The 144179-nt window shown below is 46.8% G+C and overlaps 1 protein-coding gene across 2 annotated transcripts; it reads left to right on the forward strand.

The window, feature by feature from the left end:
• Nucleotides 1–28844: 28844 nt before the first annotated feature.
• psmf1 (proteasome inhibitor subunit 1) lies at nucleotides 28845–109853 on the forward strand. Of its 2 annotated transcripts, XM_043710888.2 has the most exons (7): nucleotides 28845–29002; nucleotides 51769–51921; nucleotides 52741–52823; nucleotides 64760–64957; nucleotides 95759–95812; nucleotides 104350–104508; nucleotides 109363–109853. In XM_043710888.2, exons 1-7 carry the CDS (start codon nucleotides 28874–28876, stop codon nucleotides 109412–109414), a joined length of 828 nt encoding a protein of 275 aa, XP_043566823.1. In that variant the 5' UTR covers nucleotides 28845–28873; the 3' UTR covers nucleotides 109415–109853. The 2 variants fall into 2 exon arrangements, with proteins under 2 accessions (XP_043566823.1, XP_087850835.1); XM_087994709.1 differs by lacking the exon at nucleotides 95759–95812.
• The last annotated feature ends 34326 nt before the right edge of the window (nucleotides 109854–144179 follow it).

The raw sequence follows: 144179 nt of genomic DNA on the forward strand, positions 1-144179 counted from the left end.
CAAATTTTATTAATAAAGTACACTTCAGGGAAAAAAAATTGTTGTTGAGCAGTTGTGGAATATACCAGCTCTTCTTTTTTGAAAATAAGCACAGATGGGCAATTAAATGGCAGCAGAACAATTTGAATTAGGATGTTAGTCAGCACCATTGGGTTGATCAGCCAGGGATCATCATGCTGATGTCCAAGATGTAAACCATCAGCACGTTAAAGTTTCAATTTATTCCTATGTGAACTCCAAAGATCAAACTCATACAACCTTCTGTCTTTTATTCTCTACCTTTTAATAAAGGCTATGAGTCACAAACATTGAACGTTTAATTTGATTTGCTCCGAAACAACTTCCAACATCCTCTCATAGTTCTACAAAAATGGATTACAATCAATGGAATTAACGATGCAGCCCAGAAGGAGCCTATACTAATGACAGCCTTTTTCTCACCACGAGTTTGATACTTTAATTTTAAAGTCTCACATGGCTTCATTTCTCAAATGGTCAAATGTTCTCCATTTTAAGAAACTAAACATTGTGAAAAGTAGCTGCCTGTTCTTTTTCCTGGGCAAACTTTCTATTCAACATCCAATACTGACCAGGGGGCACTCTTCAAAGAAAATCACATCAGAAATCCCACAGATGAAGCCTCTATATGAGCAAATGTACACTCTGAGCTATTTTCCAATAAAGGGATGGTTGCATAATTAGCTGGTACTGTAACTGGAATTTCATTTCAGTCAGACCATTAACCGAAGTGTCTCATTAATATTTTATCTCTTTCCTGCTTTATGCGCTTTAGACCACAGACTGATGAGACAACCTGATGATCTGTTTCTTGACCACTCCCTGGGCAAGTTTGAAACCACTACCCCAGATGTGGCATATAACCTCTGTGTATGTTAGAATGCCACCGTGTTCAATTGAGGTATTAAAAGAGGCATTCAATAATTTTTTGGATAAATGTAACATGCAAGTGTAGGGGAAAGAAGCAGGAGATTGGCACAAGGTAATGTTGCACATTTGCTCAATGCTGGCGAGTAGCTTATGTTACTCCTCTGTTCAAGGAGGGAAATAGGGATAATCCAGGGAACTATAGACAGGTGAGTCTCACTTTGGGGGTTAGGAAGCTATTGGAGAGAATTCTTAGGGATAGGATTGACCCAAATTTGGAAAAGCATGAATTAATTAGGGGCAGTCAGCATGGCTTTGGGCAGAGAAAGTCATGTCTTAGTAACTTGATTGAATTTTTCAAGGAGCTGATGAAGAAGATCGATGATGGTAGAGCCGTGGATGTGTCTACATGGATTTTAGTAAGGCTTTTGACAAGGTCCATCATGGTTGGTTCATCCAGATGATCAAGATGCATGGGATCCACATGATTTGGCTGTGTGAATTCAGAACTGGCTTGCTCATAGGGGCTAAGGGTAATGGTAGAAGGGTGTTTTTCTGGCTGGACGTCTGTGACGATGGGGGGGGGGGTTCCACAGGGATCTGTACTGGGATCTCTGCTGTTTGTGATATATCTCTAAATGACTTGGATGAAAATGTAGATGGATGGGTTAGTAGGTTTGCAGATGACACAAAGATCGGTAGAGTTGTGAATAGTGTAGAAGGTTCTCAAAGGATACAGTGGGATATAGATCAGTTGCAGAAGGTGCCAAGAGGGGAGGGTGGGTTGTTGGGGGGCATGGACCTGACCAGGGAGTCATGGAGGGAATGGTCTTTGCAGAAAGCAGAAAGGGGTGGGGAGGCAAATATATCCCAGCTGGTGGGATCCGTTTAGAGGTGGCGGAAATGTTGGCGGATGACGCGGCTTAAGTGAAGGTTGGTAGGGTGGAAGGTGAGGACCGGGGGGGTTCTGTTACGGTTGGAGGGGTGGGGTCTGAGGGCGGAGTTGCGGGAAGTGGATGAGATGCGTTGGAGGGCATCTTCAACCAAGTGGAAAGAGAAATTGCGGTCTTTAAAGAAGGAGGCCATCTGGTGTGTTCTGTGGTGGAACTGGTCCTCCTGGGAGCAGATACGGCGGACGTGGAGGAACTGGGAATATGGGATAGCACTTTTGCAGGAGGGAGGTCCACGCCCCCAACAAACCACCCTCCCTTCCTGGCACCTTCCCCTGCCACCACCAGAATTGTAAAACCTGCGCCCACACCTCCCCCCTCACCTCCATCCAAGGCATCAAAGGAGCCTTCCACATCCATCAAAGTTTCATCTGCACATCCACCAATATCATTTATTGTATCCGTTGCTCCTGATGCGGTCTCCTCTATATTGGGGAGACTGGACGTCTTCTCGCAGAGCGCTTTAGGAAACATCTCCGGACACCCACATCAATCAACCCCACTGCCCCGTGGCCAAACATTTCAACTCCCCCTCCCACTCTGCCGAGGACATGCAGGTCCTGGGCCTCCTCCACCACCATTCCCTCACCACCCGACGCCTGGAGGGAGAATGTCTCATCTTCCGCCTTGGAACACTTCAACTCCAGGGTATCAATATGGACTTCACCAGTTTCCTCATTTCCCCTCGCCCCACCTTACCCCAGTTCCAACCTTCCAGTTCAACACCATCCTCATGACTGGTCCTACCTGCCAATCTCCCTTCCCACCTATCCGCTCCACCCTCCTCTCTGGCCTATCACCTTCATCCCCACCCCCATCCACCCATTGTACTTTTTGCAACCCTCCCTCACCTTCCTCTCTGACCTATTACCTTCATCCCCACCCCCATCCACCTACTGTACTCTTTGCTACCTTCACCCCAGCCCCACCCCCTCCTATTTATCTCTCCACCCTGGAGGCTCCCTCCCTTCAGTCCTAATGAAGGGCTTTTGCCCAAAACATCGATTTCCCTGTTCCTGTGCTGTACTGGTCTGTGTACTATGTTCTCTGTTCTATTTTGAAGAGTCAATGTAGGAATAGTGGATTGAACAGCCTACTTCTGCATCAGCTCCTGTGGCGATCAAATGTATTCACTGAGCTGACAACAAACATTTATGTTGTTTATTCCATGAATATTTTACATGGTAAATAACATGGCTGCATTAAAACCATAACAGAATATTCATGACACAGAAATTACAACATGAAACAGGTGGTTCAGCCAAACAAAGTTCATGCTGGTATTTATTCTCACCTTCAGAAATATTGCCAACAGCTTTGATTTCCATTATTTATTCAGCCACAATTATTTAATCCCCAATGCAAAAGCAATAGGATGATAAATTATGCATATCTGATATCAATATGTAAATATGTTTTCTTAAAAGCATTAGTAAAATGCACTTCAAATATTACCACTTCATATTATGGTTACCCTGTGTAATTATAATTTACATGAGGGCAGCTCTGATTACCGATTTCAAGTGAGTTCTTCAACCAAGAAACACAAGGACCACTCAACTCGGAACAGAAAGAAAAAGCATATTGTGCATGTGAATGATGACACAAAGGCAGGTCGAGGAAAAGATGTGTTATGGAAGCGGCAAGGCTGCGGAAGAACCTGGGCAGGCTTGGAGAGTGGGAAAAGAAGAAACAGATGGAATACAATATGTGAAAGTGTGAGCTTATGCATTTTCTTAGGAAGAATAGAGGCAGAGGCTATTTTCTAAGTAGGGAAAGGCTTTGGAAATCTGTAGCCCAAGGGCATTTAGGAGTCCTAGTTCAGGGTTCCCTCAGGCTAACATACAGGTTCCATTGACAGTTAGGAATGTAAATGCAATGTTAACATTCATTTCAAGAGGACCAGAATATAAGAACAGGGATGTACTGCTGATGCTGTATAAAGCTCTGGTCAGACTGCATTTGGAATATTGTGAGCAGTTTTGGGCCCTGAATCTAAGGAAGGATGTGCTGTCATTGGAGGGGTCCAGTGGACGTTTACAAGAATGATCCCAGAGATGAAGGGCCTGTCATATGAGGAGCAGTTGAGGATTCTACATCTGTACTTGTTGAGTTCAGAAGGATAAAGGGGGAATCTCATTGAAACTTACAGAATTAGATTAATCAAAAAGCCCAATCAAACTCAAATTAAAATATTGGAACAAATTAATCAAAGCAACCAAAAACAGACCCTGAAGGTCTAATATTCCACAAAGAATGGACTTCTAACATTCTGCCAATATGGATGGAAATGCCTGGGTTTAATTTACAAAGAAAACTTGGTTGCGTCCAAAGAGTACGATCTGAATCTACATTTGGGATATATAAAAATACTGAAATCTAAATATTAAAGAATTCAAGTACAATTCAGACACACAAACTCAAAACAGAAAATTATTTTTTCTGCATGGTTTAACGCAATGAGAGTTCTTCTATAAAATTGTTCCAAGACCAAATAATTTAACGAATACAGCTACAAAACTGATCAATTACATTCAAGTAGAAGAATTAAACACTAGGCAATTTGTAATTCTGCTTGAAAAATCTGAACCCCACCTTACAGATGGTTTCCCAATGCAATTTGGCTTAGTTTGAGTAAAGCATTGGTAAGTGTGAGCATTAAGGATGGCGACTGGTGTTTTTGAAAATGAAAGATAATGATTCAGATTTTCCACATTTGATCAAAATGGATTGACTTTCTCATCTTAAATTTACTATTGATATTGTGGGCAGGTGAACAAGCTGAATTTAAAACTGGTGTTTTGCTTATAATTTGTATTTCATTAATTTATCACCAAACTTAATCCTTTTCTATTGTGAAATAAAAATCAAGCCCTTCAGTCAATTTCCTATTTTACAATGGATTGCTGTTTGCAATAAAAAATAGTGAAAATGTTTGTTATCACAAGTTGACTTGCAAACTGACTCTTCTGGTCAATTTGAGGATTTTAGAATTATAGAATTAGAATTTTCTGTGATATGCTCATTATTCACATTTAATGTTGGCTGTGCTCAGTGCGACCCCTAACTGAAGTTCATTACTTAAGGAATAAGAGCAGGAAAACAAGATTCAGCTCCTCAACAATGCCCCCACATTCTATGGCTAATCTGTCCTCAGCTTCAGCTCTTCTTTCATGCCTGCTCCTCATAGCCCTCAACTCGATATTTCACAAATTTAGCAACCTCCCCTTTAAATACTTACAGTGATCTTGATTTGGAGGTGCTAGTGTTGGACTTGCGCTGCTCCTTCATCAGGTCGTTGTGGAGTATAAGACTGTAGGACACAGAATTTATAGCAACCATAGACCTGGATTGTTAAATCTCTCATCTTTTAGAAAGGGCATGGTGGTTTCAGTTCTTTCATATGTAAATTCTAGAACTTTCTTAAAGTTACATTCTCAAGTGAACTTTAACAATAGGTGCCATGTTGACCCAGATAATGCACTGAAGGTGTGAGGTGCCCTGTGTGAGGCTGACTGTGCCACAATGATCAGACTGATTCTAAACTAAAAAACAGATTTACAGAATCTTACATGGATTCATGCAGTTTTTAAGCAAAAGAAAATGTAACTCTGTAAGCACAAATTCATCCCACAAACATATATGTGTGTGTATGCATGTGGGTGTGTGTGCGGGGAGGGGATATGAGTGAATGTGAGAGAACGTGTATATGTGTATGTGTGCGAGTGTGAGTGTAAAGGGGTATAAGTGTGTGAGAGGTTGCTTGTGTGAGTGTGGGAGTGTATGCGCGAGTATATGAGAGAGGGTCTGCATGAACGTATGGGTCTGTGTGTGTGTGTGTTTAGTGCAGTGAAATCACCTGTAGAGTGACATGAACCCAAGGGCCCATTTGTAGCCATTCCCAGGGGTACTGCACTTGGCTATCAGCCTCTGCTCGGCCACTCTGCATTGTTGCCTATCCCGAAGTCTGCCTTGGAGGATGGTCACCTGAAGGTCCGAGGCCGAATGTCCTAGACCGCTGAAGTGTTCCAGCACTGGCAGGGAACATTCGTGTCTATTGATAGTTGTGCAGTGTCCATTCATCCGTTGCCGTAGCCTCTGTTTGGTCTCACCAATGCACCATGCCTCAGGGCATCCTTGCCTGCAACATATAAGATAGATAACATTGGCTGAATCACACGAGTACCTGCCACGTACTTGGTGGGAGGAGTCCCCACATGTAATGATGCTATAACACCATTACACGTGGGGACACCGCCCACCATGTTCATGGCAGGTACTCATGTGCTTTGGCCAACATTGTCAATCTTATAAACTGCAGGCAAGGATCCCCTGAGGCATGGTACATTGGTGAGACCAAAAAGAGGCTACATTAATGAATGAATGGACACCGCACAACAATCAACTGACAGGAGTGTTCCATTCCAGTCAGAGAACACTTCAGCGGTCTGGAACATTTGACCTCGGACCTTCGGGTGACCATCCTCCAAGGCAGACTTCTGGACAGGCAAAAATGCAGAATGGCTGAGCAGAGGCTAATAGCCAAGTTCGGTACCCATGGGGATGGCTTCAACCAGGACCTTAGGTTCATGTCACACTATAGGTGATCCCACTGCACTATACACACACACACACACACACACACAGAGATACACTCACAGACACATTCACAAACATACACACACCCACACAGACCCCCTCTCATACACAAGCTCTCTCTCATTTGCTCACACATATACTCCCACTCGCACCCTCTCACAGGACTTATACCCCCTTACACTCGCACTCACACACATACTCTCTCACAGACACTTATACACCCCCTCCCCCCTGCACACACACCCATCCACATGCAAACCCATACATATAAGTTTGTGGGGTGAATTTGGACTTGCAGAATTACATTTTATTTTGCTCAAAAAACTGCATGAATCCATGTAAGACTCTGCAAATCTCTTTTTTAGATTAGAATAGCCTGAATATTGGGGCACAAACAGCCTCACACAGGGCACCTCATACCTTCAATGCATTATCTGAGCTGACTTGGCACCTATTGTTAAATGCCATCCCGTATTCCCAATTCCTCCACCTCCGCCATACCTGCTCCCAGGAGGACCAGTTCCACCACAGAACACACCAGATGGCCTCCTTCTTTAGAGACCGCAATTTCCCTTCCCACGTGGTTAAAGATGCCCTGCAACGCATCTCGTCCACATCCCGCACCTCCACCCTCAGACCCCACCCCTCCAACCGTAACAAGGACAGAATGCCCCTGGTGCTCACCTTCCACCTTACCAACCTTCGCATAAACCAAATCATCCGCCGACATTTCCGCCACCTCCAAAAAGACCCCACCACCAGGGATATATTTCCCTCCCCACCACTTTCCGCAAAGACAGTTCCCTCCGTGACTACCTGGTCAGGTCCACGCCCCCCTACAACCCACCCTCCAATCCTGGCACCTTCTCCTGCCACCGCAGGAACTGCAAAACCTGCGCCCACACCTCCTCCCTCACCTCCATCCAAGGCCCTAAAGGAGCCTTCCACATCCATCAAAGTTTTACCTCCACATCTACATACAACATCATTTATTGTATCCGTTGCTCCCAATGCGGTCTCCTCTACATTGGGGCGACTGGATGCCTCCTAGCAGAGTGCTTTAGGGAATATCTCCGGGACACCCACACCAATCATCCACACTGCCTTGTGGCCCAACATTTCAACTCCCCCTCCCACTCTGCTAAGGACATGGAGGTCCTGGGCCTCCTTCACCACTGCTCCCTCACCACCAGACGCCTGGAGGAAGAACGCCTCATCTTCTGCCTCGGAACACTTCAACCCCAGGGCATCAATGTGGACTTCAACTGTTTCCTCATTTCCCCTTCCCCCACCTCACCCTAGTTCCAAACTTCCAGCTCAGCACTTTCCCCATGACTTGTCCTACCTGCCTATCTTCTTTTCCACCTATCCACTCCACCTCCCCCCACCCCCGACCTATCACCTTCATCCCCTCCCCCACGCACCTATTGTCCTCTATGCTACCTTCTCCCCACCCCCACCCTCCTCTAGCTTATCTCTCCACGCTTCAGGCTCTCTGCCTTTATTCCTGATGAAGGGCTTTTGCCCAAAACGTCGATTTTACTGCTCCTCGGATGCTGCCTGAACTGCTGTGCTCTTCCAGCACCACTAATCCAGAATCTGGTTTCCAGCATCTGCAGTCATTGTTTTTACCTATTGTTAAAGTTCACTTTAGAATGTAACTTTAAGAAATCCTGGAATTTACATATGAAAGAACTGAAACCAACATGCCCATTCTAAAAGATGTCAAACTTAAAATATATATTGAAAAAGACACAGATTGTTGTTAAGTTACATCACACTGTAAACTTTTGCTATAAATTCTGTGTCCTACGATCTTATACTCCACAACAATCTGAGGAAGGAGCAGTGCTTTGAAAGCTAGTGCTTCCAAATAAACCTGTTGGACTATAACCTGATATCGTGTGATTTTTAACTTTCAGTAATCTGGTCTCCACAACTTTCTCAGGTAGAGAATCCAGACATTCACTATTCTCTGAGAGAAGAAATATTGTCACAGTTTGGTTTTAAATGATTGTCCTCTTATTTTGTAACTATGTCCCCTAGTTTGAGACTCCCCACTAGTACAAATATCTTCTCAACATCCACCCTGTCAAGCCCCCTTAAAATATTGAATGCTTCAATAAGAATACCCTTCACTCTTTGAAACTCTAATGCAGGGAGGAGGAAGTGAGGACTGCAGATGCTAGAGAGTCAGAGTCAAAACATGCATTGCTGGAAAAAACACAGCAGGTCAGGCAGCATCCGAGGAGTAGGAGAATCAATGTTTTGGCATAAGCCCTTCATCAGGAATTCATCATCAGATAGAAACAGATAGAAGACTTAACCTGCTTAACTGTCCTGTTTTGCTCCATGAAATAGAGCCCATTTCCCCACACCAATCTTTGAGCCACACATTTATATCTCTAGTCTTATCTACCCTTTACCATTTGCACATGTCTCAGATAGTAATTGAGAGATTATCACCTTTGTGGTTCTGCGTTTTAATTTAGCTTGAGGTACTCACAACCCATCAACAGAACCTCTTTCCTACTCCTACCGATGTCATTGGTACTAACCTGGACAGTGACAGCTGGATCCCTCTCTGTCGCTACAACTTCCTCTCCAGCATAGATGATGCCTATCTAATCTAAAAACCATTGCAACATGACTTGGCAATTTTTACAGTAAGCCCCAACTGATGAAGTCAAATATACCACATCCCTGCTTGGCCATCTTATCCACTTGTGTTGCCACTTTCAGGGAACTGTAGACTTGTACACCTAGATCCCTCTGCATGTTAATACTTCTAAGGGGTCTTCCATTTACTGTACAATATCCACCTCATTAGACCTTCCAAGATACATCACTTCACATTTGTCTGGATTAAATTCTACCTGCCATTTTTCAGCCCAAGTCCCCAGCCTACCTTTATCCTGCTGTATCTTCTGGCAATCCTCCTCCCTATCCATAGCTCACCCAAACTTTGTGTCAACCACAATCTTACAAGTCAGACCACCTGCATTCTCCTCCAACACACTTACATATATTGCAAACAGCAGAGGCACCCAGCATTGATCCCTGCAGTCAGAGATCTCCAGTCAGGGACAAACACCTTTCCACTGCTATTCTCTGGAATTAAGAATACATGAGAGCAGAGCTGGCTGAAGTGAACTGAAGCCAATAGAAATATAATGGCAGACATTTAAACATAAGTTTCAGAATATACATCATAAGAAAGAAATGTTCCCAGGTGGAGGGCTCATCATCTGTGGTAAACCAAGAAAATAAAATAGTATCCAACTTAAAGAAAAAGCATGTAATTATTACAAAGATTGGTAGAATCAAAACAGAAATTGCTGGAAAAGCTCAGCAAAACTGGCATAATCTGTGAAGAGAAATCAGAGTTAATGTTTCATGTTAAGTCACCCTTCCTCAGCATGGTTATTTGACATTGTTCTTCACTGTAGAGGTTGCATAATAGATAATACCCTTGTGAAGCACCTTGGGACATCTCATTGCCATGTAACATAAGTTGTTGTTGTAGCTTGGATATGTTTTACCCAAACAGCAGTAGTGCTTATTTCTCGCCAGCACCCATGTCATCTGCGTGCAGGTGTAGGACACAGTGAAGAAATGAGTGCAGAAAACTTTATTCATATTCTACCACCAGGAAGAAAGGAAACACCAAAGTGGCCAGCGACAAGCAGTGCCCTTCTCCTGGTTATCTTTTTAAATTTTATTTTAAAAGAACCATTTATTAACTTTCCAAAAACTGTTCATTTAGAAACATCTTGCATTTGTAAATAACACTCAAAATGGTATTGCAATATCAAAGAACAAACCAAATAGTTTAAGATTTTATTTACAAACCTTTTTAACTTACATCAAGATGGATACTTTAACCTTTCTGTAACAGGCAGTCATTTATAAACATGACTATCCAATTTTTTTTTTGGTCAGCCAGGGCTTTCCTGATTGGCCCAGGTTAATAACCCCAATCAATGACCTCATAGTCAACTTGGCTCCAATCACTACCCTCTCCAAAATGGTACCAAAGCTATCCAAAAGAATAGCACTGAGAACAGACTGCCCTTACTGAATCTAATCGCCACATTTTGGATTCCACTCTTGTGGGGCTGCAACATTCAATTACAGTGGAGGTAGCTGATCACTTCAATGGCCACCTGCCTTTGGGAAGTGTTCTTAGGATTAAGGACTTCCCTCAATCCCTTTTCTGCAAAAATCATAGATGCCAGGTTAAGGGGCAAGATCTGGGATTCTCAACTTGCTCTGCCATTTTGGCATGGCAGAGAGGATCTCCACTGAAGCAAATAGTCAAATGCCTTGGACCTGACTTAGTTTGTGTGCACAATATTACAGGTTTACCTTGCAGTAACTAGGTCACACTGTATGTTCCAGTTTCAATATTTCTTAGGTACTGTGTTCATGAATTTCTTTCTAATTATTCACCTTGGACAAGGAGACTGATTTACTCTCAGGTACTTTTACAGATGTGTAAGAAGCTGTCCCCCAGTGGCAAGCCATTGAATTCTATTAAATTCACAGTGGGACAATCTTAAGGATTAACAGGGCAGTAAAGGTATTTTTAGGTACGTATCCTACCCTCCATCATTAACCCTGAATTTCCCCAATTGAAAACAAATCTTATGTTTGTATGAGCTCCTAATTCATAGCAATAATCATGGGAACATAGAAACAATAAGTGTTTGCCCCATTCAACCTTTTTCACCATTCAACATAATCACATTTGCCCCATAAACCTTATTAAGAAAAACCTATCAAATTCAGATTTAAAATTAGCATTTGTAAAAGAGCATTCAAACTTGTACCATAAAAACTTGGAGTATAGAAGAGTTATAGAACTAATCCTTCATTCCCGAAAGATTTGGTTCTAATTTTTAACTTATGTCCCCTGCTCCTGGAATCTGCAACAGATTGTGCTTCATTCCTTAAATTGACATCAATGTTCCAGGCTGGTAAAGAGGCAGCAATCTCTTGTAAAGATTCCTTGGTGTCACATTCGGTCACTGGTAAGTCTCTATGAATAAGAAGAGAGGAGAAGGACAAGCCATTCTTTGCCAGGGTTGTTTGAGATAGACAGGGAGTCATGAAGGGAAAGTGAACTCATTACTTTATTGTGAATTCTCATATTTTTGTTACAAAGTCCACAAGAACAAAAACACATGGAAATTTATATGCCAGCATGTCAAGCCTTACTCCTGTGATCCTTCACTCAACTCAAAGGAGCATACTTATTCCCCAGATGTGGCCTAATTTTTGCCAGCTGTGCTTCATGACTGTCCAGTGTCTTCCCCTATACAGGCACCAACTTTATTGATTCAGGGAGGCAAGCTAGTGGGTTTCTTCCTGGGATTTTTCATCCTCTCCCCTCTGAATCTTGTGTGTAGACCCTTAAGCATTCAACTGTCTAACCAGCAATGGTTGGTATCTCATGGGCTTTCACCATCTGCCAGATTCAGGGGTCAGTTAGTTTTTATTCTTGTGAAATCTTACAGCAGGTGACAATTCAGCCATGATGCCTGTTACAACTCTTTGAAAAAGCTTCCTATTTAGTTCCACTCATAAGAATAAGAGGAAGTAAAGTTGGCCTGTTAAGACCATTAGATAAAGGAGCAGAAGTAGGTCATTTAGCCCAAGTCATTCATTGAGATCATGACTGATCAGATAACCCTCAACTCCATTCCTGCCTTATCCCCTGTTCTGCTGCTAATTAATCAGTTCAGCTCATCAAGCCTATCCCACCTTTCAAAATGGTCATAGCTGGTTGACCATTTCAATGTCTTTTTCCCATCCCATCTACATTAACACAGCATGTCACTGACCATAAGACATAGGAGCAGAAGAGATCATTCTTAAATCCATTTGCAATGTTGCTTCAATGTCCCCTTTCATATTGCAATGGGAAAGGGATTCTCCTCCACAATGCCATCCAATTACAGGCTCCGGCTCAGGGCCCAAATTCCTACTGTGGGCATATACAAGCCTCTGCTGTCCACATTGTAACTTGCACTGTCCAGTTCATCCATCATTCTTGTGTTCACTTACCTACAAAAGCTTATTTCTGGCTATCCATCAATTTTAAAACTCTGATCTTTGTTTTCAAATCACGCCACAGCTCACTTCCCCCATCTCTGAAACCTCCACCAAGTCCTCCAGCACATCAAGATATCTCTGTTTTCAGGTAGATATAAAAACAAAGGAACCAATGTTTCCAACTTTTATGAGACTATGCCAATAAATGGGGCAATTGTCCCATGTTTTGGGCTCTTTGTCTAAGGCAACGTATCAATCCAAACATGATTTTCATGCATGCACACTGTGCACTGACGCTTTCTATCTTGCATTAGCACAGCTCCAATTCCCTAGTTTCCTCCTGACCTCTGATTCAAACTCCCTCTGTCTCCTTTCCCTGTTCTGACCCTGGCTCCACCTTCAACTCCTAGACAGTAGCTCTCTCGCCACCTCCTACTATTTAGTAAAGTACACTCAGTCACCAGCATCACTGAATTCATCACATGCTATCTCATCTCCAAATGCAGTGATTCCTCAAATCCTCTCACCTCAGTCTCACCCTCTCATCTGTGTTTGGGACTGCCAGTCTCAGATTGGTTCCAATTCATCCAGATTCTTTTGAAATAGACCAAAGAAAATTGAGATACAGATGCAAGAGGTATATTTGATTGTTAGAGATACAGATATGGATAGAGAGAGAAATACAGATAGATACAAAGAATGATATAGAGCTACAAGATCAGCAATGGAGATAAACTAGGTGAACAGCGAGAGGAATAATAAAGAGATCATCTCTACTCACTCCTCACACTCTCCCTCAACCAAACCTATGGAAATGCCGGCACCTAAATGGCCCCAGGGTCATTCTAGAAGCCCACACCCATACTTCTACAGACTTGACACCATCCGCTGCCCTATGGTCTCACACTCATCTACCCACACACCCAACACAGTCAGGCCATTAACCATCACTGCCCTCTTTAGTCCTCAAGACAGCTCAGCCATTCAATATGATCATGGCTGATCATCCAACTCAGTACCCTGTTCCTCCTTTCTCCTCATATCCTTTGATCCCTTTAGCCCTAAAAAGTATCTAACTTCTTGAAAATTTTCAATGTTTCAGCCTCAACTCCTTTCGGTGGCAGAAATTTCCATGGGCTTGCATCTTTGGCTGAAGAAATTTCTCCTCATTTCAGTCCTAAGTGGCATACTCCTTAAGGCCCTGTTTCTGGAACCCATGGTTCCTCACATTGAAGTGTCCCTTATTTTGTTTCGCAGTAGATTTGATGCCATAGCAATATATGAAGAACAGAAAGGACGTTTACTTCAATGACATCATTCGAAAAACAGATTATCATTATCTAACTACTGTTTGTGGGAATTGACAGTTGTATCTCCTACATTACAACGATAACCTCTTTCACAAGTACTTAATTGGTTGTAAAGTGCTTTGTGATATCCGTCAGTTGTGAAAAGCACCACGTAAAAATGGTTCAATTGTGTCCTCTTCCAAGCCAACTTCTCCAGCTTCAACCAAGATGTGGAGGTGCCGTGGTTGGACCAGGGTGGACAAAGTTAAAAATCACACAACACCAGCTTATAGTCCAAAGGTTTATTTGGAAGTACAAACTTTTAGAGTGCTGCTCCTTTGTCTGGTAGCCAGTCACTGGTGACTGTGTGATTTTTAATCTTTTCAATCAAAACAATGTCCCTTTTGTAGGACATATCATTTGTATGTTGGATCCCAGATTCTCAAAGCAGTTGCTCCATGGTGAACTCAGTCATGGCAGAACACCCTTAGGTGGATAACAGTAACACTTAAGGGATATCTTTAAAGGATCTCTGAAGATGTCAAAACATTGTCTCAATTCACAGGCGACACTGACTTGTGACCAACCAAAATGAAGGAGGCTTATTCAGAAAGTGACAAAATATATCAAGGTGCTTTACGGGATACATCCAGGGCAAAGACAAGACATCAGAAGGGGCATGCAGCCCTCCAAACTAGCCACCTTTGCCACCCTCAAGTACCACCTACTCACATGTGGAAAAGACTGCAAATCATATGTTAGAATTATTAGTGATTTCAAAATGTATTAAACTGGGATGGAAGAAAATCATCCTTTGATGCAGATAGACTGCGTAAGGTGTAAAAGGAAGTGTTTTTTTGCTGTCTAAAGCATTCTTGATTTTAGACCTTCCAAAATTGCCAGCTGTGTGGGCCGTAAGCACTTAAGTTCTCTGTCTCTCTTCTCCTTTTAAGACACCCTTTAAAAACTCTTTGATCAAGCTCTGGGAGTATGTTCTCATTGTCTTCTATTCTTTGGTGTGATGTTGGCACTGCCAACAAGATCTTGTTTCCCATTTCTAAGTGCCATTAAACTGAGGTGCTTACTATGCCACTTAAGATAGCAGTTGAGAATCAACTGTAGGTCTGGAGTCACATATTGGCCAGACAAGGTAAAAATGGCAGATTTCATTCCCTAAAAGGTATTAGTGAATCAGGCAATATACGATGATTTCATGACCAACATTATTGAGACTAGCATTGAATTGCAAACTTTATAAATCAGATTTAAATTCTATTGGCTGACATAGTCAGATTTTAATCCGTGCCCTGGGCATTAACCTGGGTCTCTGGATCAATAGTCAAGTGACATTGTCACCACACCACCATCTTCCCTTAAACATCCCTCTGATCCCCTTATATGGTTCGGTTTCATATTTTGTCTGGCACACTCCTAGAAATGAAAATGTTAACATTGCAAGTCCAGTTCAAAGGGTCTCCAGTTGTCTTCATTTTCCCCTCCACAGATGCGGGGTTTCTCCAGTAATTTCGGTTTTTGTTTGTTTCAGATCACCAACACTTGCACTTCTGTTTCATTGCGCTCCTAGAAACATATTGCTTTAAAAAAGCTATGTATTTGCAAGATATAGTTATTGATTCTGTTCATTGACATACAGTGTTGCAAAAATAAGCTGGAAGAATGATGGAATTCTTTGAGGAGCAGTAGTTATTTTTAGCCTATTGATTTCTAAAATTTTCTATATTTCCCAGTGATTGTTTAGTACAGACTTCTGTTAGCAATTTTTGCTGGTAGTTTGATGATTTATTTCATCTCTATTTTTAAGAAAAATTCTTGGATGATCTTTTCTCTTTCCACTAACATTACAGTGTTCTTTATTTGGAACTTTGGCTAGCCAACTGTTATCAGTTAATACATTGAAAAGCCAACTGCGACAACACACATTTACTCACTTATGTACACACACATTTCCCAGTAAGAGTCATTGGGAAGCAATCAGCATTTGCTTTAAAGTTCTCCAATTATGCTTATTGATTACCATTTGAAGAACAAACAAATTTGCACTCATAAAGCACCTCAGGACTATCCAAAATGCTTCAAAGTTATAATGCATTAGTAATGCATTGACACACAGCAAGCTCCCAAACACAGTAAAAACGATAATGGGCACCTAAGCTTTTTTAAAGTGATGTTTGCAGTGGGATAAACATTGGCCATAACACTAGGGAGAATTCCCTTCCTCTCCTTCAAAGTACAATATGTGCTACTTCTATAAAGTAATTCTCAGCATTTTTATTATTTATCATCTGATTTTTGAACTTATCATTAAGGAAACTGCAAGTAACCCTATAAGGTAATAATTGCTTCTTCCGCAGACTGCCAACATATTGCAAACAGCAAGTTGTTTTGTGCTGATATCTCAATCAGATATAGCAGTAGAGCGATTACGTTACTGGACATTTGAATGAGATGTTAAACCAAAATCCCAATTTGTTTGCAGGTGGATGTAAAAGATCCTGTGTTAATATTTCAGAGAGCAGCAGGGGATTATCCCCAGGCCACAAACAGTGATACTAAATAACTATCTCATCGTCATCACTTTGCAGTGTGTAGAAGCTAGCTTTGCAAAAATTGCTCATCACGTTTCCTATGTGGGATATGCATTCGTTCAATGGAGATGCAGGAGGGCATGCCAAGAACAGCATTAGGCATACCAAAAAATGAGGTGTCAGCCTGGTGGTGGCTACACAGGACTACTTGCATGCCAAACAGTATAAGTAGCAAGTGAGATACAAGCTAAGCGATCCCACAACCAATAGATCTGTTGTAAGCTCTGCAGCCCTGTCACATTCTGTCAGGAATGCTGAATGACAATTAAACAACTCACTGGAGAAAGAGGCTCCACAAATATCCCCATCCTCAATGATGAAAGAACCCAACACAAAAAGATAAGACTGAAACATTCACAGCAATCTTTAACCAGAAGTACTGAGTAGATGATCAATCCCAGCCTCCTCTTGTGGTCCCCAGTATCTTAGGTACCAGTCCTCATCCAATTCAATTCACTCCACATGATATCAAGAAATGATTGGAGGCACTGGGTACAGCAGAGGCCATGGGCCTTGACAACATTCCTGCAATAGTACTGAAGACTTGGACTCCAGAATTTGCTGCTCCCCTAGCCAAGCTCTTCCAGTACAATAACCACCCTGGCATTTATCCAACAAGGTGGAGAATTGCCCAGTTATGTCCTGTACACAAAAGACAGGACAAATCAAGTAGCCAATTACACCCCATCAGTCTGCTCTTGATTATCAGTCAAGTGATGGAAGGCATCATCAAGAGTGCTATGAAGCAGCACCAGCCCAGCAATAACAGCTCAGTGACACCCAGTCTGAGTTCCACCAGGGCTACTCACTCCTGACATTATTACAGCCTTCATTCAACATGGACAAAAGATCTGAATTCCAGAGGGAAGGTGAGCGTGACAGCCCTTGGCATCAAGGCCACATTCAACTGAGTGTGGCATTAAGGAAGCCACTAGTGAAACTGGAATCAAAAGATATCATAAGACAAACTCTCTGCTGGCTGGAGTCATACCTGGACATAGGAAGATGGTTGTGGCTGTTGGAGTTCAGTCATCTCAGCTCCAGGACATGCTGCAAAAGTTTCTCGACATGCGAAACAAAGACACGCATGGCATTCTAACTGGAACTCCATCAATAAACACATCGATTTAGATCCTATCCACCTTCCCTTGAATAAAAGAACCAGAAATGACATCACCCACCTTAAGAAACCAAGACCTATAAATAGAGAGGCAGGACATACCACCACCGCTTCACCGGAGACTCTTACTGATGATGTTACTCAGCATGGTGACGAAATGTCTGAAAACAAACCTTCAAGCTCAGCAAGCAAACTTACAGACTTATCATCAACCTGAGGTTCAAATCTTCTCAAAAATTCTTTTAGTAGTGTCCTAGGTACATCGATCTTCAGCTGCTTCACTAATGACCTTCCCTCAAACATAAGGTCAGAAGTGGGAATGTTTGCTGAGGATTGTACAACACTCAGTCACATTCACGTCGCCTCAGATAATGAAGCAGTCCATGTCCAAATGCAACAAGATCTGCACAATATCCAGGCTTGTAGAAAGTAAGCCACAAGCCTTGTTCCTGATGAAGGGCTTATGCACGAGACGCCGATTCTCCTGCTCCTCGGATGCTGTGCTTTTCCAGTGCCACAATCTCGACCCCAATATCCAGGCTTGGGTAAACAAGTGGCAAGTAATGACCATTTCCACTGCCCCATGAAATTCAATGGTATTACCATCACTGAATCCCCAATATCAAAATACGTGTGTTACCACTGATCAGAAACTCAACTGGACTCACCAGATGAACACAATATCTACAACAGCAGGTGAGAGGCTGTGAATACTGTGGCGATTAACCCACCTCCTGACTCTCTAAAGCCTGTCCACTATCTACAAAGCACAAAGCTGGAGTGTGATGGAATACTCCTTACTTGCCTGGATGAGTGCAGTTCCAATGACATTGAAATAGCTTAACGCCATCCAGAGCTAAGCAGCCCACTTGACTGGCATCGAATCCACAAGCATCCACTCCACCCACCACCTATACTCAGTAGCAGCAATTGTAGTATCTACAAGATTCATTGCAGAAATTCACCAATGATCCTTAAACAGCACCTTCCAAACCCACAACCACTTCCATCTTGAAGGAGAAGGGCAGCAGATACATGGGAACATTGTTATGGAGCAGGTCAGACCCCTTCAAAACATTTCAAGAAAGTAGCCCGGACCCAAACTTTTCTAGTTATTTTAGGCAGGTGTAAAGTTTTTATTCCAGGAGTATATGCAGCTGGCCCAATCACAACTTTTAAACAAAACAGAATTTATTTGCAAGATTACCGAGTGAAACACAAACAAAAGCGAGGGTGGTGCATGTATGGAATGATTTGAGAAAGTGGTGGAGGCTAGTACAATTACAACATTTACAAGGCATCTGGATGGGTATATGAATAGGAAAGGTTAGAGGGATACGAGCCAAATGCTGGCAAATGGGACTAGATTAGGTTGGGCTATCTGGTCGGCATGGACGAGTTGGACCGAAGGGTCTGTTTCCATGCTGTACATCTCTATGACCCTACAAAAGAATATAGAAAAGCTTAACATATCCAAAAACCCAACAGATTATCCCAACCTAATGATGCTGTTCCAAATACTTGCAACAACCTCATAAGCACCCCTTGGCAAAAAAGGTAAAATCAATCATAGGTCTTTCAAGAGAGATGTCAGAGAGAGAGATGGTGGAGAGATTCAGCATGGAACACCTTCTTCCAAGTAGCTGTTTCTCTGACCAGCAGTCTCAAAACTGACTAACTGCTTTCTCTGAACAGCCAGACTGCTAAAACCCAAATCAAACCAGAGAAAAGCTGAGGTGGGAGAACTGGCCACTGCCCTTTCAGTGTACAAGTGTGCTTTTTGGAAACTTGAAAACTTCCCAACTAAGTCAACCCAGACATTTTGGAGCCTGTGTCTTTACGACCTCCTGAAATAAAAAACAAGGACAATATAACCTTGTTAAAGGAGCAGCATATTTACACCTCCCCGCCTTTAAAAACAACCATCAATATTCAAAGATGGCTTCATTTTAAAACCCCTTAATCTTACACTGTTAGTGCTATACAATACCCATATACATTACAGACTATAAACATGCACTACTACATTCTGTTAAAGTCGGTTTTACTCCTGCCACTGAACGCCTCCATTTCTCATTCAAATCTCGACAGTGTATCGGCAATCACATTTTCTCATCCTGCCACATGCACAATTTTCAAATTGAATGGCTTTAACAACAAGCTCCGTCTGAAGAATCTGGAATTTTTGTACTTAGGTTTCTCCACAAATTTCAATGGGTTATGATCAGTTTATATAATTGTCTCAGATACATTACTGGTAACATAAACATTGAAATGTTATACGCCAACACCAAGCTCAAAGTCTCCTTCTCAATTGTTGAATATTTCTGCTAATGAATGTTCAGTTCCTTGGAGAAATACCCAATAGGTCTTTCTATTTTCTCACCATCTTCCTATAAGAACACAGCACTGACACCCACATCACTCGCATTAACAGCCACCTTGGATGGCTTTTTGTAATTAGGTGTGGCTAACACTGGGGCAGTGGTAAACACAGCCTTCAGGCTGCCAAATGCCTTCTGACAGTCCACTGTCCACTGAAACATCTTGCCTTTCTTTAGCAATTCAGTGAGTGGAGCAGCGACGCTGCTAAAATTTAGCACAATATTTTCGATAAAATCCACTCAATCCCAGAAATTGTAGTACTGTTCTTTTTTGCCGATGGTATGGAAAGTCCACAAGTACCTTTGCTTTTGCATTTCGTGGGGCCATTTGTCCATGTCCAATAACATAGCCCAGGAAGGTGACTTGGGCTTTGGCAAATTCACTTTTAGCCAGGTTTATCACCAAGCCTGTCTCTCAAAGTCGACCAGACAATTCGGATAAATGTTGCAAATGTTCCTTACATGTGTAACTAAAATCACCAGGTAATCTATATATACGACACAATTGGGTAATCTGGAAATGACCTTATTGGTTAGTCTCTGAAATGTGACTGGCGCATTTTTCACATCAAACAGCATGACTTTAAACTGATACAGTCCATTTAGTGTTATTAAAGCTGAAATGGTCTTCACTCTTTCAGACAAAGGTACCTGCCAGTACGCTCTGAGCAAGTCCAACCGAGAAATATAAGTTGCTTGTCCCATCTTTTCAACACAGTCTTTCAGACGCTGAATCAGATATGCAGTAATCTTTGTAACTGCATTGACTTTTCGATAATCCACACATAACTGTTGGGTGCCATCTGGTTTTGGCACCATTACTATGGGTGATCCAGTCACTTTAACTCATTTTGATTATGTCGTCTCAGAGCATGCGTTCAATCTTCTGTGTCAACTTTAGACGGTTATGCCTATAAGGATGTTGTTTAATCGGAACGGCATCTCCTGTATCTACATCATGCATTATAAGGTTAGTACTTCCCAGATTACATAGAACATAGAACATAAAGAATACAGCGCAGTACAGGCCCTTTGGCCCTCGATGTTGCGCCGATCCAAGCCCACCTAACCTATACTAACCCACTATCCTCCATATACCTATCCAATGCCCGCTTAAATGCCCATAAAGAGGGAGAGTCCACCACTGCTACTGGCAGGGCATTCCATGAACTTACGACTCGCTGAGTGAAGAACCTACCCCTAACTTCAGTCCTATATCTACCCCCCCTTAATTTAAAGCTATGCCCCCTTGTAATACCCGACTCCATACGCGGGAAAAGGTTCACACTGTCAACCCTATCTAACCCCCTAATCATCTTGTACACCTCAATCAAGTCACCCCTAAGCCTTCTTTTCTCTAATGAAAACAGCCCCAAGTGTCTCAGTCTTTCCTCATACGATCTTCCTTCCATACCAGGCAACATCCTGGTAAACCTCCTCTGCACCCGTTCCAGTGCCTCCACATCCTTCCTATAGTATGGCGACCAAAACTGCACACAATATTCCAGATGCGGCCGCACCAGAGTCTTATACAACTGCATCATGACCTCAGGACTCCGGAACTCAATTCCTCTACCAATAAAAGCCAGTACGCCATATGCCTTCCTCACCGCACTATTTACCTGGGTGGCAACTTTCAGAGATCTGTGTACATGGACACCAAGATCCCTCTGCTCATCCACACTACCAAGTATCCGACCTTTAGCCCAGTACCCCATCTTTTTGTTATTCTTCCCAAAGTGAATCACCTCACACTTAGCTACATTGAATTCCATTTGCCACCTTTCTGCCCAGCTCTGCAGCTTCTCTATATCCAGCTGTAACCTGCCACATCCTTCCTCACTGTCAACAACTCCTCCGACTTATTTCCACTTATCTCCCCATGTGATAGTAGTAACTCTTGCAGGTCATTTTGATTTTCCTCTAGAAGGTAACTCAACAATTTATTCAAATTTTTGACAACTTCCTCATTGTCCAATTTAATTCAAGGAATGTGCACTTCAGAATCCTTAGTTCTTCACTCTGTGTTGTAACCAATAACACAGTCTCCTTTGGCTCTCCTTTCCTGTCAAAATACTTTTTGAGCATATTCAAATGACACACTCTGTGAGATTTCTTTCTGTCTGGAATGCTTATCAAATAGTTCACCTCACTCAATTTCCTTTTGACTTGATAAGGTCCACTAAACCTTGCTTTTAAAGGTTCACTAGTATCACTAGTTACGTAGTATCACAAGTATCCGTTCACACAGATGAAGAGGGACACCAGTTCAACTGGGACAATACATCAATCCTGGGACTCAAACCAGAACTCCATTAACAAACATATTGATTTGGACCCCATTTGTCGATCTTGGAAGGAGGACATCTGTTATTTTCCAAGGTGGAATTGGTCATCCTGGGAACAGGTCATCCTTTGAAAATCCCAGATGGCTGCCTTCTTCCAAGATCACAATTTCCCTTCTCACGTGGTCAATGATGCCCTCCAGCGCATCTCCTCCACTTCCCTCACCACCGCCCTTGAATCCTTGAACCCCACCCCTCCCAATGTAACAGAAATCCCTGGTCCTCACCCCCTCCCCCACCAACCTCCGCATACATCACATCATCCTCCACCACTTCCGCCACCTACAAATGGACCCAACCACCAGAGATATATTTCTCTCCACACCCCTACCAGCATTCCGGAGAGACAATTCCCTCCGCAACTCCCTTGTCAGGTCCACGCACCCCCTCCAGCCCACACCTCACTCCCGGCACCTTCCCCAGTCACCGCAGGAAGTGCAAAACCTGCGCCACCACTCCCCTCATCTCCGTCCAAGGTCCCAAAGGATCCTTCCACATCTGTCAGAAATTTACCTGTACCACTACCAATGTCATCTACTGCATCCATTGCACCCGGTGTGGTCTCCTCTACATTGGGGAGACAGGACGCCTACTTGTAGATCGTTTCAGAGAACATCTCTGGGACATCCGTACCACCAACACCACCGTCCCGTGGCTGAACACTTCAACTTCCCCTCCCACTCCGTCAAGGACATGCAGGTCCTGGGCCTCCTCCACCGCCAAACTGTTACCACCCGATGCCTGGAGGAAGAACGCCTCATAATCCGTGTGGGACCCAGCAAGCACAGGGGATAAATGTGGATTTCAACAGTTTCCTCATTTCCCCTCCTCCCATATTATCCCAGTCCCAAGCTTCCAACTTGACACCACCCTCCTGACCTGTCCATCACCTTTCCCATCTATCCAATCCACTCCCCGCCCTGACCTATCGCTTTCTCCCTCACTTTCATCTACCTATCGCATTCCCAGCTACCTTTCTCCCAGCCCCAACCCCTCCCATTTATCTCTCAGGCCCCCAGCCCACAAGCCTCATTCCTGATGAAGGGTTTATGCCTGATGCATCAATTCTCCTGCTCCTCAGATGCTGCCTGATCTGCTGTGCTTTTCCAACACCACACTCTCGACTATGACCAATAAAGGGAAGCATACCAAACGTCTTCTTCCCTATACTATCTACCTGCGACTCCACTTTCAAGAAACAATGAATTTGCTCTTCACGGTCTCTTTGTTCAGCAACACTCCCCAGACCTTACCATTAAGTGTATAAGTCCTGCCCTGATTTGCCTTTCCAAAATGCTGCACATCACATTTAACTAAATTAAACTCCATCTGCCATTCCTCAGCCCATTGGTCCATCTGATCAAGATCCCATTGTACTCTGAGGTAACCTTCTTTGCTGTCCACTGCACATCCAATTTTGCTGTCATCTGCAAAGTTACTAACAATATCTCCTATGTTCACATTCAAATAATTTATATAAATGACAAAAATCAGTGGACTCAGCACCGATCCTGCCGGTCACAGGACTCTAGTCTGAAAAGCAACGTTCCACCACCACCCTCTGTCTTCTACCTTTGAGCTAGTTCTCTAAGTAGCCAGTTTCTCCCTGTATTCCCTGTGATCTAACCTTGCTAACCAGTCTATTATTATTTCAGTAAGTTTGAAAACTTGATTTATCAAATATAATTAAAGAGGTTATATAAGTGAACCTTTGGATATCATGAATAAAGAAATGAATTTTGCAAACTTTATATTATTACTCTTGTTAAAGGAGAAGTAGCGCAATAAATGTTCATTTGATTGAGCAATTGTCAATAAATTTTTTTTCTCTCCGGTGGGAGTAACACTAGGTCATGTTGCGAGCCACTTCCAAGAAACTGAAAACCCACAAAAATTTCAAAAACCTTTTTCATTTTAAGTCATGATAGGATTCCTTACATTGTGAAGGATACAGTTCCTAAATACTTTTAAATACATTGAGACAGCGATCATAAATGTCATTAGGTCTAGGTTAGCTGTGGGAAAGAATAGGGAGCAAACCAGAGTAAAAATAATTAATTTATGCATAAAGACTGCCCCCTGTTGTTAGATTGTACTTCATGCTGCAGTTATAGATGTTACAGTCACTGCATTCAAATCAAACTTTTGTAAAGTGGCACCAAAGAAAAAGAAGTAGAAAGTCCCTAGGTACTCACAAATTCTAAATAAATTGTATCTGAAATGTATCCTTTTCCTCCATGAGATACCATGATTTTTTTTTCACTTCTTTCATTTTAACACAGTCTGGGGTTCAGAACTAAGTGAAGGGTGCCTTTTTTATTGTGGGTTGGTAACAGGGACAGGAATGGTTATTGGATGTTCCATGGTTGAGATGTTTCAAAAGGAACGGGGATGGGAGGTAAAAGAGTGGTATTACTAATCAGGGATGGTATCACAGCTGCAGAAAGGGAGATTATCGAGGAGAGTTTCTCAACAGAGTCAGTATGGGTGGAAGTCAGAAACAGGAGAGGAGCAGTCACTTTATTGGGATTTTTCTACAGGCCCCCCAATAGTAACAGAGACACGGAGGTGCAGATTGGGAAGCACATTTTGGAAAGGTGCAGAAGAAAAGGATTGTTTTCATGGGTGACTTTAACTTGCCTAAAATTGATTAGAACCTCCTTAGTTCAAATAGTTTGGACGAAGAAGTTTTTTTGTCAGGTGTGTCCAGGAAGGGCTCCTGACTCAATATGTAGATGGGCCAACTAGAGGGGATGCCATATTGGATTTGGTGCTTGGCAACAAACCATGCCAGGTGTCAGATCTCTCAGTTGGACAGCATTTCAGTCATAGTGATTACAACTCTCTGACCTTTACTAAACTCATGGAGATGGATAGGAGCAGATGGTATGGGAAAGTATTTAATTGGAAGAGGGGAATTACAATGCTATTAGGCAGGAACTGGGGTAGCTAAATTGGGAACAGATGTTCTCAGGGAAATGCACGGCAGAAACGTGGAGGTTGTTTAGGAAACACTTGCTGATAGTGCTGGACAGGTTTGTCCCACTGGGGTAAGGAAGGGATGGTAGGTTGGAACAACCTTGGGTGACATGGGATGTGGAACATCTTGTCAAGAGGAAGAGAGAAGCTTACTTAAGGTTGAGGAAGCAGGGATCAGACATGGCTTTAGAGGGTTAACAGGTAGCCAGGAAAGAACTGAAGAATGGACTTAGGAGAGCTAGAAGGGGGCATGAGAAAGCTCTAGCGGGTAGGATTAAGGAAAACCCTAAGGCATTCTACACTTATGAGAGGAACAAGAGGATGGCCAGAGCGAGAGGAGTGCTGATCAGGGATAGCGGAGGAAACTTGCACCTGGAATCGGAGGAAGTAGGGGAGGTCTTTAATGAATACTTTGCTTCAGTATTCACTACTGAGAGGAACCTTGACGTTTCTGAGGACAGCATAAAACAGACTGATATGCTAGAACAGGTTGATATTAGGAAGGAGGATTTGCTGAAAATTTGAAAAACATAAAGATAGGTAAAACCCCTGGGCCAGATGGGATATACCCTAGGTTACTACAGGAAGTGAGGGAAGAGTTGCTGCACCTTTGACGATCATCTTTGTGTCCTCACTGTCACTGGAGTAGTGCCAGATGATTGGAGGGTGGCAAATGTTATTCCCTTTATCAAGAAAGTGAATAGGGATAATTTTGGGAATTATAGACCAGTCAGTCTTATGTCACTGGTGGGGAAAATATTGGAGAGGATTCTGAGAAACAGGATTTATGATTATTTCGAAAACTATAGTTTGTTTAGAGATAGTCAACATGCTTTGTGAGGGACAGGTCATGCCTCACAAACCTTATTGAATTCCTTGAGGATGTGACAAAACATATTGATGAAGGTAGAGCAGTGGATGTGGTGTACATGGATTTTAGCAAGGCGTTTGATAAGGTTCCCCATGGTAGGCTCATTCAGAAAGTAAGGATGCACGGGATACAGAGAAATCTGGCTGTCTGGATACAGAATTGGCAGGCTCATAGAAGACAGAGGGTGGTGTTAGATGGAAAGTATTCAGCCTAGAGCTTGGTGACCAATAGTGTTCCGCAGGGATCGGTTCTAGGACCTCTGTTCTTTGTGATCTTTGTAAATGACACGGATGAGGAAGTAGAAGGGTGGGTTATTAAGTTTGCCGATGACACAAAGGTCGGTGGAGTTGTGGATAGTGTCGAGGGCTGTTGTAGGTTACAGTGAGACATTGACAGGATGCAGAACTGGGCTGATAAATGGCAGATGGAGTTAACCTGGAAAAGTGTGAAATGATTCACTTTGGAAGGCTAAATTTGAATGCAGATTACAGGGTTAAAAGCAGGATTCATGGCAATGTGGAAAAACAGAGGGACCTTGGGATCCATGTCCATAGATCCCTCAAAGTTGCTACCCAAGTTGATAAGAGCCACGAGGTCATGCTGCAGCTTTATAGAGCCCTGGGTTAGTCGTAACTTGGAATATTGTGTTCAGTTCTGGTCGCCTCATTCTAGGAAGGATGTGGAAGCTGGATGTAAATTTGCTTGCTGAGCTGGAAGGTTCATTTTCAGACATTTCGTCACCATATTAGATAACATCATCAGTGAGCCTCCAGATGAATACATCCCGAACCTGAACCTGAGCTACAAATCTTCTCAAAAGATATGGAAGCTTTAGAGAGGGTGCAGAGAAGAGTTACCAGGATGCTGTCTGGACTGGAGGGCATGTCTTATGAAGAAAGGTTGAGGGAGCTCAGGCTTTTCTCATTGGAGTGAAGAAGGCTGAGAGGTGACTTGACAGAGGTATACAAGCTGTTGAGAGGCATAGATAGAATGTATAGAGAAGACATTTTTCCCATGAAGGAAATTTCGATCATGAAGGGGCATAATTTTAAGGTAATTGGAGGAAGATTTAGGGGAGATGCCAGAGGTAGGTTCTTTACACAGAGAGTGGTGGGTGTGTAGAATGCACTGCGAGCAGTGGGAATAGAGTCAGATACATTAGGGAGATTTAAGCCACTCTTGGATAGGCATACAAAAGATAGTACAATGAAGAGTATGTAGGTTAGCCTGATCTTAGAGTAGACTAGAAGATCAGCATAACATTGCTGTAATGTTCTATGTTCTATAAAAGGATGGGATAATAACGAGTTCAAATTTTACCATCCAAGTTCAAGAATTTGAATATAGTTTTATAGTCTGGTGTCAGTAAAAGTAACCGGAAACTAAAAGTAATGTCAGCAAAGACCTTATTTAGGAAAAGAAGGAAGATTTCAAGCAGCATATTTAAGGAGGAATGAGAAGTAGAGAAGCATACAGACTCAAGAAGGAAATGTTAGAACTTAAGAATCCTGACATACCTACTTAAGGTCCAACAGCTTAGCAGTGAAAATTGGGGATGCCCAGAATTCCAGAATTGGAGAAGCTGTGCGAAGTTAGAGGTTTGTAGGTCTGAAATCAGTCTTTGTTTGTCCTTCAAGGCAAAGATTACTCCATTCATCAGCTGAGATGTTTGGTAGGGTTCCAATGGATACATGGGTGATTGCTAAGGTCAACTTATGCCTGGATGTTTCTGCTGCTAACAGGAGAGGGTACCTTGATTTTGAATGAGATGTTGGCTCAGGACTTCCTCACCTTGCATTTTCTCTCAGCCTCTAACATGCACTCACTTTTAAGGAAGGCTGCTCAGTTTTCAATTTGGTTGCACCAGGTACAGCAATCCTGAGGAGAAGCATTGTCTCAGTATTTACGTGTCAAGCTCATTAAGAATCATAGATGTTTCAATTAGGTCACCTCTTTTCTTCTAAATTGTAGTGAGTGGAGTCCGAATTAAGTTACATCTTTCCTTCAATAACGGGCCTAAATTACTCAGTTAGACACCAATGCATAGATGTGGTGAAACATCTGACTCGGATGGGGAAAGTAGAAAACTGTTTATAATTATCAATGGAGATACCGCTCCCTTACACTCTTGTACACATCTGAATTGCTTTGAAAACATTTGTCTCAAATGATCCAAACCATTGCAAGTTCTGATATAACCACCATGTGTAAAAAATGTATCGCCTTAATTCTCTATAGGATTGATTTGTGACCATTTAATGCTTATGGACCTTTATGACTTTCCCACAGTAGAAGCAGTCTTTACACATCTACCCCGTCCAACACATTAATACTTTTAAAATTTAGCATTTTACTTAAAAGGCCCACCTTTCATGATAAATGAGATAACTCTCAGTTCTGATACCAACCTTGTAAAGAAGTTGTATTCTTGCTAATTCTTCCATTATTTCTGTCTGATTAATTGGGGGCCACTTCAACTTTGCTTTTGACTAGAGCACAAATGCCAAATTCCACAAGATAACGAAACCAACATTAAATAAACAAAGATTAAAATTACTTTTAAACTATAATTTTGCATTCTTGATAATCTCAGAGTGTTCAAAGTGAATAATATTTTTAACTTTGGTGATTTGTTTTCTATTGTCTCTCTCTCTCTCCCTCTCTGTCTATCTGGGGGTTGAGGCCGTTGGTTGCTATGGTGACCGCTCTGTGGACCACGGCACGCGCCCGACAGACTCGTCCCCGCTTCCCGCGCGCTCCCGCCAGGCTCGTCCCCAGGTCCTGTAGCATGGCGGGCCTGGAGCTGCTGTATCACTCGGTGGCTCAGGATCTGTCTTCTCCTCAGGACGCCTTAGTCTGCTTCGTGCACTGGGAGCTGGTCAGGGCGGGATTCAAGTGCCTGGGGACCGGGGACCAGGTGAGCGAGAGGCCCGAGGCCCGATGGACGAGTAGCAGCAGCAGCAGGCCTCGGCCTCCGGCAGCCGCTCAGCGCCGCGGAGATGGCAGGCGGAGGGAAAGAGAAAGTGAAAGTGCTTCCACTGGACTGAAACAGGCACTGAGACCGACTGGAATCAGCCCCCATAACGCCCCCTCTCACCATAACACCCCCTCCCCACAACATCCCCCCTCCCCACAACATCCCCCCCTCCCCACAACATCCCCCCCCTCCCCACAACATCCCCCCCTCCCCACAACATCCCCCCCCTCCCCACAACATCCCCCCCTCCCCACAACATCCCCCCCTCCCCACAACATCCCCCCCTCCCCACAACATCCCCCCCTCCCCACAACATCCCCCCTCCCCACAACATCCCCCCCCACAACATCCCCCCCTCCCCACAAGATCCCCCCCTCCCCACAACATCCCCCCCCTCCCCACAACATCCCCGCCCTCCCCACAACATCCCCCCCTCCCCACAACATCCCCCCCTCCCCACAACATCCCCCCCTCCCCACAACATCCCCCCCCCCACAACATCCCCCCCTCCCCACAACATCCCCCCCTCCCCACAACATCCCCGCCCTCCCCACAACATCCCCCCCCACAACATCCCCCCCTCCCCACAACATCCCCCTCCCCACAACATCCCCCCCCCACAACATCCCCCCCCCCACAACATCCCCCCCCCCACAACATCCCCCCCCACAGCATCCCCCCCTCCCCACAACATCCCCCCTCCCCACAACGCCCCCCTCACCATAACACCCCCTCACCATAACACCCCCTCACCATAACACCCTCTCACCATAACACCCTCTCACCATAACACCGTCTCACCATAACACCCTCTCACCATAACACCCCATCCCCAAAACACCCCCCTCCCCACAACACCCCCCTGTCCACAACGCCCCCCCCTCCCCACAACGCCCCCCCTCCCCACGACGCCCCCCCCCCCACGACGCCCCCCCCTCCCCACAACGCCCCCCCTCCCCACAATGCCCCCCTCCCCACAACACCCCCTCTCCCCACAATGCCCCCCTCTCCCCACAACGCCCCCCTCTCCCCACACGCCCCCCTCTCCCCACAACGCCCCCCTCTCCCCACAACATCCCCCTCTCCCCACAACGCCCCCCCTCACCATAACGCCCCCTGACCGTAACGCCCCCTCTCCCCATAACACCCCCTCTCCCCATAACGCCCCCTGACCGTAACGCCCCCTCTCCCCATAACACCCCGTCTCCCCATAACATCCCCCCACAACGCCCCCTCTCCCCACAACGCCCCCTCTCCCCACAACGCCCCCTCTCCCCATAACGCCCCCTCTCCCCATAACGCCCCCTCCCCATAACGCCCCCTCTCCCCATAACGCCCCCTCTCCCCATAACGCCCCCTCTCCCCATAACGCCCCCTCTCCCCATAACGCCCCCTCTCCCCATAACGCCCCCTCTCCCCATAACGCCCCCTATCCCCATAACGCCCCCTCTCCCCATAACGCCCCCCTCCCCATAACGCCCCCTCTCCCCATAACGCCCCCTCTCCCCATAACGCCCCCTCTCCCCATAACGTCCCCTCTCCCCATAACGCCCCCTCTCCCCATAACACCCCGTCTCCCCATAACATCCCCCCACAACGCCCCCTCTCCCAACAACGCCCCCTCTCCCCACAACGCCCCCTCTCCCCACAACGCCCCCTCTCCCCACAACGCCCCCTCTCCCCACAACGCCCCCTCTCCCCACAACGCCCCCTCTCCCCACAACGCCCCCTCTCCCCACAACGCCCCCTCTCCCCACAACACCCCCTCGCCCCACAACGCCCCCTCTCCCCACAACGCCCCCTCTCCCCATAACGCCACCTCTCACCGTAACGCCCCCTGACCGTAACGCCCCCTCTCCCTGTAACGCCCCCTCTCCCTGTAACGCCCCCTCTCCCCATAACACCCCCTCTCCCCATAACACCCCCTCTCCCCATAACATCCCCCCACAATGCCCCCTCTCCCCACAACGCCACCTCTCCCCACAACGCCACCTCTCCCCACAACGCCCCCTCTCCCCACAACGCCCCCTCTCCCCACAACGCCCCCTCTCCCCACAACGCCCCCCTCCCCACAACGCCCCCTCTCCCCACAACGCCCCCTCTCCCCACAACGCCCCCTCTCCCCACAACGCCCCCTCTCCCCACAACGCCCCCTCTCCCCACAACGCCCCCTCTCCCCACAACGCCCCCCTCACCATAACACCCTCTCACCATAACACCCTCTCACCATAACACCCTCTCACCATAACACCCCATCCCCAAAACACCCCCCTCCCCACAACACCCCCCTCTCCACAACGCCCCCCCCCCACAACGCCCCCCCTCCCCACGACGCCCCCCCTCCCCACAACGCCCCCCCTCCCCACAACGCCCCCCCCCACAACACCCCCTCTCCCCACAATGCCCCCCTCTCCCCACAACGCCCCCCTCTCCCCACAACGCCCCCCTCTCCCCACACGCCCCCCTCTCCCCACACCGCCCCCCTCTCCCCACAACATCCCCCTCTCCCCACAACGCCCCCCTCACCATAACGCCCCCTGACCGTAACGCCCCCTCTCCCCATAACACCCCCTCTCCCCATAACGCCCCCTGACCGTAACGCCCCCTCTCCCCATAACACCCCGTCTCCCCATAACATCCCCCCACAACGCCCCCTTTCCCCACAACGCCCCCTCTCCCCATAACGCCCCCTCTCCCCATAACGCCCCCTCTCCCCATAACGCCCCCTCTCCCCATAACGCCCCCTCTCCCCATAACGCCCCCTCTCCCCATAACGCCCCCTCTCCCCATAACGTCCCCTCTCCCCATAACGCCCCCTCTCCCCATAACACCCCGTCTCCCCATAACATCCCCCCACAACGCCCCCTCTCCCAACAACGCCCCCTCTCCCCACAACGCCCCCTCTCCCCACAACGCCCCCTCTCCCCACAACGCCCCCTCTCCCCACAACGCCCCCTCTCCCCATAACGCCCCCTCTCCCCATAACGCCCCCTCTCCCCATAACGCCCCCTCTCCCCATAACGCCCCCTCTCCCCAAAACGCTCCCTTTCCCCACACAGCCCCCGCTCCCCACAACACCCCCTCTCCCCATAACGCCCCCTCTCCCCATAACGCCCCCTCTCCCCATAACGCCCCCTCTCCCCATAACGCCCCCTCTCCCCATAACGCCCCCTCTCCCCATAACGTCCCCATAACGCCCCCTCTCCCCATAACGCCCCCCTCCCCATAACGCCACCTCTCCCCATAACGCCCCCCTCCCCATAACGCCACCTCTCCCCATAACGCCACCTCTCCCCAAAACGCTCCCTTTCCCCACACAGCCCCCGCTCCCCACAACACCCCCTCTCCCCATAACGCCCCCTCTCCCCATAACGCCCCCTCTCCCCATAACGCCCCCTCTCCCCATAACGCCCCCTCTCCCCATAACGCCCCCTCTCCCCATAACGCCCCCTCTCCCCATAACGCCCCCTCTCCCCATAACGCCCCCCTCCCCATAACGCCACCTCTCCCCATAACGCCCCCCTCCCCATAACGCCACCTCTCCCCATAACGCCACCTCTCCCCAAAACGCTCCCTTTCCCCACAACGCCCCCGCTCCCCATAACGCCCCCTCTCCACATAACGCCCCCTTTCCCCATAACACCCCCCCCCACCATAACACCCCCTTGCCCCATAACGCCCCCTCTCCCCATAACGCCCCTCTCCCCATAACGCCACCTCTCACCGTAATGCCCCCTGACCGTAACACCCCCTCTCCCCGTAACGCCCCCCTCTCCGCACAACGCCCCCCTCTCCCCATAACGACCCCTCTCCCCATAACACCCCCTCTCCCCATAACATCTCTCTCCCCACAACGCCCCCTCTCCCCACAACGCCCCCTCTCCCCACAACGCCCCCTCTCCCCACAACGCCCCCTCTCCCCACAACGCCCCCTCTCCCCACAACGCCCCCTCTCCCCACAACGCCCCCTCTCCCCACAACGCCCCCTCTCCCCACAACGCCACCTCTCCCCACAACGCCCCCTCTCCCCACAACGCCCCCTCTCCCCACAACGCCCCCTCTCCCCACAACGCCCCCTCTCCCCACAACGCCCCCTCTCCCCACAACGCCCCCTCTCCCCACAACGCCCCCTCTCCCCACAACGCCCCCTCTCCCCACAACGCCCCCTCTCCCCACAACGCCCCCTCTCCCCACAACGCCCCCCTCCCCACAACGCCCCCCTCCCCACAACGCCCCCCTCCCCACAACGCCCCCCTCCCCACAACGCCCCCCCTCCCCACAACGCCCCCTCTCCCCACAACGCCCCCTCTCCCCACAACGCCCCCTCTCCCCACAACGCCCCCTCTCCCCACAACGCCCCCTCTCCCCACAACGCCCCCTCTCCCCACAACGCCCCCTCTCCCCACAACGCCCCCTCTCCCCACAACGCCCCCTCTCCCCACAACGCCCCCTCTCCCCACAACGCCCTCTCTCCCCACAACGCCCCCTCTCCCCACAACGCCCCCTCTCCCCACAACGCCCCCTCTCCCCACAACGCCCCCTCTCCCCACAACGCCCCCTCTCCCCACAACGCCCTCTCTCACCGTAACGCCCCCTCTCCCCGTAACGCCCCCTCTCCCCGTAAAGCCCCCTCTCCCCGTAAAGCCCCCTCTCCCCGTAACGCCCCCTCTCCCCGTAACGCCCCCTCTCCCCGTATCGCCCCCTCTCCCCGTATCGCCCCCTCTCCCCGTAACGCCCCCTCTCCCCGTAACGCCCCCTCTCCCCGTAACGCCCCCTCTCCCCGTAACGCGCCCTCTCCCCGTAACGCGCCCTCTCCCCGTAACGCCCCCGCTCATTGTAACGCCCCCTCTCATCGTAACGCCCCCTCTCATCGTAACGCCCCCCTCTCATCGTAACGCCCCCCTCTCATCGTAACGCCCCCCTCTCATCGTAACGCGCCCTCTCCCCGTAACGCCCCCTCTCCCCGTAACGCCCCCTCTCCCCGTAACGCCCCCTCTCCCCGTAACGCCCTCTCATCGTAACGCCCCCTCTCATCGTAACGCCCCCTCTCATCGTAACGCCCCCGCTCATCGTAACGCCCCCGCTCATCGTAACGCCCCCTCTCATCGTAACGCCCCCTCTCATCGTAACGCCCCCTCTCATCGTAACGCCCCCTCTCATCGTAACGCCCCCTTTCATCGTAACGCCCCCTCTCATCGTAACGCCCCCTCTCATCGTAACGCCCCCTCTCATCGTAACGCCCCCTCTCATCGTAACGCCCCCTCTCATCGTAACGCCCCCTCTCATCGTAACGCCCCCTCTCATCGTAACGCCCCCTCTCCTCGTAACGCCCCCTCTCATCGTAACGCCCCCGCTCATCGTAACGCCCCCGCTCATCGTAACGTCCCCGCTCCCGCTCATCGTAACGCCCCCTCTCATCGTAACGCCCCCACTCCCCGTAACGCCCCCACTCCCCGTAACGCCCCCACTCCCCGTAACGCCCCCTCTCCCCGTAACGCCCCCTCTCCCCGTAACGCCCCCTCTCCCCGTAACGCCCCCTCTCCCCGTAACGCCCCCTCTCCCCGTAACGCCCCCTCTCCTCGTAACGCCCCCTCTCCCCATAACATCCCCCCACAATGCCCCCTCTCCCCACAACGCCACCTCTCCCCACAACGCCCCCTCTCCCCACAACGCCCCCTCTCCCCACAACGCCCCCCCTCCCCACAACGCCCCCTCTCTCCACAACGCCCCCTCTCCCCACAACGCCCCCTCTCCCCACAACGCCCCCTCTCCCCACAACGCCCCCTCTCCCCACAACGCCCCCTCTCCCCACAACGCCCCCTCTCCCCACAACGCCCCCTCTCCCCACAACGCCCCCTCTCCCCACAACGCCCCCTCTCCCCACAACGCCCCCTCTCCCCACAACGCCCCCTCTCCCCACAACGCCCCCCCTCCCCACAACGCCCCCCCTCCCCACAACGCCCCCCCTCCCCACAACGCCCCCCCTCCCCACAACGCCCCCCCTCCCCACAACGCCCCCTCTCCCCACAACGCCCCCTCTCCCCACAACGCCCCCTCTCCCCACAACGCCCCCTCTCCCCACAACGCCCCCCTCCCCATAACGCCACCTCTCCCCAAAACGCTCCCTTTCCCCACAACGCCCCCGCTCCCCACAACGCCCCCTCTCCACATAACGCCCCCTTTCCCCATAACACCCCCCCTCCCCACAACACCCCTTTGCCCCATAACGCCCCCTCTCCCCATAACGCCCCTCTCCCCATAATGCCACCTCTCACTGTAATGCCCCCTGACCGTAACGCCCCCTCTCCCCGTAACGCCCCCCTCTCCCCACAACGCCCCCCTCTCCGCACAACGCCCCCCTCTCCCCATAACGCCCCCTCTCCCCATAACGCCCCCTCTCCCCATAACGCCCCCTCTCCCCATAACGCCCCCTCTCCCCATAACGCCCCCTCTCCCCACAACGCCCCCTCTCCCCACAACGCCCCCTCTCCCCACAACGCCCCCTCTCCCCACAACGCCCCCTCTCCCCACAACGCCCCCTCTCCCCACAACGCCCCCTCTCCCCACAACGCCCCCTCTCCCCACAACGCCCCCTCTCCCCACAACGCCCCCTCTCCCCACAACGCCCCCTCTCCCCACAACGCCCCCTCTCCCCACAACGCCCCCTCTCCCCACAACGCCCCCTCTCCCCACAACGCTCCCTCTCCCCACAACGCCCCCTCTCCCCACAACGCCACCTCTCACCGTAACGCCCCCTGACCGTAACGCCCCCTCTCCCTGTAACGCCCCCTCTCCCTGTAACGCCCCCTCTCCCTGTAACGCCCCCTCTCCCCATAACGCCCCCTCTCCCCATAACGCCCCCTCTCCCCATAACGCCCCCTCTCCCCATAACACCCCCTCTCCCCATAACACCCCCTCTCCCCATAACACCCCCTCTCCCCATAACACCCCCTCTCCCCATAACATCCCCCCACAATGCCCCCTCTCCCCACAACACCACCTCTCCCCACAACGCCCCCTCTCCCCACAACGCCCCCTCTCCCCACAACGCCCCCTCTCCCCACAACGCCCCCTCTCCCCATAACGCCCCCTCTCCCCAAAACGCTCCCTTTCCCCACACAGCCCCCGCTCCCCACAACACCCCCTCTCCCCATAACGCCCCCTCTCCCCATAACGCCCCCTCTCCCCATAACGCCCCCTCTCCCCATAACGCCCCCTCTCCCCACAACGCCCCCTCTCCCCAAAACGCTCCCTTTCCCCACACAGCCCCCGCTCCCCACAACGCCCCCTCGCCCCATAACGCCCCCTCTCCCCATAACGCCCCCTCTCCCCATAACGCCCCCCTCCCCATAACGCCCCCTCTCCCCATAACACCCCCTCTCCCCATAACGCCCCCTCTCCCCATAACGCCCCCTCTCCCCATAACGCCCCCTCTCCCCATAACGCCCCCTCTCCCCATAACGCCCCCTCTCCCCATAACGCCCCCTCTCCCCATAACGCCCCCTCTCCCCATAACGCCCCCTCTCCCCATAACGCCCCCTCTCCCCATAACGCCCCCTCTCCCCATAACGCCCCCTCTCCCCATAACGCCCCCTCTCCCCATAACGCCCCCCTCCCCATAACGCCACCCCATAACGCCCCCCTCCCCATAACGCCACCTCTCCCCATAACGCTCCCTTTCCCCACAACGCCCCCGCTCCCCATAACGCCCCCTCTCCACATAACGCCCCCTTTCCCCATAACACCCCCCCTCCCCACAACGCCCCCTTGCCCCATAACGCCCCCTCTCCCCATAACGCCCCTCTCCCCATAATGCCACCTCTCACCGTAATGCCCCCTGACCGTAACGCCCCCTCTCCCCGTAACGCCCCCCTCTCCCCACAACGCCCCCCTCTCCGCACAACGCCCCCCTCTCCCCATAACGACCCCTCTCCCCATAACACCCCCTCTCCCCATAACATCTCTCTCCCCACAACGCCCCCTCTCCCCACAACGCCCCCTCTCCCCACAACGCCCCCTCTCCCCACAACGCCCCCTCTCCCCACAACGCCCCCTCTCCCCACAACGCCCCCTCTCCCCACAACGCCCCCTCTCCCCACAACGCCCCCTCTCCCCACAACGCCCCCTCGCCCCACAGCGCCCCCTCTCCCCACAACGCCACCTCTCACCGTAACGCCCCCTGACCGTAACGCCCCCTCTCCCTGTAACGCCCCCTCTCCCCATAACACCCCCTCTCCCCATAACACCCCCTCTCCCCATAACATCCCCCCACAATGCCCCCTCTCCCCACAACGCCACCTCTCCCCACAACGCCACCTCTCCCCACAACGCCCCCTCTCCCCACAACGCCCCCTCTCCCCACAACGCCCCCTCTCCCCACAACGCCCCCTCTCCCCACAACGCCCCCCTCCCCACAACGCCCCCTCTCCCCACAACGCCCCCTCTCCCCACAACGCCCCCTCTCCCCACAACGCCCCCTCTCCCCACAACGCCCCCTCTCCCCACAACGCCCCCTCTCCCCACAACGCCCCCTCTCCCCACAACGCCCCCTCTCCCCACAACGCCCCCTCTCCCCACAACGCCCCCTCTCCCCACAACGCCCCCTCTCCCCACAACGCCCCCTCTTCCCACAACGCCCCCTCTCCCCACAACGCCCCCTCTCCCCACAACGCCCCCTCTCCTCACAACGCCCCCTCTCCCCACAACGCCCCCTCTCCCCACAACGCCCCCTCTCCCCACAACGCCCCCTCTCCCCACAACGCCCCCTCTCCCCACAACGCCGCCTTTCCCCACAACGCCCCCGCTCCCCATAACGCCCCCTTTCCCCATAACACCCCCCCTCCCCACAACACCCCCTTGCCCCATAACGCCCCCTCTCCCCATAATGCCACCTCTCACCGTAATGCCCCCTGACCGTAACGCCCCCTCTCCCCGTAACGGCCCCCTCTCCCCACAAGGCCTCCCTCTCCGCACAACGCCCCCCTCTCCCCATAACGACCCCTCTCCCCATAACATCTCTCTCCCCACAACGCCCCCTCTCCCCACAACGCCCCCTCTCCCCACAACGCCCCCTCTCCCCACAACGCCCCCTCTCCCCACAACGCCCCCTCTCCCCACAACGCCCCCTCTCCCCACAACGCCCCCTCTCCCCACAACGCCCCCTCTCCCCACAACGCCCCCTCTCCCCACAACGCCCCCTCTCCCCACAACGCCCCCTCTCCCCACAACGCCCCCTCTCCCCACAACGCCCCCTCTCCCCACAACGCCCCCTCGCCCCACAACGCCCCCTCTCCCCACAACGCCCCCTCTCCCCACAACGCCACCTCTCACCGTAACGCCCCCTGACCGTAACGCCCCCTCTCCCTGTAACGCCCCCTCTCCCTGTAACGCCCCCTCTCCCTGTAACGCCCCCTCTCCCTGTAACGCCCCCTCTCCCTGTAACGCCCCCTCTCCCCGTAACGCCCCCTCTCCCCGTAACGCCCCCTCTCCCCGTAACGCCCCCTCTCCCCGTAACGCCCCCTCTCCCCACAACGCCCCCTCTCCCCACAACGCCCCCTCTCCCCACAACGCCCCCTCTCCCCACAACGCCCCCTCTCCCCACAACGCCCCCTCTCCCCACAACGCCCCCTCTCCCCACAACGCCCCCTCTCCCCACAACGCCCCCTCTCCCCACAACGCCCCCTCTCCCCACAACGCCCCCTCTCCCCACAACGCCCCCTCTCCCCACAACGCCCCCTCTCCCCACAACGCCCCCTCTCCCCACAACGCCCCCTCTCCCCACAACGCCCCCTCTCCCCACAACGCCCCCTCTCCACACAACGCCCCCTCTCCACACAACGCCCCCTCTCCCCATAACGCCTCCTCTCCCCATAACGCCTCCTCTCCCCATAACGCCTCCTCTCCCCATAACGCCTCCTCTCCCCATAACGCCTCCTCTCCCCATAACGTCCCCTCTCCCCATAACGCCCCCTCTCCCCATAACACCCCGTCTCCCCATAACATCCTCCCACAACGCCCCCTCTCCCCACAACGCCCCCTCTCCCCACAACGTCCCCTCTCCCCACAACGCCCCCTCTCCCCACAACGCCCCCTCTCCCCACAACGCCCCCTCTCCCCACAACGCCCCCTCTCCCCACAACGCCCCCTCTCCCCACAACGCCCCCTCTCCCCACAACGCCCCCTCTCCCCACAACGCCCCCTCTCCCCACAACGCCCCCTCTCCCCACAACGCCCCCTCTCCCCATAACATCCCCCCACAATGCCCCCTCTCCCCACAACGCCCCCTTTCGCCAAAACGCTCCCTTTCCCCACACAGCCCCCGCTCCCCACAACACCCCCTCGCCCCATAACGCCCCCTCTCCCCATAACGCCCCCTCTCCCCATAACATCTCGCTCCCCACAACGCCCCCTCTCCCCACAACGCCCCCTCTCCCCACAACGCCCCCTCTCCCCACAACGCCCCCTCTCCCCACAACGCCCCCTCTCCCCACAACGCCCCCTCTCCCCACAACGCCCCCTCTCCCCACAACGCCCCCTCTCCCCACAACGCCCCCTCTCCCCACAACGCCCCCTCTCCCCACAGCGCCCCCTCGCCCCACAGCGCCCCCTCTCCCCACAACACCACCTCTCACCGTAACGCCCCCTGACCGTAACGCCCCCTCTCCCTGTAACGCCCCCTCTCCCTGTAACGCCCCCTCTCCCCATAACACCCCCTCTCCCCATAACACCCCCTCTCCCCATAACATCCCCCCACAATGCCCCCTCTCCCCACAACGCCCCCTCTCCCCACAACGCCCCCTCTCCCCACAACGCCCCCTCTCCCCACAACGCCCCCTCTCCCCACAACGCCCCCTCTCCCCACAACGCCCCCTCTCCCCACAACGCCCCCTCTCCCCACAACGCCCCCTCTCCCCACAACGCCCCCTCTCCCCACAACGCCCCCTCTCCCCACAACGCCCCCTCTCCCCACAACGCCCCCTCTCCCCACAACGCCCCCTCTCCCCACAACGCCCCCTCTCCCCACAACGCCCCCCTCCCCACAACGCCCCCCTCCCCACAACGCCCCCTCTCCCCACAACGCCCCCTCTCCCCACAACGCCCCCTCTCCCCACAACGCCCCCTCTCCCCACAACGCCCCCCTCCCCACAACGCCCCCTCTCCCCACAACGCCCCCTCTCCCCACAACGCCCCCTCTCCCCACAACGCCCCCTCTCCCCATAACGCCCCCTCTCCCCACAACGCCCCCTCTCCCCACAACGCCCCCTTTCCCCACAACGCCCCCGCTCCCCATAACGCCCCCTTTCCCCATAACACCCCCCCTCCCCACAACACCCCCTTGCCCCATAACGCCCCCTCTCCCCATAATGCCACCTCTCACCGTAATGCCCCCTGACCGTAACGCCCCCTCTCCCCGTAACGGCCCCCTCTCCCCACAAGGCCTCCCTCTCCGCACAACGCCCCCCTCTCCCCATAACGACCCCTCTCCCCATAACACCCCCTCTCCCCATAACATCTCTCTCCCCACAACGCCCCCTCTCCCCACAACGCCCCCTCTCCCCACAACGCCCCCTCTCCCCACAACGCCCCCTCTCCCCACAACGCCCCCTCTCCCCACAACGCCCCCTCTCCCCACAACGCCCCCTCTCCCCACAACGCCCCCTCTCCCCACAACGCCCCCTCTCCCCACAACGCCCCCTCTCCCCACAACGCCCCCTCTCCCCACAACGCCCCCTCGCCCCACAACGCCCCCTCGCCCCACAACGCCACCTCTCACCGTAACGCCACCTCTCACCGTAACGCCCCCTGACCGTAACGCCCCCTCTCCCTGTCACGCCCCCTCTCCCTGTAACGCCCCCTCTCCCTGTAACGCCCCCTCTCCCTGTAACGCCCCCTCTCCCTGTAACGCCCCCTCTCCCTGTAACGCCCCCTCTCCCTGTAACGCCCCCTCTCCCTGTAACGCCCCCTCTCCCCGTAACGCCCCCTCTCCCCGTAACGCCCCCTCTCCCCGTAACGCCCCCTCTCCCCACAACGCCCCCTCTCCCCACAACGCCACCTCTCACCGTAACGCCCCCTGACCGTAACGCCCCCTCTCCCTGTAACGCCCCCTCTCCCTGTAACGCCCCCTCTCCCTGTAACGCCCCCTCTCCCTGTAACGCCCCCTCTCCCTGTAACGCCCCCTCTCCCTGTAACGCCCCCTCTCCCTGTAACGCCCCCTCTCCCTGTAACGCCCCCTCTCCCCGTAACGCCCCCTCTCCCCGTAACGCCCCCTCTCCCCGTAACGCCCCCTCTCCCCACAACGCCCCCTCTCCCCACAACGCCCCCTCTCCCCACAACGCCCCCTCTCCCCACAACGCCCCCTCTCCCCACAACGCCCCCTCTCCCCACAACGCCCCCTCTCCCCACAACGCCCCCTCTCCCCACAACGCCCCCTCTCCCCACAACGCCCCCTCTCCCCACAACGCCCCCTCTCCCCACAACGCCCCCTCTCCCCACAACGCCCCCTCTCCCCACAACGCCCCCTCTCCCCACAACGCCCCCTCTCCCCACAACGCCCCCTCTCCCCACAACGCCCCCTCTCCCCACAACGCCCCCTCTCCCCACAACGCCCCCTCTCCCCACAACGCCCCCTCTCCCCACAACGCCCCCTCTCCACACAACGCCCCCTCTCCACACAACGCCTCCTCTCCCCATAACGCCTCCTCTCCCCATAACGTCCCCTCTCCCCATAACGCCCCCTCTCCCCATAACACCCCGTCTCCCCATAACATCCTCCCACAACGCCCCCTCTCCCCACAACGCCCCCTCTCCCCACAACGTCCCCTCTCCCCACAACGTCCCCTCTCCCCACAACGCCCCCTCTCCCCACAACGCCCCCTCTCCCCACAACGCCCCCTCTCCCCACAACGCCCCCTCTCCCCACAACGCCCCCTCTCCCCACAACGCCCCCTCTCCCCATAACATCCCCCCACAATGCCCCCTCTCCCCACAACGCCCCCTCTCCCCAAAACGCTCCCTTTCCCCACACAGCCCCCGCTCCCCACAACACCCCCTCGCCCCATAACGCCCCCTCTCCCCATAACGCCCCCTCTCCCCATAACATCTCTCTCCCCACAACGCCCCCTCTCCCCACAACGCCCCCTCTCCCCACAACGCCCCCTCTCCCCACAACGCCCCCTCTCCCCACAACGCCCCCTCTCCCCACAACGCCCCCTCTCCCCACAACGCCCCCTCTCCCCACAACGCCCCCTCTCCCCACAACGCCCCCTCGCCCCACAACGCCCGCTCTCCCCACAGCGCCCCCTCTCCCCACAGCGCCCCCTCTCCCCACAACGCCACCTCTCACCGTAACGCCCCCTGACCGTAACGCCCCCTCTCCCTGTAACGCCCCCTCTCCCTGTAACGCCCCCTCTCCCCATAACACCCCCTCTCCCCATAACACCCCCTCTCCCCATAACATCCCCCCACAACGCCCCCTCTCCCCACAACGCCACCTCTCCCCACAACGCCACCTCTCCCCACAACGCCCCCTCTCCCCACAACGCCCCCTCTCCCCACAACGCCCCCTCTCCCCACAACGCCCCCTCTCCCCACAACGCCCCCTCTCCCCACAACGCCCCCTCTCCCCACAACGCCCCCCTCCCCACAACGCCCCCCTCCCCACAACGCCCCCTCTCCCCACAACGCCCCCTCTCCCCACAACGCCCCCTCTCCCCACAACGCCCCCTCTCCCCACAACGCCCCCTCTCCCCACAACGCCCCCTCTCCCCACAACGCCCCCTCTCCCCACAACGCCCCCTCTCCCCACAACGCCCCCCTCCCCACAACGCCCCCTCTCCCCACAACGCCCCCTCTCCCCACAACGCCCCCTCTCCCCACAACGCCCCCTCTCCCCACAACGCCCCCTCTCCCCACAACGCCCCCTCTCCCCACAACGCCCCCTCTCCCCACAACGCCCCCTCTCCCCACAACGCCCCCTTTCCCCACAACGCCCCCGCTCCCCATAACGCCCCCTTTCCCCATAACACCCCCCCTCCCCACAACACCCCCTTGCCCCATAACGCCCCCTCTCCCCATAATGCCACCTCTCACCGTAATGCCCCCTGACCGTAACGCCCCCTCTCCCCGTAACGGCCCCCTCTCCCCACAAGGCCTCCCTCTCCGCACAACGCCCCCCTCTCCCCATAACGACCCCTCTCCCCATAACACCCCCTCTCCCCATAACATCTCTCTCCCCACAACGCCCCCTCTCCCCACAACGCCCCCTCTCCCCACAACGCCCCCTCTCCCCACAACGCCCCCTCTCCCCACAACGCCCCCTCTCCCCACAACGCCCCCTCTCCCCACAACGCCCCCTCTCCCCACAACGCCCCCTCTCCCCACAACGCCCCCTCTCCCCACAACGCCCCCTCTCCCCACAACGCCCCCTCTCCCCACAACGCCCCCTCTCCCCACAACGCCCCCTCTCCCCACAACGCCCCCTCTCCCCACAACGCCCCCTCTCCCCACAACGCCCCATCGCCCCACAACGCCCCCTCTCCCCACAACGCCCCCTCTCCCCACAACGCCACCTCTCACCGTAACGCCCCCTGACCGTAACGCCCCCTCTCCCTGTAACGCCCCCTCTCCCTGTAACGCCCCCTCTCCCTGTAACGCCCCCTCTCCCTGTAACGCCCCCTCTCCCTGTAACGCCCCCTCTCCCTGTAACGCCCCCTCTCCCTGTAACGCCCCCTCTCCCTGTAACGCCCCCTCTCCCCGTAACGCCCCCTCTCCCCGTAACGCCCCCTCTCCCCATAACGCCCCCTCTCCCCATAACGCCCCCTCTCCCCATAACACCCCCTCTCCCCATAACACCCCCTCTCCCCATAACATCCCCCCACAATGCCCCCTCTCCCCACAACACCACCTCTCCCCACAACGCCCCCTCTCCCCACAACGCCCCCTCTCCCCACAACGCCCCCTCTCCCCACAACGCCACCTCTCACCGTAACGCCCCCTGACCGTAACGCCCCCTCTCCCTGTAACGCCCCCTCTCCCTGTAACGCCCCCTCTCCCTGTAACGCCCCCTCTCCCTGTAACGCCCCCTCTCCCTGTAACGCCCCCTCTCCCTGTAACGCCCCCTCTCCCTGTAACGCCCCCTCTCCCTGTAACGCCCCCTCTCCCCGTAACGCCCCCTCTCCCCGTAACGCCCCCTCTCCCCATAACGCCCCCTCTCCCCATAACGCCCCCTCTCCCCATAACACCCCCTCTCCCCATAACACCCCCTCTCCCCATAACATCCCCCCACAATGCCCCCTCTCCCCACAACACCACCTCTCCCCACAACGCCCCCTCTCCCCACAACGCCCCCTCTCCCCACAACGCCCTCTCTCCCCACAACGCCCCCTCTCCCCACAACGCCCCCTCTCCCCACAACGCCCCCTCTCCCCACAACGCCCCCTCTCCCCACAACGCCCCCTCTCCCCACAACGCCCCCTCTCCCCACAACGCCCCCTCTCCCCACAACGCCCCCCTCCCCACAACGCCCCCCCTCCCCACAACGCCCCCCCTCCCCACAACGCCCCCCCTCCCCACAACGCCCCCCTCCCCACAACGCCCCCCCTCCCCACAACGCCCCCCCTCCCCACAACGCCCCCTCTCCCCACAACGCCCCCTCTCCCCACAACGCCCCCTCTCCCCACAACGCCCCCTCTCCCCGCAACGCCCCCTCTCCCCGCAACGCCCCCTCTCCCCGCAACGCCCCCCCTCCCCGCAAAGCCCCCTCTCCCCGCAACGCCCCCTCTCCCCGCAACGCCCCCTCTCCCCGCAACGCCCCCTCTCCCCGCAACGCCCCCTCTCCCCGCAACGCCCCCTCTCCCCGTAACGCCCCCTCTCCCCGTAACGCCCCCTCTCCCCGTAACGCCCCCTCTCCCCGTAACGCCCCCCCTCCCCGTAACGCCCCCTCTCCCCGTAACGCCCCCTCTCCCCGTAACGCCCCCTCTCCCCGTAACGCCCCCTCTCCCCGTAAAGCCCCCTCTCCCCGTATCGCCCCCTCTCCCCGTATCGCCCCCTCTCCCCGTATCGCCCCCTCTCCCCGTAACGCCCCCTCTCCCCGTATCGCCCCCTCTCCCCGTATCGCCCCCTCTCCCCGTATCGCCCCCTCTCCCCGTATCGCCCCCTCTCCCCGTAACGCCCCCTCTCCCCGTAACGCCCCCTCTCCCCGTAACGCCCCCTCTCCCCGTAACGCCCCCTCTCCCCGTAACGCCCCCTCTCCCCGTAACGCTCCCTCTCCTCGTAACGCCCCCTCTCATCACGACGCCCCCTCTCATCGTAACGCCCCCGCTCATCGTAACGCCCCACTCCCGCTCATCGTAACGCCCCCTCTCATCGTAACGCCCCCACTCCCCGTAACGCCCCCACTCCCCGTAACGCCCCCTCTCCCCGTAACGCCCCCTCTCCCCGTAACGCCCCCTCTCCCCGTAACGCCCCCTCTCCCCGTAACGCCCCCTCTCCCCGTAACGCCCCCTCTCATCACGACGCCCCCTCTCATCACGACGCCCCCTCTCATCACGACGCCCCCTCTCCCCAATACACCCTCCCCATAACATCCCCTCCCCCCAATACCCCCTCACCCCAATAACCCCTCCCCCAATACCCCCTCCCCCAATACCCCCTCCCCCCAATACCCCCTCCCCCCAATACCCCCTCCCCCCAATACCCCCTCCCCCCAATACCCCCTCCCCCCAATACCCCCTCCCCCAATACCCCCTCCCCCCAATACCCCCTCCCCCCAATACCCCCTCCCCCCAATACCCCCTCCCCCCAATACCCCCTCCCCCCAATACCCCCTCCCCCCAATACCCCCTCCCCCCAATACCCCCTCCCCCCAATACCCCCTCCCCCCAATACCCCCTCCCCCCAATACCCCCTCCCCCCAATACCCCCTCCCCCCAATACCCCCTCCCCCCAATACCCCCTCCCCCCAATACCCCCTCCCCCCAATACCCCCTCCCCCCAATACCCCCTCCCCCCAATACCCCCTCCCCCCAATACCCCCTCCCCCCAATACCCCCTCCCCCCAATACCCCCTCCCCCCAATACCCCCTCCCCCCAATACCCCCTCCCCCCAATACCCCCTCCCCCCAATACCCCCTCCCCCCAATACGCCCTCCCCCCATAACTCGCCCTCCCCCCATAACTCGCCCTCCCCCCATAACTCGCCCTCTCCCCAATATCCCCTCTCCATAACGCCCCCTCTCCCCAATACCCCTTCCACATAACTTTCCCCTCCCCATGACACCCCCTCTCCCCATGACACCCCCCCTCCCCACGACACCCCCCCTCCCCACGACACCCCCCCTCCCCACGACACCCCCCCTCCCCACGACACCCCCTCCCCACGACACCCCCTCCCCACGACACCCCCTCCCCACGACACCCCCTCCCCACGACACCCCCTCCCCACGACACCCCCTCCCCACGACACCCCCTCTCCCCAACACCCCCTCCCCATAACACCCCCTCCCCATAACACCCCCTCTTACCAATATCCCCTCCCCATAGTACCCCCTCCCCATAGTACCCCCTCCCCATAGTACCCCCTCCCCATAGTACCCCCTCCCCATAATACCCCCTCCCCATAATACCACCTCTCCCCAATACCCCCCTCCCCATAACACCCCCCTCCCCATAACACCCCCCTCCCCATAACACCCCCCTCCCCAAAACACCCCCCTCCCCATAACACCCCCCTCCCCATAACACCCCCCTCCCCATAACACCCCCTCTCCCCATAACACCCCTCTCCATAACTACCCCTCTCCCCAATACACCCTCTCCATAACATCCCCTATCCCCCTAACAACCCCAATCCCCATAACACCCCCCTCCCCATAACACCCCCCGTCCCCATAAAACCGCCCCTCCCCATAACCTCCCCCCTCCCCATAACCTCCCCATAACCTCCCCACTCCCCACAACACCCCGTCTCCCCCCGACGCGCCGTCTCCCCCCGACGCGCCGTCTCCCACCGACGCGCCGTCTCCCCCCGACGCGCCGTCTCCCCCCGACGCGCCGTCTCCCCCCGACGCGCCGTCTCCCCCCGACGCGCCGTCTCCCCCCGACGCGCCGTCGCCCCCCGACGCGCCGTCGCCCCCCGACGCGCCGTCTCCCCCCGACGCGCCGTCTCCCCCCGACGCGCCGTCTCCCCCCGACGCGCCGTCTCCCCCCGACGCGCCGTCTCCCCCCGACGCGCCGTCTCCCCCCGACGCGCCGTCTCCCCCCGACGCGCCGTCTCCCCCCGACGCGCCGTCTCCCCCCCGACGCGCCGTCTCCCCCCCGACGCGCCGTCTCCCCCCGACGCCCCCTCTCCCCCCGACGCCCCCTCTCCCCCCGACGCCCCCCCTCCCCCACGACGCCCCACGACGCCCCCCCTCCCCCCGACGCCCCCTCTCCCCCACGACGCCCCCCTCCCCCACGACGCCCCCCCTCCCCCACGACGCCCCCCCTCCCCCGACGACGCCCCCCGACGCCCCCCCTCCCCCCGACGCCCCCTCTCCCCCACGACGCCCCCCCTCCCCCACGACGCCCCCCCTCCCCCACGACGCCCCCCCTCCCCCACGACGCCCCCCCTCCCCCACGACGCCCCCCCTCCCCCCGACGCCCCCTCCCCCCGACGCCCCCCCTCCCCCCGACGCCCCCCCTCCCCCCGACGCCCCCCCTCCCCCCGACGCCCCCCCTCCCCCCGACGCCCCCTCTCCCCCCGACGCCCCCTCTCCCCCCGACGCCCCCTCTCCCCCCGACGCCCCCTCTCCCCCCGACGCCCCCCTCTCCCCCCGACGCCCCCCTCTCCCCCCGACGCCCCCTCTCCCCCCGACGCCCCCTCTCCCCCGACGCCCCCCCTCCCCCACGACGCCCCCTCTCCCCCACGACGCCCCCTCTCCCCCACGACGCCCCCCCTCCCCCACGACGCCCCCCCTCCCCCACGACGCCCCCCCTCCCCCACGACGCCCCCCCTCCCCCACGACGCCCCCCCTCCCCCCGACGCCCCCCCTCCCCCCGACGCCCCCCCTCCCCCCGACGCCCCCCCTCCCCCCGACGCCCCCCCTCCCCCCGACGCCCCCCCTCCCCCCGACGCCCCCCCTCCCCCCGACGCCCCCCTCTCCCCCGACGCCCCCTCTCCCCCCGACGCCCCCTCTCCCCCCGACGCCCCCCTCCCCCACGACGCCCCACGACGCCCCCCTCCCCACGACGCCCCCCCTCCCCCACGACGCCCCCCCTCCCCCACGACGCCCCCCCTCCCCCACGACGCCCCCCCTCCCCACGACGCCCCCCCCTCCCCCACGACGCCCCCCCTCCCCCACGACGCCCCCCTCCCCACGACTCCCCCACGACGCCCCCCCCTCCCCCACGACGCCCCCCCTCCCCCACGACGCCCCCCCCTCCCCCACGACGCCCCCCCTCCCCCACGACGCCCCCCCTCCCCCACGACGCCCCCCCTCCCCCCACGACGCCCCCCCTCCCCACGACGCCCCCCCTCCCCCACGACGCCCCCCCTCCCCCACGACGCCCCCCCTCCCCCACGACACCCCCCCTCCCCCACGACACCCCCCTCCCCCACGACACCCCCCCCTCCCCCACGACACCCCCCCTCCCCCACGACACCCCCCCTCCCCCACGACACCCCCCTCCCCACGACACCCCCCCTCCCCCACGACACCCTCTCCCCATAACAACCTCCCGCCATAACAGCCCCTCTCCCCATAAAATCCCCCTCCCCACAACGCCCCCTCAGCCCCTGGGCCACGCCTCCCCCTCGCCGCCGCCATCCCCTCCCCCTCGCCCCCCGCCATCCCCTCCCCCTCGCCCCCGCCATCCCGTCCCCCTCGCCCCCGCCATCCCGTCCCCCCTCGCCCCCGCCATCCCGTCCCCCTCGCCCCCGCCATCCCCTCCCCCTCGCCCCCGCCATCCCCTCCCCCTCGCCCCCGCCATCCCCTCCCCCTCGCCCCCGCCATCCCCTCCCCCTCGCCCCCGCCATCCCCTCCCCCTCGCCCCCGCCATCCCCTCCCCCTCGCCCCCGCCATCCCCTCCCCCTCGCCCCCCGCCATCCCCTCCCCCTCGCCCCCGCCATCCCCTCCCCCTCGCCCCCGCCATCCCCTCCCCCTCGCCCCCGCCATCCCCTCCCCCTCGCCCCCGCCATCCCCTCCCCCTCGCCCCCGCCATCCCCTCCCCCTCGCCCCCGCCATCCCCTCCCCCTCGCCCCCGCCATCCCCTCCCCCTCGCCCCCCGCCATCCCCTCCCCCTCGCCCCCGCCATCCCCATCCCCTCGCCCCCGCCATCCCCTCCCCCTCGCCCCCGCCATCCCCTCCCCCTCGCCCCCGCCATCCCCTCCCCCTCGCCCCCGCCATCCCCTCCCCCTCGCCCCCGCCATCCCCTCCCCCTCGCCCCCGCCATCCCCTCCCCCTCGCCCCCGCCATCCCCTCCCCCTCGCCCCCGCCATCCCCTCCCCCTCGCCCCCGCCATCCCCTCCCCCTCGCCCCCGCCATCCCCTCCCCCTCGCCCCCGCCATCCCCTCCCCCTCGCCCCCGCCATCCCCTCCCCCTCGCCCCCGCCATCCCCTCCCCCTCGCCCCCGCCATCCCCTCCCCCTCGCCCCCGCCATCCCCTCCCCCTCGCCCCCGCCATCCCCTCCCCCTCGCCCCCGCCATCCCCTCCCCCTCGCCCCCGCCATCCCCTCCCCCTCGCCCCCGCCATCCCCTCCCCCTCGCCCCCGCCATCCCCTCCCCCTCGCCCCCGCCATCCCCTCGCCCCCGCCAACCCCTCGCCCCCGCCATCCCCTCCCCCTCGCCCCCGCCATCCCCTCCCCCTCGCCCCCGCCATCCCCTCCCCCTCGCCCCCGCCATCCCCTCCCCCTCGCCCCCGCCATCCCCTCCCCCTCGCCCCCGCCATCCCCTCCCCCTCGCCCCCGCCATCCCCTCCCCCTCGCCCCCGCCATCCCCTCCCCCTCGCCCCCGCCATCCCCTCCCCCTCGCCCCCGCCATCCCCTCCCCCTCGCCCCCGCCATCCCCTCCCCCTCGCCCCCGCCATCCCCTCCCCCTCGCCCCCGCCATCCCCTCCCCCTCGCCCCCGCCATCCCCTCCCCCTCGCCCCCGCCATCCCCTCCCCCTCGCCCCCGCCATCCCCTCCCCCTCGCCCCCGCCATCCCCTCCCCCTCGCCCCCGCCATCCCCTCCCCCTCGCCCCCGCCATCCCCTCCCCCTCGCCCCCGCCATCCCCTCCCCCTCGCCCCCGCCATCCCCTCCCCCTCGCCCCCGCCATCCCCTCCCCCTCGCCCCCGCCATCCCCTCCCCCTCGCCCCCGCCATCCCCTCCCCCTCGCCCCCGCCATCCCCTCCCCCTCGCCCCCGCCATCCCCTCCCCCTCGCCCCCGCCATCCCCTCCCCCTCGCCCCCGCCATCCCCTCCCCCTCGCCCCCGCCATCCCCTCCCCCTCGCCCCCGCCATCCCCTCCCCCTCGCCCCCGCCATCCCCTCCCCCTCGCCCCCGCCATCCCCTCCCCCTCGCCCCCGCCATCCCCTCCCCCTCGCCCCCGCCATCCCCTCCCCCTCGCCCCCGCCATCCCCTCCCCCTCGCCCCCGCCATCCCCTCCCCCTCGCCCCCGCCATCCCCTCCCCCTCGCCCCCGCCATCCCCTCCCCCTCGCCCCCGCCATCCCCTCCCCCTCGCCCCCGCCATCCCCTCCCCCTCGCCCCCGCCATCCCCTCCCCCTCGCCCCCGCCATCCCCTCCCCCTCGCCCCCGCCATCCCCTCCCCCTCGCCCCCGCCATCCCCTCCCCCTCGCCCCCGCCATCCCCTCCCCCTCGCCCCCGCCATCCCCTCCCCCTCGCCCCCGCCATCCCCTCCCCCTCGCCCCCGCCATCCCCTCCCCCTCGCCCCCGCCATCCCCTCCCCCTCGCCCCCGCCATCCCCTCCCCCTCGCCCCCGCCATCCCCTCCCCCTCGCCCCCGCCATCCCCTCCCCCTCGCCCCCGCCTCCCCCCTCGCCCCCGCCATCCCCTCCCCCTCGCCCCCGCCATCCCCTCCCCCTCGCCCCCGCCATCCCCTCCCCCTCGCCCCCGCCATCCCCTCCCCCTCGCCCCCGCCATCCCCTCCCCCTCGCCCCCGCCATCCCCTCCCCCTCGCCCCCGCCATCCCCTCCCCCTCGCCCCCGCCATCCCCTCCCCTTCGCCCCCGCCATCCCCTCCCCCTCGCCCCCGCCATCCCCTCCCCTTCGCCCCCGCCATCCCCTCCCCTTCGCCCCCGCCATCCCCTCCCCCTCGCCCCCGCCATCCCCTCCCCCTCGCCCCCCCTCCCCCTCGCTCGCCCCCCTCCCCCTCGCTCGCCCCCCTCCCCCTCGCTCGCCCCCCTCCCCCTCGCTCGCCCCCCTCCCCCCTCGCTCGCCCCCCTCCCCCTCGCCCGCCTCCCTCCCCCTCGCCCACCCCTCCCCCTCGCCCACCCCTCCCCCTCGCCCACCCCTCCCCCTCTCCCACCCCTCCCCGTCTCCCACCCCTCCCCCTCGCCTGCCCCCCCTTTCACCTCGCCCCCCTCGTCCCTCCCTCGCCCCCCAGCCCCCTCGCTCGCGCCCCCGCCCCTCTCCCTCCCCCCGCCTTCAGGCCAACTTAAGTTTTTACTGATAGGTATATTTTACATTGAGATTTCGACATTTTGACAGAATTTGACAATATATCCCTACTTTGCAGGCTTTGACTGAGGAGAGGAAGAAGGAGCTGTTACCCACAGGTTGGAATGTCAATCGAGAGCTGTACACACTGCGTTATCGCTCAGATAATGATGAGAAAATACTTCTGTTGAAGGCAATCACTGTTGATTCCAGTCTGATCATTAATGTTATGGTAAGTACGTTAGTAACCCAGCATTTGAGTGAAGTTTTATTGCGTTTTGCAACATGGAGGCAGACTGGGTGTCCATTAGAAGCACCATCACTGGTCTCAAGCCAATTAAGAGTTCATTTTTGATGGTATGAGAGTTATACTTTTAAGGACTCCATTGGAATCAAAGTGGAGCAGATAAAGTCACCCTTGCAGAAGATTTTCTGTTGTGTCTTATGGGATTGAGAGATTGTAGTCCTATTGAGCTGAACCAGTGGATAAGAGGCTTTATAGCAGGCTGTGGTTGAGCATGTCAAAGACAGCAGAGAGATTGAGGCATTCAAGGGTGATTAGTGCACTACACTGATGGAGAATTAAAGTTTTTTTACATTAGTATTCTAAAAATGCAAATTGCTTTGGTATCAGGATCTTTATTATTTATAAGACAACAGCTTGGGAAGGGGGCAACTTCGATTGGGCAAGAGATGTTGAAGGAAGGATAAGTTGGTATCTTAGGAAGGGTGTCCTGATGCACATGAGTGTGATGCCTCCCTCCCTCTTCCATGCCTCCTTCGTGTATACATTATGCCTCCTTCGTGTATACATTTAAAAATGGGTTACCCAATATTGTTTGACTGTCCATGCTAGTTGTGTTTTGACCATCTTATTTATTTTTTATTTAGTGGGTGACCACCCTCTATAATGAGATTGAGTTTGGCTGGGAAGGCAGTGAGCTTAGCACCCAGCCTATTTTATATGCACCCTAACAACGCCTGGAGCGGATTGTAATATGCAGTCCCTTGTATATATTAATTCTTTTTGTTTTTGTTTCTGTCTTTTCAGAATTGCCAGTCTGAACAGGTTGTAGATTTGACAGTAAATTTAAATGACTACATTAACTCAGATCACCTGCGAGAGTATGACAGGTAAATACCAAAGAGGTTTGGTTTTTCATATTAATACTGCACAGTGCATCCAGTTTGAACATGAGGAAAATGGTGAACTTTAACATCTTTATAATATGGCAGTTAGACTTTTCCTTAACATTCCCCTTTTTGCTCTCCTCAAGGTGGAGTACTTGGCTTTCTGCACAAAGAACTATTGGGGACCAATTCGTTTTAAACTGAGTTGTACAATGGGATAATCTAATCCAGGATCCAACTGTATTTTTGCTGATTCACACATCTTTATTGTGTTAAAATTTTCTAGGACCTCAAAGGACAGTGGTCCTTTAGTATTTCCCTCCTTCAGTCTATTGGTTTTTAACATCTAAATTGGTCCAAAACCTGCCCCATCCTTTATTCATTTGTAGGATGTGGGGAACTTAGTGATAAAGCGTGTATGGTCTATTCTTGTGCTCTTGAGAAGACGGTAAAGAGCTGCCCTCTTGAATAAAATTGAGGACTTGTTATGATATTTATGTTATTTAGAGGTTTGTTAAGAGTCAAACACATTGTTTTGGGTCTGGAATTACAGATAGGCAAACTGAATAAGTACATGTTTCCTTCCCTAAAAGACATGAATGAACAACACAGATTTTTTGACAATGGAGTAATTTCATGATCCTCATTATTGTGACAACCTAACGTTCCAGATTTGTTTTTACTATTTGAATTTAAATACCCCAGCTGCTAAATTGGAATTTTAACTCTTATCTATTATTAGAATATGATATCATTACTGTATAACACCCTGCATATTGTCATGCAATCTTTTCAACATTCCCATCATGCTGTTAACATTCCCTGAGAGGAAGCCTTTTAATTTTAACTTGGATCAAAATTATTTTCAGGCCAATTACACTTCAGTGGATGAAATGGTGACTCCACTGCCCTGTGTGGTACTAACCTACACAGAACATTAGACATTATATGGTTATATTCCCATTCTGTGCTGAGTCAGCATGGCTTTGTGCATAAGAAATCATGTTTCATGAACATGAATGAGTTTTTTGAAGAAGGTTACCTCAGATTACAATGGGATCTTGATCAGATGGACCAATGGGCTGAAGACTGGCAGATGGAGTTTAATTTAGATAAATGTGAGGTGCTGCATTTTGGGAAAGCAAATCAGAGCAGGACTTATACACTTAATGGTAAGATCCTTGAGAGTTTTGCTGAACAAAGAAACCTTGGCGTGCAGGTTCATAGCTCCTTGAAAGTAGAGTTACAGGTAGCTAGGATAGTGAAGACAGCAGTTGGTATGCTTTCCTTGATTTGTTGGAGCATCGAGTATAGGAGGTGGGAGGTCGTGTTGCGGCTGTAGTGGAATTGGTTAGGTCACTTTTGCAATATTCTGTGCAATTCTGGTCTCCTATTGCAATGATGCTGTGAAACTTGAAAGGGTTCACAAAAGATTTACAAGGATGTTGCCAGGGTTGGAGGATTTGAGGGATAGGGAGAGGCTGAATAGGCTGGGGTTATTTTCCCTGGAGCGTCGGACAATGAGGGGTGACCTTATAGAGGTCTATAAAATCATGAAGGGCATGGATAGATAAACAGACAAGGTCTTTTCCCTGAGGTGGGGGAGTCCAGAACTAGAGGGCATAGGTTTAGGGTGAGAGGAAAAAGGTTTCAAAGGGATCTAAGGGGCAACCTTTTCACACAGAGGGTGGTGCGTGTATCGAATGAAGTGGTGGAGGCTGGTTCAATTACAGCATTTAAAAGGCATCTGGATGGGTATATGAGAATGTCACAGTAGAAGCAGTGCCTTTGAAAAGCTTAAAGGGGGGAATGAAGTGTAGATGTGTTAGCTGGTACCACAATGGATTTGCGGAAATGGCACACACCTGTTAGGTCTATTTAAAACCTTTTCTCTTGATCTATTTGTGGGATATGGGCATCACTGGCTGGACCAACATTTATTGCCCATCTCTAGTTGCCCCATTATTTCTAATGTTTCCCAATTCTGATGCAAGATCATCAACCTGAAACATTAACTCTCCTTTTTTCTTCGAAGTTCCACCAGACCTGCAGTCTATTTCCAACATTTTCTGTTTTTATTTCATACTCCAGTGTATGCAGTATTTTGCTTCTGCTTCAGAATGATCTAAATTGATGACCTGTCGTCTTGATTGAAGAGACTGCTGAAATAGCCTCTGCTTATATACAAGGTGCTTATATACAGTCAACACAAGTTAGTGGGCAGGAATAGACTGGGAAAAGAATCCATCCAAAAAAACTGGTCCTACTGCAAGTGAGAACATAATAGCCCATTGTTCCAGTTCTGCATTTCTAAAAAACCATTTCTGCTGTGTACCTGAACTGCATTTTCTCAATATCACTTATGGCAGGTCTTAACAGAGGGGAAAGACTGAGCCTTGATTTGATGGATATCCATAAAATTTCCAATGAGGGGGTGCTTTTGATTGGGTAAATGTAGAGATGTTTTCCATTTTGGACAAGTGTGAAATATTTGATGTGATAACGCAGTCACTAATAAATCCAATAAGGAATTCAGGAGAACCATCCTTCTCAAGAGCAATGAGAAAGTGGGCAAAAACAGAAGCTGCTGGAAAAGCCCAGCAGGTCTGGCAGCATCTGTGAAGAGAAATCAAAGTTAACACTAAATGTTGGAACCATCAGTTCTGAGGAAGGGTAACTGGGCCTGAAACGTGAACTTTGATTTCTCTTCACAGATGCTGCCAGATCTGCTGAGCTTTTCCAGCAACTTCTGTTTTTGCTTCTGATTTACTGCATACACAGTTCTTTTGTTTTTAATGAGAAACTGAAGTGATAACCATGTAGAGTGGTCAGGCGAGTAATATAGATGTATTTAGAAGGAAGCCAGATATGGACATGGTGAAGAAAAGAATAGAAGGATAAGCTCAGAGGGTTAGGAAGTCAGGTGGAGTGTGGCTTGTGTGGATCATAAACATCAGTATAAAGCAGTTCTGAAGAAAGGTCACTGGAACTGAAGCATTAAGTCTGCTTTCTTTCCACAGATGGTGCCAGACCTGAGTTTTCCAGCAATATCTGTTTTGGTTCTGATTTCCAGCATCCGCAGTTGTTTGGATTTTTTTGTTTTATTCAACATAAATCAGTTGAGCTGAATGACCTGGTTCTGTGCTCTAAAATTCTATGTAAATTTGATTGATTTCAACCTTGAATATTTTACTTGTCTCCCAGTCCCTTGTTTTTGTCCATTCATGGTACATAGGCATTACTGGCTGGGCTTGGATGTAAGGGTGTTATGTGTCTGTGGGTTTCTTCTAATTTGTTGCGTTTCGTTAGCAATTAACAAATTAGAAGAAGTCCACAAACACCACTCTAACTGGTATAAAGTTCACCAAAGAGGAAGAGAACAACAACTGACTCCCCTTCCTAGATGTCACAGTAGAGTGAAAAGCTAATGGAGAACTGCAGACCAATGTCTACAGGAAAACCACACATACTGACCAGATACTCAACTACAGGAGCAATTATCCCAACACCCACAAACGGAGCTGCATCAGTTCATAATTTAAATGAGCCACAACACACTGTAGCATCCAGGAACTACGAGAAGCCGATGAAAAACACCAATACAATGTATTCCAGAACAACAGGTATCGAATAAATGCAGTCTGCCAGTTCCTTCACGACAGGCATAAACAAGAAGACACAACACACCCAGAAACTCTAGCCACCCTGCCATACATTAAAGACAATTTTGAGATGAAGACCAGACTACTCCAACCCCTAGGCATCATGGTAGCCCACAAACCTACCACCAGCTCGTGATGAATTTAAAGGGCCCCATATCAACAACCAACAGAACGAACATTGTATACAAAATGCTGTGCAACAACTGCAACAAACATTACGTTGGACATATGGACAGGAAACTAGCCACCAGGATAAATGAGCACCAACTAGCCACCGAAAGACATGATCAACTAGTATCCATACACACAGACGAAGAGGAACACCAGTTCGACTGGGACAATACATCCATCCTGGGACAGGCTAATCAAAGACACGCATGGGAATTCCTAGAGGCCCGACATTCAAACCGGAACTCCATTAACAAACATATCGATTTGGACCCCATTTACCAAGCTCTCAGAAAAAGAGCCAGTAGTGATATCACCCACCACAACAGACCAAGGCACACAAATAGCAAGCGGTACAGAACACCCGCGCTTCATCGGAGGCTCACAGATGATGTTACCTAGCATGGTGACAAAACATATGAGAACAAATCTACGAACTCAGTGAGCAAACTTACGACCTGATCTTTTGTAAGTTTCTGCATTTTGTAGATAGTACACACTGCTGCTTCTGAGTGTTGGTGGTGGAGGGAGTGGAAAATTGGAGATGTGCCAATCAAGTGGGCTGCTTTGTCCTGGATGATGTGAAGTTTCTTGAGTGTTGTTGGAGTTGCCCTAATTTGTGCCTTGAATATGGTTCTGGGGAGTCAGGAAGTGAATTACTTGCCGCAATATTTCTCGCCTCTGGTTCTTCTAGCCACTGTATTTATGTGGAAATATCCCCAGAGATGTTGATAGTGGGGTACTCAGTGATGGTCACAGCATTGAATGTTAAGAGGAGGTCATTATGTTGTCTCTTGTTGGAAATAGTCATAGCTTGGCAAATATTACTTGCCACTTATCAGCCCAAGCCTGGATATTGTCCAGATCTTGTTGCTTTTGAAAATTGACCTCTTTCATATCTGAGGGGTTGCAAAGGGTACTGAACATTGTGCAATCATCAGCAAATATCCCCACTTCTCACCTTATGTTGGAGGGAAAATTATTAATGAAGATGATTGGACCAGAGAAACTACTTCGAGGTCCTCCTGCAGAGATATCCTGGAACTGAGGTGACTGACCTTCATCAACTACGACCAATCAGAGTGTTTAACCCCGATTCCCATTGATTCCAGTTTTGCTAGGGCTCTTTGATGCCACCCTCAGTCAAATGCAGCCTTTTTTCAAAGGGCTGTCATTCTCAGCTCATCTCTGGAATTCAGTTTTGTTTATGTTTGAACCAAGGCTGCAATATGGTCAGGAGTTGAGTGGCCCTGGTAGAACCCAGGTTGGGTACAGCGAGCAACTTGTTGCTAAGCAGGTGCTGTTTGATAGCATTTTAGATGACACCTTCCATCAGTTCACTGATGACTGAGAGTAGACTGATGAGCCATTAATTGGCCAGATTAGATTTGTCCTGGTTTTTATGTATAGGACATATGTGGCAATTTTCACATTTCGGGGTGATGCCAGTGTTGTAACTGGACTGGAATAACCTTCTGTGGAAGAATATTCCAGGTTTCTATTGTCCTTTGTATGAAAGCATACTTCCTGATTTCCATCAAAGTACCTTGGGTCAAACTTATGATAATGCTGTTTGATTCTGAACACAGGAAGGAAGGAATTACCAGGACCCAGGTTCTCTTAAAATAATGTCTAGCTGTCATTTTTTGAATAGTTTTACTCTGTTCTCTCAGGTTACTTGGGATGACATGCAGTCCTTTTGACCTTCAGTACATTTTAACTGAACTCCAAAGGAATAGAATTTTCAGCATGTTCTTTCTACGTCATGGGGAGTAACTAAAACCTGGAAGGAAGAAAGTGTTTTATCACCTCAGCTGGCAGTCTGGACTGAAAGGATCCCATCACTTGTAAGGAAGACAGATTAGGAGCAAAACTGGTGCTCACAGCAGCACCTAATGTATGTAACTGTAATTTGCTGTGCTTGTCAGTTAGGAAATGGCACTGCTATATGTCAGAATAATTCCACTCCCAGTGCAACCTGCTGACTGTTCTGCAGCTGCTCTGGCTTTAACAATTTGACAAGCCTAGAATGCAGTATTCCACTGGAGTGTTTGATAGGAGACTGGATCTGGCAGTAGTCCAACAATTGGACCTCCTGGTTTAACTTCCACTGAATCAAGACCTAAGAATAGGTCTGCATATGTCATTCCCAGCTCAAGACAATGGTAAAAAGATAAGAGAAAGCATTAACAATTTCCATCAATAGTCTTCAAAAGCAATTCATCACCAATAGAATGCTATTAAATGCTGTCACTGCTACAATGTAGGAAAAGTCAGCTAGTTTGGGAACAGCAAAATCCTAACAACCAAATAATCTGTTCAGTGATGTTGTTTGAGGGGTTAACATTAGCCCCGATGTGTGGAGAACGCCCCTTCAGATAGTGTCATTGCATACTTTATCCAGGAGGGCAGATGGGGACATAGTTCCATTCCTTACTTGAAGCACCTCTGACTGTACAGCACTCCTCAGTATGCACTGGGAATGTCAGCCTTGATTTTTTTTTAATTCATTTCTCTGGAATGGGGCCTGAGCATATGACATCTAGCTCGGATGAGAGGGCTATGCAGTGAAATATAGTTAAACCTCTCTGGCATTATAATTAAACTGGACTTCTTTGAAAGGAGGCTCAATAGCACCAAGTCTTACTGACAGATGCCTCTGTGAACCTAGACAACCCCTGTAACATTTTGAAATGCAATCCTGGGCTGTAAGCTGGCATGACAACCTCTACAAGCCTCACCATGATGATGTCCTCACTTGGTATTATGCTGGCATGCACTTTCTGGCAAGATGACAGGGGCCCCGAGCTGATTCTCCCTAGCACCACAGCCGTTTGTAAAGAAGTACTTCCCGTGGACAGTCCTCGAACAAAAAGTGAAATCCTGATCCATATCAAGTTATGTGTTTAATCACTCAGCACTGGAACTGTGCATTTCAGATCTCACTACATTGTTTTCTAATAATGCTTGATGAATACATATAGGAAGGAAATATGTATTTTTTAAATTCATTCATGGAAAGGGGGTAGTGTGATCTATATGGACTTCAGTAAGGCATTCGACAAGGTTCCCCATGGGAGACTGATTAGCAAGGTTAGATCTCATGGAATACAGGGAGAACTGGCTCAAAGGTAGAAGACAGAGGATGGTGGTGGAGGGTTGTTTTTCAGGCTGGAGGTCTGTGACCAGTGGAGTGCCACAAGGATCGGTGCTGGGCCCTCTACTTTTTGTCATTTACATAAATGATTTGGATGCGAGCATAAGAGGTACAGTTAGTAAGTTTGCAGATGACACCAAAATTGGAGGTGTAGTGGACAGGGAAGAGGGTTACCTCAGATTACAACAGGATCTGGACCAGATGGGCCAATGGGCTGAGAAGTGGCAGATGGAGTTTTTGCAGCTGTACAGGACATTGGTTAGGCCACTGTTGGAATATTGCATGCAATTCTGGTCTCCTTCCTATCGGAAAGATGTTGTGAAACTTGAAAGGGTTCAGAAAAGATTTACAAGGATGTTGCCAGGGTTGGAGGATCTGAGCTACAGGGAGAGGCTGAACAGGCTGGGACTGTTTTCCCTGGAGCATCGGAGGCTGAGGGGTAACCTTATAGAGGTTTACAAAATTATGAGGGGCATGGATAGGATAAATAGGCAAAGTCTTTTCCCTGGGGCTGGGGAGTCCAGAACTAGAGGGCATAGGTTTTGGGTGAGAGGGGAAAGATATAAAAGAGACCTAAGGGGTAACGTTTTCACGCAGAGGGTGGTACGTGTATGGAATAAGCTGCCAGAGGATGTGGTGGAGGCTGGTACAATTGCAACATTTAAGAGGCATTTGGATGGGTATATGAATAGGAAGGATTTGGAGGGATATGGGCCAGTTGCAGGCAGGTGCGACTAGATTGGTTGGGATATCTGGTCGGCATGGAGGGGTTGGACTGGAGGGTCTGTTTCCATGCTGTACATCTCTATGATTCGATAATAATCCAGAACCCCTGGTTAGTATGGTGATACGTCAGTTCAAATCTCACTGCGGAAATGGTGAAATTTAAATTCATTTGATTCTAGACCTGCAGCAATGTCTTTGACTCTCAACTGCCCTTTAGGTAATTAGAGATGGGAAATAAATACTGAATTAGGCATCAGTGCCCACATCCCACGGCCAGTGATAACAAACAGGGTATCACTAACAAGGCCAGCATTTATTACCAGTCCCTAGTTATAGCTCTTAGTCACCTGTGCTAATGTCTCATCCTTTGGCTTGGTGTCAGATTTCCTGGTTCTGACATTGGTCCTGTGAAACATCTTGGCGTTCTTTACTATGCTAGAAAAGCTATATAAATGCAACTTGTGATTGTTGACTTGTCTTACATCCTCAATAAGCAGGTGAAGTTGTTCAACAGGTCAAAGAACCTCAGCAAATGACAAGGGGAATAAAACAGCTGAGGGGAGAAAGGGAGAAAACAAGCATTAAGAGAAAGGTTTTTTTTGTCAACACAGACAAGAAATCGATCTTTTCTCATGGAACTCAGAAAGAATTCTCCAGTGTGAGGAAACAAGTAATTTGAGTATTCCCAAGAGCTCTTCAAATGCATTAGAGGCCTTGAACGTAGTAGATAATTTTGCACCTTTTACTATTTCCCTATCATGTTTAGAGAACTCACATTTCAGTTTCCATCACAATGAGGGCTGTAGAGAATTGGTGCTTAATTTGCAAGCAAAGGCTAATGATCAATGGGAACGTCCACTGTTGTTTCCTGAGGCACCATATCAGACTCTGTACTGTTCGTGATGTATATCATTGATTTAGCTTTAAATGTATGAGACAAGTTGGAGCCTCTTTGCTCACTGGATTATCAGTTGATACAGTAGAATTGAACTGCCAACAGAATAGTCCTGATCTATAATCAGCGTGCAGCCAAAGGAATCAGTGTGGGAGTCTATATTGTTTTCAGTAACTGCAGTTTGATAGAAGCTTACAGCAGAGAAAGAGCCCTTCAAGCCTGTCCCCACTACATGAACAAAATGAGGGCTCTGTAATGAATCTTTTTTTTCCTGTATTGGCCTGCAAGTGCTTTCGTTTTAAATATAGAACTAATTATCTTTTGAATTTTACCATGGAACAATTGCCACCATTCTTTAACAAGATTCCATATCATCATAATTTGCTGGGTAAGCAAAATGTTCTTTTCATCTGTCTTCTCGTTATATTACCAATTGTCTTAAATTTCTGTTCTCTGGTAACTGACCCTTTTGAGAATTTCACAATTGCAGCAAGGATTACAAATCAAAAACTTTACGATCAGACTTCTCTTTAAAGTGGAAGGACAACTTGAGAAGCCTGCATAATAAGACAGTCTCTGGATTCATTTAAGAAAGAGTTGGATAGAGCTCTCAAGGATAGTGTAATTAAGGGTTATGGAGATAAGGCAGGAACAGGATACTGATTAAGGATGATCAGCCATGATCATATTGAATGGTGGTGCGGGCTCAAGGGGCAGAGTGGCCTACTCCTGCACCTATTGTCTATTGAGCAATTATTGACAATTAGCAACACTTAGATTTTCAAAGAGGACACTTGTCCTTATTGATAGGGTAATGTAGTACAAAGGCATGGAAGTCATGCTCAACTTTGATCAACTAGACTCCTATGGTCATTTCTGGGAACAATGCTTTAGAAGGTTTTGGAGAGGATGCAGAAAAATTTTACTAGAATAGTCCACTTCTTAGGCATTTCTTTAAGATTGATAATGACTTCTTTCCACTTCAAAGTTGTGGGTCCTGTGATTACTAAACTGTTCAATATTGAGATAAGAGGCAATGTTTTAACAGGTAGTGGTTGGGGTGCTTTCCTTTATTGGACAGAGCATTGAGTATAGTAGTTAGGAGGTCGTGTTACATTAGACAGGACATTAGCTAGGCCACTTTTGGAATATTGTATGCAATTCTGATCTCCCTCCTATAGGAAAGATGTTTTGAAACTTGAAAGGTTCAGAAAAGATTTACAAGGATGTTAACCAAGGTTGGAGGATTTGCGCTATCGGGAGAGGCTGAAGAGGCTGGGGCTGTTTTTCCTGGAGCGTCGGAGATTTATAGAGATTTATAAAATCATTAGGGGCATGGATAGGATAAATAGACATGGTCTTTTCAGTGGGGTGGGAGAAGTCCAGAACTAGAGGGCATAAGTTTAGGATGAGAGGGGAAAGCTATAAAAGGGACCTAAGGAGCACCTTTTTCACGCAGAGGATGGTGCGTGTATGGAATGAGCTGCCAGAGGAAGTGATGGAGGCTAGTACAATTACATTTAAAAAGCATTTGGATGGGTGTATGAATAGGAAAGGTTTGGAGAGATCTGGGCCAAATGCTGGCAAATTGGACTAGATTAATTTTGGATATCGTCAGCATGGACAAATTGGACCACAAAAGTGTGTTTCCGTGCTGTACGTTTCTATGACTCTGACTACATGCCATGATGGAGTTCAGAGCAGAAAATTGGGTTTGGAAGTCTTGTCATGTATGTGAATGATATGTCATGCTCAAGGCTCGTTAATCGTAACTTCTATGCTGGGAAAGTTTGTAGAGAGGACTGACAGATTTGCCAGGCCATTGGATTTGCCGTCAAGAGTCTGGTATCGGAAAAGCACAGCAGGTCAGGCAGCACTCGAGGCACAGGAGAATCAATGTTTTGGGCATAAGCCGTTCATCAGGAATGAGGCTGTGGATTTGCAGCACTCCGCATATTTCTCTGGAGATTTGAGATGTCTGTTGTACGTTGTTCATGTCTCTGATGTATACAGAAGGGCTGGTAACACTGCTGCTCTATAGAGCAGGAGCTTTGAGTTAAGTTTGAGGTTTTTGTTACCAAACTCTCTGTTTGTTAGATGGCCAAATCTGAGCTGGTATATCAGAGATTATGTTGAATTTCATCGACAGTTGTCTGTAATTTTTAAAAGGAGTCTCCTAGCATATGGGCTGTAAAAACCAATCTGGGAAAGGTTGGATAGAGACAAAAAATACTGCAGATGCTGGGATCTAAAGTAGACAGACAGGAGGCTGGAAGAACACAGCAAGCCAGGTAGCGTCAGGAGGTGGAGAAGTTTACGTTTTCGGTGATGAAGGGTCTTGACCCAAAATGTCAACTTTTCCACTTCCTAATGCTGCCTGGCTTGCTGTGTTCTTCCAGCCTCCTGTCTGTCTACTTTCTGGGAAACATTAGCCAGTCTGGCAGCATCTGTGCAGAAAAAGCAGAATTAACGTTTTGGGTCCAATGGCCCTTTTTTAGAACTGAACCCAAAACGTTAATTCTGTTTTCTCTCCACAGGTTGCTGCACATTTGCTGAGTTTTCCCAGCAATTTCTGTTTTTGTTTCCGATTTCCGGAATCTGCAGTTCTTTGTGGTTTTTTTCCCCCAAGGTATGGGAACTGATCCTTGTTGCCCAGGGGCTTGCTTAAGAGCCGGAGACTCTGCTATATCATGGAAGCAGGCTGGTAGAAGATCTGTGTCTTTTGGGCTTAGCCCTAAAGCTTTGCAAATGTGTTGACAGCTATTTGGAGCTCAGCTTCTGAGTGTGTATGCATACGAACATTGTCTGCACACTGCAACATGATGATTGGGAGAAAATTTTCAGGCAGTGCCAACCATAGATAATGTCGTCTATGGGGACATGATAGTTATTCTCATTAGGGAAGTGACGGTTGAGCAGAAATTTAATAGAGACTTTAAAAGTCATGAATAGTTTTCAGTGGCAGGAGGATTGGTAACTAGAGAGTCCAGATTTAAAACAATGGAGTGGAAAGGAGGAAGCAGTTTTTTTTCAAAACAGTAAATTGTACCCAAGTTGAATGCACATCCTGAAAGGGTGGTGAAAACAGGTTCAATGCTACATTCAAAAATAAATTTGCAGGGCTAATGGGACTAACTGGATAGCATGGCTAAAGAGCCAGCACAGGTATTAAAGGTCAAATGGACTCCATATCTGCTGTATCAATCTGCAAAGATATGCACGTCACATTCCTCCGCTATATTAGAAATATCCTTCACAATTGTCACTTTGCTCATTTATTCAGAAACCTTTTTGTTGTTTTAATGCAAATGTTTTTCTACCCCTTCTACAGAGTTTTCAAGAAGGAAGAGGAGTTGCGGCATCGTATTGGATCAGCAATTGTTTCTCCTTTAGTTGGCACGAAGCAGAGAGATGGAGGAGGGCAACAGAAAGGAAAGAAATCAATTCGGTCTGGTACAGCTGCTCAACCACATGCGGGCACCAACCCACTCTTCATCCCACCCAATGCGCCACAAAGGCAACCCTCCTGGTGAGTATGGTATCTCATTGCTGTTCAAAAAGATAGCTCAGTGGGTACATTACATAGGGATGGGGCAACTTTTGATTTAACTTTTGAACACAAGGTTAGTCAGGAGATGAGGAACCTGCCAACCTGGCTTGACGTCAAGATGTTTCAAAGCCCCGCACAGGCAATGAAGTACTTTGGAGGTGTAGTCATTGTTATAATGTTGGAAAACACTGACCAACTTATGCATTACACTTCTACTCTTCAAGTAGTAGCATGAGTACTTTTAAGTCCAGCTAATAGTGCAGATTGGACCTCAACTTCATGTCTATTCTGAAAGACAGGACTTTTGATAGTGTAGCACACTCCCAATATTGTGCTGAGGTGTAGCCTAGATTGTGTGAGCATGATTTTAAAGTTTGATTTAAGCTGTGACTCTCTGATTCAAAATAAAAGTTTCAGCACAACAAACATTATTGGATTTTTTTTTTAAAATCCAGTCCTTTAGTACCTTCCACATCTTCCTAAAGTCTTTAAACTTTCATGAAGGAGGTGCTGATTCCTACAGGGTCCCTGCTTCATACGTATCTCAGAAACGTAACACATGGGTGTAAACAGATGTTGGCCTATAATTCAGTTCCTAGATCTGCATATGTACCATGGTAATTTCTTAATACAAAGAAAAAGAATACTCAGAGTTATACCATGCTTAAACAAGGTCATTCAGTCTATTGTATTTCTGCTAGCTGTTTTGAAAGAGATAAATCGTTCTTCTTTAGGGTGGCTATCACCGCTGCCTTATAACACCAAGGACCTGGATTCAATTCTAGCCTTGGATGACTCTCTGTGGAGTTTGCACATTTTCCTGATGTCTGCATGGGTTTTTACTGGGTGTTTCAGTTTCCTCCCACAGTCCAAAGACGTGCAGGTTAAGTGGATTGGCCATGCTAAATTACCCCGTAATGTCCAGGGATGGACAGCCAAGGGGAATTAGCCATGGTGAATGTGGGATTACAGGGACAGGGTGGCATGGGATGCTGTTTAGTGGGTTGGTGCAGGCTTGGTGAGCCGAATAGCCTCTATCTGCACTGCAGGGGTTCTGTGATTCTATGATATGATTGTTATGTGATGACATAACTTGCTCTATGATCTGAGCTCTGTGGACTGCTGTTTGTTTCCATGCTGTACACGTATACTCCTGCCAGCAAGAATTTCATTGCTTCTTGTCGGGTTCACCAGTCAACAGAAGAAGGAATTTCGGTCAATATTTTGTTTGTAGTGGCATTAATGAAGCAACCCTACGACAGAGGGACTTCACCGGGTGCCTCGATAGGATAGAATGGTCCAACTGCAGGTGAAGGAAAGACTGGCAAAAGCTGTGATACTGTTTCTCTGAACAATGAAAGGTAAAGATAAGTATGTTCATTAGCATTAAACACCAAGGACAGAAATGTCAAAACATCAAGCGCAATTTGAAATGAAAAGTGACCAGGTAAGATGCTATTACAAGTAGTGCATTGGAACGAGCTGCCTGTTCTGGGTGACTTGATGCCTTTAGAAAGATATTGAATCAATAGCTATCGAGGAACTCAGCTCCTGGTTGTAGAGATTTAACAGCTCTATTGGCTTCACATGGGAGTTAAGGAAATGAGTATCTTTGGTGCGGAGGAGTCTTTATTTGGCATTGTCATAGATACACTGTGGAAAGAGTGTTTTGATTGGCATGTGGCCTTTTCTGGTATTGTACACAGGAGTGTTGATGGAGTACAGTAAGCATAGTGAACCTTTCTTGGCATAACTCCTGAATATATTTTACTACAATTCTGATGATGTTAAAAATTATAGTTGTAGAAAGAGAGGCTAACATTTTTGTAGTATTTTCATGGTTTCATGATACCACAAAGCACATCACAGCCTTTAAAATACTTTTGAAGTGTAGTCAGTACTGTAATATAGACTGCCGAGCTGCTAATTTGTGGATGGCAAGTTCCCATAGACAGCATCGTTATAATAATCAGCTAATCTGTTTTATTTATACTGATTAAGGGATAAATATTGAATTGGAAACCAGGGAGAGCTAATTGATTAAACGTCAAAATAATGCTAAGGGATCTCTTGCATTCACCCAAGGGGGTGGCAGGATGTTAGTTTAATGTCCCCTTCTGGCAGTGGAGCATTCACTGGGAGTTTCAACCTGTGCCTTGTGCTCAAGTCTCCAGAGTGAGCTTTGAATCCATGAACTTCTGTCTCAAGGACGGCCCATTGAAGCTAGGTTTTGTACCTTAAGATCAATAGAATAAGACATAGCATGTAATTGTAAAAGTTGAGTTCCAAGATGAGTCAGGTTGAAATTTGTAGAAGGTAGGTTTGTGACTGACATCAGCAAAGACTAAGCAAATGAGCAAAAGGATGGTAGTAGAAGTTAAGTCTGACTTAAAACATTAACAGCTAAGTTTGCTGATAAAATCAAATGGCATGGAATAGCAAACTGTCAGACAGAATGCAGATGGGCATAATCAGGATAGGGAATCGTGCCAATAGGTGGCAGTTGCAGATTAATGCAAACTCTGAATTGAGTTTCCAGTGTGGTAACAAATAAACATTGTCTAGTTGGAGGTGCCATCTCTCAGATATGTTAAATTGAGGCCTCAGTCTGACCTCTTGGTTAGACTTAAAAGATCCCGGGGCATGAATCTCAAGAAGGAAAGTTCCCTGCAACTGTCCAGATCAGCATGTATCCCTCAACAACAATGGGAAACCATATTATCTGGGCTTTATACCTAATAGTATTTATGGATGTTTATTGTGTGTAACTGGCCAATATATTTCATTTTGACTGCAAAGTGATTTGGATATTCTGTCTGAAGCTAAAAAAGTTGCTATATCGATTCAAGTCTTTGTTTACCTTATACAGAAAATGATACATTTTGGATGCAAGAACAAAGCAAATGTGCATTTACCTTGCAAGACAATTTTATCTGCCTGTAGGAGTACATGTTATTAGCATCAGCGGCAAAAACTGTAAAAATTAAAGAAAATACATTAAAGCTGAGACTTTTCTGTTCAGACCAATGGTTCCTTGCGTCATTGTCAGATTTTTGTCATGGCATTTCTGTAAAGCACCTTGGGATATTAGGCAAACTTCTAAGTGTACTCATTAATATTTATTAAAGTGCAAATTGTATTGTTGCATGGTAAGACAGCAAGAAATGTGAGAGCATAAAAACAAATTCTGGAGGAACATTAATTTTACCCACAAGCAAGAAAGACCCACATTGCCTTGTGCCAAATCTCTGTTATCAACGATATATTTTTCTCCCTTTTGAAGTGATTAGGCTGGCATTCTGAATAGAGTTAACTTTTAGACTTCTGACCATAAGAAATAGGAATGGAAATAAGGCCATTCGGCCAATGAAGTCCACTCTGCTGTTCAATCATGGCTGATGGGCATTTCAACTTCACTTTTCCGCACTCTCCCTGTATTCCTTAATTCCTTGCAAGATTACGAATTTATCAATCTCTGCCTTGAAGACCTTTAATGTCCCAGCCTCCACTGCAGTCCATGGCAATGAATTCCACAGGCCCACCACTCTCTGGCTGAAGAAATGTCTCCTCATTTCCATTCTAAATTGACCCCCTCTGATTCTAAGGTTGTGCTCACGGGTCCTAGTCTCCCCACCTAACAGAAACAAATTCCCAGTGTCCACCCTTTCTGAGTCATGCATTATGTTGTAAGTTTATATTGGATCTCCCCTCAACCTTCTAAACTCTAATGAATATAATCCCAGGATCCTCAGCCTTTCACTGTATGTTAGGCCTGCCATTCCAGGGATCATCCGTGTGAATCTCCACTGGACACGCTTCGTGCCAGTAAGTCCTTCCTGAGATGTGAGGCCCAAAATTGGACACAGTATCCTTCCTATCGGAAAGATGTTGTGAAGCTTGACAGGGTTCAAAAAAGATTTAGAAGGATATTGCCAAGGTTGGAGAATTTGAGCTATAGGGAGAGGTTAAATAGGCTACGGCTGTTTTCCCTGAAGTGTCTGAGGGTAAAAACAATGACTGCAGATGCTGGAAACCCGATTCTGAATTAGAGTGGTGCTGGAAAAGCACAGCAGGTCAGACAGCATCCGAGGAGCAGGGAAATGAAGTTTCGGGCAAAAGCCCTTCGTCAGGAAAGAGGCAGAGTGCCTGAAGGGTGGAGAGATAAATGAGAGGAGGGTGGGGTGGGGAGAAAGTAGCATAGAGTACAATAGGTGAATGGGGGTGGCGATGGAGGTGATAGGTCAGGGAGGAGAGTGGGGGAAGGTAGCAAAGAGTGCAATAGGTGAATGGGGGTGGGAGGAAGGTGATAGGTCAGAGAGGAAGGTGGAGTGGATAGGTGGAAAGGAAGATAGGCAGGTAGGACAAGTCATAGGGACAGTGCTGAGCTGGAAGGTTGGAACTGGGGTAAGGTGGGGGAAGGGGAAATGAGGAAACTGGTGAAGTCCACATTGATGCCCTGGGGTTGAAGTGTTCCGAGGTGGAAGATGAGGCGTTCTTCCTCCAGGCGTCGGGTGGTGAGGGAGCGGCGGTGAAGGAGGCCCAGGACCTCCATGTCCTCGGCTGATTGGGAGGGGGAGTTGAAATGTTGGGCCACAGGGCCGTGTGGTTGATTGGTGAGGGTGTCCCAGACATGTTCCCTAAAGTGCTCTGCTAGGAGGCGTCCAGTCTCCCCAATGTAGAGGAGACCACGTCAGGAGCAACGGATACAATAAATGACATTGGTGGATGTGCAGGTAAAACTTTGATGGATGTGGAAGGCTCCTTTGGGGCCTTAGATGGACGTGAGGGAGGAGGTGTGGGCGCAGGTTTTGCAATTCCTGCGGTGGCAGGGGAAGGTGCCTGGACGGGAGGGTGGGTTGTTGGAGACATGGACCTGACCAGGTAGTCACGGAGGGAACGGTCTTTGCGGAAGGCGGAAAGGGGTGGGGAGGGAAATATATTCGTGGTGGTGGGGTCTGTTTGGAGGTGGTAGAAATGTCGGCAGATGATTTGGTTTATGCGAAGGTTGGAAGGTGAGCATCAGGGGGGTGTCCCCATGACTTGTCCGGACTTGTCCTACCTGCCTATCTCCTTTCCCACCTATCCACTCCACCCTCTCCTCCCTGACCTATCACCTTCATCCCCTCCCCCACTCACCTATTGTACTCTATGCTACTTTCTCCCCACCCCCACCCTCCTCTAGCTTATCTCTCCACGCTTCAGGCTCACTGCCTTTATTCCTGATGAAAGGCTTTTGCCCGAAACGTCGATTTCGCTGCTCCTTGGATGCTGCCTGAACTGCTGTGCACTTCCAGCACCACTAATCCAGGGTTCTGTCCTTGTTACGGTTTGAGGGGTGGGGGTCTAAGGGCGGAGGTGCGGGATGTGGGTGAGATGCATTGGAGGGCATCTTTAACCATGTGGGAAGGGAAATTGTGGTCTCTAAAGAAGGAGGCTATCTGGTGTGTTCTGTGGTGGAACTGGTCCTCCTGGGAGCAGATACGGCAGAGGCGGAGGAATTGGGAAAATGGGATGGCATTTTTGCAGGAGGTAGGGTGGGTAGAGGTGTAATACAGATAGATGTAGGAGTCGGTGGGTCTGTAAAAAATGTCAGTGTCAAGTCGGTCATCATTAATGGAGATGGAGAGGTCCAGGAAGGGGAGGGAGTTGTCAGAGATGGTCCAGGTAAATTTAAGGTCAGGGTGGAATGTGTTGGTGAAGTTGATGAATTGCTCAACCACCTCACGGGAGCACAAGGTGGCGCCAATGCAGTCATCAGTGTAGTGGAGGAAAAGGTGGGGCGAGGTGCCGGTCTAACTATGGAAAATGGACTGTTCTACGTAGCTAACAAAGAGACAGGCATAGCTGGGGCCCATACGTGTGCCTATGGCTACCCCTTTGGTCTGGAGGAAGTGGGAGGATTCGAAGGAGAAATTGTTAAGGGTGAGGACCAGTTCGGCCAAACGAATGAGAGTGTTGGTGGAAGGGTGCTGTTGGGGACATCAGGAGAGGAAGAAACGGAGTGCTTGGAGGCCCTGGTCATGGCGGATGGAGGTGTAGAAGGATTGGATATCCATAGTGAAGGTGAGGCGTTGGAGGCCGGGGAAACGGAAGTATTGGAGGAGGTGGAGGGCGTGGGTGGTGTCTTGAAAGTATGTGGGGAGTTCCTGGACTAGGAGGGTTCGGACAGTGTTGAGGTAGGTAGAGATGAGTTCAGGAGCATGCTGAGACGATGGGTTGGCTAGGGTGATCAGGCTTATGGATCTTGGGAACGAGGTAGAACCGGGCAGTGCGGGGTTCCCGGACTATGAGGTTGGAAGCTGTGGGTGGGAGATCTCCTGAGGTGATGAGGTTCTGTGTGGTCTCGGAGATGATAGTTTGGTGATGGGGGTCGAGGAGGCAGTAGGAGGAGGTGTCCTTGAGTTGGCATCTGGCTTCAGCAGTGTAGAGGTCAGTGCGCTGGCTTGATGGTGAGGTTGGGATTGGAGCAGAGGGAGTGGAGGGCAGCGCGTTGTGAGGGTGAGAGGTTGGAGTAGGGGAGGGGGGTAGACAGGTTGAGGCGGTTAATGTCCCGGCGGCAGTTGGAAATGAAGAGGTCGAGGGCGGGTAATAGGCTGGCATGGGGTGTCCAGGTGGATGAAGTGTGTTGGAGGTGGGCGAAGGGGTCCTCGGATGATGGGTGGGTGTCCTGATTGCAAAAGTAAGCTTGGAAGCGGAGGCGGCAGAAGAAGTATTCGACGTCACGGCGTGTATTAAATTCATTGATGCATGGGCGGAGGGGGATGAAGGTGAGTCCTTTGCTGAGGATGCTCGTTCGTCCTCAGTGAGGGGGAGGTCTGGAAGGATGGTGAAAACTTGGCAGGGCTGGGAGCTAGGGCCTGGTGTGGGTGTGGATCTGGGACTGGGGGCGGAGCCTGTAAATGGAGTGGGTGTGGTGGTGGGGGGAATGGGGGTGGAGGCATGAGCAGGGGTGGTGTTCCCCTCAGGGTTCTGGGGAGCAGGGATGGTGACAGTGGGATCTGTGGGGGGCATGTTAGCAGAATGCAGGTGAGTGGTGTTGGTGGGGGTGGAAGTGGTGGCAAACATGGCAGTGGGGCGGGGGCGGAAGTCACTGAGCATGTGACATCAGCAATGATGTGAGGGCAGAAGTGATGCATGAGGAATTGTGAGGGGCGGAAGTGGCTGTGGAAGCAGCCTTGATGGGGGCGGAAGTGATGTCATCAGTCAGCGTGGGGATGGTAGCTGCACCAACCCTGAAGTATCTGAAGCTGAGGGGTGACCTTATAGACGTTTATGAAATCATGAGGGGCATGGATAGGATTAATAGACCCTGGGGTGTGGGAGTCCAGCGCTAAAGGGTATAGGTTTAGGGTGAGGGGAAAATTACAAAAGAGACCTAAGAGGCAACTTTTTCATGCAGAGAGTGGTGCGTCTGCAGAATGGGCTGCCAGAGGAAGTGGTGGTGGCTGGTACAATTACAACATTGAAAAGACGTTTAGGTGGATGTATGAATTGAAGGGTGTGGAGGGATATGGGTTGGGTGCTGTCAGGTGGGACTAGATTAAGTTGGGATACCTAGAATCTCTGACTATGACTATTCTAAATGGGGCCTAACCTGAGTTTTATAAAGTCTCAGAAGCACATCGCTGTTTTTATATTCCAACCCTCTTGAGATGAATCTGCATTGAGATACATCGTGAGACCAGCTGAGAGTCAGTTCAATGTAATTAGTTGTAGGCTTTTCCCTAACTCTAGATACTGTGCCAGTGACGTTTCAAGTCTTTTTGGAACTGTCAACTATTGTGACTGTATACTAATTCACTTATCCATGATTTTTTGCATTTGCCCTCTCCCTTCTGTAAAGACAGACTCAGTGTTATCTCCAGGCTTTGTACTGATCTGCCTATTGCAACTAGTGTCAGTGGATTCTGTCCAGCTTCAACCATAAAGTGAGGTTTTTGAAAGTGTTGACTAGCAGTCAGAATTGATTTTATTTCAACTTCTTGTAAAGAAACTCATTAAACATTTCTAACAAAAATTGCATGCAGAAACTAAATAATTGCCGCTTTTGTGGTTGTCACAGGAGAGAAAGGCTTGCTTTTAAATTTTGTGATATAGGAAAGATGGCAACAAATGCGTGCACATCCAGATCCCACATACAGCAATCAAATAAATGAGCAGCTCATCCACTTATTAACATAATAGTAACAGTGCAGTTGGATCTCTTGTGCCTATGCACTAATCAGACAGCACTTCCAATAGTGCACACTTGTATTCAGGAATTAACAATGTTACCCACTGCGCTAGGCCTGAAACACAAATACAAGAGAGCCTTTTTTGCATGTTATGATAAAATTAATTAAAACTTTTTGCAAATAGTGTTTAACCATGAGATCATTTGAATATTGTGTTTTCTCTGTTCCCTGTATGTGTGTCTCCTTCACCAAGAAGATCCGTTATAATTAACATCCTGGAATATCAGATGTGATTGAAAGTCTGTTTAACAGGGTGAGATATTCACTGCTGTGTAAACATACCTTTTGTGAACAAGGAGACAGTAAGGACTGCAGATGCTGGAAGTCAGAGTCAATAGATGTGAAGCTGGAAGAGCACATCAGGTCAGACAGCATTTGAGGAGCAGAAAAGTCAACATTCCCTTTTGAGAACAGACTATTTATTTTCAGGTTTTCATGTCCTGCTCCTCCAAAAGTCAAGTATATTTAAAATTTGTTTGCACAGTTATTTGAATCAGGAGCTCTGGGGAATTACTTTTAAACTGAGTTATTGTGAACGGAATGCATCATTTCAGGAGATTAGATTAGATTAGATTAGATTAGATTACTTACAGTGTGGAAACAGGCCTCTCGGCCCAACAAGTCCACACCGCCCCGCCGAAGCGCAACCCACCCATATCCCTACATTTACCCCTTACCGAACACTACGGGCAATTTAGCATGGCCAATTCACCTGACCTGCACATCTTTGGACTGTGGGAGGAAACAGGAGCACCCAGAGGAAACCCACGCAGACACGGGGGGGAACGTGCAAACTCCACACAGTCAGTCGCCTGAGGCGGGAATTGAACCCAGGTCTCTGGCGCTGTGAGGCAGCAGTGCTAACCACTGTGCCACCGTGCCCCCCTGGTGACACAGTGAAGGCAGATGGTGAAGGCAGATTTAGAACTAAAGTTTAAAAGAGCATTAGATATGAGAAAAATGTTGGGAAGTGGAAAGAAGTACAGGACATAGTTCTTGCACAGAGATATAGTGGGCTGAATGGCATCCTGTTTTGTCAGATAGTGTTTAGATTAACAGTGAGTTCTTCATGAGCACACATTAGAAACTTAAATGACTGCTCTTAATGCAATAAAATTATGAGCTAAAGTGGAAGCATATGGAACTGAAGGTAAATTATTGACCTGGTTAGAAAATTAGCTGAGTGGGAAAAGACAGAGAATAGGGATAATGGGAAGGTACTCTAATTGACAGAATGTAATTAGTGGTGTGTCTCAAAGATCTATGTTGGAGCTCAAATAAGTAATATTCATCAGCAATTCAGATGGTGAATATAAAAGGCACAGATCCAAGTTTACCAATGGCACAAAGATAGATGGCATTGTAAACATTGCCATTGGCGGCACGGTGGCTGAGTGGTTAGCACTTCTGCCTCGCAGTGCCAGGGACCCGGGTTCAATTCCATGCTTGGGTAACTGTGTGGAGTTTGCATTTTCTCCCAGAGTTTGTGTGGGTTTCCTCCTGGTGCTCCGGTTTCCTCCCTCAATCCATGCTGAATTGCCGATGGTGTTCAGGGATGTGTAGTGCATTAATTAGGTGTAAATGTCGAGTAATTTGATAAGGGAATGGTCTGGGTGGGTTACTCTTCGGAGGGTCGGTGTGGACTGTTGGGCCGAAGGGTCTGTTTCCACATTGCAGGGATTCTGTGATTCATTGTATATAGCAGCAAATTTATTTCATTCTGGACAGGTGAGATATCATTCATTTCAGAATTAGAAAACATATATTTGGGGTACTTTCTAAATAGTGAAAAATTAGGAACCGTGAAAGTCAAAAATTGACTGGAGTGTCAATATAGATCATTAAAATGTTGTGACGAGGTACTGAAAATAAACAAAACACAAATAGAATGAAGGACTTCATTGCAAGAAGACCAGAATATAATATGGTTGAAGTTATGTACATCCTGAATAAATCACATCAGAAATAGTGTCAGCATTTCTGGACACCGTGCCTTAGGAAGGATACATTGGCCTTGTAAATAATGCAGCGTGTAATACCAGAATGATACTTGTACCACAAGGGTTTAAATTACAAAGAAAGTTTAAAAAAACTAGAGTTGATACTCTTGTAATTTAAGAGATTAAGGAGTGATTTAATAAAGTTTTCATACACTAAGCAACACTGGAATGGTCGATATAAATCATTTCCAAGATTTGGGAAATGTTTAGTATTCATCAGGACCAGAGTTAAAATTAGGGTCTTTCAAGAGTGAAGTTAGAAACAACTTGTGCACAAAGCATTAGACATTTAGAACTCTCTTTGATAAGCGACATTTGATGCTAGATTTTTTATTAATTATAAATGTGAGATTGGTACATTTTTGGAAGATGTTAATGACTCCTTAAGCAGCGGTGTCGAATTCCGCAATTACTTCTAGAAGTAAAAATGTAGCAGATACATGCAAACACTACCACCTGCAAGTTCCCCACCAAACCACTCCCCATCCTGATTGGAAATATATTGTTATTCCTTCACTGTTGCTGAGTCAAAATCCTGGAATTCTCTCACTACTGGCATTGTGGGTTTACCTACAGTATATGGGCTGCAACAGTTCAAGAAGATCGGTCACCAATGTCACTTTCTCAAGGGACAGACAATAAATGCCACCCCAGCCAGCAATTCCCATGAGTGAATAAAAAATATTTAAGAAAAAGGTAGGTGTGTGAAGTTATGTTGCAAATTAGCCATGATGTCATTGAATATTAGAATAGTCCCTGAGCTAAATGGCTTCCTCCTGTTCTTGAGTAACATTGCGAAAGTGAGCAATGCAGATGCTGGAGATTAGAGTCGAGAGTGTAGTGCTGTAAAAGTACAGCAGGTCAGGCAGCATCCATCGATTTTCCTGCTCCTCGGATGCTGCCTCACCTTTTGTGCTTTTCCAGCACCACACTCTCGACTCTTATCTCCAGCATCTGCAGTCCTCACTTTTGCAATGTTACTTAAGAACAGGAGGAAGCCATTTGATGCTGTATAGACACTGATTATAGAAGATCAATATACCTACATGCCTCCAAAAGGACAGACCTTTTACTGCCCTTGTAATGCCAGCTCACAAGTGTATTCTTTGTTGTTTAATTCCAAACAAAGAGGTGCATTTTCTTGCTCATATCAGCTGTGGCTTACTGCTCTCACCTCTAATTGTGAAGGTCATGGATTCAAGTCCTACTCCAGAGACTTTGGTGCATAATCTAGGCTCCCACTTGAATGCAGTATTATTGAATGAGCACTCTTTCAAATGAGATATTAAACTGAGGCATTGACTGCCCAGCATGCTCATTTAGAAAACCAACTGGTATTGTTCACAGATGAGCAGGGGAGTTCTGACCGATATTTATATTTAACTAACAATTGTGAAGTTAGATTTGATGATCATTCATCCTGCTGGCCATAAATGGCCATAGGCCCTACCTAGAATAGTGAATGCAGGGCACTGAGCTTAAAATCGACATTAATCCTCTCTGCCAAATATCTTTTATTAAGTTTAGGGGATGTGTGTTTTGCTGGTTGGGCCATCATTAATTGCCCTTGAGAAGTTGGTGGTAGGCTATTCTTGAACCACAGCAATCCATTTGATGTAGGTGCATCCAAAATAGTTCCAGGATTTTGACCCAATGTTAGTGAAGGCACAGACATATATTTCCACATGAGGATTGTGATGGGTTTGGAGAGAAACAAAGCAGTGAGTAAAATGATAAGTCAAATCCATGTTGGTTTATGGGTTTTGCACAGGATTTAAGCAGAAAGGTTAATATTTACAAATTAAAGACAACAGAATAAAACAGTGGAGGATCTCTTTTACAACAAAGTATACGAGAGAAAGTGAGGGCTGCAAATGCTGGAGATCAGAGCTAAAAATGTGTTGCTGGAAAAGCGCAGCAGGTCAGGCAGCATCCAAGGAACAGGAGAATCGACGTTTCGGGCATAAGCCCTTCTTCAGGAGGGCTTATGCCCGAAACGTCGATTTTCCTGTTCCTTGGATGCTGCCTGACCTGCTGCGCTTTTCCAGCAACACATTTTCAGCTACAACAAAGTATAGTCTGTTTGTGGAACAGCTCACCAGTATGGGTGGTCATGCAAGAAACCTCAGCGGCGTTTCATGACCAAACTAAACTAGTTCTGGTCGACAAATGGGATTCTAGGTTATTAGAAATTGCACCAAGGGAATGTTGGATAGGTGGGCTGGTTGGGATGGATGCCTTCTGCCTAAATCTGTTGGTATGTAGTCAATTGTTAAGTAGAGAGGCACAGCAGCCAGACTCTGCACGGCACATTCCTAAAAAAAACCAGCATGATAAATGACTAGTTTCTGTTTTCAATGGGACTAGATTGAAGGACAGATATTGCCAAGAACATGGGTAGAGTGCCTCTTTCTCTTCTTTGGATCCACCCCTAGGCCTTAGATCAATGTTTCATCTCAAAGATGGCACCTCCAACAGTGCAGCACTTTCTGGGTACTATAGTAGAATGTCATACATAATGAAGTGCACATGTCCTGCCATGTGTGGCCTTCTAAGGCTGATACGTTATCCACTGAAGCAAACCTGAAGCTTGAAAACAACAGACACTTGGTGTCATTACCAGAGTGCTGCTCGTTAAACTAGACCCAGTAAAGATCTGAGAGGAAGAGGTGCTTAAACTGATAACCATTCTAGCTTTGAGATCCATCCAGCATAGAGATCTACAGGGTGAAAGTGAGGACTGCAGATGCTACAGATCAGAGTTGAGTGTGTGGTGCTGGAAAAGCACAGCAGGTCAAGCAGTATCTGAGGAGCAGAAGAATCTACATTTCAGGAAAGGTTTATGCCCGAAACGTCGATTCTCCTGCTCCTTGGATGCTGCCTGACCTGCTGTTCTTTTCCAGCACCACACTCTCAACTCATAGAGGTCTATAACACAGAAAAGGCCCTTCTGTCCATTGAGTATGTGTACATCAAAAACAAGCACCTGACTATTCTAATCCCATTTTCCAACATTTGGCCCATAGCAAAGTGCACATCTAAATGCTGCTTAAATGTTATGAGAATTTCTGCCTCTTCCACCCTTTTTGGTAGTGAGTTCCAGATTCTCACCACCCTCGGAGTGAAAATTAATTTCATCGCAATCCCTCTAAACCTTTCCCTTAAATCTATGTCCCTAGTCATTGACCCCTCTACCAAGGAAATATATTCCGTTCTGTCTATTCTATTTGTGCCCCTCATAGTTTAATACATCCCAATCATGTGTGTCCTCACTCCCCCAGCTTCAAGGAAAATAGCCCCAATCTAACAAATCTCTTTTCATAACTGAAACTCTTCAGGCCCAGTTAATATCCTGGTGAATCTCTTACTCACTAACTCCAATGCAATGGCATCCTTCCTATAATGGCAATTCCAGAACGGTGCGCAATACTCAACAGATTACATTACAGCGTGGAAACAGGCCCTTCGGCCCAACAAGTCCACACCGACCCGCCGAAGCGAACCCACCCATACCCCTACATTTACCCCTTACCTAACACTACGGGCAATTTAGTATGGCCAATTCACCTGACCCTGCACATCTTTTGGACTGTGTGAGGAAACCGGAGCACCCGGAGGAAACCCACGCAGACACGGGGAGAACGTGCAAACTCCACACAGTCAGTCGCCTGAGGCGGGAATTGAACCCGGGTCTCTGGCGCTGTGAGGCAACAGTGCTAACCACTGTGCCACCGTGCCGCCCACTAACCAATGGTGACCTAACCAATGTTTTACACAGTTCCAACATAACCTCCCTGCTCTGAAATTCTATGCTTCAGCAAATAAAGGCAAGTATCCACGTGCCACCTTAATCATTTTAAATACCTATCCCAATACTATCCCAGTGGGCATGCACCCCAGTGTCCCTCCAATCCTCATTACTTTCTAGAGTTCTACAATTCATGATGTATTTCCTCATCTTGTTTGTTCTGCCCAACCCCACACTTATCTGTATTGAATTCCATTTGCCACTGATCAGCCCATCTGATCAGCCAATCTATAACCGTCTGTAATGTAAGGCTATGTTCCTTACTATTTACTACCCACCAATTTTCATATCATCTGCAAACTTACTGATCAACCTTCCTACAAGTATAAGTCATTCATATATAAACTGTTAGCAGCAAACTGCTTCAACAATGATCCCTGCAGAAACCACTGGACACACAGGCTTCCAGTCACAATGACACCCCTTGACCATCATCCTCTGTGTCCTGCAATTCAGCCAAACCTGGATTTAATTAGCCAAGTTTCCTTGGCTGTCATAGGCTCTTACCTTCCCATGCAGGACCTTATCATAAGCCTCACTGAAATCCAAGCAGAAAATGTCAAATGCATTGCCCTCAAACGCATATCTAGTCACTTCATGGAAAAAATTCAGTCAAATTGGTCAGACATGACCTCCCCTTATCAGAATCATGCTGACTGTTCTTGATGAACCCCTGCCTCTCCAAATGTAGATTAATTCTGTTCCTCAGAATTATTCTCAATAGTTGCCCTACCTCTGAGGTTAGACTGACTGCTTGCAGTTTCGTGGTTTTCCCTCCTGTATATGCCTTGATATTCAGAGTTCGCTGAATTTGCTGGTCCCATCCTTTTTGTACTCTCTGTAGGGACGGCAAGGTGCACCAGGGTCCCAGATTCAATTCCAGCCTCGGGCGACTGTCTGTGTGGAGTTTGCATATTCTCCCCATGTCTGTGTGGGTTTCCTCCGGGAGCTCCAGTTTCTTCCCACATTCCAAAGATGTACAGGTCAGGTGAATTGGCCATGCTAAATTGCCCATAGTGTTAGGTGCATTAGTCAGAGGGAAATGGGTCTGGGTGGGTTTGTCTTCGGAGGGTCAGTGTGGATTTGTTGGGCCGAAGGGCCTGTTCCATACTGTAGGGAATCTAATCTATTTGCTTCTTGAATGCATCCCATTGTTCTGACACAGATTTGCCTAAAAGGATCTGCTCTTAGTCCACTTTCACCAAGTCATGTCTGATTTTAGTAAGATTGACCTTCCTCCCAGTTTCATACTTGGATTTCAGGCTTATTCTTGTCCTTTTCGATAACAAACTTAAATCTAATGGAGTCTGCCCTCAATCAACTTTGTAGCTATGTAACAGAAACTTAGTGTCTGATCTTCAGTTTTAAGATAAAGTTAACTTTGGACTTGTAGCATAGTGGCAGTGTATAACTCATGTTTGCATAGTATTGTATTCAGTTGGCTCACTGTTTAACTCAGTTCTACAGGGATTAAATAAACCAATTTTCAGTTTTATCGGGATTGATGTGATCTAAATTCCACAGACAGTGCTTCAATGAATTGATTTCTTTTTAATGGGCTTCTATAACATTCCTATGGCAATGCAGCCTCTGCTGTTTAATAAAGGTAAGTTTATGCGCTGCTGTAATTAATTAGATTCATTGAGTAAGCTCAGATGTATTTAGTGCATGGCCTTTGCTGTGATGGATTGTACACACCACTGCCCTTGGGCTGTGACTTGAAAATTATCATCAGCATCATTATTTAAATCTGTTTCCATGTTTAGCATTTAAGATGCACAATCTTAAAATATTCCCATGCTTCATTTTCAGTTCAATGGTATGATTAAGACCTGTGCAATCTCTAATACTCTCCTCAAATGGAATTGGAAAGTGAAATGACTGATGAAGTGTCAGCTGCGGCTCAGTGGGTTACACACTGAGATGAGGGTTTCAAGTCCCTCTCCAGAGGCCTTGAGTAAAAAGCTAGGCTGATGTACCCCGTGTACTCCCTGAGAAGCACTGTTCCATCACGTGTTTTTCAGATGAAACATTAAACCAAAGCCCCAACTGCACTCTTGATGAGACACAAAATATCCATTAGTGCTGACCAATATTAATCCTTCAACCAACATTAGTGAAAAGGATGACCAGGACATTATATCTTTGCTGTTGATTAGAGCCTGCTGTGTTCAAAGTGCATGCAATAGTTCCGACATTACGACTGTGAAAACATTTCAAAACTATTTCTTCACTTTGGAATGTAATGAGGTCTTAAGAGAATTGTAGAAATATGTTTACTGTTTCTTTCTTACTGTGGCTCATCCAAAGGATCTGGCACTGATAAGTCACTGGGACTAGGTGAGATGCATTTAAGTATAAAATGATGCAAGTAAGGGTGGAAATTCTGGCGACACTGGCCATAATCTTCCATTTATCCTTAGATACAGGAGTGGTGCCAGAGGACTGCAGAATTGCAAATGTTACATGCTTGGTCGGTGTTGAAAGGTGTTAAGAGTAAGCCCATCAACTATAGACCACTCATTTTAATCTCGCTAATGAGAGAGTTTTTCAAAATAATATGGGACAAAAGTTAATAGTCACTGAATAGATGTGGAGTAATTAGTTGTGTTTAACTAACTTAATTTGCGTTTTTGGTGAGGTAACAGAAAGAATTAATGAGGTATCTGAACTTCCAAAAAAAATTCTATAAAAATTCTACACAAGCTTGTCAGAAAAGCTAGATCCCTTGGAATTCAAGGAGCAGTGACAGCATTGATAGAAAGTTGACTGAGTGACAGGAAACAGTTGTTTATCATTGAACAGTGGGGTTTCCCATAGATCATTATTAGGTCCACTGCTTTTCTTAATCTATATCAATAATGTGGACTTGAGTTTCCAGGGCACAGTTTCAACTTTTGTTGCATAAAATATTGGTTTATTGTGAACTGTGGAGAGGTTAATGATAGATTTCAGAGAAAACAGAACATTGATGGAATTGACAGAAATGTGGTGGCTGAAATTTAATTCAGACAAGCGTGAGGTGATACCTTTCATATGAAAACAAGAACAGACTGTGTAAAATATAAGAACTGCAGAACAGAGGGGCCTGGAGTGTATGAAAGCAATTTGTTGAAAATGACTGGGCTGAGAAAGAGATTAGATTAGATTAGATTAGATTAAATTAGATTAGATTCCCTACAGTGTGGAAACAGGCCCTTTGGCCCAACAAGTCCATGCCGACCCTCCAAAGAGTAACCCACCCAGACCCATTTCCCTCTGACTAATGCACCTAACACTATGGGCAATTTAGCATGGCCAATTCACCTGACCTGTACATCTTTGGAATGTGGGAAGAAACTGGAGCTCCCGGAGGAAACCCACACAGACATGGGGAGAATATGCAAACTCCACACAGATAGTTGCCCGAGTGGTTAAAAGGTATAGGGATTCTGGCCTTAACAAATAAAGGCAGAGAATACAAAAGCAGAGAAGTTTTGCTGAATCTTTATAAAACACTGTTTAAACATCAACTGGAATATTTTGTCCAATTTTGCTGCCATCACCCTTTGAAGATGTTCATAAGGCTAGTTCCTGAGGGACTTCAGTCACGTAGACAGATTGGCAAACATGGCTCTTCTTGGAGATTAGAGCATTGAGAGGAGGTTTGATAGAGGTATTTAAAATTATGTGGAACCTGGAGAGAGTAGACAGGTGGGAACTGCTGTTATTGGTTGAAGAATCAAGTATCAAAGGACACCAATTTAAAGTGGACAGCAAAAGAACCAAAGGTATCCTGAGGAAAAATCTTTTTACAAAGCGAGAGGTTAGAATCCGGATTGCTGTGCTTGGTAGAGTCTGATTTGGTCAAAAGGGATTTAAATAGTTATCTGAAGAGAAATATTTGCAGGTCTAAGGGCAAAAGGCAGGGCAACGGATTAACTAGTTTGCTCTTGCAGACAGCTGACACAAGGGGCTGAATACTTCGTTGGGTGTTCTAACCATTCTTTATATTCCAGATGCCATTTTAAACAGGTCTTAAACCGTCTGAAATAAATTTAGTCAAATCTGACTGGAGTTATAGGCATTCTAATTGCCAATCACTGGAACTGTGCCTGGAAGTAGCAAGTTAAGTTGCTCATTTCTCTACTGTTTGTCATTAAGTTATCACTTTAAAAGAGTATTCAATGACAGTATCCATTTTGTACACATTAAGATCCCAGAAACAAAAATGAGGCAAATAATCAATGTGTTTTTGGTTTGAGGCATGAACACTGGTCAGGAGACAGACGGTGGTTGGGGAACAACTAGCTTTTGGAATAGCATAAAATCTTTGATATCGTCATGAGCATTAATTTACAACACCTGTAACATTGCATCCTCCCACAAAATTGTATTGAGCTCAGTCCTACCACCTTCCGAACATCTTGTTCTCCCAAACAAGTTCATACTACTGGCTGATTGTTAAATACAGACGGAATTGTGTGGTTTATTATTTCTGTTGTCAGAATGTTGCTTTGCTATGTCCCCTGCTCCCATCATTATCTCTGAGGGTTTGTTTTGCTAAAAACCATTTATTTCCTTTAGTGAATTCATGTTCTGTGAAAGCTGGATACAGTAACTTGTATAATTGGTTTGAGGTGTCACAGATAACAGTTGAACAGTTTATCATTTTAATAGTTGCTGTTCTGGAGATTGCAGTTGTTGTATTTAATGGCAACTTGTATTAGTTCAGTCCTGTGTTTGGTTGTATACATGATGTGAGCACTGCATTCAGTCAAGTACTGAGGAATGTGGTTTACTGTCAGACTTGATATCTTTCAGACTTGACATTAAATAGAGGCTCCTGTCTACCTTCTCAGGTAGACATAAAAATAAAATTTGTCACTGTTTCAAAAAAAGTGAGCAGGAAGGTTTTTCCCACTGTCCTGGGCAATATCTATCCTTTAACTAAATTATCTAGGCATGATCTTTTTGCTATTTGTGGATCCTTGCTGTGTACAAATTGCTGCAATGTTTCATAAATTGCAACAGCAACTTCATTTCAAAACCTGCTTAATTGGCAGTAAAGTGCTTTGGGATATGCTGAGGTTATGAAAAGTGCGATGTTAATGCAAGTTCTCCTCTTTTGTTTTTTTGTTGAGTCATTTCTTCAGAAGTAATCAAAAACCGTGTCAGGAAAGGATGTGCCAGGTTATGAGCACCAACTCTGAGCACTCTACCTAGTATCTCTGAATGGAAGTAAAAGGATTAATAACAAACAGAAACAAGTACTTGTTGTTTCAAGTTAGTCATATTACCAAAATACTTCACATACTTTGCATGTTTTTTTTTGGCCAATAATTAGGGGTTTCCACTGACTGTAGGCAGCCATAGGCATTTCATGAATTGAAGCAAGAGTGAGTTAGTGATGAGCTTTCTGAATTTATTGCAGCCTGATTTTCCTATCACATTCCAGAATGATCCCCTGGGGAAACACTTGAAAGGCTTTCGGAAAGGAACAAAGGAAGTGGGCGCTAGGATGATACAATGGTTAGCACTGCTGAATCACAGCACCATGGACTCAAATTCAATTCCAGCCTTGGGTGACTGTCTGTCTGGAGTTTGCACATTCTCCCAGGTTTCCGTGGTTTTCTGCCAGGTGCTTTGGTTTCCTTGCATAGTCCAAAGATGTGCAGGTTAGGTGAATTGGCCACCCTAAATGTGGGGAAGATGGGTCTGGGTAAAGTGCTGTTTTGAGAGTCAGTGCAGACTCAATGGGCAAAATGGCCTCTTTCTGCACTGGAGAGATTCAGGAAGTGGGCTGAATTTGATGTCTCTCGGAGAGCTGGAACAGTCTGAATGGCTGTATCATTCTGTGACCCTAGAGTAGTCACGTTGATTTTCCCCATACTGATCAAGAATTGAAAGAAAATTTCTAAAATGGGTAATATGCTTTTGTTAAAAAAGAAAGAAAAAAGCATTTATACTAGAAATCATGAATTAGAAAGCATTTTGCATTTAGAGATAATCAGAATATAGGTGCAGGGGTAAGCATTTTCCCCCTCAAACCTATCAGTCAGTAAGACAATGGATGATCTAATGTAGTCTTAACTGTACTTATTTGCCTGACTCTCATAACTTTTGACTCAATTGTCAGTCAAAAATCTATCTAACTTATCAATGACATATTTAATGACTTAACCCACACTGCCTTCTGTGCAAGAGAATTCCAAAAATTAATAGATTCATAGAATTTTACAGTATAGAAGGAGGCCATTCAACCCACCCTGTCAGTACTGTCTCTCGAAAGAGTTACCCAGCTCATCTCCATAGGCCTTTAACATCATTACGTTCTCTAAATGGTCCTCTGAGCAGAAATTCTTCCTCTTTTTCATGTTAAAAAGGAGATTCCTTATATTGAAAGTGTTTCTCCTATTTCTAAATTGCCCCACAGGGAAGATAATCTTTCAGTATCCATCCTGTCAAGTCCCCCGTAACATCTTGTATGTTTCAATAAGATCACCCAGATGAGATCCTGGAAGACTGGAGATAGCAAATGTGCCATTATTCAAGAAGAGCTGCAAAGAAAAGCCTATAGACCAGTAAGCCTAACGTCTGTGGTGGGTAAGGTACTTGAGAAGATTCTGAGGGATAAGATGTAAATGCATTTGGAAAGACAAGGTTTAAGGTTTGTGTAAAGATTTGTAGTTCAGGTGCTGGTTGTCGTGATTTGTGGATGTGTTCACTGAGCTGAGAAGTTGATTTGTAGACGTTTCATCCCCTGTCTAGGTGACATCTTCAGTGCTTTGGATCTTCCTATGCAGTGCTGCTGTACTATGTCTTCTGGAATTTATTTGATTCTGTTGCTGCTGCTTTCGGTTGCCAGTTTTGGTTGTTCTCTAGTGACCGGTATATTGGGTATAAGTCAATGTGCTTGTTGATGGAGTCCGTGGACAAGTGCCATGCTTCCAGAAATTCTCTGGTTGTCCTATGTTGAGTTTGTCCTATGATCGTTGTGTTGTTCCAGTCAAATTTGTGATCCTTGTCATCTGTGCGTGTGGCTACTAGGGATGGTTAGTCGTGGTGTTTTGTGGCTAGTTGGTGTTTGTGGATGCGGATTGCTACTTATCTGCCTGTTTACCCTATATAGTGTTTTGTGCAGTCTTTGCACATGATGGGTATAGGGTCTTTTGTCCTGGTGAATTGTTGTCTGAGTGTGGCTGTCAGTTTATGGGCTGTCATGAACCCGAGTGGTCAGTGATGTCTGACTGCCAGTTCCGAAACGTTATTTATGGAAGGTAGTGTGGCCAGTTTTTTGCTACTTTCTCCCCAGTCCCACACCGCCAAACCCCCATTTTTCTCTCCACCCTGGAGGCTCCCTGCCTCCATTCCTGATGAAGGGGTTTACCCCGAAACGTTGATTTTCCTACTCCTCGGATGCTACCTGACCTGCTGTGCTTTTCCAGCGCCACTCTAAGCTAAACCCCAGACAGTGAATTATGTCATGTCCTTGTCATGTTGTTTGTTTGTTAGGCATCTGCGGATGAAGTTGCAGGGATATCCATTCTTAGAACATAGAACATTACAGCACAGTACAGGCCCTTCGACCCTCAATGTTGCGCCAACCCGTGAAATTAATCTGATGCCCAGCTAACCTACACCGTTCCATTATTATCCATATGTATGTCCAATGCCCGTTTAAATGCCCTTAACGTCGGCGAGTCTACTTACTGTTGCAGGCAGGCTGTTCCATGCCCCTACTACTCTCTGAGTGAAGACACTCCTCTGATATCAGTCCTAAATCTATCATTCCTCAATTTAAAGCTATGTCCCCTTAGCCTTCACCATCTGAGGAAAAAGGCTTTCACTATCCACTCTATCTAACCCTCTAATTATACGTCTCGATTAAGTCGCCTCTCAACCTTCTCTGCAGCGAAAACAGCCTCAGTTCTCTCAGCCTTTCCTTGTAAGACCTTCCTTCCATACCAGGCAACATCCTAGTAAATCTCCTCTGAACCCTTTGCAAAGCCTCCACATATTTCCTATAATGCAGTGACCACAAATGCACGCAATACTCCAGGTGCGGCCTTACCAGTGTCTTGTACAGCTGAAGTATGACCTCGTGGCTCTGACACTCAAACCTCCTACCAATAAACACCAACACACCATATGCCTTCTTAACAACCCTATCAACCTGGGTGGCAACTTTCAGGCATTTATGCACCGGCACACTGAGATCTTTCTGTTCATCTCCACTGCAATGAATCTTACGATTCGCCTAGTACTCTGCATTCCTGTTACTACTTCCGAAGTGAACTACCTCACACTTTTCTGCATTAAACTCCATTTGCCACTTCTCAGCCCAGCTCTGCATCATATCTATGTCCCTGTGTAACCCACAACATTCTTTGGCACGATCCACAACTCTGCCTACCTTAGTGTCATATGCAATTTTGCTAACTCATCCTTCTGCGCCCACCTCCAGATCATTTATAAAAATTACCCTATACCCATCATGTGCAAGACTAATGTAACCTACAGGATTCCATGCAAAGACTGCACAAATCACTGTGTAGGCAAACAGGCAGACAACTAGCAGTCCGCCGCCACAAAATACCACAACTAACTGTCCCTAGTAGCCACACATACAGATGACAAGGACCACAAATTTGACTGGGACGACACAACGATCATAGGACAAACTCAACATCGGACAACCAGAGAATTTCTGGAAGCATGGCACTTATCCACTGTCTCCATCAACAAGCACATTGACTTAGACCCAATATACCAGCCACTAGAGAACAACCAGAACTGGCAACTGGAAGCAGCAGGAACAGAACCAGCTAAATTCCAGAAGACATAGTACAGCAACGCTTCACAGGAGGCTTCAAAGAAGATATCAGTGGATAAATTATGTTAATCTTACACATGATGGGGATAGTGTCACCTAGACAGGGGACAAAACATCGCAAATCATCTTCGCAGCTCGGCGAACATTCCCACAACCGTAACGACAGGGTTTGATTAGGAATAGTCAACATGGCTTTGTGAGTGGGAGGTCATCGCAATTTTGTTCAAGTTCTTTATTGAAGTGACCAGTAAGGTTGATGAGCGAAGGATGGTAGGTGTAGTCCATATGGATTTCAGTAAGGCCTTTGATAAGGTTCCACATGATAGGCTGCTCTGAACGGTTAGATCACATGAAACTGGGAGAGCTGGCAAATTGGATACACAATTGGCTTGACGGTAAGAAATGGAGGGTAATAGTGGAAGGATGCTTGTTGGACAAGAGGCCTGTGACAAATGGAGTGCCTCAGGGGTCGGTGCTGGGCCCATTGCTGTTTGTTATCTGTATTAATGATTTGGATGAGAATGTACAAGGCCTGATCAGTATGTTTGTAAAGGACAGTAAAATAGGTATCATGGACAGTGAGGAAGATTATCATAAATTGCAGCAGGACCTTGATCAGCTGGGGAAGTGGGCCGAGAAATGGCAAATGGAGTTTAATACAGACAAGTGTGAGGTCTTGTATTTTGGAATGTCCAATCAAGGTAGAAGTTTCAGGGTGAATGGTAGGGCCTTAAGGAGTGTCGTGGAACAGAGGGACCTTGGAGTTCAGGTTCATAGTTCTCTGCAAGTGGAGTCACAGGTAGACAGGGCAGTGAAGAAAGGTTTTGGCATACTGGCTTTCATCAGTCAAGGCATTGAGTATCAAAGTTGGGAAGTTACGTTGCATTTAAAAAGGACGTTGGTGAGGCCGCACTTGGAGTATTGTGATCAGTTTTAGTCACCTTGCTATAGAAAAGATGTTATTAAACTGAATAGAAATTTACAAGGATGTGGCCAGGACTCCATGGTCTGAGTTATAGGGAGAGGTTGAACAAGCTAGGACTTTTTTCTTTAGAGGGTACGACACTGAGGAAGGACTTTATAGAAGTTTATAAGATCATGAGAGGCATGGATAGGGTGAATGCACTGTCTTTTTCCCAGGGTTGGGGAATCGAGGACTAGAGGGCATCAGTTGAAGGTTAGAGGGGAAAGAATAAAAGGGAACTTGAGGGGCAACATTTTTGCACAGAGGATGGTACACATTTGGAATGAGCTGCCAGTGGAAGTGGTTGAGGCGAGTACATTAACAACATTTTAAAGACGTTTGGGCAGTTTCAGGGTGTGCGGTGACAGAGGGACCTGTGTTTCATGTGCAACACTGTTTGAAAATAGTAGAACATATTGAGTCATTAGCAAAACCTATGTGATCTTGGGCTTCATAGATAGTAAAGGATTAGAAGTATATGGGCCAAGTGCAGGGAAATGGGGTTAGTGTGGATGGACATTCTGGTCAGCATGGACCAGTTTGGTCCAAAGAGCCTGTCTTGGTCCTATAGGACTCTATGACCACTTATCCTTCTAAACTCAATGGGTTTAGTTCAACCTACTCAACCTTACCTCAAGATAGGAGCTTTGCCAACTTCAGGATGTCCTAAATCACCTGCCAGGCAGCAAAATACTTTTGAAGCATTACCACTGTTGTAATATAGAAGACAAAGAGTGCATTTTTCATACAGCAAGACTCCACAAATAGAGTATGACGAATAGCCAGGTAATCGATCTCAGTGACAGTGGTTAGATAGGATAAATATTGTCCAGCACAAGGAACAGCTCCCTGCTGTTCTTCAAAATTGTGCCATGGAATAATTTACATCCATCCTGGAGGGAAGGTAGAACCTTGCATTCCTGCCCCAGCCAAATGAGGGTACCTCTGACATTGCACCACTCTCTGTGCTGCAGTGGAGTGTCATCCTAGATTAGCTACAGAGGACCGTCTTCCAGCTTTTATCACCAGCCACTTCTTCCAGAACAGAACTGGAGTACGAATGGAAAAAGAGGGATGCTGTGAAATGTTCTTCTCTTGCATTCATCATGTGATTATCAGTTGACCTCGTAATAGGGCTCACTTATGCTGACTAGAAGCTACATATATTCATACACGAGGACCTGTCCTCTGCAGGAAAGAGAAACATGTTCAGACATTATTTATTTTTTGAAGTAGACAAAAATGTGGGGGGACAATATTTCCCTTCTACATTTTCCATGGCAAACCCTTAACTAATCAGAATTATTAGTGCAATCATTCAAAAATTTTCTCATGCAGAACTTGTTCATTCTTATGTGCCTTCCATGATGATTGTAAGATGATAAGTTTCTAGAATGTATCTTTTTTTCCTCAGCAATACTTAATGAGTTCTTTATGTTGGAGTTTACCCAGAAAGAGGAATCTGACAAAGCAGCAGAGACAGTGGAAGTAATGGATATTGTGAACATTTATGGGAAGAAGGTCCAATAAAGGCTGGTTGTGCTTTTGGATAAATAAGTCACATGGTCAAGATGCTTTTGCATCTCAGGTTTTGTTAATAGGTGAGGGCAGATATTGCAGAAGAGCTTGTTTTAATGTTTTAAACTTATGTGGATGTGTGGGGATGCACAAAAGTAGGAGAGTAGCAAATTTGACACCCTTATTCAAGAAAAGTATAAGGTCCCAATAGTTCCAAGCACTATCAGCATTAGTTTAACTTCAGCGCTAAGTAATGTTTTGAAATTAATCAGGAAACAAAATTAATAAGCACTTGGAGAAATTTGAGTTAATTAAGGAAAGTTACTGCAGCTTTGTAAAAGACAGATTATGCTTGACCAAACAAATCAAAGTTTTAAATAATGTGAGGTTAAGGATTGAGGAAAGAAATTTGATGAGTATTGTCTATATTGACTCAGTAAGTAGTAAGTTACAGTAGATGATAATTCTTCATACTGGAGGGTGGAAAACAGTGGTGTTCCCTAGGAGTCAGTCCTAACAGCACTTTTTTTGATATATATAAATTACTTAGATTTTGGAATATGAAGTAAAATTTCAAAACTTGCTCTAATATCAAACTTGAAGGAGTGGTAAATAGTGAGGATTATACAAATTGCCTGTAACTGGTCCTAGCTAAGCTAGCAGAATGGTGACAGATGGAATTTAGTATAGAAAAATGTGAGGTGATGAATTTTGGCAGAAAGGGCAGAGGGAGACAATATGGAATTACGGGCAGTTTCAGGGTGTGCGGTGACAGAGGGACCTGTGTTTCATGTACAACACTGTTTGAAAATAGTAGAACATATTGAGTCATTAGCAAAACCTATGTGATCTTGGGCTTCATAAATCGAGGCCAAGCATAGAGGGGTTAAATCTTTATAAAACCTTGATTAGTCCATGAACAGAGCACTGTGCATCCACTTCTGGTCACAGGAGATTTGTGTTGCTTGTTACAATGAGTAATGCATGCCCAATTTTTGAACTAACTTTATTTACAACTGCCTCAACTTTTCTTTGCCCTTCTAAAACAGAGATGTATATGTTTTTCTGTGCGTCATTAGAAATTATCTTTCCCATGAGATAATAGAGTCTGTATCTTTAAATTTATCAAGCTGAGCAACATAGATTTTTCATAGACAAGGGCTATGGGGGACAGACAGTAGAGATAAGACCACATCAGACCTGCCATGACCTTATTGCATGATCAATGGCCAATGCCTGGTTCTAAATTTGATGTTCCTAACACAGGTACCCAAGGAAAAAGTGCTCAGTTATGTTTAAAATTCACTAGAGAAATAAGTTACTAGAGAAATTCTAGATGCAATGATTCACTATGGTGAAATCTCAAATGGAGAAAGTGAGGTCTGCAGATGCTGGAGATCAGAGCTGGAAATGTGTTGCTGGAAAAGCGCAGCAGGTCAGGCAGCATCCAGGGAACAGGAGACCGATTCTCCTGTTCCCTGGATGTTGCCTGACCTGCTGCGCTTTTCCAGCAACACATTTCCAGCTGAAATCTCAAATGCCTTGAATACAAATGTTATCTGAATTTATTTAATTTTTAAGTTGTGCATCAGTGTAGAAACCATTCAGCCAATCATGAGTGTTCTATGAAAGAGCTCTTCCGGTAGTCCCACTGCCAAGCTGTTCCCCCCCCCCCCCCCCCCCCCAACAGCACTGTAATTTTATCTCCTTCAAGTATGTATCCAATTCTCTTTGTAGAATAAAATAAACAGAAAATGCTGGAAATACTCAGATTTAGCAGCATCAGTGGAGAGAGACACAGAGTTAATATTTCACGTGTGTGAGCTTTTCCCAAGGTTCTGATGAAAACCTTGACTTATACATTCATGCTTTTTTCTTTCCACAGATGCGGCCATACCTGCTGAGAGTTTCCAGCATTTGTTTTCTCTGATTTCCAGCATCCGCACCATTGTGTCTTTGTTCTCTTTTTAAAGTTACTGTTATTTCCACTTCCATCTTCCTTTCAACATATGCATTTCAGGTCACAACAACTCAAAAAACGTCCCTTGATCTCTGTTTCTTTTGCTGGCCATCTTATATCTGTACCTTCTGAATGGCAAATCGTCTGCCGTCGGGGACAATCTCTCCTTATTCGCACCAGCATAACCCTTTATGTTTATGTAGTGAAAAGTGAAAATTGCCATAATCCCAAAGGACCATAGTTCGCTCTCCAATCGGAGAGCGTGATGACCAGGGGTGAGTTTAACCTACAGGTCACCACACCTCAGTTGAGAAGCAAAGTTGAGATGGTGCAGCCTTCAATATGGCTTCAGACAGAAATTGAATTCCACCCTTGACATAATTTTGTATCAAATCTCTCTGTGACTATCTTTACTCCAAAAAGAACAATCTCAAAATTTCTAGCATTGGGATATTTACTTCCCAGTTTTATTTTACCAAGTACCTTAATGTGTGCCTTTGGAAACCACCACTGTTGCCTATTGAAACAAATTCTCTTATTTTATTCCATCAAAGCTCCTCACAATATTTAAAATTTATAAGATATCTTTTATTCAAGCTTTCTTTAAAATCTTGATATGTTAATTAGTGGTTTTGGAGAGATTGTAACACTTTGACAGATGTTGTGATTACCAGTTTTGAAGGTTGGCATTGAAGATTAAAACATATATCAGCCAATCTCATCAACTGAGCTTCTAAATTGATGTTTTAATTAGTTCTTTAAAAATTATTTTGCTTTGAAGCTGCAAGATGTTATTCGCCTTTGAGACTGCACAAAATGTCAGCTGTATTTGTGATGAGTAACAGCTCCCTGTAGATTGCCATAATGCAGGTACCAGAAATGAAACAGGCAGTCGTTATCCTGCATTTGCTGGGGCCATGGTTGAGTGCAGTAGAAGATATCCTTGAAACCTGCATTGTGTGCTAGTCAATCTATTTTATTCTGTCCCAATTCTATTTTCTGTCCAACCGATAGAAAAGCTGTTGGCATCTGTGTATCTGATTTTATCAAATAAATACTGTTGTTAGTGTGTTTGTTCATTATCTTGCATTCCCTGAGCCAAAGTAAGATATTATGTGGATGTAATCATAGAATGATGCAGTACAGGAGGCCAATCAGCGGCTTGTGCCTGTGCCAGCTCTCTGAACGAATCATCTAAAACTCATTCAGAACCTGTCCTTTCTCTGTAATTCTAAAATTGTTTAACTTTCAGTTCCTTGTTTGAATCTACTATTTCTACCATTTCAGGCATTGCATCCTAGATCACAATGATCCCATTTTTTAAAACAAAATTCTCATCTCTGTTTCTTTTGCTAGCTGTCTTATATCTGTGACTTCTAAAAAGCAAATCTTCTGCCTTTGAGAACAATCTCTCCTTATTTACACCATCAAAATCCTTTATAGTGAAAAATAAAAATTACCATTTTCATGGAGGCAGCAGCCGAGTAGTATTATTGCAAGACTATCAACCCAGAGACCTAGTAATGTTCTGGGGATCCAGTTCGATTCCAGCCATGACAGATGGTGGAATTTGAATTCAATAAAAACAATCTGGAATTATGAGTCAAATGATGACCTTGAATTCATTATCAATTGTCGGAGGAACCTATCTGGTTCACTGATGTCCTGTAGGGAGGGAGCCTGCCATCCTTCCCTGGTCTAGCCTGCATATGTGACTCCAGACCCACAGCAATGTGATTGATTGTTAACTGCCTTTGGGCAAGTGGAAGGGCAATAAATGCTGGCCTAGCTAGTGACGCCTTAATCCCATGAATGAATAAAAAAACTACATAATCTCAGAGGTCCATTCCCATTGGGGAGGGGGGAGAGAGAGAACTGGCAGTGAGTTTAACCTGCAGGTCACCACACCTCAGATGAGAGGCCAACTTGAGAAGGTGCAGCCTTCATTGTGATCTTAGCTATTACAGAAGTTAAACCTCACCCTTGATGTCACTGTGTATCAAATCTCCTTGTGACCATCTTTGTTCCAAAGAGAGCAATCTCAAATTTTCTAGTAATGGAATATTTACAAGTTTCCTTCTCTCAAGTGCCCAAATTGCTATCATCTTGTATATCGCTAGGTATCTTCATTGAGCATCATTTTACAGAGAACTGGCAGCAATATTTGTGTGTCAAAGATAAGTGGGCCACTTGATTGGAGATATTTTTGAGATAGATTGTAACACTTGAGTTTGAGTATATTAGTGGTCATTAATGTAACTGATGATAGAATAATAAAGAAGCAATACTCAGCACATGGAAAAAGAGATATAGGACTGATGAGGACCAAATAATTGGTCAAAGAGATAAGTATTAAGAGGTGTCTTAAAGGAGGATAGAGAGATTTTTGGTAGAGATATGATTGAAGCCCAGTACGTGGGGCCCAGGCAGTTGAAAGCATGACCATATGTGTTACAGTCATAAACATTGGGAAAGTTCAAGCAGCCAGAATTGGAAGAGTACCGAGTTATCAGAGGGCTGACAGGACACCAGCTGGGAGGTTACAAGCTGATCTCTCTATCTTTGTGATGCTAAATCTGAAGCTTGGCAGATTCCATTAATTGCTTTGGCTGGTGTTTACAGACTGCACAATGGGAGATGGGCAGGACCAGTTGAACAATTGCTTGTACATTTTTAGAATTTTGGAAGAAGCTAATACTTGTTTATTCTTTATTTGTTTCATTCATTGAATATGTTGGCTTGGCAAACATTTATAATCCTTGAGAAGGCGGTGGTGGTCCACCTTGTTGAAGTGGTGAAGGGGCTTCCACAGGTGTTATTGGGGAAGGAGTTCAAGGCATTAGAATGAACAACGCTATACAATGAAGTCATGGCATTGTGTGACATGGAGGGAAACGTGCAGATATGAATGTTCTCATGCATTTGCTGCTCGTTCCCATTCAGGTGATGGAGCTTGTTAATTTGGAAGGCCCTGTCAGTGTCTAATAGCTGCAGGTCAACTAGTGAATGGTATTCACTGCTGCATCAGTGGTGCAAGGAATGAATATTTAAAGGGTGGTTGGTGCTAATTAAGTGAACTGTTGTGGTCTGGATGGTGTCAAGTTTCTTAGAATCATTAACAGGAGCAGTACTCATCCAGCCAATAAGAAAGAAACTTGTATCACTCTTGTAGATGGTGTTCATGCCAAGTGGGGAGTTAAGAGGTGTTACCTGCTGGAAAATTTCAAATCTCCAACCTGCTCTCTCATCCATGCCATTTATATGACTGGTCCAGTTAGGTTTCTGGTCATTTGTGACCCTGGAATGTCATTGTTTGGATTCAGTGATGGTAATGTATCGTAGGAAGAGCTTTAGAGCAACTGAACTACTTTCAGACATTCACCATAATGAGCATGGCATTTTGAATTTTTAAAGTATTTTAAATGTCTTAATTATTTCAATGCTGCTTAGATAAGAAAAGCACTTTCTTCTCCCATTCCAGGTCTGATCCGATGGCACCGTTTGCATCAGGAGGAGATGATCTCGACCCATTTGGGTATGAGCGCTTTTATTGTAGAAATGCATTGATGACATCTTGTCCTTTCTCTAATCTTTTCAATCACAATTATTCCAATTTCAAGAACCTGTGCAAGATTTGTTCAGTAGTGAAGATTTCACAAGCACATTCCATGCTGCAATTGCTTATTGCAAACACAAAATGAAAACTGAAATAGATCTTTGCTGAATTGGAAACAGACTTGACTTTTGGTCTTGTGTTATGTCATTCTGTATTGCTCATTGTGTATGTAACACTGATCTATGCCAAGAGCTATCAGGTGAGATCTTGAATTTTCGAACCATTCACAGCATCACCCCACCTCTATTAGCCACACAAGATTTCTGAACTGCTTGAATTCTGACTGCGTCTGCATACGCAATTTTAATCACCACATCATTGACATCCCTGCCTTCAGCTAACAAGACTGTAAGCTCTTGAATTATTTAGACATCTGTGTCTCTCTTTCTCTCCTTTAAGACACTCTTTAGAACTGCCACTTTGAATAAGCTTATGGTGACCTTTGCTCATGAAGCCCTCATAATTCGGTGTCAGTTCATCAACACTCGTTCTGTTGTGTCTTTAAGAGAGGTAGTTGTCCTTTCAAAAATCACATGAGCTCTGTCTCATCCTGTGCCATTGTCCCAAGCACACTTCCTTGTCCCATCCTCATATAGTTTGGGGGAGCAGAAGGTTGAATGAGCACAGTTTTTGTAAATGAATAGATAAAACCTTTAAAGTTATTTCATGTGTTTTTTGTGAGATCCCAGGTTCAAGTTTAGGCTCTGCTTTGATCCACAAATTCAGCTGTACTAAACCAGCCTGAATCCTGATATCTGTCCTCTCCTGTTCCTTGACGTTTTCAAATACTGTATTGATTATTTGGCACCCACCATAACAAATTAAAATGGTGCACAGAGTTCTTCTCAAAGTATTTATGCATCTAAATGTGAAACTGCATTGCCTTATAAAAATTGTCATTATCTTCACAGCAGTTCAAGTCAGTAAGGTTTTGTTTTGTTCTTTGTCATTCTTTAGTACCCTATTTAGTTTACACATATTCAAGATTTTATGGAGGTTAATCTCCGAGGGCAATAATTAACTACACAAGCCATTTACTTCTGGGATTAATTTGTGTGTGAACCTGGCCTGGATGAAGGATTGGCAATGTGTAGAAAGAGTTTTCATCTTTAGCATTCAAAGAAAACTTATAATGAGACAATATTTCCACCAATGTTTCTTCCTCCATTTCTGTTTTAATTGCTTTCTATAATTAATAGCAATCTAAGCTTCATCCCTACACTTCAAAATAAGATGGATCTTTTTGAAAGAACCAATTACCGAGTGTCTGTCTTTCTAAGCCTCCAACTTGTAAAACCTGTAACTGTTTTTGATGGAGTAGTAGGGATTTATTCCATGTTAGTCGGTTCACTGGCTTGTTTAATTTTCTCTTTATTTGTTTGTTCATGGATGTGAACATCGATTGTCCATCTCGAGAAGCTGGCAATGAGATGCCTTATTGAACCGCTGCAGTCCGAGGGGTGTGGATCCATATGTTATGTTAAGAAAAGAGTTCCAGGATTTTGATGCAAAGACAGTGAAGGAGTTAAAGCAGTAAAGCTCATAAAACAAGTAGTTTAAATAATCAGTGCCACCAGTGTTGGTAAAATCGTGCCAGATTCTTCCCAGAATCACCCCTCTTGACTGTGACTCATTGATTTAACAGAGTTGAGGACTGCAGTTTAGGTCCTTGTCCGTCCTTGGCATTTCTCCATCTCATGTCGAATTTTAAATGTGTTCACCCATGTTTTACAATGTTCATTTCTGGATGCAAATGTTCTCTGATTAAACTGCAATTAAGTATCAGTGTCCAGCTTGTGGTTGAACAGCATTTTTTAATTGAGGATGTACTGACTGATAAAAGACCTCGATCTGACTGCCCTTTATCAGTCAATCTGCATTGTATTACAGTATGCTCAAGTATACTCCTGAGTTCCAATTATTATTCTGTGATTTATGAAGGTCAAGGGCAATAAATCACCTCCCTTTTTAATCAAACCAACACTGACTGGATTCTCCAGTTGTAACCTGCAGAGCATTCTTTTTCATTTAAGTTAAGTAGGTGATTATGTTTTAGCAGACGTGGTAATGTGTTTGTAGCTCTCTATTAACTGTATGCAATTTTTTTCTGAGTATATTATAGTTTGACCTGCCCTCACAGTTTGAAATCTCAATCCATGATTTTCAGTGCATTTCAATGCACTTGCTTCTTTCAGCTTCTACCCAGTCAGTGACTCTTTCTGATTCTCAAGGTTATACCTTTGAAGCATTTGCTTTTGAGAGGAATGCTTGCATTTGTATAGTGCCTTTCTCGCACAATCATTTTAGACAACTTTACGTGCATGGATTACTGATTGAAGTACGATGAAGCTGGACAGTTCATTGTGCATTGTCACAGGAACTGAGATGGAATAGTTAAATTGTATTTTCTTTCTCTGACAGCTTCTAATTGAGTATGCCATTTCTAAATCTTTTCCTCAAATAAGGAGGAGAGAGGTAATTGTGCAGGAGACTGTCCTTATCCAAGTTGGTTGAGAGATGGGTAGGGGAAGAAATATACCCCAACAGAGAGAATGTAGTGGTCGTGATTGGAGAAAGAAGTGTAGAGGCAGGGAGAAAATTATCTACCAGCTGGTGACAGTATGATTTTGTCTCAATTGAGAAATAACCAAGCCCATGATTTATAAGGTGGGGATGGGATCTCCTGTCCACCATTTTTCTGTCTTTTGGTTATTGCATTTTTCTGCTCTGTTATCATATTCCTTAATGTGGGCGGCACGGCGGCACAGTGGTTAGCACTGCTGCCTCACAGTGCCAGAGACCCAGGTTCAATTCCCGCCTCAGGCGACTGACTGTGTGGAGTTTGCACATTCTCCCCGTGTCTGTGTGGGTTCCCTCCGGGTGCTCCGGTTTCCTCCCACAGTCCAAAGATGTGCAGGTGCAGGTCAGGTGAATTGGCCATGCTCATTTGCCCGTAGTATTAGGTAGAGGAATGGGTGGGTTGCACTTCAGCGGGTCAGTGTGGACTTGTTGGGCCGAAGGGCCTGTTTCCACGCTGTAATGTAATGTAAATGTAATGTAATGCTTTGTGTTCAAAAACCAGTGTTGGATATGCCCAATGTCTGAACATTCACAGACCTCTGGAGTAGAAAGTTATACCCTTTTATCCCTGGATTTCTGAACAAAACAGTCATACTGGACTCGAAACGTGAAGTCTCTTTCACTTTCGACAAATGCTGCCAGACCTACTGAGTTTCTCCAGCATTCTGTGTGCTTGTTTTAAAGTTATCCAGTTTTTCAGCTACAGCACCAATTGATTGGTTAATAAGCAGATGAATTAATAATTGCCCGAGGAAGGTTTAATCTGTTATATAATTAAACCAGCCTGATTTAATCTATCCATGCTGGTAAAGTTCCTAATTATAAACCCCCTCTGGCATTTCTACAGACATTTATTTAGAAATTCTCTGCTGAATTCAAATGTTTTCAAACTAACCTTACTTTGAAATATAAATATATAAATATTAAATATTGCCAGACAGGATAGTGTTAAGTTGCATATTGATTTCTTTCCACTTTGCGTGTCATTCAGTAGACTTTGCAGTCTTGAATTCAATATCCCTCATATACGTGTTCCTGCCCCAGAATGCTGCTCATACATACCTGAAAATTCATGCAGCACATTTGGAAACATAATCTTATGTTCCCAACATATTATGATATGTAGGAGCAGAAGTAAGCCATTTAGCCCATTGCCTCCGCTCCACTATTCAGTGATATTATGGCTGATATGATTATCCTCATTATCCCTCCCATAGCCCAGGATCAAGTTAATAAGCCTTCTCTGGACTATCTCCAATGCCAGTATATTTTTTATTCAGGTAAGGGACCAAAACTATTCTCAGTACTCTAGCTGTAGTCTAACTGGTGCCTTGTTTATTTTTAGCAAGAGTTATCTATTTTTATACTCCACTCCTTCTAAAATAAAAGCCAGCATTCCATTTGCCCTTCCCAGTTAGTGAGACATGCAAAAGACCTCCTCTGATCCGCCCTCCCTCCAAAATCCCTTTGTGCTGCAGCTTTCTGCAGTCTTTATCCATTTAAATAATTTTCAGCTCTTCCTGCCAAAATGCACAACCTCACATTTCCCCAAATAGTATCCCATCTGCCAAGATATTTACCAATTCGCTTCACCTGTAGACTCCTTGTATTATCCTCACTACTTGCCTTCCCACCTATTTTTGTGTCATCTGCAAACTTGCCAGTAGTATATTTTGTCCATCATCCAAACCATTAATATATTTTGCAAATAATTGTGGACATAGCACTGATCGCTGTGGCACTCTACTAGTTTCAGGTTGCCCTCCTGAAAATGCCCTTTATTTTTAACCCCAAGTTTCTGCCTTCTATTAGTTAGCCAATCCTCTATCTATCCCCAACACAATGAGCTCTTATTTTGAGTAGTCCTATATGTGGTACTTTATAGAATGTCTTTTGATAATTTAAATATGTTACATCATCTGGCTCCCCTTTATCCTGCCTATTACCACCTCAAACTTAGTCCCTCATTGTTTACTTTCTCCAATTTTATTATTTCTGGACATCTTTTGTTGACTTTTAAAGCTTTCCCAATCCTCTGATTGACCATTAATCTTTGCCAAATTCTATGGTTTTCTTTCAATGAGATGCTATCCATAACCCCCCTAGTTAACCATGGTTAGTTTATCCCCTTCTTCCTCACCAGGATATATCTTCATTGTGAAGCATGAACTATTTGCTTAAATGTCTGCCATTGTTCATAACTGTCTTTTCTGCTAAGCACCTTTCCCAATCCACTTCAGCTAATTCTGACCTCATCCCCATGCAATCACTTCAGTTTTAATACAGTGTGTTTATAAGCCAAGTTTATCCCTTTCAAACTGAATACTGAAATCTACCGTGTTATCATCAGTGTTCCACAAAGGATCCTTTAGCCTGAGACAATTTACTAACCTGCTTCCTTATACATTACCAGGTCCAAAATAGCCTGATGCCTGGCTGGATGTACATCATGTTGTTCTCGGAAACTATATTGATTCACTCCATGAATTCTTCCTCATGGCTATCTCTGCCAATTTGCTTTTTCCAATCTGCATAAAGATTGAAGTCCCCCAAAAATTAATGTATTGCCATTTTTATTTGCCCTCATTATCTCCTGATAGCTGAAGTATAAAACAGCTATTGTTAGGGGCCTTTACACTACTCCCACCAGTATCATCTTCCCCTTTGTTGTTTCTTACCTGCATCTATATAGATCCTGTATATCTGATCCAAGATCATTTCTTGCTGAGATACTTATTCAATTTTGTCCTAACAAAACTATCCCATCACCCTACCCTCCATTTTGACATTCCAAAAGGTCATATACCCTTGAATATTTAATTCCCAGCTTCAAGCTCCTTGTAACCGGTTGTGTAATGGCTTTAACACACTGTTGTTTTAATTCTCTTGAGATTGTAACAGAAAACCCAGAAATCAATGAAAGCATGGATAGACCAGTTCCCAACCAGCACCATGAGTTCTTGAATCGTAAACAGTGATAGCCCATCTCAAAGGAAAAAAAGTATATTTCTCGTAAGATTATAAAAGATTGAAGCATGAGTTGGCCATTCAGCCTACTGCATCCAGCTGAGGGGACAGACAGGTCTCTTTAGTGATCTGATTATTACAAGTGCACTTTCCTGCCACCTCAATAACACTTATGGTTCTGATATGTATATGTTGAATTAGACACTTTCAATGATTTACAATTGTTAATTGTAAATCCATCATTTAACACACACATGCCAGTTTCTACCTTTTCCTTCTGGATCCTTTCCCTGTCCAGAATCCAATGCCTTTGGACAGATGGGACTTGAACCTGGGCCTCCTGCTGTACAGTTAGGGACACTAGGAGAAAGTGAGGACAGCAGATGCTGGAGATCAGAGCTGAAAAATGTGTTGCTGGAAAAGCGCAGCAGGTCAGGCAGAATCCAAGGAGCAGGAGAATCGACGTTTCGGGCATAAGCCCTTCTTCAGGAATCATTCCGAAACGTCGATTCTCCTGCTCCTTGGATGCTGCCTGACCTGCTGCGCTTTTCCAGCAACACATTTTTTCAGTTAGGGACACTACCACTGCACCATAAAAGTCCCTCTTTGCCAGTAAATATTTTTTCAATCAACCTGTTCAGGCATGTTATAACACGTCTGGGGTAAGTGGGACTTCAGCTTGGACCTCCTGTCCCAAAGGTAGGGACACCAAAACTGCACTACAAGAATCCTAAGAACCCAAATCACTTTTTTCAGTTCAATAAGGTTATTGTGTACTTATTGATTTAGACGTTCACTGATTCCAATCAACGTCAGGTCTTCAGGTAGTTTCAATTGGATTGAATCAGCCTGAAGACTTCATTGTTGTCAGTCTGAACAGCTGGCTGAGGTTGCCTGCAGTCTGCCTCAGCTGTTCACATTGTTAACAATTGTGTGTATAAGATTACACCACGTTTCACATTTCTCTTTATCAGCAATTGGAAAGTAGGAGATATGAGGCAGCTTCAAAGATCATAGTTATTTTAATCTGTTCAGATGTGTCGTGCCACAATTTCAGGTTAGGGGATTTGAACTTGGATCTTCTGTCCTGAGGTAAGGGACACTACCACTGCACTACAAGAGCCCATCTCTTCTTTTTCTGTTTTTGTTTTTCCCTTTTATCTGTTCAGAAATGCTATTATGTAAGAACCCAGCATTTTTCTTTTTGAAGAGATTCATGAGCCAGCACGTTGACCTATTTTATCCCCCATATCTTCATGCTGCACCTAGGCCAGTGTATCCTTTCTGTTGTATGGGACCCAAAGTTGAATGCAAACTTTCAGAGGCAGTTTGATAATAGCATTGCACAGTATTTGTTTTTTTTGTAATCAATCTGTTCTGAAATGTGATGACACACACGTTTGGAGCAGATCTTCGGGTTCAGAGGGAGGGACACTATCACAATGTTATAAGAGCCCTAAGAATCCAGCTCATTTTAAAAAATTTTTTTGTCTCTATTCAGCAATATTACTTCAAAAGAACCCAGCACTATTTTTCAATACTACAATTTTATCCAAAGAATTCTGTGCAGTTATAATTCACTAGAGTCAAATTGATAATGTTATAGGGATGCTTTGATCAGAAACCCTGCTTTTCCTTTTGTTTTTCTTTTATCCAGCTGTTACACCCCTCTGAATGTTTTATCACCCTCAAATTGAGAGCCCACTTCTTACATTTTCTAATCACCCTGTCCAGAGATTACACACTTGTGGATCTGAGCGGACTTGAACCCAGGCTCAGAGGTAGGAACACTGCCACTGTACCACAAGAGTCTGAATCCAGCTTTTAAAAGCCCAGTGACCATCCACTGCTTTCAACCAACTCCGGAGTTGTTCTGGATGACGCTTCAAGCGAACTGCATTTCAATCGCTCACGTGCAACTCTCTCTTAATCGATCAAAAATCTCTCGAACCCTACATTTCATGGTCTCAGGATGTTCCACTTTACGAAGCATGAAGCACTTTTTCGAAACATAGTTACAATCACAACATTTAAAAGCAATGGTTATGTATATAGCAAGCTGCACCAATGACAGGAAGATTAATGAGGAGACAAAGGCATTGTGGTTATTGGCACTGAACTAGTAAAATCGTTTCAGGCTAATGATCTGCGGGCAAGTGTTCAAATTCAACCACAACGGCAGCTGGTGGAATTTAAAACAATTAAAATCTACACTTAACAGCTCGTTTCAGTATTGGTGACCATGAAATGGTTATCGATTGCTATAAAAGCCCATATCATTCACTTATATTCTTCAGGGAAGGAAATTGCCATTCTTACTTGGTCTGACTAACATATGACTCCAAACCCCTGAAGATGTGGTTGATTTTTAATTATTCTCTGAAATGGCTGAACAAACCTCGCAATTCAAGAGCAATTAGGGATGGGTGCCAAATGCTGGCCTTGTCACTGATGTCCACATGTCATGAATGAATAAACATTTAAAAAAAAACAAATAATCTGCTTTTTGGTTTTCAACAATAAATAAATATTGACTTGAATACCCTTGCTGTTCTACAAAATCATGCCAAGGAATCTGTTGCCTCTACCTGAGAGGGCAGATCAGCGCTCGGTTTAACGTCTTACCCAAACAACCACCTCTGACAGTGTAGCACTGTCTATATAAAGGCATTTAGTCATTTAGAATATAGAAATTGAATATTGCTGAAAAAGGATGTATTTTGTTCAAGCTTTTGGCTTGCACTTATCAGGACAGTTTGCAAGAAATACCAAAGTCAAGGGAAAGCAATGTTTATTATGTATGAGAGGAGAGTGCTGATCGATTACCAAAGGGAGTTTAATTATACAAGCATTCTACTTGTGTCAACACTACAAAATAGCTGATAGCCTTCATTTCTTTTATTTACCAGTGAACGAAGAGGTGGAATGATTGTTGATCCTTTGAGGTCAGGGTTACCACGTTCTGGCTTTGACCCATCATCGGGGATACCAGGACAGCTTCCTCCTGGTTCAGTCCCACCTGGAGCCAGATTTGATCCATTTGGACCAGTTGGACCGGGCCGTTCTGGGTAAGTGTGAACTTTTTTTAAATAATAGAAATTCATGGGAATTTTTGTAAGTGAAATGTGCTTGTTTCATTGTATTTGTGGATGTGCACTGTGGGAATAATCATTTCTAACCCAACATTCTTCACTGTGGAATAAATGTTTTGCTCTCCAAAGTTCCATTGCTCCTAGCAATATTACCATGTACACCTCAATGTTTTCTCCAAATACAGCAGGATTTTGAAAAAGTATTCTCTCTAATTGCATCGCTGAGTAGTTCCATAATGCAGGAGAACACAGCAGGAATATTCAGGTCGGGAATGGAAGACAGGGTGAAATTGAGTTTCGGTTGGGGGAAGTGAGAAGGGTTGAGTCAAGTAGGAGTGTGAGTGAGAAGTAGTGGAGGCGAGTGATGAGATGGGTGAGAGTTAGAGGGACAAATGATGCAAATGGAGGAGAGACAATGGGGGAGAACAAGCACCAAGAGAAATTGGTGAAAAGATAGAGCACAAGAAGTAAAAAAGACACAACCACGATTACAGGACCAAGAGAGCATTAACAAATGAAATACATCAGAGACAGTGTGATAGACTAAAGTGACAAAACTGGGTAGAAGCAACATAGTAATGAAGAAGAATAGGAGAAAGTGGGGAATATAGAGAGATAAGTGGTCATAAAGGTCCAAGGGTCATAAAAAATGCAAAATAGATTTTGATTTGTACATAACACTCCATAGAATGAGAATAGTTGCAGTATAGGAGGTGGCCAGAGCAGTGTTCTCTGCTTTCATGTGTGGAAGCAGGCTATTCAGCCCATTGAGTCCACACCAATGCTCCAAACAGCATTCCACCAGCCCCATCCCTGTATCTCTGCATCCCTGCAACCCATCTAGCCTGCACACCCCTGGACAATATGGGCAATTTTGCATGCTCAATCCAGCTAACCCACAAGTCTTTGGACTGTGAGAGGAAACCAGAGCACCCGGTGGAAACCCACACAAACATGAGGATGTGCAAATTCCACACAGTCGTCCATGACTGGAATTGAACATGAGTCCCTGGCACTGTGAGGCAACAATGCTAACCACTTGGTCATTGTGTTAATTGGTTCCACCTTTCTTTTTACTACTCTTATTATTTGTTTGCCTTTGGAAGGCCCTAGGATTCCCTTTTATTATTGGCTACCCATACTTTCTCATTGCTTTTCTTTTCTTCATACTTTCCTTCAGAACTTTCTCTGTTCAGCCTGATCCTTATCATCTGTACCTTTTTGCTGCTTTATCTTGTTTACTATCTCTTGCATCATCTTGGAAGCTCTGGCTTTGTTGGTTTCTCCTTTTCCTTTTGATTTTTCACAACTGTGCTGAAACTATCTCTTCTGTAAAGGCAGCCCTGTGTCAATTATAGTTATGCCTGCCAGTCTCTGATTGAACTTTGCATTGAGGGAATCCATTCTCACCACATTGAAGTTGATAGTCCCCTGTTTAGTTACATTTACCCTGGAATGTGTCTTGTCCTTTTCCATATCTAATCCAAATCTTACGGTGCTCTGATTACTGTTCCTTAAATGTTCCCCTTCTGGCACTTGTTTCAGCTCCTTCCCCAGATCCAAAACAAGCCACGCCTTTTCTCGGACACTTATCCATCTAATTCCCCTGAATTCATTTCAGAAACATTGCCCTCTCTCTGCCCTTTACACTATTACTTTTCAAGTCCATACTATGATAACAAAGCATCAGCCAAACACCTACTCTCATTAACTCCATTTTGTGGTTTTTGTACAATACTGTGATTGCTTTGCAAATGCGTCTCTTTGTATCTTGCCCACTTGATAGTAGCCTCTTGACCAGTATATTTTATTGTTACCTAACACTACTTTTATTTTTATTAAACTCTAATCAAATAGATTCTGACCTTGATTCCTTGAAACATCCTTGCTTTCCAGCACTGTAAAACTCAATTTAAACAATACTGCCATCCCTCTCATTTATTTCCCTATTTTTCATGAAACCCATGTATTCAGGATTATGTGGCACTAGTCCTGCCCATTCTGATCCCTGTTTCAATCTTCTTTTTATTCATTCAGATTTAGATGAGGTTGTCACTGGCTGGGCCTGCATTTATTGTCCATCCTTAGTTGCCCAGAGGACAGTTAAAAGTAAACCACATTGCTATGGGTCTGGAGTTACATGTAGGCAGGACCAGTTAAGGCTGGCAGTTTCCCTTCCTCAAGGGCATTAATGAACCATGATGAGGTTGAACATGGTGTTGTCCGTAGTTGTAGGAAAGTTCCATCTCACTCCTCTCTAGCACGCTCACTCTGCCATTAAACAAGCTGTGCTGCACTGGTAACCTGTCAGTCACCTAATAGAATAATGAAATTATTTGGAGAGTCTCGAGCTGTTCTCTTCATTCATGAAACGTGAGCATCACTGGCTGCGTCAGTGTTAATTACCCATTCCTAATTGCCTTCTTGGTAAACTGCCTTCTTGAACTGATATAATCCTTGTGGTGTACATACACTCAGTGCTGTGACAGAGGGAGTTTGAGAATGTTGATCTCCGTGACATGAAGGAACAGTGATAGATTTCTAAGTCAGAGTGGTGTGGGGCTTGGGGGGGATCTTGCGGGTCGTGGTGTTCACAAATATCTGCTGCCCTGCCCTGTCCTTCCAGCTGGCAGAAGGTCACAGGTTTGGAAGACAATGTCAAAAAGCCTTGATACGTTATTGAAGTGCATCTTGCAGACATTGCACACTGCTGCTTCTGTAGTGAAAAGAGTGAATGTTGAAGATGGTGGATAGGATGCCAACCAGGAGGGCTACTTTTCCCTGGATGCTGTAGAGGTTCCTTAATGCTATTAAGGAACCTCTACAGGCAAGAGGTGTGTTTTCTTTTTACAAAAAAGTCTGCAGAATACGCTAACTGTTTTCATGTGTGACCCATTGGCTACCAATATCTGTTGAGTTAAAAATTTACATTAATATTATTGAGCTGAGTGCATCATGAATTTTTCACTTTATTAATTGAAACCATTGAGCTAATGAGCTAAAACCTCTTAAAGGAACAGGAGAATGAGTATTGTGGGTGAAAACATCAAACATCAAGTGCCAGTGTTCCTATTAACACTGTCTAATTTCCACAACAGCCACATTTTTCAATCTCTGGATGTTGTTATTGTGCACATATATAGTTTTAGCAACAATCAGAATGGAAATTTCTCTTGTGTTTTGCACGGGGCTTGGTCTTTTGCTGCAGCCCTCTAAATCCCCAGCTATTTCATCATATGTTGACAGAAGTTCCTTTGATGCCTGCTGCTGTTCACCTTATGCTGTGCAACTCAGCATGGAGGTTAGTAACTACAAATAAGCTGAAAGCTGAGTCCATTGTTGTGATGTTCATCCCAATACAAACTTAACATCATAAAACATAGGAGCAGAGCCAGGCCATTCAACTGATCAAGTCTGCTCTGCTTCTCAGTGAGATCATGGCTGATCTGATAATCCTCAACTTCACTTGCCTGCTTTTTCCCCATAATCTTGATTCTGTTACTAAATAAAAATCTTGTCTGCTCAGTCTTGAATATACGCGATGACCTAGCCTTCGCAGTACTCTGTGGTAAAAAAATTCCACAGATTCATTAGACTTTGAGAGAAAAGATTCCTCCTCATCTCTGTCTTAAATGTGCAACCCCTTATTCTGAGATTGTGCTGTCTTGACCTAGTCTCTCCCACAAGAGGAAACAATATTATTTCCACAACTACCTTGTCAAGTCCTCTAAGATACTTGAATGTCTCGCTAAGATTGCTGCTCATTTTTCTATTTTCCTGTGGTACAGGCGCTATCTACTAAATCTCTGCTCATATGATAGTCTCTCGATACCTGGTATGACCCTAATGAAACTCTTTTGGTCTGCCTCCAATGCCAGTGGGCGATAGATAAGGCAGCTAAAACTGTTCATAGTGTTCCACCTGTGGTCTGACTCATCCTCTGGAAAGTTTTAGCAAACCTTCATGATTTTTATATTCCATTCCCTTTGAAATAAAGGCCAACATTCCATTTGTCTTCCCAACTACAGACTGAACTTGGATGCTCACTTTTTATGATTCTTGGATGAGGGCTCCCAAATCCCTCTTCCGCAACTTCCAGCACTCTTTCTCCATTTAAACAACATTCAGTTCCTCTATTCTCTGTGACAAAGTGCATAACACCTAATTTCCTCACATTTTATTCCATCTGCCATTTTTTTTGCCCGCTCACTCATCCTGACTATTATCCCTCTGTAGACGGTTTGGATCATCCTAATCATTGCCTTCCAACCTATTTTTCTGTCAGTCACAAACTTGACTATAGTACATTCACTTTCCTCATCCAGTTGTTAACATCTGTTGTAATAATTTTGGCCACAGCATTGACCCCTGTGGCTCTCTAATCCTGAAAATGCTCCTTGTCCCAACTCACCCATCCTTTTGTTAGTCAATCCCCTATCCATGCTAATATACAACCTTCAACACCATGGGCTCTTCAGTACCTAATGTTGTACCACATCAAATGCCTTCTGAAAATCCAAATATTTTATATCCACTGGTTCCCATTTATTGCCTCCTAGTTACCTCCTCAAAGAATTCTGTTATTATCTTTTCAACTTCACCCCAATGCTTTACCTATGGAAGTGAACTCACTTAGTTGCCATTTCTGATGGTGTTGTGTTTAACACATGTCCATCTACTCCACTAGGTCAAATAGTTCTTGCCCTCGTGACTCGGCAATCCTGGAAGAATAGCACTCTCAAACATGACCCGTGTGGTTTGGTGGGAAGGATATGGGTCTGTGCTTAATGTTTGATTTCTGAATGTTCATGAAATATTTCTGTTTTCCAGCCCTGATCCAGACCATCTTCCTCCGCCTGGATATGATGACTTGTTCATGTGATCTTCGTTTTCTTCCTCTCGCCTCCCTCCTCTCAAAGCAAGTTAGGTTGTAAGGAAAACCCCGGATGTAAACCACAACTTGTGGAATCCTGTGGCCTTCACTTCTTTTGGTTAAATAAATATTCTATGAACAGTGTAACTTAGCCATTTGATCTGCTGCGTTCCTATTTGATGATCAGCAGCTTCAGCTAAGCCAATCTCCCTTTGGTGGTGGGGCATACGTGCTCAACTGAACCGGTTAAACTCTTAAGAGCAGCCAAGTGCTTTATTGTCATACATCTGACACATGCTTCCAGTGTGGACTTGTAACCAATCTCCTGCACATTGTCACAGAGTTGTCACTATGCTGTGTCTTTGAGGTAGGCAGATTAAATTAAATGCATCAGAGTGTTTGAGTTAAATGATCCTGTTAATAAACTGATGTGTAAATGAAAAAATAGTTTGATTGCACTTTGTCATGTTGATACACTCATCTTCTTGCTCTGTTCATAGATTTTTATGAAGAGTTCATGAATTAATAGAATCTTACAGAACAGAAGACTATTTGGCCCATCATATTTGTGCCACTTCTCAAAATATTGATTCATTTAGTTCCATGTCTCCTGCTTTTACCCATTCACTCTGCACATCTTTACCCTTCAAATAATGTCCTGGGAGAATTTCTTTTTTTAAAACCAATGTACTGTATGCACCTTATGTTATGGAGCCAGATTCCATTTTGATGGACAGTTAACCAACTTTTTAAAAACGAGACTGATCATTCATTTTCCTGCTAATGTTCCCATTAAAAATAACACATTCAATTCAGTTGCAATTTTATTTTCTTCAGTTCCCTGACTCTTTGCTGTATTCCAATTCCTTCCCACCGTTATTCATAATTCAGACACAGAACACTGAATATCGCAATCTCACTTCGAACTTGAACAATTGTTTTCATTTTCACTTAAAGCTGAAATAAAATATTTTACAGAATTGTGTTTGTGAAGTGAGTTACAAGCAAATCCAAACTTCTTCTTAAGAGAGAAACATGTTGCAGGGACTAGGAACAAAATAATTCCCAGCATACAGATTGGGAGAAGGAGTAAGCAATTCTGCCCTTCAGGCTTGCTCTGACAATTTGATAAACTTTTGACTGTTCTAGTTGTGGTCTCAGCTTTAGTTTCCTGTCTAACCCTAACTTTGCCAATAAAGAATCTATCAAACAACCAAAAAACATTCAATTACTCTACCTCTACTGTTCTTTTCAGAACGAGAATTCCACAGATCTGAGAAAAGAAAGTGTTTCTTATCTCTACTTGATAGGGAGGTTTTATTATAATAAAATAACACCAGTATGTGTGTGACAGGATGTCTATAAATACGGTCTGCCTTTAGTGCTTTCTCTACTTTCTCTCAATGTATATCCCATATTTAAACAAATAATTTGCTCCACGCATCAACTCACACCTTGCAGTTATGTGCAAAGACTAGCAAGCTGGGGTTGTTGACCAGAGTACTTAAGAAGAATAAGGGAAGATCTAATGGAGCTATCTTAAATACTGAAGGGTTTGACAGAATAACTAGAGATAAATTGTTTCACTGCAAGAGGGGAAGTAATCAGAAGACAAAGATTTAAAATAATTGGCAAATTGGGTTGAATTTGAGAGGTTTTTTAATGCAGTGTGTTGTGATCTGAAATTCAGTCCAAAAGCATGGTGAAAAGGGATTCAGTAGTAACTTAAATGGAATTGGATAAATGTTTGAAGAAGTAAATTTGCAGAGCTATGAGAAAAGAGGAGCAGGATTGGGACTAATTGGGTAATTTTTCAGGACCAGCACAGACTTGATAGTCGGAAAGGCTGACTTATGCACTGTATGATTCTATGTAAGGATATTATTTTAACCTGACATTCAGGAATGTGATGACTGCTTTATTTATCCTGTAAAAATATTGCAATTTATTGTCTGTGAAATTTTCAGTCATTGACATTTAAGGGCATCAAGCGAAAGCAGATTGACACCACACAATATCAAGAGACGTTTAGGACTTGTATCTTAACTGATGTTAAATCTCAGATGCTATCAGCAATGTGCCCATTCCCAGCCCTGCTACAGTAACACTTCTCTGGAACTGTGTAAATCTGTAGCTGAATGAATACAGAGTAGGATAATTATTTTATAAAATAATTAATCAGAAGTAAACACTTTTAGTCGAGTCTGGTTGTGTTTTTGGAATATTTGATTTAGTCTTTTGGAGAAGGCTTTCTCAAATATAAAAGTATCTAAAAACAAATTTACGAGTAATTTTCAAAAAGGAACTGGATATAAACATAAAAAGGAACAATGTGCAGGGCTGTGGGACAGGAGCGGGGCGTGTTTAACCTGTGAAGAGTTGATGCACACAATGTTCTCCTGTGCTCTGTCACTCTGTGTGTACGTGCATTTCAGCTGTAAATAAAGTTTGTAATTTTGTTCTCCAGATGTCGCAGAAGAAAGACCTTTTCTCAGATATCATGTTGGTACAGTTCCTGTTATTGTGGACCAGACCAAACCCCCTCAAAATATATTAAGACATTACACATTCTCCTTTTGCTTTCCTTCTCTATCAATATACCTTTTGAGCATATTCACGCTTTGAGATTTCTTTCTAACTGGTGTTCTTATCAAATAATTCACCTTGCTCAATCTCTTTTCAATTTGATAAGGCCCACTAAACATTGCTTTTAAATGTTTACCTATCACTGGAAGTAACAATAGCACTTATCTCCACTAGCAAAAATGCAAATGTTTGAGTTCTTGTCTGCTTTCTGTTTCACCTCATGCTGTGTTACTTTCAAATGCTGTCTAGTCAACTCATCAACTCCCTAAAATTTGATACACAGTCCAAATGTGTGGCCTCTGAATTCTGACTCACCAATTACTCCTTAATTAATTTGAATGGTTCTCTTACCTCATACCCAAAAACCATTTCAAATGGACTGAATTTAGTTGATTCATTTGGTGCATCCCTAATTGCAAAGCATACAAATGGAATTCCTTTAGCCCAATCCTCCTGGCAAACATGAGTAAACCTTACCCATGCAAGTAAATTCTTTAATGAGATCTGACACTTTCTTCTCAACCAATCCTTGATCAAGTTGTACATTCTTTTGTAGCTTTTTAGCTTCTACAGTGCTTTTATTTACCACTACAACAAAAATCAGTGGCTTATCTTGTTTTCCCATCTCCATCTTCACAGTGCTTTTCCTAAACCACCAACACTGCGATTTCATGTGGACTACTTTATTACAGTGAAAACATGAGGTTTTTTTACTTCTCTTTCTGCCTCATGGGTTTCCTTTTTATTCTGTGGTAAGCTATCTTCAATGAGATCTCCTTCTCCCTTCCACCTGAGGATGTATCTTTTCCCCAGTTTCTATCCCTCACAGATTGAAATTGATGTCAGAAGCCAAACTTCGATGTATGAACCAACTCAGAAACACCTGACATTTCTGCTGACAATCTTAACAGTCTTACGCTCTGGAAAAGCACAGCAGGTCAGGCAGCATCCAAGGAGCAGGAGAATCGACGTTTCGGGCATAAGCCCTTCTTCAGGAATCCCGAAACGTCGATTCTCCTGCTCCTTGGATGCTGCCTGACCTGCTGTGCTTTTTCAGCAACACATTTTTCAGCTCTGATCTCCAGCATCTGCAGTCCTCACTTTCTCCTAGTCTGACTCTCTGCTCTTCAACATGAGCTCTCACTACTTAAGGAAGTAAATTTTTGAACTCCAAAATAATCGTGACTCTAATATTGTCATATGTTTGATATATTTTCAATGCCCTAATCCACTGATTAAAAGTTACTTTGTTCAGTTCTTTCAAACTCAATGCATATTTGACCAGGTTCCCTCCTTAGACTCCTGTAGGCTTCTGATACCAGCTTGTATGTACTTAAAATGTTTTTTTTCACCTCATCATACTCGCCAGATACCTCTTGTGATAGTGATGCAAATATCTCACTAGCTCTACCTGCCAACTTTGTTTGAATCAGCAATGCCCACATGGTCACCAGCCATTTCATTTGTTTAGCTACTTACTCAAATAAAATTAGAAAAGCTTCTATGTCCTTCTCATCAAACTTGGATATACTTGGGTATATTTCAACAGATCCCCACCAGGTGTTTTTTCCACAATGGGATTACCCTCCATCACTGTACTCATCACCACTCCTACTTTGCTCCTTTACCTCGACCATTTCAAGTCAACTTTGAGTTTTCAGTACCAGCCTCTGAAGTTGGAAACTCTCTCTTTCTCCCTTCTGCTTTTAATCGTAATTCAACCTGTTTCATATGCTTTTCATTGTCATGGACTAGGCTAGACCACTTGAAACATTCTTAAGGAGGCAGCCCAGACCATAACTTTGCAATTTGTTTCGGTAAGTGTACAATAAAAATTACCCGGAATAAGTTAGCTAGGTTGATTACCAGGTTTTAAAACAGACAAATGTGTTCACAAAACTATATAATGAAACCCAAAGAACAGAATACAGAACCCCTACAGACTCAGTTTATCCAAACATGACTTAATTATGCTGTTCCGAATGTACACAACAGTCTCCAATAAGCAGCCCCCCTTAAAAACAGTAAATATGCAACAAAAGCTTACAGGTTGTAGTTAGAAGGGCAGAAGGAAAGGGAGTTTTGCAGCCTGTTCTCACACAGCTGAACTCCCAACTAGTTCTGGACTGAACTGCCTAGCTAGAGAGCTGACCACTTCCTTTCATTATACAGGTCTCTTCTAAAACATGACCACTTTGGCCTGAAGTCTCATCTGTTTACGTATAAACAAAAAGGCCTCTCAATACCCTTTATTCTGTGTACCGAACGAGGAGCTGTTTGCAACCCCTCTGACAAAAGCCAAGGAAATTGTATCCTTGAGAAAAGGAAGTTAAAAATCACACAATACTAGGTTATAGTCCAACAGGTTTAATTGGAGGCACACTAGCTTTCAGAGCGGCACTCCAAAAACTAGTGGGCTTCCAAGTAAACCTGTTGGACTATAACCTGATGTTGTGTGATTTTTAACTTTGTACACCCCAGTCCAACACCGGCATCTCCAAATCATTAGAAAAGGAACAGATTTTAGAAAAAAGGGACCAGCTTTGTGACACCTCTCCCCTTAAAAAAAACATGAACCATCAATTTCAAAAGATGGCTTCATTTTTAAAAACGGTTAGTGTCAACACACAGATACACTATTATAACTATAAACATGCACAACCACATGCAAATTCAGGCCATGGCACACCCACCTCCGTATCTCATTCGAGTCTCAACAACGCAGCCATAATCATGTTTTTGCAACCTGCCACCTGCACAATTGTCAAATTGAATGGCTGCAATAACAAGCTCCATCTAAACAGTCTGGCATTTTTGTCCTTAAATTTTTCCACAAATGTCAATGGGTTATGATGAGTGTATACGATTGTCTCCAATGCATTGCTGGTAATATAAACACTGAAATGTTGTCATGCCAATACCAACCTCACAGTCTTTTCCTCCACCGTTGAATATTTCTGTTGATGAACATTCAACTTCCTGGAAAAATACCTGATGGGTCTTTCTATCTCTTCGTCATCCTCCTGCAGGAGCAACGCACTGACACCCACATCACTGCCATCGATAGCCATCTTGAAAAGATTCATGTCATCCAGTGTGGCTAATACTGGGGCAGTGGTTAACACAATGTCAAATGCCTTTTGACAGTCTGCTGTCCACTGAAACTTCTTGCCTTTTTTTAACAATTCGGTGAGTGGAGCAGCCACACTGCTAAACATCGGCACAAACTTTCGGTAAAATCCACTCAATCCCAGGAACTGTAATACTGCTTTGTTTTGTCAAAGATGTGGGAAATTCCCTAGTAACTTTTGTTTTCGCATCCCGTGGGGCCATTTGTCCATGTCCATAACATGGCCCAGGAAGGGCTTTGGCAAATTCACATTTTGCCAGGTTTACCACCAAGCCTGCCTTCCGAAGTAGATCAAACAAATCCAATAAATGCTGTAAATGTTCCTTCCATGAGTGACTAAAAATCACCACGTCATCAATATATACCACGCAGTTGGGTAATCTGGCAATGACCTTATTAGTCAGTCTCTGAAATGTGGCTGAAGCGTTTTTCATACCAAATAGCATGACTTTGAACTGATATGGTCTATTTGGCGTTATGAAAGCCAAAATTGTCTTTGCTGTCTCTGACAAAGATACTTGCCAGTACCCTCTGAGCAAGTCCAACTTAGAAATGTAAGTTGTGTGTCCCACTTTTTCGAAACAGTCCTCCAGCCGTGGAATTGGATATGCATCAGTCTTTGTAACGGCGTTGACTTTGCAATAGTCCACACATAACCATCGGATACAATCTAGGTTTGGCACCATGAGTATGGCTGAGCTCCAGTCACTGTAACTCACTTTGATTATGCCATCTTGGTTCATGTGCTCTATCTCCTTCTGAACCTGTGCCAACTTTAGTGGGTTATGCCTATGAGGATGGTGCTTAATCGGAACAGCATCTCCTATCTCTACATCGTTCACAGTTGAGTTAGTACTTCCCAGTTTATTTCTGCAAATTTCCCCATGCGATAGTAATAACTCTTTCAGGTCATTTCAATTTTCTTGCATTTATCCCAATTTTTGACAACTTGCTCATTATTTGAGGAATGTCCAATTCAGGATCCTGAACTTGGCTCTTCCTTCTGTGCTGTAATCACTAACACGTTCTCCTCTTGCTTTCCTTCCCTATCAAAATACCGTTTGAGCATATTAAATGACACTCTGTGAGGTTTCTTCCTGTGTAGAGTCCTTAACAAGTAGTTCACCTCACTCAATTTCTTCTTTATTTGATAAGATCCACTGAACCTTGCTTTTAAAGGCTCACCCTGTCACTGGAAGTAACACCAATACCTTATCCCCAATTGCAAAATTGCGAATTTGTGATTTCTTATCTGCTTTCTTATTAATTGTATGCTGTGATACTTTTAAATGCTGTCTAGCCAACTCTCCAGCTCTATTTAATTGTTCTGTAAAATTTGACACATAGTCCAAAAGGGTAGTCTCTGAATTCTGACTTATTAATTTCTCCTTAATCAATTTTAATGGTCCTCTTACTTCATGCCCAAAAATTAATTCAAATGGACTGAATTTGGTTGATTTATTCTCTGATCGCAAGAAGTGCAAACGGAACTCCCTTAGCCTAATCATCTGGATAATCCTGACCATACGCCCTCAACATGGTCTTTTGTGTTTGATGCCATCTCTCTAGCGTTCCCTTAGATTCTGGATGGTACACAGTAGATTTGAATTGCTTTATTCCCACATTATCCATAACCTCCTTGAATAGTTTGCATGTATAGTTTGATCCTTGATCTGACTGGATCTCAATTGGTAGCCTATGTTTAGTAAAAAGAATTAAGTAATTCTCCTCAAACTCTTTTGGCTGTGATGTGTAATGCAATTGTCTCCCTTGGAAATCTAGTCAACACATCCATTGCTGTTAATAAATACTTATTCCCTCTTTTTGTTTGAGGTAGGGGACCTACGCAATCAATCATGACTCTTGTGAAAGGTTCCTCAAATTATTACTGTCTATGGTTAGGTTTTATTACTGTCTATGGTTTTCCGATTAGCTGACATGTATGACGTATCTGGCAAAATTCAACTACATCCTTGTGTCGTCCAAGCCAGTAAAAATGTCTTTGTATTTTAGCCTGTGTTTTGCTCACCTGTAAATGACCTCCAAGTGGTGGCTCATGCGCCACTCGCAACACTTCCTTTCTATACCCTACTGGTAAAATGATTTGATGAATCTCTGCCTGTTTCTCATCTGCTTGCATGTATGATGGTCTCCATTTCCTCATTAAGACATCATTTGTTAAGTAATAACACACAGAGATACATTCAGCCTCCTTCTCTGTATATGCCTTTTGATGTAGCAGTTTGAACTTCTCATATTTATGCTGTGACTCAATAGGCGTAGCAGAGCTAAAAATACTTGCATGTTTACCTAGTTGCTCCTGCTCTGTCCCACTTATCTAATCAAAAAAAATCTTGGATAACACTGTCAGCTTCCTTATCTGTGCCTTTTGATCTCTTTTGCTTTAACTTGTGCCTCAGTGATCTTGTGACCACATAATCTGGGAAAATTCCTGGATAAACATCCTTCATTTCTTCAGTTGACTGCATCTCCACTGGTTTTTCAACTAGAGTAGGCAGCACACCTACTGGTGAATCACCTACCTTCTGGACGTAGGTTTGCTCACTGATGTTTTGTCACCATACTGGGTAATATCTTCAGTGAGCCTCCGGACGAAGCATTACTGATGATTCCTGCTTCCTATTTATATGTTTGGGCTTCTTTGGGTTGGTGATGTCATTTCCTGTGGTGATGTCATTTCCTATTCTTTTTCTCAGGGGATGATAAATCAGGTCCAAGTCAATGTGTTTGTTGATAGAGTTCCAGTTGGAATGCCATGCTTGTAGGATTTCTCATGCATGTCTCTGTTTGGCTTGTCCGAGGATGGATGTGTTGTCCCAGTCGAAGTGGTGTCCTTCCTCATCCGTATGTAAGGATACTAATGAGAGAGGGTCATGTTGTATTGTGGCTAGTTGATGTTCATGTATACTGGTGGCTAGTTTTCTGTCTGTTTGTCCAATGTAGTGTTTGTTACAGTCCTTGCATGGTATTTTGTAAATGACGTTAGTTTTGCTTGTCTGTATAGGGTCTTTCAAGTTCATTAGCTCTTGTTTTAGTGTGTTGGTGGGTTTGTGGGCTACCATGATGCCATGGACCCGATTTACCACTGAGAAAAAGAACAGGAAATTACATCACCACAGGAAACAACATCGCAAACCAAGGAAACTCAAACATAGAAAGCAGGAATCATTACCAGTGCTTTGTCCGGAGACTCACTGAAGATGTTACCTAGTATGGTGATGAAACGTCTGAAAATGACTCTTCCAGCTCAAACACATATCCAGAACCTCAACCTGAGCTATAAATCTTCTCAAAACCCGCTAATCAGCTACCTTGCTCATTTGCAAGGACAAATTGTATTCCTGGAACTGAGAGTTTGTCCACTACTATACAAATTCTCCACTCTTCTCTGGACTCTTTAGCCTCACCTCTCACTTTATGTAATTGAGCACTTTATCTCACCATGAATTCTTGATACCAGTACCTTTTCTGGCAATAGTCCCTCAAGAGTGCATATCTCCTCATCCTTCAGCATCACAGACTGAGAAGATTCTGTGTCCCTTAATATTGTAACCTCTTTACTTGCTACTCCTGGCCAATGTGAACTTTACCCTTGCATGTATATTTTTTAAGCAGATCTGGCACTTCCTCCTTAATCGACTTCTGATCATCTTGTATGCTTTGAGGCAGTTGTCCGACTTCCCTTGTGCTTTTTTTAACCAGTCCAACAAAGCTTCCAGGCTTGTCTGATTTTCCTACATCTGGCTTTCTCCTAGCCCACCAAAACTGTGATTTTGTGTGGCCCATTTGATTACAATGAAAACACCTGAGATTTTAACTTCTGTGTCACCGTCAAGGGTTTCTTCTTTACCCTGTGGTAAATTCTCCTATGATATTCACTAAGACCTACCCCTTTCCCTTTCCACGTCAGGATTTCTCTTTGCCCTAGTTTCTATCCCTCATGGACTGAAATTGATTCTGGAAGCCAAGCTGTGTTTTTTGGACCAGTTCATAATCACCAGCCACATCAGCTGCTAACCTTGCCATGTTAACTCTCTGCTCTTCCACATGCGATCGCACTACTTCCTCACCAAGGTTACCTTCAACCTTTATCTCCAGCCTTTTAAGCTGACTTTCCTTCTTAAATATCAGTTTTTGAAGTTCAAAAGCTCTCTCATTTTCTTTCTCTTCTGCTACTCTCTTCCCTTTCTTCTGCTTTTAATCGTAACTCAAACGGTATCATTTCTGCTCCCTTTCTTTATCTCTCGCCTTTAACTCTGGCTGCTTCATTTCTAATAGAATCTATAGAGATGGCAGGAATTCAGAAGGTTTCACCGGAAAATTTAAATGCTGAGCTACTGCTGTAATTATCTCTCCTTTCCTCACAGAAGCAGGCAGTTCCAATTCCAGCTGGTCAGCTAATTGCTGCAGGTTGGTCTTATTCACCTTTTCCAAAACTTCCAAAGTCACTGTGTCAACTTCCAGAAAACTTAGCGGCTGAAAGAGCCTTTATTATCCCAAGTTTTGTCTACCCAATCAAATCAACACCTGAAATAAAGACACTAGCACCTACCACTTGCTATTTAAATCCTGCAAGGAGCCCCCAATCTGTTATGGACTAGGCCAGACTCAGTGAAAATTACCCAGACTAAGTTAGCGAAGTTGACTACCAGGTTTTAAAACAGACAAAAATGTATTCACAAAATTACACAATGAAACATGAAAAACAGAACCCCTACAGAACTCAATCTATCCAAACTAGACTTAATTATGTTGTTCCAAAGATACACAACAGTCCCAATAAGCAAACCCTGTGAAAAAAAAGTAAATATGCAATAAAGACTTACAGGTTGAAGTTGGAAGGGCAGAAGGAGTGAAAGTTTTGCAGCCTGTTCACACACAGCTGAACTCCCAAATAGTCCTGGACTGAACTGCTCAGCTAGAGAGCTAAATACTCCCCTTTCAGTATACAGGTCACTTCTAAAACATGACCACTTTGGCCTAAAGTCTCATCTGTTTACGTATAAACAAAAAGGCCTCTCAATACCCTTTAATCTCTGCACCAAACCAGTCTAATCGGAACCGGGAGCTGTTTATGACCCCTCTGACAAAAACCAAGGACACAGTAGCCTTGAGAAAAGAAACAGCTTTTAGAAAAGAAAGGACCAGCTTTATGACATCATGTTCAAGCTGCTTCATTTGCTGTTGAATTTTAGCCATTTCCAAAGATTCTGAGGACATTCCTGGCAATTGTAAATGCTGCTCTATTGCCACAATTACTTCCCGTTTCCTCACAGATAAAAGGCAGCCCCAACTCCAGTTTGTATGCCAATTCCAAAATCTTTGCCTTCCTCACCTTCTGTAAAACCCTCACTTGTACCACCAGGAAACTCATATTGACTGAAAGAGCCATTATAACACAAGGTCCTGTTTAAACCAACCAAATGTAACACCTGAAATAAAAAACATCAACATTCACCACTCTCTACCTTTGGGTCAACAATGCTGGATCTGATTTTGATTTGAGAAGAGACCCCAATTACTTATGGACCTGACCAAACCACCTCAAATTATTTTAAGAAGATAATTTATTGGCAAGTGTCAGGCGTTGTGTTCCAGATGCAATTCGATGAGGTCAATTCCTGGAATGGCAGGATTACCTTACACTGAAAGACTGGAGCGACTGGGCTTGTATACCCTTGAGTTTAGAAGACTGAGAGGGGATCTGATTGAGACATATAAGATTATTAAAGGATTGGACACTCTGGAGGCAGGAAACATGTTTTCGCTGATGGGTGAGTGCCGAACCAGAGAACACAGCTTAAAAATACGGGGTAGACCATTTAGGACAGAGATGAGGAGAAACTTCTTTACCCAGAGAGTGGTGGCTGTGTGGAATGCTCTGCCCCAGAGGGCAGTGGCGGCCCAGTCTCTGGATTCATTTAAGAAAGAGTTGGATAGAGCTCTCAAGGATAGTGGAATCAAGGGTTATGGAGATAAGGCAGGAACAGGATACTGATTAAGGATGATCAGCCATGATCATATTGAATGGTGGTGCAGGCTCGAAGGGCAGAATGGCCTACTCCTGCACCTATTGTCTATTGACTGGTCAAGTTACCAATCTTGAAGCAAAACACACTTTATTCGTACAGTATTATTAAAAGACAATAAAAGAAAGAAGAATCAGAATAACTACGCTATTGGAAAACTTAACAGAATAATAAATTATTCAATTACTCATCAGTAACTGCTCCAATATAGTAACATCTCATAAACACGCCCTAAACACGCCCTTAGTGAAGGCAAATTCAATAAAATAGATTATCTCACTTGCAATTCAGCAGCAGGAAGAGAACTCCAGCTTTTAGCTGTGACAAAGAGAGGAAAAACAATTTCCACGTCCAGCTTCAAGACCCCTGAAGCAACTGCTATTCAAAACTAAAAGTCCTGGTTCTGTGGCAGCTTGACCCCACTTTTTCAGGCTGCTTCTGTTCTGAATTTAGAAAGAAAAACCCAAGGCCTTACAATCTGTTTGCTTTATGGGCTTTCAAGCAGACTGCTCACCACCTATGTCTCAACCTTTATTCATAAAGAAAACCTCTCAAAGCCATTAGATCATCACAGTGTTTCTTGAGACCCAGTTGTTTAGATCAGCCAAAATATGTTAATCATTTTGTATTGCAGTTTATTGCAAAGTTGCCTCTCACAGTAAATTATATGCTGTATGTTTTCAGTAGCAGGTATTTAGTCAATACTTGACTGCTTCAATAAATAAGCGGCTTAAATAAGCACTCCAAATCAATTAAGTGTTGACTTATGATGAATAATACTATTTGATTTTATCCAGTTATTGTTCTCAGAGTGTTCAGTCAGTGTCTTCTTTGATCTTTTTATCTTCCTAACACTAATCCCTCTTGGCTGGCCGACTGTCCCACAGCTCTCCCAGAACAGGCTTCCTCTCTTAGAAGGATGCATTATAGCTACAACACTGGCATAGACACGACAATATGCAAGTTACTAAATACATCCTGTACGCAAAAAGCAGGACAAATCCAACCCGGCCATTACTGCCCCATCAGTCCATTCCTGATCATCAGTAAAATGATGTAAGGTGCCATCAGCAGTGCTATCATGCAGCACTTGCTCAGCAACAACTGACGCTCAGTTTGGATTCCACCAAGGCCATTCAGTTCCTGACCTCATTATAGCCTTGGTTCAAATGTGGGGACAAAAGAGCTAAATTCCAGAGGTGAGGTGAGAGTGACAGCCTTTGACGTCAAGGCCATATTTGACCGAGTGTGGCTTCAGGAAGTTCTAGCAAAGCTGACATCAGTGGGTATCAGGGTGCATACTCTGCACTGTTTTTATTTCAATATGCTCATGGGATATGGACTTTGTTGGTAGGACCAATATTTATTGTTGGTTTTGAGGAGATGATGGTGAGCTGTCTTCTTGAACAGCAATAGTTCATGTGCTGTAGGTAGACCTACAATGCCCTTAGGGAGGGAATTCTACAGCAAGTAACTCACTTCTGATTCCCCAAAGCCTGGCAATCATCTACAAGGCACAAGTCAGGGGTCTGATGGAGTACTCCCACGTGCTTGGATGGGTGCCGGTCCAACAACACTCAAGAAGCAGCAATGTGTATTATATACAAGATGCGCTGCAGAACTTCACCCAATATCCAGAGACACTCACGAGAATTCCTAGAAGCATGGCATTCCAACCTGAATTCTATCAACAAACATATTGACTTGGACCCGATCTGCCACCCCCTGAGAAAAATAACAGGAAATGGCATCACCAACCCAAAGAAACCCAAACATATAAACAGATAGCAGGAATCATCAGCAGTGCTTCGTCCGGAGGCTCATTGAAGATGTTACCCAAAATGGTGACGAAATGTCTGAAAATGAACCTTCCAGCTCAGCGAGCAAACCTACATCCAGAATTCAAGGATTTTGACCCAATGTCGGTGAAGGAATGGATGGTTATTGGCTTGGAGGGGAACTTGAAGATGGTAGTGTTCCATGTATGTACTGCCCTTCGAAGGTGCTGTCTCAGGATATTGGGTGAAGTTCTGCAGTGCATCTTGTATATAATACACATTGCTGCTTCTTGAGTGTTGTTGGACCGGCACCCATCCAAGCACGTGGGAGTACTCCATCAGACCCCTGACTTGTGCCTTGTAGATGGGGAGTCAGAAGTGAGTTACTTGCTGTAGTATTCCTAGCCTCTGACTTGCTTTTGAAGCCACTGTGTTTATGTGGTAAGGGCAGTTGAATTTCAGTGCTAACCCCAAGGATATTGATAGTGTGGTTTCAGTGATGGTAACATCATTTAATGTAAAGGGGTGGTGGTTAGATGATCATTGCCTGACATTTGTGTAGTGCGAATGTTACTTACCACTTGTCAGCCTAAACCTGAAATTTGTCTAGATCTTGTTGCATTTGATTATCAACTGCTTCAGTATCTGAGGAGTCACGATTGATGATGAACATTGTACAATCATCAGTGAACATCTCCACTTGTGACTTTATGATGGAGAGAGAGTCAATGATGAAACAGCTGAAAATGGTTGGGCCTAGGATACTACCCTGAGGAACTCTTGCAGAAATGTACTGTTGCTGATTTGGCTGATTTGCAAAACCACAACCATCTTCCTATGCGTCAGATGTAACTCCAACCAGCGGAGGGTTTGCCCCCAATGCCCATTTATTCCAGTTTCTTTATGCCACACTCGGTTAAATGCAGCCTTGATATCTCCCCCACTCTCACCTCCTCTCTGGAATTCAGCTCTTTTGTCAATGTTTGAACCAAGGCTGTAATGAGGTCAGGAGCTGAGTCCTCCCTGGCAGTACCTTAACTGGATATCATTGAGCAGGTTACTACTTCGCAGTACTTTGACAATGTCAGGTCGATGCCAGTGTTGTAATTGGACTGAAAGGGGAACAGCAAGTTCTGGAGCACCAGTGTTTAGTACTGTTGTCAGAATGTTATCAGAGTTTATTGCTTTTGTGGTGTGCAGTGCCTCCTCTTGACATTACATGGAGTGAATGGAATTGGCTGAAGACTGGTATCTGATTCTGGGCACCATTGGATGAAGTCGAGTTGGATCACCCGTGTAACACTTCTGGCTGAAGGTTGCTGTGAACACTACAGCCTTATTTTTACGCTGATGTGTGAAGTGTTTCTTCATTCTTTGAGAATTGAGATTTTTGTGGAGACTCCTCCTGTAGTGAAATGCTTAATTATCCACCACCTTCATGACCTGCTCCTCGGATGCTGCCTGACCAGCTGTGCTTTTCCAGCACCACTCTAATCTAGACTCTGGTTTCCAGCATCTGCAGTCCTTGTTTTTACCTACCTGCTATGGGAGGACTGCAGAGCTTAGATCTGATCTGTTAGTTGTGGAATTCCTTAGCTCTACTACTTACTGCTTATGCTCTATGGCATGCCAGTAGTCTTGTTTGATAGCTTCACCAGGTTGACACCTCATTTTTTGCTCCTGCCCCGGAATGCCAAACAGCACTCTCCATTGAACCAAGGTTGACCCCAGCTTAATGCTAATGGTTGAGTGGGGGATATGCCAGACCATGAGGTTACAGATTGTGCTGGAGTACAATTCTGCTGTTGATGGCCCACAGCGCCTCATGGATGTCCAGTCTTGAGTTGCTAGATCTGTTTGCAGTCTGTCCCATTTAGCATGGTGATAATGCCACACAACACTGTGGAGGTTATTTTCCATGTGACGGCAGGACTTGGTCTCCACGAGGACTGTGAAGTGGTCACTCTTACCGATATTGTCATGAACAGATGCATCTGCAGCCGGCAGATTGGTAAGGATGGGGTCAATTGTGGAGTTCTTCCCTCACCACCTGCCAGTCTAGCAGTTATTTCCATTAGGACCTGACCAGATCAATCAGTAGTACTGCTACCAAGCGACTGTTTGTAGTGGACATTGAAATCGCCCATCCAGAGTTCATTTTGCACCCTTGCCACTCTCAGTGCTTCCTCCAAGTATTGTTCAACATGGAGGAGTACCAATTCATCAGCCATGGGAGGGCAGTGTGCGTTAATCAGCAACAGGTTTCCTTGTCCATGTTTAACCTGAAGCCATGAGACTTCATGGGGTCCAGAGTCAATGTTGAGGACTCACAAGGCAGCTCCCTCCTGACTGTATCCCACTGTACTGCCATCTCTGCTGGGTGTGTCCTATCGGTGGGACAGGGTATATCCAGGGATGGTGATAGTAGTAGGAGAAAGTGAGGACTGCAGATGCTGGAGATCAGAGCTGAAAATGTGTTGCTGGAAAAGTGCAGCAGGTTAGGCAGCATCCAAGGAGCAGGAGAATTGACGTTTCGGGCATGAGCCCTTCTTCAGGAATGAGGAAAGTGTGCCAAGCAGGCTAAGATAAAAGGTAGGGAGGAGGGACTTGGGGGAGGGGCGTTGGAAATGTGATAGGTGGAAGGAGGTTAATAGGCCGGATTGGGGGTGAGGCGAGGGTGATAGGCCGGATTGGGGGTGAGGCGAAGAGGTCAGGAAGAAGATTGCAGGTTAGGAAGGCGGTGCTGAGTTCGAGGGTTGGGACTGAGACAAGGTGGGGGGAGGGGAAATGAGGAAACTGGAGAAATCTGAGTTCATCCCTTGTGGTTGGAGGGTTCCTAGGCAGAAGATGAGGTGCTCTTCCTCCAGCCGTCGTGTTGCTATGGTCTGGCAATGGAGGAGTCCAAGGACCTGCATGTCCTTGGTGGAGTGGGAAGGGGAGTTGAAGTGTTGAGCCATGGGGTGGTTGGGTTGGTTGGTCCGGGTGTCCCAGAGGTGTTCTCTGAAACGTTCCGCAAATAGGCGGCCTGTCTCCCCAATATAGAGGAGGCCACATCGGGTGCAGCTGATGCAGTAAATGTGTGTGGAGGTGCAGGTGAATTTGTGGTGGATATGGAAGGATCCCTTGGGGCCTTGGAGGGAAGTAAGGGGGGAGGTGTGGGCGCAAGTTTTGCATTTCTTGCGGTTTCAGGGGAAGGTGCCGGGAGTGGAGGTTGGGTTGGTGGGGGGTGTGGACCTGACGAGGGAGTCATGGAGGGAGTGGTCTTTTCGGAACGCTGAAAAACGCCATCCCATATTCCCAATTCCTTCGTCTCCGCCGCATCTGCTCCCAGGAGGACCAGTTCCAATACCTAACAACCCAGATGGCCTCGTTCTTCAAAGACCGCAATTTCCCCCCAGACGTGATCGATGATGCTCTCCACCACATCTCCTCCACTTCCCGCTCCAACGCCCTTGAGCCCCGCCCCTCCAATCGCCACTAGGACAGAACCCCACTGGTCCTCACCTACCACCCCACCAACCTCCATATACATCATATCATCTGTTGTCATTTCTGCCACCTCCAAACGGACCCCACCATGAGGGATATATTTCCCTCCCCTATCCGAAAAGACCACTCCCTCCGTGACTCCCTCGTCAGGTCCACACCCCCCCCAACCCAACCTCCAGTCCCAGCACCTTCCCCTGCAGCCGCAAGAAATGCAAAACTTGCGCCCACACCTCCCCCCTTACTTCTCTCCAAGGTCCCAAGGGATCCTTACATATCCACCACAAATTCACCTGCACCTCCACACACATCATTTACTGCATCCGCTGCACCCGATGTGGCCTCCTCTACATTGGGGAGACACCCCACCTACTTGCGGAGCATTTCAGAGAACACCTCTGGGACACCCGGACCAACCAACCCAACCACCCCATGGCTCAACACTTCAACTCTCCCTCCCACTCCACCAAGAACATGCAGGTCCTTGGACTCCTCCATCGCCAGACCATGGCAACACGACGGTTGGAGGAAGAGCGCCTCATCTACCGCCTAGGAACCGTCCAACCACAAGGGATGAACTCAGATTTCTCCAGTTTCCTCATTTCCCCTCCCCCCACCTTGTCTCAGTCCCAACCCTCGAACTCAGCACCACCTTCCTAACCTGCAATCTCCTTCCTGACCTCTCCGCCCAACTGAGGTTGCTGTCCTGAATAACTCCCACAGTCTGGTCTATTTCCAGATTCCCCTAGTGGGATCTTGCTGTGCATTGATTAAATGCTGGCTTTCCTAAATTATGACAATGACTTTGCTCCAAAGCTAGTTCATTGGTTTTAAAATGCTTGGGAAAACTCAAAATTGTGAAGGGCACTGCCTTTGCCATCATGCCATGAGATCTTTCATTCTCATGTACGGGGGCACTCAAAGCTTTGGTTGCCATCTCATCAGAAAGATGACGTCTCCAACAGTACAGAATTTCCTCAGATGCCTAAATTACACAGTCAAGTCACAGGAGTTAATTCAGACTTTCTGACTCAGAGATGAGAGCCTTACCCACTGAGACACAGCTGATAATTGTGCATTTTCTGGTTTAACAATAACCTGATGTTACTGCATTTCTCTGCTTCTTACAAGTTCCTTGGTAAAAATTTCAGTCCCTGGTTTTACAAAAAAGTAAGAAAAACTGGACAGTGTGGCTTTTGAAAAGGTTTGCCATGTTGTTTTAGACTTATCATTTATTAAAATTTGAATATGGTTCTATTGGGATTTATCTCCATGGTGATTGTAACTCAGTTGTTGCCCAGATGCTTGATTTGCTAGCTTGTTGACTTAACCAGCAGCCATTAACCAGTTGGCCTATGAGAACAGAAGATTTGAATATTGTAAATTGCTGCATCACAATCGATGACTCTATAATTAGGATTTCAAACTTGACTTATTACTAGGGAGGTGCCTGCTTTGCATTTAAATTCTTCAATTGAGTACATGTTAATTCTAGACAATTTAAGAACACTTCCTCTCGCTCTTACCTCCCCCCATCCCACAAATCTCTAATCCCTTTTGGCACTGACGTAAAGACCTAATATTCTTTAATTAATGCAATGCTTTTTAAATACGTATTTCTTCATTCACATTCAGTTCACTAAATGGATAGTAATTGCCACTAAAGATTATTTTATGAATTCCATGCACACTTAGGCGTCAGAGTAATCACCCTTGGCTCCTTTTGATAATTTATGAAGCATCCACTACTTGTTTAAACATATTTAATACTGCCATGTAGACAGTGCAATTTTTTATTGTTAGATCTCATTAGTAATGTCTTTCTGTAGTATTGATAGTTTAACAATAACTCTGTGACTGAAAAAAACCTGTCTGGCTAGGTAGGTCTATCTTTAGATCTCTGTGTTAATTAGCTGAGTGGTAACACTCGCCTCTGATGATTAAGCCTTACACTAAAGACTTGAACCTAGCGCGGAGGGAGAGGACTGTCTTGTTACTTTTGGGGTCTCACTGTATGCAAATCTGCTGCAGGGTCTGATTACCTACACGTAACGACTGAATATTAAAGTCACTGTAGTCCCAGAGGATTGTTATCTCATTAGAGAGAGACGACTGGTGGTAGTTTAATCTGAGGGTCCACCACACCTCAGGTGAGGAGAGTAATTAAGAAGGAGACACACAGAACATAGAACAATATAATGCAGAACAGGCCCTTCAGCCCTCGATGTTGCGCCGACCTGTGAACTAATCTAAGCCTATCCCCCACACTTTCCCATCATCATCCATACGCTTGTCCAAGGACTGTTTAAATGCCCCTAATGTGGCTGAGTTAACTACATTGGCAGGTAGGGCATTCCACACCCTTACCACTCTCTGAGTAAAGAACGGTGGCACAGTGGTTAGCATTGCTGCCTCACAGCATCAGAGACCCGGGTTCAATTCCCGCCTCAGGCGACTGACTGTGTGGAGTTTGCACGTTCTCCCTGTGTCTGCGTGGGTTTCCTCCGGGTGCTCCGGTTTCCTCCCACCATCCAAAGATGTGCAGGATCAGGTGAATTGGCCATACTAAATTGCCTGTAGTGTTAGGTAAGAGGTAAATGTAGGGGTATGGGTGGGTTTCGCTTCGGCGGGTCGGTGTGGACTTGTTGGGCCGAAGGGCCTGTTTCCACACTGTAATCTAATCTAATCTAAACCTGACTCTGACATCTGTCTTAAATCTATAACCCCTCAATTTGCAGCTATGCCCCCTTGTACAAGCCGACGTCATCATCCTAGGAAAACGACTCTCACTGTTCACCCTATCTAATCCTCTGATCATCTTGTGTGTCTCTATTAAATCTCCTCTTAGCCGCCTTCTCTTCAATGAGAACCCAAGTCCCTCAGCCTTTCCTCATAAGACCTTTCCTCCAGGCAACATCCTGGTAAATTTCCTCTACATCTTTTCCAATGCTTCCACATCCTTCCTGCAATGGGGAAACCAGAACTGTATACAATATTCCAAGTGAGGCCACACTAGCGTTTTGTATAGTTGCAGAATGACATCACAGCTCTGGAACTCAATCCCTCTACCAATAAAACCTAACACACCGTGTGCCTTCTTAACAGCACTATCAACCTGGGTGGCAACTTTCAGGGATCTATGTTCATGGACACCAAGATCCCTCTGCACATCCACACTACCAAGAATCTTTCCATTGACCCGGTATACTGCCTTCCTGATATTCTTCCCAAAGTGAATCACCTCACATTTATCTGCATTGAACTCCATTTGCCACTTCTCAGTCCAATTCTGCAGTTTATCCAAGTCCCCCTGCAACCTGCAACATTCTTCCACACTATCCACTACTCCACCGACTTTAGTGTCGTCTGCAAATTTGCTAATCCATCCATCTATGCCTGCGTCTAAGTCATTTATAAAAATGACAAGCAGCAGTCGTCCCAAAACAGATCCTTCTGGCGCACCACTAGTAACCGGACTCCAGGCTGAATATTTTCCATCAACCACCACTCGCTGCCTTCTTACAGAAAGCCAGTTTCTAATCCAAACTGCTAAATCACCCTCAATCCCATGCCTCTGCATTTTCTCCAAAAGCCTACCATATGGAACCTTATCAAAGGCTTCACTGAAGTCAATGTATACCACGTCAATTGCCCTACTCCTGGGCATGAAGAAAGCTGGGTAACTGTTAGAAGGGGGAAAAACAGTCAGTGACAGGATCCCCTGTGGTCGATCCCTTGAAAAACAAGTATACCATTTTGGATACTGTTGAAGGGGACAGCTTACCAGGGGCATGCATTGGGATGCAGATCTCCCACACCGAGTCTGTTCTTGTTGCACAGAAGGGAAGGGGGGAAAGGAAGAGAGTGTTAGTCACTGGGGACTCAATAGTTAGAGGGTCAGCTAGAAGGCTTGTTGGGAACGAAAGAGACTCATGATTGGTGATTTGCCTCCCAGGTGCCAGGGTCCATGATGTCTCGAATCGTGTTGTTGGGGTCCTGAAGGGAGAGGGTGACCAGCCCCAAGTCATGGTCCACGTAGGTACCAATGACATAGGTAGAAAGAGGGATAGGGATGTAAGGCAGGATTTCAGGGAGCTAAGGTGGAAGCTGAGAGAACAAACAGAAGTGTTATCTTTGGTTTGTTACCCGTGTCACATGATAGTGAGACAAGGAATACGGAGAGATATCAGCTGAACACGTGACTGCAGGAATGGTGCAGGAGGGAGGGTTTCAGTTATATGCATAATCGGGGCTCATTCTGGATAAGGTATAACCTCTACAAACAGAACAGTTTTCACTTGAACAAGAGGGGTACTAATACTAAGAGGGGAAATTTGCTAGTGCTATTCGGGTGGGTTTAAACTAGCTCAGCAGGGGGATGGGAACCTGTGGTGTAGTTCCAGTGCACAGGAGGATGTGAGTAGGAAGGACATGGACAGAATTTCACAGTCACAGAAATATGCTGGCAGACAGCAAGCTGGTTTAAAGTGTGTTTACTTCAGCACCAGGAGTATCTGGAATAGGGTAGGTCAGCTTGGTATGGGTGGCACGGTGGCTCAGTGGTTAGCACTGCTGCCTCACAGCACCAGGGACCCGGGTTTGATTCCAGCCTCGGGCAACTGAGTGGAGTTTACACATGCTCCCTGTGCCTGTGTGGGTTTCCTCCGGGTGCTCCGGTTTCCTCCCACAGTCCAAAGATGTGCAGGTCAGGTGAATTGGCCATGCTCAATTGCCCATAATGTCAGGTGCATTAGTCAGAGGTGGATTAGAGTGATGCTGGTTCAGAGGGTTGGTATAGACATGTTGGGCCAAAGGGCCTGATTCCATACTGTAGGGTATTTAATCTGATCAAAAAGCTTGCAGCATGGATAGGTACCTGGGACTTTGATGTTGTGGCCATTTCAGAGACATGGATAGAGCAGGGTCAGGAATGGATGTTGCAGGTTCCAGGGTTTAGATCTTTCATTAAGATCAGGGAAGATGGTAAAACAGGGGGAGATGTGACTTTGTTAGTCAAGGACTGTATAACAGTGGCTAAAAGAACTTTTGGCAAGGACTTGTCTACTGAGGTAGTATGGGCTGATGTTAGAAACTGGAGAGGAGAGGTCACACTGCTGGGAGTTTTTTCTAGGCTTCTGTTAAGTTCTGGGGATGTGAAGGAGAAGATTGGCAAAACGATTCTGGGTAGGAGTGAAAGAAACAGAGTGGTCATTATGGGGGACTTTAACTTCCTCAACATTGACTGAAAATGCTATAAGGCGAAAGTGAGGACTGCAGATGCTAGAGATTAGAGTTAAGAGTAGGACTTTTGCCCGAAACGTCGACTTTCCTGCTCCTCGGATGCTGCCTGACCTGCTGTGCTTTTCCAGCATCACACTCTCGACTGGTAATTGCTATAACTTTAGTATGTTGGATGGATCAGTTTCTGTCCAATGTGTGCAGGAAGGTTTCCTGGCACAATATGTTGAAGGGCCAACAAAAGGGGAGGCCACACTGGATCTAGTGATCTAGTACTTGGTAATGAACCAGGTCAGGTGATTGGAATTGTCTCTGAGAATAAATTAGATTCCCTACAGTGTGGAAATAGGCCCTTCAGCCCAACAAGTCCACACCGACCCTCCAAAGAGTAACCCACCCAGATCCATTTCCCTCTGACTAATGCACCTAACACTATGGGCAATTTAGCATGGCCAGTTCACCTGACCTGCACATCTTTGGACTGTGGGAGGAAACCTGAGCACCCGGAGGAAACCCACACAAACACAGGAAAATGTACAAACTCCACACAGACAGTCGCCCGAGGCTGGAATCAAACCTGGGGTCCTTGACACTTTCAGGCAGCAGTGCTAACCACTGAGCCACCGTACCACCCCAAAGCTGTTTGATTTAGTGGTAGGTTAGCACTTTGGAGAGAACAGCCATAATTCGGTTACATTTAGTTTAGCAATGAAAAGGGATAGGTACCTGCCACAGGGCAAGAGTTATAGATGGGGAAGGGCAATTATAATGCGATTAGGCAAGACTTAGGAGCCATAGAACGGGATAGCAAAATGCAGGGGATGGGGACAATTGAAATGTGGAGCTGGTTTAAGGAACTGATATTGCGTGTCTTTGATAGGTATATCCCTGTCAGGCAGGGAGGAAGTGAAAAGGCAAGGGAACGGTGGTTTACTAAAGAAATTGTATCTCTTGATAAGCGGAAGAAGGAGGCTTATGTGACGTTGAGACAAGATGGTTCAGATGATGCGATGGAGAGTTACAGATCAGCTAGGAAGGATTTAAAGAGAGAGTTAAGAAGAGCAAGGAGGGGACATGAGCAGTCTTTAGTAGAATAAAGGAGAATCCTAAAGCTTTCTATAGGTATGTGAGGAATAAAAGGATGAATAAGGTAGGAATAGGGCCAGTCAAAGTCAGAAGTGGGAAGTTGGGTGCGGACGCTTGTGGAGATCGGAGAGGTACTAAACAAATATTTCCCATCTGTTTTCACTCAGGGAAAGAAGAATATTGCAGAGGAGAAGACTGAGATATGCGCTATTAGACTAGAAAGGATTGAGGTTAGTAAGGAGGAGGTATTATCAATTATAGAAGGTGTGAAAGTAGATATGTCCCCTGGACCAGATGGGATTTATCCGAGGATTCTCTGGGAAGCTAGGGAGGAGATGGCGGGGCCTTTGGCCTTGTTGAATGTTGCTGTATGCAGGAGAGCTGGTTGGTTTGACAGAGGTTTCTATTTTACTATTTGCAAATGTGCTGCATTTTCGTATTGACAGACTATGTATCAAGACACTTTTCCAGAATTTACAACTTTGATTAATTTTCTTCATCCCTCCGTCTCTGTCTTCCCAGCCACTTTTGTCAAAATGCACTTTGCATAACCTCCAACATTTCCCAATAATTTAGATTTCTTTTCTGAGTACTATAAAATGCCGGGGTTTTCATGCATAGTGCTGCAATATTAAAAAATAGTAACTCCTTTGTAATGCTGATCTTTTACAATTTATAAACTGACGGTTTTCCTGTAACTTAATCCTTAGCCCTTGGAAAACACTAAGTTGGAAGTCAAATTATGTATGTGATTTTATTTCAAAAAATATTGTGTAAGGATGTTGCCAGAGTTGGAGGATTTGCGCTATAGGTAAAGGTTGAATAGGCTAGGACTGTTTTCACTGGAGTGTCAGAGGCTGAGGGGTGACCTTATAGAGATTTATAAAATCATGAGGGGCATGGATAGGATAAATAGACAAGGTCTTTCCCCTGGGGTGGGGGAGTCCAGAACTAGAGGTGAAAGGGGAAAGATATAAAAGAGACCTAAGGGGCAACTTTTTCATGCAGAGGGTAGTACGTGTATGGAATGAGTTGCTAGAGGAAGTGGTGAAGGCTGGTACAATTGCAACATTTAAAAGGCATCTGGATGGGTATATGAATAGGAAGGGATATGGGCCGGGTGCTGGCAGGTGGGACTAGATTGGGTTGGGATATCTGGTCGGCGTGGACAAGTTGGACTGAAAGGTCTGTTTCCATGCTGTACATCTCTATGACTCTATGATCTTTGAGTCGTCATTGTCTACAGATTTAGTACCAGAGGACTGGAGGATTGCAAATGTTGTGCCCTTGTTCAAGAAGGGCAGTAGAGATGACCCAGGTAATTATAGACCAGTGAGCCTTACATCTGTTGTAGGAAAAGTTTTGGAAAGGATTATAAGAGATAAGATTTATAATCATCTGGCAAGCAACAATTTGACTGGAGGTAGTCAACATGGTTTTTTGTCAAGGGTAATTCGTGTCTGACAAACCTCACTGAATTTTTTGAGAAGGTGACCAAGCACATGGATGAGCGTAGGGATACCTAGACCTGTCATGGTAACCTCAGTCGGTGTGAGAATTAAGGCCACACTGTTGATGTTACTCTGCATTGCAAACCAGCCACCCAGCAGTCTGAACTAACCAAAACCCAGATGAGCTCACTGGCCATAAAGCATGTGTCTGGGTGGGATGCTCTTCAGAGATTGGAGCTGATTCGACGGGCTGCGTGGCCTCTTTCTGCACTGTAGGAATTTTATGATTCTAAATACATGGAAGTTTGGTCACTGTTACCAGGAAATGTGACAACTGTTTTATAAACCAAAATCTCCCACAAATAGAAATGAAATAATGACCAGATCATCAGTTTTTAATTCCAAAGAAGTCATATATTGGGCTTGTAACTGTAACGGTGTTTCTGTCTCCAAGGATGCTGCCAGAGCTACTGAGATTTTCTTTCACTTTTTGTTTTTAATTCAGATCACCAGCATCAGCTGTATTTTATTCTTATTTCTATTTAAGTGATGTTGAGGAATGTTGATGTTAAAAGTATTGTCCAAGACTCAACTGTAGCAGTTCTTTCTCTGGAAAACCTTCTTCTTGTAAGCTCTCTTAAACAGGACATAGTTTTCCACCTCATTCTTCAGCTTATCTTTATGATTTTCACCTTGTTCCTTAAATGCCTGGTGCCTCATGTCAATCATAGGAGTGATGGGTGAATGGGACTTGCTGCGAGATCAGAACTGAAAGGATTGGTGTAAATGAGAAGTGTTCAGAGCAAGCAGTCAATTTCCTAAACCTTCCAAAATCAGAATGATTTATCATCATAAACCCCCCTACAGTACAGAAAGAGGTCATTCGGCCCATCAAGTCTGTACTGACCCTCCAAAGACCATCCCACCCAGAGCCATCCCTATCCCCATCCCCATCCCCATCCCCTACCCTATCCCTGTAACCCTGCATTTCCAAAGCCTAAGCATCCCTGGACATTATGTGCAATTTAACATGGTCAATCCACCTAACCTGCACATCTTTGGACTGTGGGAGGAAACTGGAGCACCCAGAGGAAACTCATGCAGACACAGGGAGAACATGCAAATGCAAACCTAGCCTGGAGTCCCCCGGTGAGTAAGGAACGGGTCACGAACTGACTCACCCAGCCTCAACTTGCAGGCTAGAGCAAGGCTCCAGTTCCACGGCTAGGCCTAGGCTACTGAAGGAGGAGAAAGGCAGTCCTGGCCTGGTGTGGCAATCTCAGTCCCATCTGAAGAGCCTCTTCATCTTCAGTGTCCAGGTATTCCAACAGCCCAGCAGGTACTCTCGTCCAGGAGTTGCGGTCTTGGCTCAGCCTGGCGGTCTTCTTTGGTGGAGGCTTCTGGCCTGGTATCCAGCATCGGGCATGGCAGACCTGTCCCAGCTGCACCTTCAGGGTATTCCATCATTCCTAAATTGGCTTTCTCCGAGGCCAGGAACCATTAACTAAACTGTGAAGAACTTTGTCTTAATTCTACTTTTTAAAAATTATTATGTATGACTTCTGTCATTGATGCCACGGTAGGATGACTTATAAAACTTTTCACTTTATTATTCATATAAAAATAAATTTCTATTCAATTCCACACAGATAGTCACACAAGGCTGGAATTGAATGTGGGTCCCTGGCACTACGAGGCAATAGTGCTAACCACTGAACCACCATGCTGCTGATTTGGACCAAAGGTACTCCTGTTAGGGGTGCTGTGAGGGAGAGAATTCCAAGATTTTAACCCAGTGACAGTGAAGGAATGGTAATTATTTTGCGTGTTACACTTGGAGGGATCTTTCAATTGATCGAGTTCCCATGTACCTAATGCCCCTTCAGGGTGGCAGATGTTTTGGGTTTGATAAAGACTGTCAAAGGAGCCTTGGGGGATTATTACCGCGAATTGTGAAGGGTTGACACAGAAACCTCTGCCCTAGAATGAACAAATTGGTCTGCAGTGGTTTTGAGGCCAGAAAGAGACCTAAAGGATTGCTAATGCCCCCTTCCCTCTCTCGCTGCCGCAGCTATTTACTACAAAGTTTCATTAAAAAATGCAACATTACCTTAGCTCCTCCAACAACAATCTTCTGTGTTCAATATCTTTCCCTTGATTTTTTTTTTTGCTCCATTCATGACAATTTGAAATGAATGTAGTCTTGTTGGTGCAGAGAAAAAATGCCTTTTCCTATTTATGCACTGATACAAAGCCTGCTGCCTAGATTTAAGGCAGAGGTGAATTGTGCTTTATTATTTTAACTATTAAGTTCAAATTTACTGCTTCAACCTTGTTAAATATTCATAATTTTAATGAGAGTTTGGAGCATTGCCTGACATTTCATTATGTGAAGGAATCTGCAGTGCAGTCCCTCCTGATTTACTGCTGCTCTAACTGTCTCTTTTATCGCATGACATTCTTGTTAGTAATTTATGAGGTGCCAGAGCTGAACCAGGTTGTCTCAACCAGCTGAGTATCGTCAGGCTCTGAAGAGGTGAGAAACTGCATGACATTTTTTCATCCTTGGCACCTGGCCTGTACTATTGTAAAATATTTTACAGAAAAGCATTACACAATCAAGTAAAGATTACAAGCGTGGCTGCTTAATTACGATTCAGCCTTGCAAAATAAAAACTGGATTACAAGTCATTCAAAATTGGCAGAATGTCCAAAACCTTTTACAAATGGTACTGTTTTTGTGCATCATTCATATTAATACAAACCACAGTCTACCGTTTGATCAGACAGATATTGGCAGGGTCAAATATCTTACATTGGAAGAAAATGAGTGGCTCAGGCTTCCAAGCCTGTTGACGTATTTATGATGAGGTGATGATTTTAAAATTCTGTTTTCACTTCTGTAACCCTCAAATGGAAGCCTGACATATCTGATTCTGGCTCTCTGGAACTCGTAGGAAATTCACAGAAAATTTTAATGAGAGCGCAGGGGCAGAGGGACTTAGGTGTATACGCCCATAAATACTGAAGGTGCAGGACAAATTGTGAGTGTGGTTACTAAAGCTTCCTTAGTTTTGGCAATCAAGATACATGGTGTAGAAGATAGAAGATGTTGTCAACAGTGCTATCAAGCAGTGCCTGCTCATCAATAATATCCCCAGTGATGCCCAGTTTGGGTTCTGTCAGGGCCACGCAACTCCTGAACTCATTACAGCCACAGTTCAAATATGGACAAAAGAGCTGAATTCCAGAGATGAGGTGAGAGTGACAGACCATGATGTCAAGGCTGCATTCAACCAAGTGTGGCATCAAGGAGCCTGAGCAAAACTGGGGTCAAAGGGAATTAGAGGGAATCTCTTTGCTAGTTGGAGTCATAGCTGATTTACAAATGACCTTCCCTCCATCATAAGATCAGAAGTTCAGGATGTTTGCTGATGATGTTTAGCACCATTCATGTGCTCAGATACTGAAGCAGTCTATGTTCAAAAGCAACAACCTGAACATTATCCAGACTTGGGCTTGCCACCAGTGTTTCCGACATGTGTAATTTAACTTCCTTGTTTTTCTTCATTCACTTATGGATGTGGACATTGCTTGCTGGAATATCTGGACAAAGTAGATTCCTTGAAGTTCCTTGAAGGTAGAGTCGCAGGTAGACAGGATATTGAATAAGGTGTTTGGTACGCTTGCCTTTGTTGCTCAATACATTCAATATAGGAGTTAGGATGAGTTTGGTGCTGGAAAAGCACAGCCAGTCAGGCAGCATCCAAGGAGCAGGAGAGTCTTGTAGGAGTTGGGATGTTGTGTTGCGGCTGTGAACTTTTGCAATACTGCATTCAATTCTGGTCTCCTTATTATAGGAAAGATGTTGTTAAACTTGAAAAGTATCAGAAAAGATTTACAAGAATATTACCAGAGTTGGAGAGTTTGAGCTATAGGTAGAGGCTTAATGGGCTGGGGCTATTTTCTCTGGAGCATTGGGAACTGAGGGGTGACCTTATAGAGGTTAATAGGGGCATGGACAGGATGAAGAGCCGAAGAGCTGTCAGATGAAGTGGTGGAGGCTGGTACAATTAGAAAATTTAAAAGGTATCTGGATGGATACATGAATAGGAAGGGTTTAGATGAATTGGGTTAAATGCTGGCAAGTGGGAAAAGATTAATTTATGATATCTAGTCGGCGGAATGCATCTGGGAAAATGAACAAACAGTGAAATTCACAACCAATCTTGGAGGAACCTGTATGGGAGAGGTCACAGTACAGAGACAGAAAAGTGAATAGTGTTATGTGCGGCCTTGGGGAGTCTGCAGTAATGAATAGAGTGGGTTCTTTCTTGATTGTATGTTTTATTGAGATAGGTCTCTTGACTAAACTTAAAAATATATTCCATAAGTATTAAGTTAGCCTGGAGCAGTGTTTTGTAGAGGAATAAGATGGGGCTATTTTCTGTGTCTGTAGATTGGAAGAAACAAAAACAGCCCTTAGTAACTCTTCTTGTCAGATGTGGGAGTTTAGGGAGAGTTTACGAATTATTGAGGATTATATCTGCAATAAATGTTGGTCGCGAATTCTGATCAGATCAAATGGAACGGTTGGAATGACAGATAGAGGCAGTAAGGAATTTACAAGAGCAGGGGGTGTGATGGATGGCAGTTATAGGAAAGGAGAAAAGTTGCAGATACAGTAAGATAAATGGGTTAGCTCCAGGAAAGGTAGGAGAGGTAGGCAGATAGTACAAGAGTCTTCTGTGGCTATCCCCATCTCAAACAAGTATGCTGTTTTGCAAAATGTAGGGAGTGATGGATTCTCAGGGAAATGTAGCATGAACAGCCAAGTTCCTGGTATTGAGACTGGCTCTAATGCAGTGAGGGGTACGTTGGGTTCCAAGAGATCCATCGTGTTAGGGGACTCTCTAGTCCGAGGCACAGACAGACGTTTCTGTGGTCAGCAGTGAAAAATCAGAATGGTGTGTTGCTTTCCTGGTGCCAGGATCAAGGATGTCTCAGAGGGTGCAGACTGTTCTCAAGGGGGAGAGGGGCCAGCAGGAGGTCATTTATACATAGGAAAGGGAAAGGTTGAGATTCTGAAGGGAGAACATAGAGAGTTACACAGGAATTTAAAAAGGAGGTCCTCGAGTGTAGTAATATCTGGATTACTCCTGGTGCTGTGACATAGTGAAAGTAGGAATAGGAGGATAGAGCAACTTAATGCATGGCTGAGGAGCTGGTGTATGGGAGAAGGATTCACATTTTTGGATCATTGTTTTGGGGTAGAAGTGACATGTACAAGAAGGATGGATTGCACCTGAATTGGAAGGGGACTAATATACTGGCAGGGAGATTTGCTAGAGCTGCTCGGGAGGATTTAAACTAGTAAGGTGGGGGGGGGAGGGACCAAGGGAGATAGTGAGGAAAGAGATCAATCTCAGACTGGTACAGTTGAGAACAAAGGCGAGTTAAACAGTCAGGGCAGGCAGGGACAAAGCAGAGAACAAGGTAGGACTGATAAATTAAACTGCATTTATTTCAATGCAAGAGGCCTAACAGGGAAGGCAGATGAACTCAGGGCATGGTTAGGAACATGGGACTGGGATATCATAGCAATTACAGAAACATGGCTCAGGGATGGGCAGGACTGGCAGCTTAATGTTCCAGGATACAAATGCGACAGGAAGGACAGAAAGGGAGGCAAGAGAGGAGGGGGAGTGGTGTTTTTGACAAGGGATAGCATTACAGCTGTGCTGAGGGAGGATATTCCCGGAAATACATCCAGGGAAGTTAATTGGGTGGAACTGAGAAATAAGAAAGGGATAGTCAACTTATTGGGATTGTATTATAGACCCCTAATAGTCAGAGGGAAATTGAGAAACAAATTTGTAAGGAGATCTCAATTATCTGTAAGAATAATAGGATGGTTATAGAACATAGAACAGTACAGCACAGAACAGGCCCTTCAGCCCACGATGTTGTGCCGACCACTGATCCTCATGATAGGGGATTTTAACTTTCTAAACATAGACTGGGACTGCCATAGTGTTAATGGTTTAGATGGAGAGACATTTGTTAGCGTAAACAAGAACATTTTCTGATTCAGTATGTGGATGTACCTACTAGAGAACTACTCCTGGGAAATAAGGCAGGGCAGATGACTGAGGTGTCAGTTGGGGAGCACTTTTAACTTTCTAAACATAGACTGGGACTGCCATAGTGTTAATGGTTTAGATGGAGAGACATTTGTTAGCGTAAACAAGAACATTTTCTGATTCAGTATGTGGATGTACCTACTAGAGAACTACTCCTGGGAAATAAGGCAGGGCAGATGACTGAGGTGTCAGTTGGGGAGCACTTTGGGGCCAGCGACTGTAATTCTATTAGTTTTAAGATAGTGATGGAAAAAGCTGGGCCAGATCTAAAAGTTGAAGTTCCAAATTGGAGAAAGGCCAATTTTGATGGTATAAGGCAAGAACTCTCAAAAGCTGATTGGAGGCAGATGTTCGCAGGTAAAGGGATGGCTAGAAAATGGGAAGTCTTCAGAAATGAGATAACGAGAGTCCAGAGACAGTATAATCCTGTTAAGGTGAAAGGAAAGGCTGATAGGTATATGGATGACTAAATAAATTGAGGTTTGGTTAAGAAAAAGAAGGAAGCATATGTGTCAGGTATACACAGGATAGATCAAGTGAATCCTTAGAAGAGTATTAAGGCAATAGGAGTATACTTAAGAGGGAAATCTTAAGGGGCAAAAAAGAGACACGAGATAGCTTTGGCAAATAGAGTTAAGGAGAACCCAAAGGGCTTTTACAAATACATTAAGGATAAAAGGGTAACTAGGGAGAGAATAGAGCCCCTCAAAGATCAGCAAGGCAGCCTTTGTGTGAAGCTGCAGGAGATGGGGGAGATACTAAATGAATATTTTGCATCAGTGTTTATTGTGGAAAAGGACATGGAAGATATAGAATGTAAGGAAATAGATGGTGACATCTTGAAAAATGTCCATATTACAGAGAAGGAAGTGCTGGATGTCTTGAAACACATAAAAGTGGATAAATCCCCAGGACCTGATCAGGTGTACTCTAGAACTTTGTGGGAAGCTAGGGAAGTGATTGCTGGGCCTCTTGCTGAAATATTTGTATCATGGATAGTCACAGGTGAGGTGCCAGAAGACTGGAGGTTGGCAAACGTGGTGCCACTATTTAAGAAAGGTGGTAAGGACAAGCCAGGGAACTATAGACCAGTGAGCCTGACAACGGTGGTGGGCAAGTTGTTGGAGGGAATCCTGAGGGACAGGTTGTACATGTATTTGGAAAGGCAAGAACTGATTAAGGATAGTCAACACATGGGACATCATGTCTCACACACTTGATTGAGTTTTTTGAAGAAGTAACAAAGAGGATTGATGAGGGCAGAGTGGTAGATGTGATCTATATGGGCTTCAGTAAGGCGTTTGACAAGGTTCCCCACGGGAGACTCGTTAGCAAGGTTATATCTCATGGAATACAGGGAAAACTAGCCATTTGGATACAGAACTGGTTCAAAGGTAGAAGACAGAGGGTGGTGGTGAAGAGTTGTTTTTTAGATTGGAGGCCTGTAACCAGTGGAGTGCCACAAGGATCGGTGCTGGGTCCACTAATTTTCGTATAAATTATATCAATGATTTGATGTGAGCTTAAGAGGTATAGTTAGTAAGTTTGCTGATCACACTAAAATTGGAGGTGTAGTAGACAGCGAAGAAGGTTACCTTGGATTACAACAGAATCTTGATCAGATGGGCCAGTGGGCTGAGGAGTGACAGTTGGAGTTTAATTTTAATAAATGCGAGGTGCTGCATTTTGGGAAAGCAAATCTAAGCAGGACTTATATACTTAATGGTAAGGTCCTAGGGAGTGTTGCTGAACAAAGAGACCTTGCAGAGCAGGTGCCAGCTTCTTGAAAGTAGAGTCGCAGGTAGATAGGATAGTGAAGAAGGTGTTTGGTATGCTTTCCTGTATTGGTCCGAATATTGAGTACAGGAGTTGGGAGGACATACAGGACATTGGTTAGGCCACTTTTGGAATATTGCATGCAATTCTGGTCTCCTTCCTATCTGAAGGATGTTGTGAAACCTGAAAGGGTTCAGAAAAGATTCACATGGATGTTGCCAGGGTTGGAGGATTTGAGCTGGAGGGAGAGGTTAAATAGGCTGGGGCTGTTTTCCCTGGAGCATTGGAGTCTGAGAGGTGACCTTATAGAGGTTTATAAAATCATGAGGGGCATGGATAGGGGATATAGCCAGAGTCTTTTCCCTGGGGTAGGATATTCCAGAACTAGAGGGCATACATTTAGGATGAGAGAGGAAAGATATAAAAGAGATATAAGGGGCAATGTTTTCATGCAGAGGGTGGTACCTTTGTGGAATGGGCTGCCAGAGGAAGTGGTGGAGGCTGGTACAATTGCAACCTTTAAAAGGCATCTGGATGGGTATAAGAATAGGAAGGGTTTGGAGGGATATAGAGACAGTGAGGTCTACAAATGCTGGAAATCAGAGATGAGAGTGTGTTGCTTTCTGTCTTATGGACTACTTCAATCATTTCAAGTCAGATTGCTGCCTTATCTTCCGCCTGGGCAGTCTACAGCCCAGAGGACTCAACACTGAGTTCTCCAATTTCAAATAACCTTTGCACCCATCCCCCAACTCCTGCTCCAGTCCCACTTCCTCCCTTCCATCCCTCTGGCCGATCCCTCCTTCCAGCTACTAATCAGATTCATTCCTTCTGTCAATCTAACAGATTCTACCTCCCACCTGTATTCATCTATCACCACCTCATCACTCCATTCCTGTCCCCACCCATAACCTTCCCCACTCCTCATCTTTATCTGCAACTCCCACTGCCCCCACCTTCATTGCTGAAGAAGGGTTCTACCCAAAACGCCGGACGTCTCCACCTTCTGATGCTGCCTGGCTTGCTGTGTTCTTCCAGCCTCCTGCTTGTCTACTTTGGATTCCAGCATCTGCAATTCTTTTGTCTCGAACTAAGCTTTATCTTCAATAGCTCAAGGGGATGCAGTGGTCAGTGAAGTCTGTGATTATAATGTATCCCTTCTGACACTCGTGTCATTCTGATGAACCTGCAGTGTAGCTCCTCCATGATCCTACTATCTTTAAATTCTGCAACAACGTCTTAAAAACTTATTATTTGTGGGCAAGGTTGGCGGGTATTTATTGCCCATTGCTAATTGCCCAGATTGGAACCTGGTTTGCTCGGAGAGTTGGTGGGGTTAGAGTGACATTTTGCGCAGTTTAGGGAATCCGAGGACATTAGTGGACTGGTTGGACACAAGTCACTATCACTGATTGTGGTCACTTTCACTGATACCAGTCTTTAAATTTAACCTGTGTTTTTTCTAACTCAATTCAAATGATCAAACTGCTCGGATTCAAACTTGTATTTCCTGCAGTATTAGTCCTGTAAGGTAATTAGTACACCAGTATCTTACCCAATCCCTTCATTCCTCTCCTAAATGCCACGTTCTTTTGTCTTTTGTATGTCATCCCTCTTTCTTCCACCTTTGAAAGGTCTCTGACACATTTTTCATTGTCTGACAAATACCTAGAAATTGTAAGCTTTTTATTTGACACCATAGCTCAGTTGCTAGCAACCTGACCTTTGAGTCAAAAAAAGATTATGCATTTAAATCTCAGTAAAAGAGGTCAGCAAATAATCCAGGCTAATAGGCACAGCTTAAATCAATGCATTATCGAAGAAACCCTGTACCATCAGAAGCGCTGTGTTTTGGACAATGTATGAAACTGAAGCCAGTATTCCACCATACTTGTGAAAGAGTGGCAAAAATTTGTGGGCAATATCTTTCCCCTTAAACAGCACCATCAAAAATGGATTGGGTTCTCAATGCCTTTTGACATTTGGATCAACTTATGTTTAATCAAACAACATCTGATGCCAGCGTGTTGCTGGAAAAGCACAACATGTC

Source organism: Chiloscyllium plagiosum, unplaced genomic scaffold (genome assembly GCF_037043375.1).
Source record: "Chiloscyllium plagiosum isolate Xiang-an unplaced genomic scaffold, Cpla_swu_hap1 HiC_scaffold_15, whole genome shotgun sequence".
In the NCBI taxonomy this organism is placed as follows: domain Eukaryota; kingdom Metazoa; phylum Chordata; class Chondrichthyes; order Orectolobiformes; family Hemiscylliidae; genus Chiloscyllium; species Chiloscyllium plagiosum.

Bases quoted from the DNA above. Each gene is read 5' to 3' on its own strand.
- psmf1 (XM_043710888.2), top strand. From the start codon at position 28,874: ATGGCGGGCCTGGAGCTGCTGTATCACTCGGTGGCTCAGGATCTGTCT. The intron at 29,003-51,768 runs GTGAGCGAGAGG...CCTACTTTGCAG, and splicing joins GCCTGGGGACCGGGGACCAG to GCTTTGACTGAGGAGAGGAA. The intron at 95,813-104,349 runs GTATGAGCGCTT...TTTATTTACCAG, and splicing joins GATGATCTCGACCCATTTGG to TGAACGAAGAGGTGGAATGA.